The 143008-nt window shown below is 41.5% G+C and overlaps 7 protein-coding genes and 1 long non-coding RNA gene across 9 annotated transcripts; 5 read left to right on the top strand and 3 right to left on the bottom strand.

The window, feature by feature from the left end:
* Positions 1 to 12694: 12694 nt before the first annotated feature.
* Positions 12695 to 18452, top strand: PROK1 (prokineticin 1). The gene is made up of 3 exons (XM_083619343.1): positions 12695 to 13017; positions 16900 to 17025; positions 17584 to 18452. Exons 1-3 carry the CDS (start codon positions 12946 to 12948, stop codon positions 17701 to 17703), a joined length of 318 nt encoding a protein of 105 aa, XP_083475469.1. The 5' UTR covers positions 12695 to 12945; the 3' UTR covers positions 17704 to 18452.
* A 6619-nt stretch (positions 18453 to 25071) lies between these two features.
* Positions 25072 to 34536, top strand: LOC310765320 (embryonic pepsinogen-like). The gene is made up of 9 exons (XM_083620130.1): positions 25072 to 25203; positions 26275 to 26437; positions 26946 to 27063; positions 27617 to 27735; positions 28472 to 28671; positions 29937 to 30050; positions 30677 to 30821; positions 32151 to 32249; positions 34164 to 34536. The coding sequence occupies exons 1-9, from the start codon at positions 25148 to 25150 to the stop codon at positions 34299 to 34301; spliced, it is 1152 nt and encodes a 383-aa protein (XP_083476256.1). The 5' UTR covers positions 25072 to 25147; the 3' UTR covers positions 34302 to 34536.
* A 6555-nt stretch (positions 34537 to 41091) lies between these two features.
* Positions 41092 to 51501, top strand: LOC310765323 (embryonic pepsinogen-like). The gene is made up of 9 exons (XM_083620133.1): positions 41092 to 41156; positions 42295 to 42451; positions 43661 to 43778; positions 44746 to 44864; positions 46333 to 46517; positions 47946 to 48056; positions 48633 to 48756; positions 49822 to 49920; positions 51129 to 51501. Exons 1-9 carry the CDS (start codon positions 41101 to 41103, stop codon positions 51267 to 51269), a joined length of 1110 nt encoding a protein of 369 aa, XP_083476259.1. The 5' UTR covers positions 41092 to 41100; the 3' UTR covers positions 51270 to 51501.
* A 4236-nt stretch (positions 51502 to 55737) lies between these two features.
* LOC310765322 (embryonic pepsinogen-like) lies at positions 55738 to 66337 on the top strand. The gene is made up of 9 exons (XM_083620132.1): positions 55738 to 55856; positions 57190 to 57352; positions 58433 to 58550; positions 59743 to 59861; positions 60592 to 60776; positions 62170 to 62280; positions 62991 to 63120; positions 64659 to 64757; positions 65966 to 66337. Exons 1-9 carry the CDS (start codon positions 55801 to 55803, stop codon positions 66104 to 66106), a joined length of 1122 nt encoding a protein of 373 aa, XP_083476258.1. The 5' UTR covers positions 55738 to 55800; the 3' UTR covers positions 66107 to 66337.
* A 3007-nt stretch (positions 66338 to 69344) lies between these two features.
* On the top strand, positions 69345 to 80062 carry LOC310765321 (embryonic pepsinogen-like). Of its 2 annotated transcripts, XM_083620131.1 has the most exons (9): positions 69345 to 69432; positions 69971 to 70130; positions 70961 to 71078; positions 71774 to 71892; positions 72863 to 73062; positions 74296 to 74412; positions 75308 to 75452; positions 78393 to 78491; positions 79737 to 80062. In XM_083620131.1, exons 1-9 carry the CDS (start codon positions 69377 to 69379, stop codon positions 79872 to 79874), a joined length of 1152 nt encoding a protein of 383 aa, XP_083476257.1. In that variant the 5' UTR covers positions 69345 to 69376; the 3' UTR covers positions 79875 to 80062. The 2 variants fall into 2 exon arrangements, 1 of the variants encoding a protein (XP_083476257.1); XR_014549526.1 differs by lacking the exons at positions 78393 to 78491; positions 79737 to 80062 and adding an exon at positions 76567 to 77289 and having other exon boundaries at positions 75308 to 75547.
* A 1811-nt stretch (positions 80063 to 81873) lies between these two features.
* Positions 81874 to 100623, bottom strand: LOC310765319 (adhesion G protein-coupled receptor E3-like). The gene is made up of 17 exons (XM_083620129.1): positions 100480 to 100623; positions 99374 to 99433; positions 98633 to 98689; positions 97292 to 97444; positions 96424 to 96503; positions 95077 to 95184; positions 94103 to 94280; positions 91774 to 91893; positions 91010 to 91209; positions 90483 to 90653; positions 89804 to 89998; positions 89425 to 89660; positions 88752 to 88818; positions 87910 to 88001; positions 87414 to 87582; positions 84735 to 84833; positions 81874 to 82544 (listed from the first exon to the last, which is right to left on the bottom strand). Exons 1-17 carry the CDS (start codon positions 100508 to 100510, stop codon positions 82482 to 82484), a joined length of 2079 nt encoding a protein of 692 aa, XP_083476255.1. The 5' UTR covers positions 100511 to 100623; the 3' UTR covers positions 81874 to 82481.
* Positions 100624 to 101506: 883 nt separating this feature from the next.
* Positions 101507 to 102581, bottom strand: LOC310765382. The gene is made up of 2 exons (XR_014549550.1): positions 102530 to 102581; positions 101507 to 101566 (listed from the first exon to the last, which is right to left on the bottom strand). It is a non-coding gene; the product is annotated as an uncharacterized lncRNA (long non-coding RNA).
* A 13505-nt stretch (positions 102582 to 116086) lies between these two features.
* Positions 116087 to 138508, bottom strand: KCNA10 (potassium voltage-gated channel subfamily A member 10). Its single transcript, XM_083621073.1, has 2 exons — positions 138442 to 138508; positions 116087 to 117855 (listed from the first exon to the last, which is right to left on the bottom strand). Exon 2 carries the CDS (start codon positions 117776 to 117778, stop codon positions 116225 to 116227), a length of 1554 nt encoding a protein of 517 aa, XP_083477199.1. The 5' UTR covers positions 117779 to 117855; positions 138442 to 138508; the 3' UTR covers positions 116087 to 116224.
* Positions 138509 to 143008: the final 4500 nt, after the last annotated feature.

Raw genomic sequence — 143008 nt, 5'->3', positions numbered from 1 at the left:
ACATGAAAGAAAGCCCTGTTCCCATTAGATGACAATGTAGCATGCAGTCCAGTAGTATGGCCACACAGGTAGATCTAAAAGCTTTAGTTTTATGAAGCTGTATTTAACAGACGTTGCACACAGACCTTCAAATTCTTATCCTAAAACCTCCAAGGTAGCATTTAGTGACATGGCCTGGGTTTATTTATCTCTCTGTGATATCAGAGGAGCTAGGGCAGTGCATATGCAGATGACAGATTCATTAACTAGAAGTTTGTGGGGAGGTGCAGACATGGGGAAACAAATCAGGTTATGTAGTGAAAATATCTCTGTTGTGTACAGCAGGGGAAAAACGAGACTTGAAATGCAGTTGGGGGAGGGGGTTGGACGCACAACCTCAGTGGTTTCAAACTGCTAATGTGTACATAGCTGTAGTGCAGATGAGTAATTTATTATTTGGGGTTAACACAAAATCCAAGATTTATCTCTCAAACCAGCATGAAGGTTGCTAAAAGAAAAACACACCTGGATAAAACTGAACAAAATGCTTTCAGATAACAAGATAAAATGTAAAGCCCAAATAAGCCCCCAATATATATTTTTCCTTTGTGTTTCTGACATGGGCAGGATAAGAATCTCACATGCTTATCCTCCTAAATCCATCAACCCATGCCATACATACTTTTATAGAAGGCTCTCTTTTCAGGCATCAGTATTACACCTGCCTGGGCATATCCTCCAGAGCAGGAGAAAACAAGTTTTCTCTATCTTCCATGTGACAACCCTTTAGATATTTGAAGATGGCCATAACATCTGCTGTGTCTCCTCTTTACTAGACAAAGCATACCAAATTCCTTCAACTGCTCCTCATAAGGCTTGGATTCCAGATCCTTTATCATCCTGGTTGCCCTCATCTGCACACATTCCCACTTACATTGTGGCACCCAGAACTGGATACAGTATTTCAGGTGTGGTCTGACCAAGGCAGAATTAAGCAGTAGTCTTACTTCCCTTGATCTGGACACTATTCTTCTGTTGATGCAGCCTAGAATAGCAGTAGGTTTTTTTGCTACTGCATCACACTGTTGACTTGTGTTAAGCTTGTGATCTTCTAGACTCCTTGATCCTTTTCACATGTACTTGCAAGCCAGGTACCCCCCCAACTTATATTTGTGTAGCTGGCTCTTCCCGCCTAAGTGTAGAACCTTACATTTGTCCCTATTGAAATTCATTTTGTTACTTTTGGCCTAGTTCTCCAACCTGTTCAGATCATCTTGAATCCCTATTCTGTCTTCTGCAGCATTGGCTACCCCTTCCAGTTTGGTGACACCCGCAAATCTGATGAGTGTCCCTTCAATACCTTGATCCAAGTCATTATAAAGATGTTGAACAACAATGAAGGACCTGCGGCATCCCTCTTGTCCCTTTTTTCCAGGATGACAAGGAACCATTAGTGAACAATCTTTGGGTTTGGTCAGTCAACCAGCTACAAATCCACCTATAAGAGTAGCTTCAACCAACCCACATTTTACCAGCTTCTCCACAAGAATATCGCTGGAGTTCTTAGCAAGTGCCAAAACATTGCAAAGAAGGCACCTGCCTAATATTAATAGGCAGGGAATGCCAGAATGTAAGTGCTGCTTCACTGAAAGATTGATTTCTGCTGCTTCTCTGCTCTCCCCCAGGGCAAGAAGCCCCTGTTGTAGCAGCTGGAGGAGGGATGAACCATTACTGGGCACTAGATGGCGGCAGTTTCCAAACTGTTTCAAATTCTCTTTGGGGAGCAACAACAGCTATGAGAACATCATGGGATATATTGATTGAAGGCTTATAATTTGGACAAGAAAATTGGCTTCCAGGTGGAAAAATCTAAATTAGAAACAGAAGTGCTAGAACCTAAAACTAAGACCATGTCAAAAATGTATAACTTGCTGCTGAAATGGAATACACAGGATGAAACGGTTAAGTCAGCTATGATTAAATGGGCACAAGATGTTGGACATAACATTATGTTTGCTGACTGGGAACAGTTATGGACCACCGGTATGAAATTTACGGCATGTAATGCCTTAAGAGAGAATATTATGAAAATGATATACAGGTGGTACATGACCCCAGTCAAGCTTGCAAAAATATATCATTTGCCCGATAATAAATGCTGGAAATGTAAGGAGGTTGAAGGTACATTCTTTCACCTTTGGTGGACGTGCCCAAAGATTAAGGCTTTCTGGGAAATGATTTATAATGAAATGAAAAAGGTATTTAAGTATACCTTCTTGAAAAAACCAGAGGCTTTTCTCTTGGGCATAGTCGGCCATTTGGTGCCAAAGAAGGACAGAACTTTTTTTATGTATGCTACAACGGCAGCAAGAATACTTATAGCAAAGCACTGGAAGACTCAAGATCTACCCACTCTGGAAGAATGGCAGATGAAGTTGATTGACTGTATGGGACTGGCAGAAATGACCGGCAGAATCCGCGACCAGGGAGAAGAGTTGGCAGAAGAAGATTGGAAGAAATTTAAGGACTATTTACAGAAATACTACAAAATTAATGAACTCTGAAAAGATGTTGGATTGAACTTTTGTGGTCTCTAGCTGTTATGATAAAGATAATAGGGATTAAAATTGTTTAAGTCATTAAATTTAAAAAGTTGAGTGGAAAATAAGGTGTTATTTTAATAAGGAATGTTAAGAGATTAGGATTTGCTGGATTAACAAATTGAACTAGAAAACAAGAAGGGGAGGTATGAGGAAGTCAAAGAAACATGTTATTGAAAAATTGTTACTGAAATTGACTTGTTTTTAATATTTTTCTTTTTCTTTTTCTTTTTGTGTTTGTGTAAAATTGGAAAATCTAATAAATATTCATATATTTAAAAAAAGGGATATATTGATTGAGAGTGCATCAGCCGTTAGGTAACATTGCTACATACACTTCTTTTTTTTACAGTTTCTTAAATACTGTTTCTAAAGTTCCTTAACAGTTGCAACAGGTAGCAGACAAGAACAAAAAACCCGCTTAAAGGTTTTATGTTCAAACAAGTGGTATACAATGGTTATTAATTAAAATAAATCAAAATAAAGAATATTAAAAGAAATAATATTCTCCTCTGCCCCATCCCAGGAATACCCTAGATCAGCGCTACACTGAATACATTGTCTTTGCTCCTGAGCTTTTTGAACACGAGTCTTGCATCATGTCTCCTGCATTGGCTGCCACATGCTTAAGTTTATTCATGTTCCTCCGGTCCATCTCAGGTCTACCTAACAGCGTGTACCAACAATCTTCAACCTGCTTAGTGTGGTCGAAGCAATGTGCTTGCTTTGCCAGAAGGATGAATACAGCTGCTAATGTGATTGCCAAGTGGGCCATGATTGTTGTGTGAATATAACTGCATCAATATGGCCTAATTTCCCCAGGGGCATTAAAAGAAGCTCTGCTGCTTAATCCTGTCCTTCCCTCCAGTCTGACTCTGACCTTCCAAATCTGGTGGGGCCATCAGTAGATTTTAACTGATGAGTTTCTGGTGCTTCCTTTACAACGCAGCTCTTCAAATTTCCAGAGGGACCCATCCAGGGTGATGCCTAACAATTCATCATCGAACATTTCCGACAGAGAGTAGATGTTCACCTCACACTGTGAGGCGTCAAAGGCACCTTATTGAATTGCAGCTGAGCTTCAGATGGCATAAAGGAGTTCTAGGAAGAACTGCATGAACACAGAGAACCAACTAAACAATAGCATCTTCTGTTTTAGTGTGTGAAAAGCCAGACATGATCCATATGCACAGTAACAAAAATATTCCTCCCCCACCCCCAAGGATGCTCTCATTTGGTGCTGCAGCTATAGCTGGAAGCAGTTTTCTGTTATAACACTTTAGACTGTGTAGTATTTAAATAGTGCCTAGTGTGGTGGGACAGAGTTGTTGAACTGTTCTCCCTTCCTTACTCTGCAAGGTGAGACAGTGTGGTGGCATCCTTCACTGTCTGCCTGTGTTTATTTGGCAAATGTTTGTGCTCCTGTTCTCATATTGACAAGACTTCCATTTTCTGAAGCCTTCTTACCTCTAACAGCTTCTTTTACTCTTCATTAACCAATGTGGCACCCTCTTGGCCTTGGTGGTCCATTTCCTGATGTGAGGCATACATTCTAGGCCTGCAGTTGAAGAAAACGGCTCTGTTGCTATTGCATCTAGTCAGGAGATAAGCTAATATAGCTTTTATGAAAACACATTTGCTTACACGAGCTGTTTAAATTGGCCTTTTGGTCCCATCTTCTTTTTGTGGTGGGAAATACATTTTCATTGGCTTATCCAATGTAGATGACTTACTGTTGCTGTTAGATAGAGCCTGAGCAGTTAAGGCTGCTTCCTGTAATTCACTTCATTAGGTCAGAAGCAAAGTGCTTTGAAATACATTGATGCTGCACTAAAATAAGTCTTTTCTTTACAATTGTGTCTATCACTGTGAGGAAGATATTGCTGTAGCACAACTTGCCAAGGAATGATGCATCTTTTTGATATAGGGAATTGGATGCTGGTCAGGAAGGTTCAGGTTGCAATCCTATTTATGCTTAACAATGAGTAAGTCCCAGTTTACTTCTGAGTAAACATGCACAAGACCTTCTTTGCCCCAAATTGTCTGGGTGGCCTTGGGCATGTTTTGTGAGCCTGTTAAAATGTGTGTCTGCCAAAGTGGATAGATGGATAGAATTTTAGATTTGGAAGGGTCCATGGTGATCATCTTTTAGATCCTCCTGCTCAATGCAAGATCTAAACTGTAGGATACAACAACAGCATCTCTTGAAGAATGCTATGTGACTTCTGCTTAAATAGCACCAGCATAGATGCCACCACCATCTTCCAAAGCAGTTTGGTCCAGTGTCAAACACATCCTATTTAGGAAGGTTTTCCTCTCATTTAGCCAAGATCAGCTTCTCTGCATCTTTCACCCATTGGTTCTCATGCTGCCCTCTGGGGCAACCAAGAACAAATTCCCTTCATCTTCTACCTGACAGCCCTTCAGATATTTGAAGACAGTTATCATATCCTCACTGGGGAGGGCATTCCGTAGTTGGGGTGCCACTACAGAAAAGGCCCTTTCTTCACTGCATCTCCCTCTCTCTCGTTTCAACAGAACCTGTGCAGGAGAACTTCCTAGAGGATTGTGCCAGTCTTTCCACCCCTCACAGCTGAGAATACAGTTAGGTTTTATCTGTTCTCATTTCCTTTTGCTGTAGATTCAAGCTCCGCAAAGCAAATAATTTTTTAAGCTTCTCTCAGACTCAAGCAGTGTTGTTGTTTTTCAGAAGGCACACTGAAAAAAATCACCGCAAGCCAGTAAGGTTCGTCTTCTCAGAAAGTAAATGTGCAGAGTCAAAGATAGATACAAATAGACTGCCAGTTACAGTAAATTCCCATCTTGTGTGTCAATAGATCCAGCCTTGTCAGATGAGAAAATTAAAATGTTATTGATCAGGGAAACTAAGCAAAGCTTTTGAGAAACTCTCTGTTTGAAAAATACTCCTTGTTCTGCCTTGCCAGGGCAGGTGCCTGGTTGAAGAGGCACTGGGCAAAGTCTCCTTTGGGCACCCTTTTGGTCCCCCACCCCAGAGTCAGGTGTGGTGTGGATGATGCCACTGCTGCAGGCAAGTTTTCTCAGTAGAGCAAATGCCTCTTCTGAGGCAAGTGATCTCATTCCACCACACACACAACACCCAGGCAGATCAGTGCCTTCATGTCATACTTGTGGACGTTCTAGAAGCAATTGGTTGGCCACTATTAGAAACAAGACGACATGGTGCTTTCTCTGAGCATGCAGGGCTCTTTTTTGTTCTCTTCCTCTTAAGGACTATTTTGGGGTGGGGAACCTTTTTTTGCCCTGAAAGCCACATTTATTTCTGGGCAGCATTCTGAGGGCCGCATACTAGTGGTGGGCAGGGCCAGAGGCAAGAAGTGGGTAGAGCAATGAATGGCAATTTTACCTTTGTACAAGAAGCTAGGTTATATGCACACTCTCACACCCCTCCTTTATCCTCTATCCAGACAAGCAAGAAGTGTAATCACAGTTCAAGTTCACACTCTAGCTGGGCAAAAGCACGGGTGGGTGGGTGGGTGGGGAGAGAGTAGGACCAGTGAGGGATGTGGCCTGAGGAAATTTCTGAGGGCCAGATGGACTGCCAGATGGACTACGCCCAGGCCTGATGTTCCTCACCTTTTAACAACAACAACAACAACAATAATTTATACCCCATGCACCTGGCTGGGTTTCCCCAGCCACTCTGGGCGGCTTCCAGCAAAATATTAAAATACAATAGTCTATTAAACATTAAAAGCTTCCCTAAATAGGGCTGCCTTCAGATGTCTTCTAAAAGTCTGGTAGTTGTTTTTCTCTTTGACATTTGCTGGGAGGGCATTCCACAGGGTAGGTGCCACTACTGAGAAGGCGATCTGCCTGGTTCCCTGTAACTTGGCTTCTCACAGTGAGGGAACCACCAGAAGGCCCTTGGCGCTGGACCTCAGTGTCCGAGCAGAACAATGGGGGTGGAGACGCTCCTTCAGGTATACTGGGCCGAGGCCATTTAGGGTGCTTTTCCAGTGCATTTCTTCTAGGAAAAAAGGTGCCAGTACTCCGCACCCTTGAGTACTCTCAGGGGGGGGAAAAACTATGTCTGTTTCTTTAATAGAATAGTGGCACCCTCCCTGTGGAACACTCTCCCTTCAGATGTCAAGGAGATAAGAACTACATAACTTTTAGAAGACATCTGAAGGCAGCCCTGTATTGGGAAGTTTTTAATGTTTGATGCTGCTTTATTATGTTTTGATATATGCTGTAAGTCGCCCAGAGTGGCTGGGGAAACGAAGCCAGATGGGCGGGGTATAATAATAATAATAATAATAATAATAATAATAATAATAATTGGACATCATAGACTGGATGAATGGTGTGTGTGTGTGTGTGTGTAGACCCAAACACACACACACACATATTCATGCATGTATGTGAATTATCTCATTTGTGAATGACTAGAACACAACCTCCAAGGGTGGAGTCACATGCCTTTACAATCCATTGATCCCAGTTCATAAATTAAAGGAAGGAAGTGTGGTTGCCAATGGGATGAGAAACCCTAACCACAGGACACAACACAGGCAACAGGTCAGCTTTGCCTCACAGGATGTACCTTTGTATTGCCACATTTGATTTCTGCTCACTTGCTGGGATAAGCTCTTATTTGCTTGGTTTCTTTGGTGGTTCACGGTAATTAACTCACAGCCATGCACCCTGGGATGGTATTGAAGCACCAGGGCAATCTAAAAAGTCCCATCTTCTAAATAATTACTGGTTCCCAGCAGAGAAAGTTGCTGATGCACTTTTAGAGAACTGGGTAATTAAACATGGCATGTGAGCATCTAAATTAGGAACAGGAAATGTGCTTCCAGCTATATAGTCCAACTATCTAGCATATATTCCATTGGTGTCAAATCTGTTGCTAAATTTCCAGTAGATTTCTAACTGCACTAAACATGAAAAGGCTTGACTATAAGCTCCATTCTGACATTTTCCCTTCTTCAAGCTAAACAGTTTTGATAGTTTTGTTTTCAGATTCCATCCATAGCCCTGGTCTTTCCATTTCAATTGTTAGCAAACAAAGGAGTTCATTCTTTCCTTTCTTTTGAATTTCCTTTCTGTTTTGGTTCGTTCTTTTACTTTGCTTCATGTTGCATTACTATGATACCATTTTACAACACAAGCCCATGCAGAACTACTTGGAATTAAGCCCCATTGAGTTCAATGGGGCATACTTCAAGGTAAGTAAAAGCAGGGTGTAAGACGTTCCTGCTAAACATCAGGAAAATCTTTCTGACAGTAAGAGCTGTTCAACAGTGGAACAGTCCCCCTTAGGAAGTTGTGCTTTTAAAGCAGAGGTTGGGTGGCCATCTGTCATGGATGCTTTAGCTGAGATTCCTGCATTGCAGGGGGCTGGACTAGATGACCCTTGGGGTTCCATCTAATTCTACAATTCTATGTTTCTATGATTTTATGACTTGATTGTTAAAAAAAAATCTTCATAGAGATTTACAAATAAGATAAACAAATAAGGCTAAATAAAATTACAAATGTCTAGTTTGACTCCCACCTAATCTAAGGTTAAATTGTTATAATTTAAATTTCGGCATATTTCTTTTCTTCCTCTAGCTTAATTTATTTTGTCTTTTGCAAATACACCATATTACACAATATATTAGATTACAACCCCATCTAGGCAAGACCTATTTTTCTTAGGCTTATATCTTTTAGGTGTTCAATACATTATGAATATTGGTATTAAACACATCAGTTTCAACTGAGTTATCTTTAAAGAATTATGCTGAGTGCATCAGACTCCTTCATGCATTGCTTTGTACCCATATATCTGGTTGGTCTAGTACGCATATTAAACAAGGATTTCCCTGACATATTGCCATTTCCTAATTATGTTGGAGTAAGACTTGGAACTTGCCTTATCAATCACAAACTGAGTAATACACCATATGACACAGTGTCTGGTGATCTTCTGAGGAGTCTTGCATACTTGAACATTTTCTTAGTGTATATTAATATGCAACTCCCAACCCAATCAAAGAAATTGGATTGAATGGAGCAATTTTTACCCCCACAATTTACAGATGATTTGCCCTTTAAGGATCTGAGTTCAATACAAGGAGGCAGAGCCTGGAAGAAGTAGTCTGGGGCAGGGGTTCAGAAAGAGGCTTTGTCAGAGCAGGCTTCAGGACCATGGATAGCTGTATCGGAGCTATCCATTGTCCTGCAACTCCCGATTCATCTTGCCTTGTGGCATCCAATCAGAATACACCACTTTTCTTATCTGACGAAGTGTGCATGCACACGAAAGCTCATACCAAGAACTAACTTAGTTGGTCTTTAAGGTGCTACTGGAAAGAAAAAAATTTTTTTTGTTTTGACTATGGCAGACCAACACGGCTACCTTTCTGTAACTGGCACTTTTCTTATGTTCTTATTGACTCACTAGGCTTCAAACTATGGTCTCATGTTCTGTGATTCTTCCCTTCACATTTTAAAGCTAAAGTAGCCTGTGGCGGGCCAAGTCTCCTCTTTCAGAGGACAGAGCTGGGATGGAGGAGAAAGTTGATAGAGGGAAAGACAGGAGAAAAAGAGAGGAGGAGGAAGAAAAGAAGGAGAAAGAAAATCACATGTGCTGAAAACAAATTAAGCACCTCTTGGTGTAGGTGGGTGTAAATGGTGGGCATTGGCTATGAAAAAGATAGAGCCTAATGCAATAGAAGGACAGAATTGTTGTCAGTGATTATGGTGAAGGTGGGAATGAGAAGAATGAGAACAACTATAGCAGCAGCCGCCTCTGCAGATCCAGGATCACACTGGAGGATTCAGTGCTGGCAAAAAGCAAGTAAGGTTAGTTGAAAATAAATGTCATCCTAAGGCAAATGCCAGGAAGATTAATAGGAGGAGTCTAGGGGCTCCTGGCTTATAATTCTAATTATAATTCCTGACTCATCAGGATGCTGCAATATAAATACATCAGTGGTTTATTTATTACCTATTCTGACTTAAGCAGATAGGTGGGTACTCACAAATGACTTATAATAAAACAGAAACATTTCTCTCCACAGTTAACTAATTTGCGCTTGCAATGCTCTTGCACATAGTCAAGCCATACTTTGCATGTTATTCTGCAATCGGACCTTGGAACCCTGTGGATGGTTGCTCTTTTTTCACATTTATCCTGGTCTTGGCATGTGTGCCATATTCATTTGCCGCGAGAAGATGCTGTTGTTTTGCTTGCTGCTGATCGATACTTTGGGGTCCCTTGAGACATCCTCTTTATTGTGCAGTCATGATGATTTATGTACCTGATGGTATCAGGGCTGTTATACAGCATTGTGCTTTCAATACTGCCTGCAAAGGTTTTGGGGTGAACATACTGCTTCATTGCCAATCACTGCATGTCCCATAATGTCCTGCTAAAATCTTGCAGCTTTTTTTTTTACTAAAAATGTGCCAGGATTTTCTTGTCCCACTTTGGTTGCATCACAGTGCAGGGGTGCCCTTCCAGATGACATGATATGCTGCAGAAAACACCAGCAAAACAAATCTCCATTCTGGAGGGGCCCTTACAGCATTGAGTTGTGACTTCTGCTTATTAAATGGGAGGCAACTTCTACTGTTAGCTTAGTGACTATCCACAAATACCATGAAAGGCACTTTAATTTAAGAAAGTTGCTCAGGTGAGCATGAACTCCCTTTCTTATCTCAGACAGCAGTGACCCTCACCTCAGGCATATACTGTAAAGTGCTTCTCACAATTAGGGCCAAATTAGATGTAACATCAAATGCATTTAATACAAAGATGCATCGTTGTATTTCATGATTACTTTTTTAAAAAATGTAAACACTGCACCTGGGGAAGGCTCCCTGAAAACAATCAGAATCACAGCAGATAGAAAGGCAAAATACAACTTTAAAATGGCTGTTTGCATTGTTGCCAAAAGGGTATTTCCTCCCAATATGGGATTTCCTCCCAACGGAAATAGCAGTTTCAGACGAGCAATTTTAGTTTGGACTGCACCTGCAATTCTGATAATTAGCAACAACCCCCCCCAAAAAAAAACATTGTGTGCATTTTTACAAAGAGCTGTTCATGGTGAATGCACATTTAAAGACCCAGACTTTAACTGGGTGCAGGGGATTGCCCTTTCTCTGCTAATTTCTGCCTTTGCCATCAGCTGCTTGGGGTGGGAGGGAGGTGCTCACCGTTTTCTCGTCCATTCTTCTTTCCTAGCTGCACTTCTATATGAGGGAAGCAGCCTGCAAACTGCCTAGGTAAGTTAAGAAGAAAGGGACCCTCTCTGCTACTTGTTGGTAGTGGGGCACTAAGTTTGCATTGTTCATTGCAACAATGACAGTAAAGCACAGAAATCGCATGTGCTCTTGGACTACCCAGTTCATGTTCTCCCTTGAGATTTGCTGGCCACACTAGATACTGTAACCAGGCCATCCAAATTAGTAGCACTCTGAAAAATCCTGAATTCATGAATATTTTGCAAGGAAGAGGTCCCGTAGGGAGACCATTGTTTCTCACAAGTGAAGCCTCACTTCTCTGAGAATAATATTTCAGGAGGATGTCTTGGAAACATTTGTTTCTCCAGCAGAAGGAGGGGTGATGGGTGCAGTGGTGATACTGCTCGATCAAAGCACCCTTTTAGAATGGAGATTGAAAGAGGTGGGTTAGTGGAACCTATCCTGCTCTCGTAAGTCCCAGAGCTCTAACAGAACTCCAAGGGATCAAAACACGGGCCAGAGTGGCCATGTGTCCCTACTTTAGAAACAACAGCTCTCTCTCTGAAGGGCTGTGTCCAACTTCATGAGAAAGAGGCATCAGATGGGAGAGCTTCAGGGGCCTTGAAGTTGCCCATCATAAGTAAGCACCTGGACAGCAAACACACATCAAAAGCCCCCTGGTCCCAGTCTTTCCCACTATGGTGAGATGCAGTGCATTTCCAGTTAGATTCTAGTGTTTGTTTCTGAATTTGAATCTCTGTGTATAAATTAACATGTGCTCAGAGCTGTGCCCCATTTTGTCCTCATTGGCTGTTCATAACTAATGTTGAAGTTCAACTGCCAATGCAGCAGAAATGGGGGAAGGGTGCCATCATCTTGCCCTTCACATCAGGCAGCAAAATGTCTTAGCCTAGCCCTGCTTTGTTGCATCTCTGCATGCAGAAGGCCTCAGATATAGCTCTGGACATCTCCAGTTAAAAGAATCGGGTAGACAGCGATGTAAAATCCCTCCGTTTGAGATCCAAGGAAGCCATTTCTGGAGTAGACATCTATGGGCTAGGACCTGGTATAAGGTAGATTTCTGTGCTTCTAACCATGTGCTGGTCTCAGTAGAGCAGGCATAGGCAAACTCAGCCCTCCAGATATTTTGGGACTACAACTCCCATCATCCCTAGCTAACAGGACCAGTGGTCAGGGATGATGGGAATTGTGGTCTCAGAACATCTGGAGGGCCAAGTTTGCCTATGCCTGCAGTAGAAAATTTCTCTTTTACTTGTTGGATAGGACTAGAAGGCTGAGATTCTCTTTCCAGGTACAGAGTTCTCAACCTTTAGCTATGGTGGCATAAGCTATGCTTATGCCAACTCACCTACTCTGCATCAATTAGTGTGATCTAACCACTCTTGTCTCTGAGGAGACCATGTACTTCTAGTTTATATTTCACCCACTCCTTTCCAAAGGCCTAAAGGTGCACATATGGACATAAGACTGGTGATCTACTGTAATGTAATGGATAGGAGTCAGAGTAGGAACTGGGAAACCAGGGTTCAAATCCCTACTCAATCAGTTCAGTGGGTGACCTTGGGCCAGTCACTGTCTCTCAGCCTAACCTACCTCACAGGGTTGTTGTGATGGCAAATGTTTGCCACCTTAAACTGCTTGGAGGACCCTTTGAGATCTAAAGGTAATGATAATAAGTGATAATAAATTGGTAAATTCATACAAATGGATAATTAAAGCCACAGGACTTCAACGTCTTGTAAATCCACCAACATTACATTAAAAATAAAGCAATCTTTAAAATGACGTGTGATTAAATTCCACGTGCAATAAATCTTTCAAAGCCCCCAGACTGCTGTCATCATTGTCCTCCTCCTCCTGTTTGCTATGTTATGGATACGAGTCTTGTCTGTGGTATCGGGGATCATCATAGCAAGTCTCACATCAGTAAACGAGATTGAAAGGGGCTGAGAAGATGTTAAATAGAGAGGCAGGAGAGAGGGGTGTGATCAGCTCTCGTTGAGAACCTAACAAGGCAGGAGGGAGAAGAGGGACTCGCGACACCACAAGTGCAGCCGTGACATGAAAGAGAGGCTGTGAAGAGGAGGAAAAAGACAAGGATCTCCTTATTCTTTCAAGCACCATGAAAATAACTATCCAAATCATGTGCATCTTTCTGTTGATAACCTTGTATGAGTGTGCAGTAATCACAGGGGTAAGTTGTTCTTTTCTTTCTACTTCGCTCGTCTGATTCTAATTGTGGCAGAAGGTCTGGCTGGGATGTGTGGGAACTTGTGCCCCATTTGCTAGGAAGTTGGGAGCATGATTTTGGCAAGTGTGGGGCAGAAGCAAACTAGAAGCCTGTTCTCCAGAGCAAAGGTCTTCTTGGCAGAAGCCCCAAATCTGCATTTTAAAAACTAGAATTGCTATCATTTAAGGTCACGGCAATACTTACAGTAGCAATTAGAAAGCTGTGTTACCTTCTATTGTCAGCTGATATAAATGGCGATGCTTAATTCAGATTTGGGCTCCACTACTTAGGTCTAACCACTGCATTGGTAAAGTTGATGGGGCAAGCCTGACTGAAAGAAGTGAACTGTGATTTGCATGTTAATATGTTTAGAGCCAGGGTGGAAGAAATGAAGGGATAGCTTTCATTTTTTAATATGACAGTAAAATTGTTACTTTACCCTTTATTAAGGACATACATTCATTTAATGCAACTTCAGGATTGAAAAGGGGGGAGAAAACAAATCTCACCCTGCAAAACGACAACAAAAGAAATCAAACATCAAAAGAAATGGACAAGAGTTACACAATAAATTTTAATTATTTAAGGCTTGCTGTATTTTCACCTTCACAAAGCTCCAGGTCCTGGAATCATGGAACTGGGTGCAAATATTGAAGTTTTTTTTTGGGGGGGGGGGTTGAAAAATATTTGTGATCACAGAGGAGGGTGGGGAATTAAAATGTGACCCTAACCCATTTATGTAATGGTTCAAGAGTTTAGTGTGCAAGCTAAATGAATGTCAAATTATTTTTCCATCTTAATTTTTAAAAACAACAATGCTGAATTTGACTAGCAACACTGAATAGTAAGAATTGCTTCTTTTGTCTGCGATGCAGAATAGTTCTCTAAATGTTCACTATAAACACAACCTTAATTATTGAAATGCTTTTCTTCCTTGATAGTGGGTAGAATCACACTAAATCAATTCAGAGCAAACCTATCAAAATTAATGGACCTAAGTTATGTCCATTACTTTCAGTAGGTCTACTTGAAGTAGAACTAACATTGGATACATAGTTTTTGCCGCTCAGTATTACTGATTCTGTCAAATTTGTTTATTTCCAATAAAGAATTTCCTACACAAAATGATGAGAAACACCCCCCCCCAAATGCTGCTGTTTCAAAACTTAAAGTAGCTTTAAAATGCCTATTATTACCAGAGCTGGTGCAAAATTTATATTTAAAGTATATTTTAACACCTAATTAATACCTCCATGTGTTAATTAAGGCCTTTATAGAAGATTGCAGCAGTTTATTCTGTGTTTAGAAAAATGGCAAAGGTAGCCCCAGAGATGTTTCATAAGTCTCAGTATTGCATGGTACACTACTCATGTGAGAAGAGCACTTGCGTGAGCAGCTATTTCCACACAGCAGCTGATTTCTACATCAGCTCTAAGGCAAAATCCTGTTTGTGGTTGGAGAAGGGCTGTAGGTCAATGGTAGATTGTCTGCTTTGCATGCAGAGGGTTGCAGGTTCAATCCCCAGCATCTCCAGGTACGGCTTAGGAGAAATCTCTGCCTGCAATCCCAGAGAGCAGATGCCAGCCAGTGTTGAGAATACTAAGCTAGATAGAGCAATGGTCTGATGCAATATAAGGCAGCCTCCTATGAAGCTGTTGGGAAATCTCTTTAGAACTGAAGGCTGCTTAAGTGTTTAGAAAGCTGCTGTTATATATATAAAGATGGCATAGAGGTGGCAGAAATTGCTTTGCAAAAATGTGTAACTATCAGTGGGATTTGCCTAAGGAGTCCCATCAGCTGATGCAAGGACTTCCACTTCTTCAATGGACAAAAATATTACGCGGTTTGGAGTAGCCTATTCTTTTGAGAAAAAAACAGTATTCTTCTGTGAAAAATAAAGTTGCTTCCAAAGATACGGAGCACTTATTTAGATGTGGCATGGAATTTTTTGTGATATAAATGCTTTTAAATAACTTCACAAATACTATTCTATATAGGTCTAAAACAAGCAGAATTCAGATTAATTCAAAGTCAAGTGTCAAGTACAACTGTTTCGTCAACACTCCATCACAGTCATCTTCCCCAGCCCCCCGTCTCAAACAAGGATGAAACTGTCAAACATCATATTCTAATAACTGGGTTGTGGTAGTTTCATTATTGATGGGTTACTTCCTGTTCCTTAAATAATTCTGATGGCTTCAATGTGATGTCTCATGAACAAGCTTGGCAGAACTTGATTTTTATTTGTGTGGCATTTCCTTGAATAAGACTGATACTTATTTTCCTCATCTTTACTTAATTTAAACTATTTGAATTTTAACAGATGCAGCAAATTGCATTATTACGTATTTGTCCTGACTTTTATCTATTTAAATTGTCACAGCTGTGTGAGTGAGTCAGATGGTTTTTGAATGACAGTGGAAGTAGATGTTTTAAAAAGATCAACCCACTTTAGGGCTACATCTATAAACCAATAACCATTTTTTTAAAAAAATATGCAAGGTTATAGCTAGAAGGGATCTTATGACATTATCCAATGGAGTGCTCAATGGCAAGATCCATTATGTCCACCCCACCTTTCAGAGGGTGGAATCCAATGTAGCGCTGAGTCTCTCCTTCACTCCTTCCCCACATGCCCCCTAGAGCTTTTCTAGACGTTTCCCCAACCTTCTGGGGAAGTGTAGGGCAGACACTGGGGGGCAGGGGGCGGGAAGGGAGTTCCCATTACACAAGTGGAAACCATTGTGCCAATGGGATACCAAATACAGTCCAGTGTAACCAATTCATCAGATTTTCAAGCTCCAAAAGAAAAAGAAAAACAAATGAGGAGTAGTCAGGTGGGATTGCAGAGTGGAAATAAACAGATTTAGTAAGAGCTGCACCAAAGGCAAATTAGAGATGAGCTTGCAGTATCTCCAAATCTGGGAGAGTTGTGTACCTGATGGGATACCTGCCAAAGTCTTCAAAGTGTGAGGAATTGAACTTACACAACAACTTCACAAGCTCATTGAAAAAATCTGGGGAGAGAGATCCCAGCAGACTTTAGGGATGCCAAAATTATCACTCTCTTTCAAAAAGGTGATAGAACGGATTGCAGAAACCATCGAGGCATCTCTTTTTTAGCTGCGGTCGGCAAAATTCTTAGCAAACCGTCTCATAACACTATCTAAGGCTACTCTTCCTGAATCCCAAAATGGTTTTAGAGCTTCTAGGGGGACAATGGATATGATTTTCACCACTCGATTACTTCAAGAAAAATGCAGAGAGCAAAACCAACCCCTGTATATGTTATTTATTGACCTGACTAAGGCCTTTGACACTGTAAATCGCAATGCCCTGTGGACTGTCCTTCTGAAAATCAGCTGCCCAGATAAATTTGTGAGCATCCTTCAGCTCCTCCATGTTAATATGATCCTAGCCACTTTCTGGATGTTCCCACAATGCCACAGAGAGATGCTACATGCTGGGGAAAATAGAAGCAATGGGCAGCTCACAGGCACCACCACAGATTGCTGCAATGCTGTTGCCTTCAGGAGAGGAGCTGCTGGAGAAGGCACACTGGGAGGCACTTACCCTTGGTGCCAGCCTTGTCTAAATGCTACTACTGCTTACACAAAAACCTGTTCCCCTATAATCACCACCAACATGGCTACTCTTCCTACTCCACAATGTCTCCGAGACATAATGGTTTTCTTTCTATCCTAAAAAGCTCTTCACCAGAGATGGGCACCACACCTTTAAATTTCCTAGATACAATCGCACCTCCAGACAAGTCAGTTTGCTGCCAGGAATAGTAGTTTCCTCCATGTTGCTAATTTATACTACTGTGGTGCATCTTTCTTCTAGGCCTGTGAAAGGGACCTCCAGTGTGGAGTTGGGACATGCTGCGCCATCAGCTTGTGGCTCCGGGGGCTCCGGATGTGCACGCCATTAGGACAAGAGGGAGATGAATGCCACCCCATCAGTCATAAGGTATTTGCAAGTGGCCATGGCCCACAAACCAACATCCTTTGATTTTAATGTTCTTAATGACAGCTGGTGCACTTTTTTTTTTAAACAGAGTTGGTCAGATGGAGGGGAGCACATTTGGACAGGGTGCTGCCATGCCTGAAGGGGTGTGGAATGTCTCTGAGCAGTGGTTGGCTTGTCTGTCTGCTTGTCTTCAGGCATGGAGGCAAGGACAGAGTGGAGACAGAATAGGGACAGAAGGAGAGGGACATGATACATCTGATGTGGTTGCTTTCTGTCTGATCTTTGTACATGTCTGCTAGCTAGTATTAGAGTCCAACTAGTAGTATTTGTAGATGTCTATTTGTACTCATATTTGCAGTTTAGTCCAGTGAATAGCTTTTGGGATGCAATAGTTAATTGCTTCCACCCCTTGAACCAGATCTGGCTGTGGACCTGGGAGTTCTAGCAAAAACACAAAGTAGATTCCACAAGTCTGCCCAGCTCTGTTCTAAAGCATTTACCTTGGGTTTCACTGATAGCATATTATTAACATTCTTCATTTTTTGTTTTCTCTGAAAGGTCCCTTTCTTTGGAAAACGGCAACATCATACCTGTCCATGTTTGCCAAACTTCATATGCTCCAAATTCATTGATGGTCGATACCGATGTTCAATAGACTTCAAGAGCATGGACTTTTAATGGAAAGGAAAGCTGCATAGTCCTTCCTAATCTGCAGTGCATATTAAACACATCCTTATGTCTTTGACATCCTATGAGAACAATTCAGTGTCCATTCACACAAGCATTGCCTATTGACATTAATGGAGTCAGTGATTTATCAACACACAAGAATTGTTTTCACAAATGAATCAGGGGAGATTTTAGAATATAATTGATTAATTGAAATAAGTTTGGGGAATGGCTGTTTGCACTCCATCCTAAAAAGGCTGTTGATCAGTTGGGTTTGTCCAGAGCAGACTCTCCAACCCTACACATGTTTCAGACTACATCCCCCATCAGCCTCAGCCACTGGTTTTTAAAGGTTTTCACATGCCACTCTGAGTATGTGTGTGTGAAAAAATCAAATCAGGATTGCAATATGGGAGGTTCAAACCTTTCCCCCTATAGATTTCCCCCAATAAAATCCCCTCTGCAACTGCCAGCTGCCCTGTAGGACAAAACCTGTAGGTACGTTCCCCTAGTACTGTGGTCTTGGTTATTTGGTTATATTTCTTCCTCCTCCTCGTCCATGACTGCTATTAAATCTTTAAAGTTCAAAGTCCCATCTAGTTTAGCCCTGCCCCAATTTTCATTATTAAGGCCTGAATAAGTATTATAAGTTTTTCTGCTATTGGGTGAGCTCTGCAGTTGACATGCACCCCTCTACTGACACAGAGAGAGAGAGAGAGAGAGAGAGAGAGAGGGAGAGAGAGAGAGGGAGAGAGAGAGAGAGAGTGCTGTATTCTTCCAGTACCAGTTTCCAGGCTTCCATATGCTCTGGACATATGCTTTTTATCTTGACTCAATTTGACAATGTGTACATACATCGAAAAATGGGGTGAACGTGAATTCCTAGCAGGCTCACTGCTGAAGATGTGTATATCCGAATCGCAGCCTCAAGAACATTGCTTTGACTGTGGATTGAAGCCCAGAATTACGGGGCCTGAATATGCCATATAATACGGAATGTTTCTCTGTAATGTGTACATTTGGTTTTTTAACCATCACGTGTGCTGTATTGTACTTTGAATTATTTTCCTGCAGTCGTTCATAATATTATATATGTATGGAACTTCTGTCTCGTTGTGAAATTGTGGTGTTTTGGGAACTCTTTGGCTGGAGCCAGAAGTTCAAAGCCTTTTCATAGATGCTTGAAAAAGAGGCCACTTCTCATGACATGGACAATTCTCCTACTTTTGCCACTGATAAATAGGTTTTACTGTTTTTGTACAGCTTCAGATACCTGTTTCACCAATAGGACAAAAAGGAAATTGTGTGAATGCACTATGGGAAGAAGACCCTGCAGGATCAGGCCAATGGCCCATCTAGTCCAACATCCTGTTCTCTCAATAGCCAACCAGATGCTTGTGGGGAGCCTGCAAGCAGGAACTGAGCACTCTTCGCACCTGCAATTCTGAGCAACAGGTATTTAGAGGCATGGGGTGTCTGTCAGTGGCAGTAGAATATGACCATCATGGCTAGTAGCAATTGGTAGCCTTGTCCTCGATGAATTTGTCTACTGCTGTGCTGGTTGGCCCTGCTATCACCCCTGTCTGCAATATGGATAAAACAGGGACTGAGATTGAACTAGTCTCTCACACAGAAGTCTAAGGAGCAGGTAAATGGCCCATGTGCCTATGTTTGTGGCCTATAGATATCCCTGTTGTCTATCCCTCTGGCAAGCCTGGGTTCACGTTTCACCCTGTCCTTGGGCAAGTCTCCATTTTTCACTTGGCTCCCCATCTGTAAAATGTGAATAATAGTGGTGTTCCTCACATTATCATTTTGAATGTGACAACTTTGCACATTTAAAATATCATGCAATAAACCCCCCTCCATGTGCCAGACAATGAGAGGTTTGTGCAAGAGGCGATGGCCTGCTAAATGAATTCATACTTGCCATGTACAACATCCTAAAAAGGTTGCTTTGTAGAAAAGGTGACCTACAGCACCAGAGCTCTTTATTTATTCACTAAGATAAAGTTGGTAACTAATGTGTTTTGACTCATTTAAGTACTTCAGTGTCAAATTCAAATGCCCTGTTGCATCATGACAACTCACACACAAATCTAATAAGGGAAATATGCAATAAAATTGAATTGAGGAAATAGAACAAGAGAATAGGGAGCCCTGTTGGATCAGGCCAAATGTTTGTCTAGTGCAAATGCCTATCTTGTACCAAGTTGAAGACTAAAAGTGCGAGAAGAGGGAGGATAATCCCATTGCTTGGACAGAAATCCTTGTACTGATGGGACAAAGGATATGGATATCACCCATAGTTTTTGTTCTGCCGTTCTGTGAGGGCACTGGCAATGAAAAGTAAGTATTCACCAAACATCAGATCGCAATCCCTAAAAACTGCTGAGATTTAAACAATCTGTCCAGCTGTGGGGCACAGCTGTGCGGGACGAAATACCCTTCTGGTGTTAAGAACGTCAGAGCAGCCCTGCTGCTGAATCAGACCAAAGACCTATTTTTAGTCCAGCATCCTGTTTTTCACAATGACAAACCAGATGCCTATGTGAATCACAAACAGTAGCGTGATCCCGTTACTGATATTCATCAGAGTAATTATGTCAACCATAAGCATGTGATAGAATTTTTTAGGAGGCTGTATCACAGAGATGAGCATCATAACTCTGACAACTGCAGGTAATGTGTAGTCATCAAGACTAGTAGCCACTGATAGCCAATCACTTTATCCTCCAAGAAGTCCTCTAAACTGGTGGCCCTGAGCACATCTTGTGATAGCAAATTTCATAAACTATGCACTTTTTTTATCCAGAAATTAAGACAGATTAGAATCACTGTGTTCATTCACACAACATTTAAAAAAGAAGACTCAATCATACAATATTTGTCCCAAAATGCAGTTACAAAATGGCAAGGAAAACTGGCAGAGTTGTGCAGAGGGCACATGCAATATCTAACACTAGTCACTGGAACTCCTGTAACCACATTCCACACTGCAATGAATGCGCTAACAAGAGAAGGGACCTCATTTTCCTATCAACATTGAAGTCTTGCATGCTCTGAAGATGTGATATTGCACCAGAAGATCAAATTGAATGGAATATTTGAGAAATGAGAAGCAGTACCACATATTTTGCATTAAAACGGGCCATTCATACCAATAATGTTTCTGGAGTGCAAACAGGTGCTAGTGGAGAACTTCCATCTGACTGGTATACAGAATTAGTTGGAGCCACGTCATGGCATGAAAAATGTCAGTAAGAAACAACCTGTATGAGGTGAATGTTGTTGGAGGATAGATGAATAGGTGGAAATGTTTTTTTTATGTCACTCTCAAACAACAGGAATGTTCAGATATTGGAGGAGCAATGGAGGAATAAAGGTTGGGAGGAGACAGGTCTATATATTTGCATACACTTGAATGAATTAATACAAATATTATTTATTTGCGTAGCAGAAGACATTACAAAAAGCAAAATACATAAAACAGAATCACATACCTTATACAGTTAAAATAATTATTAAAATCAGGCAATCTGTCAGGTAAGAGTTTGCTCTCTTGAATAATGTAGCTTATCTCTACAATTTTTTTCTCCTTAAAATTGCTGCTCTAAAGGCAAAACAAGCCACTTTCTCAGAGGTGCAGAGTGACTTTTGTCCTTTCAGAATTTTTAGTTTTTCTTGCACTGCCAATTGACTTAAAATTTTTCAAGAGTCTTCTTAACCCTTGTTGTGTTTGAGACAATTGAATAGCACACACTTGAAAGACATTTACCCATCAGGTTTGGACTTTAACACCTTGGAAGTAGAGCAGAATTCAGGATGTTGTGCAGAAGTTCATCACAAGACATTCAGATTAGGTGCAAATCCATGAGAAAGGATTGGTTCAGATATACCCTAACACACATCTAGGGACACGGGTAGCACTGTGGTCTAAACCACTGAGTCTCTTGGGCTTGCTGATCGGAAGGTCGGCAGTTTGAATCCCCATGACAGGGTGAGCTCCCGTTGCTCTGTCCCAGCTTCTACCAACCTACCAGCGCAAGTAGATAAATAGGTACTACTGCGGCGGGAAGGTAAACAGTGTTCTGTCACACCAGAAGCGGTTGAGTCATGCTGGCCACATGATCCAGAAAGCTGTCTCCAAACAAACACTGGCTCCCTCAGCCTGAAAAGTGAGATGAGTGCTGCCACCCCATAGTCGCCTTTGACTGGACTTTAAGCGTTCAGGGGTCCTTCACCTTTTGCCTAACATGCACCTGCAAAGGTATTGAGAAGCTTATCTCATTCCATTTTGAGCAGCTTATCAAATTTCCATTAGAATGCTTAGTCCAATAGCAGTGTTAAATACGTACATACGTTATTAATAAGACATCAAAGTGATTGTGCTCAAATATATGTGTTGAGGACCTCAGATAAGAGTGGTAAATTTGCTCTTTGGACATACAATACCTGTAGATATACCCATCAAGGGCATGAGAACATTTGCTGATATAATGTAGGTGGACTAATAGCTTGGATCTGTATAAGGTAGCTTTCTCTGTTCCTAAATGGCTGGCTGCCTCTACCCCTTCCATTTTGCCCCTGTAAATTTGCTGCTGTCACAGGAGAAGTTGGAAGGTACAAATTTCACTGTGTGGAGGAAATTGCACCTTTTTCCTGTTTTGTTTTCACTGCTGTTATTTTTCCACAACGTCTTCCGATGAACCCAGTAACCCATCACCCTTAAGGAAATAACAACTCCCAAAATAAGATTGATTCATATTTTTTTGTGCAATTTCAGGTCCTTCCTGGCATCCACCCCCCCCCCATTTTTCCCCTCTTCTTTTGAAATATATGATGATTTGTGCTCATGTGCTGTTGAGGTGGTCACATGTGGTCCTGATTTTAATAATGTCTGCATGTGAAAAAAGTTCTGGAGTGCCACAGTGCTTCATTTGCAAGCAATGCATATTCTGAAATCATTTACACACAAATAGATAAATAGAATAAAACCACCACTAATGCACTGTTGTTGTGCCAATAATTTGTTGTGGAATACAAGAAATGATGGCACCACATTTTCTTGTGTTTTTTGTCCCAGTCAGTTCTACTAAATCCTTTCATTTTTCTATCTTTTCATAGCAAAAGCTATTTTTACTGACCATACAGATCCCCAGAATCTCCAGATAAAACCTTTCTCATGGTTAATCTAGCAGCTAAGTAAAAAGAAATGCAATCAACAGAACTTTCATAAAACCTATCTGAACCAAAACTATAGTTTCCCCTGAAAATATAAAACATTGATCGAGTTCATGTAAACTGGAACAGGCCTGCATTTATTTATCGCTAGTAGATTATAGGGGAATCCTAGTGAAAAATCAGAACAGGAATTTCGAGCCTGGGTGTAGGAGGAAATTTGGCACCTGGAGGCTTGATGAAGACTGGAATCAAGGTTTGGGGGGGGGAGAAGAATATTTCTAGGCATTCCTTGTGCTTGGCAGTACTTAACAACATTGGAAAGCAGCCTGTGCCTGCTCACTGAGACAATGTATTTGTCACGTATTTCTGTTACACCCCTGTTGTAAACATATTTATTTGAAGTAAATCGTCTTGATTTAAATTGAAGTTATTCCCAAGGATGCAGCTTTTTCAAGCATCAGGGGCCTGGAGGTCATGGAAGATTGGGAAGCTAAAATTTAAAGCCAGAAGTCTAGCCTGATAGGTAAGGACAGAACGGCTAAAATTAATGGCATGCATGGTTTTGACTGGAAAATAATAGGCTCCTGCCTTTGTTGTGGCTCTTTATTAACCTGAAAATTAAATGTATGAATCCTGACAATGAAGTTCAGGTCCCCATAGCTCTTGAGCCTCCAAAGAATAAACAGCATGCCATAACAATATGCAGAATTACTGAGATTTTGATCAGACGGTCCAAATGAATCTCATTGTGTACCACTGATCCACTAACAATTCTGCTTGTATCTTAATCACCTGCCCAGGAGGACTCCAGTCCTCCTGCCGAATCAGCATCTCCTTTGCTGGAATAGCATCCCCACAACTGTCTGGGAAAGTGCAAGAGATCATTCTGATTTTTAGTGGACTCTCCAGAGCATAAACAGAGTTGTAAAGGGCTCCTTTAGTAGAGGCTTTGTGCTGGTTCTACTCCAATATTTTACTAATGGATCACTCTCCATGGAGCAGAAAATGAAAAAGGAAAACGAAAACAGGTATAGTGTTACAGACATCTTGCTTCTATGAAAGGTTCCTTTCAATCTTGCTTCCATCTTTTTGTTGCATCCTTGCCTGCTAGATAAAACTCTTTCCTTCCCCGCTGTGGGGTGTCTTTCTGTTTGTTGACTGCAGAACAGTGCAAGTCATGTGAGCAAAATGCTCATTAAGAACACAAAAGCGTAGCCATAGCTGGTTTTGCTTTTGACCCCTCTCCCAACACTTTCCTCAGTAGGGTGCACCATAACACGCCTTGCCTTCTGCCACAGGGAAAAGGCAGGCGACCCAAATGCAAGAAGGGCAACACACATAAAGCATACATTCTGTGCTCCAGTCCTCAACCATGATATGTTTCATATACTTGATGACACTTAAGATAAGGGTCATTACAGGGAGGAGGGTTTTTGCTTTGCTTTTGCTTTATTACATATTTTGTGTTGTCATTTTCTATTTATATGTTGTGAATTGCACTGTGATATTTGAATGAAGGGTGGTATACAAATTTAAATGATAAAAATAAGCGGTTTAATACAAAGTCAAGGGACGCGGGAGGCGCTGTGGGTTAAACCACAGAGCCTAGGACTTGCTGATCAGAAGGTCGGCGGTTCAAATCCCCGCGATGGCTTGAGTTCCCATTGCTCGGTCCCTGCTCCTACCAACCTAGCAGTTTGAAAGCACATCAAAGTGCAAGTAGATCAATAGGTACCACTCCGGCGGGAAGGTAAACGGCGTTTCCGTGCGCTGCTCTGGTTCACCAGAAGCGGCTTAGTCATGCTGGTCACATGACCCGGAAGTTGTACGCTGGCTCCCTCGGCCAATAAAGCGAGATGAGCGCCACAACCCCAGAGTCAACCACGACTGGACCTAATGGTCAGGGGTCCCTTTACCTTTAATACAGAGTGAGACCACTGGTCCCTCTAGCTCAGCATAGCATATGCTGACTGTCATCAGTTCTCCAGAATTTCAGACAGGAGATGAAACCAGAATGCATTGCAACACATTCACTGACTTTATTGATATTTATATTTACACTATTATATGCTGGATGTATAACTTCCTCTTTCATCGTGTTTACAAAGCAAGGTGACTGTTCACTTCTCGTTTCCAAGTATGGGCTGGACTTTCTGTGATGAAATATGATCTTTAGATGACGGTGAGCACTTCTCAAGCAGCTATAAAATAACGAAGTTTCCTCAACAAGCACCAGAAAAACTAGAACAGCCCCCACTGGACAAGCAGGATGAAGTACCTTGCAGTTCTCTTCACCATTGTTGCTCTCTCCGAATGTCTTGTTAAGTAAGTTATCGTTTTGTTGCTGATATTTACTCTTCTGACAGCTATACTTTCTGATTAACTAATGAAGAGGAGAGGGGGTGTGAATTATAACTTCAAATCTTATAGAATTTTTCAGATATATACATATATATAAACACATACACACAACTGAGAGGAGATTAGTAAATGCAAAATGGTCCTCTGGCCACAGTTGCAAGGGTAGAAGCACATAGACTCACTGAAGAAAGCATGGCTAATGTCTAATTTGAGATGGAACAATATTTGGGGGCATTTGTGTGTGTGCTTTTTTTATCCCTTGCCTTCAGTAGCGCAGTAACAGGATGATGCTCAGCACCTGAATCTCACCACAGCATGTCCAAAGTGACAAGAGAAAATGGAATTGTCAAACTGTTCTTTGTAATCAGCAATTGAGGGCCCAATAGCACACTTTAAAGTGCTGCTGACACTAATTGAAACAAAAGGAGTCTTAAAAAATGGGCTGCAAAGAATTCATTTTATGTCAGTCAAATATTAAACACTCTACACACCTACAGTTGTTTTTCTTTCAGCTATCTTCCTTAAATTAACTGAGAGATGAAGCAGATTATCATCCCTGTCATGCATTACAGCAGGGACTAGGATCCTAGCACTCCATATGTTGCTGGACTTGAACCCCCAGCGTCCCTGACTATTTGCCCTGCTGATGGGGCTGATGGGACATGGAGCTCAACAACCTCTGGAGATCCACAGGCTTCTTTCCCCTGCATAAAAGCTGTTCAAATCCCACCCATTCCATGGAAAAGATGCATGAATGAATGTGTGCAAGATTATAGGCTATAGTACTATTTCTTGATGCTAAAAAAGACTTTGATTGCATTGAGTGGGTGCAAACTTTCACTTCAATTTCCTAAGTGCTCCCCCCCTTTTTTTTTTGAGTAGCTTAGATCTAGTAGTTAAGAGAGTTTAGATGAGGTGGTAAGATTAAACCTATTATTATGTTTGGAGTTATGGAGTGGAAAGACAAGTTGCAAAATAAGCAAATTTTAGGGAGACAGAAAATCCAAACCTAGTATTTTGTTTCTTATGTTCCAGGATTCCCTTGCAGAGAGGGACAAAAGTAAGAGACACTCTCAAGAGGAAAAATCTGCTGGAAAATCTTCTTCAGAAACATCGTTATGACATTGGTACAAAATACAACTCAGCTTTTTCTAAGGCTGCCCTGGTGGCTGAAGAACCACTTCTGAACTCCTTGGATGTGAGTTGATGCTTTGCTCTTATCAATTTGCTGTGCTGCTGAACAACATTTCCCCAAAGTTTTCATGATGCTCAGTTGAGATACTTCTTCATATTTCTCCTGACACCCAGAGGTAATCAACATAATACCGTGGTACCTCAGGTTACAAACGCTTTGGGTTACAAACACTTTGGGTTATAAACACTTCAGGTTACAAACTCCGCAAATCCGGAAGTAGTACCTCGAGTTGTGAACTTTGCCCCAGGATGAGAACGGAAATTGCGTGTCGGCGGCACGGCGGCAGCGGGAGGCCCCATTAGTGAAAGTGCACCTCAGGTTAAGAACGGTTTCGGGTTAAAAACGGACCTCTGGAACGAATTACGTTTGTAACCTGAGGTACCACGGTATGTTGTATGTACTTAGCACAGATTTATAGTGATTACCTTGCATATCTGTGAGGAAGTAAAATGTTCAAAAGCCTAAAAAGAAGGAAAGTTTTGCAAATTGTGTTTGTTTTATGAATTAACAGACTGAATACTATGGAACAATCTACATTGGAACCCCACCACAGAAGTTCACTGTTGTGTTTGACACTGGATCATCCAATCTCTGGGTACCCTCTGTCTATTGCAGTAGTCCAGCATGCCGTAAGTAACTGACTATAAAAAAGTCTTCAAGCATGTCACTCTGATATTAAAAATGACCTGGGAGGGCCTATGAAGTTGTGTAAAGGAATGGATTCATTATTTCACTCAGGTCATAATTCTATTTATCTATGAGTAGGGTTGATTGAACTCAGTGAGGCCAACTTCTAAATAAATATGTGTAGAATTGAAGGTGGGCTTGCAATCCTATACCCACTTACCTGGGAGTAAGCTCCTTCAGATTCAATTATGGGGCATGCTTCTGAGTAAAATTGTGTAAAACTTTACTCCAAATCATGTGGATTTGGTTTGCAAAACTTAATTCCCATTTTTTTTGTCCACTATTATTTTTAGTAATGTGTACAAAAATGAAAATGCTAAAAAGAATATGCTTTTTTGAATATATGAGTTTTTCTGCTAGATATTTTCCAAATGCCCTACACTTTACATTGTTCCAATAGTTTTCTTCAAGCAACCAAATTTATACTGTAGTCTTATATCTATAATTAAAAGCCATTTTTACATTAGTTAAACACTGTTTTCTTTTTCTTTTTAGAAAAGCACCAGAGGTTTAACCCATCTCAGTCTTCTACTTTTCAAAGCACTCGACGGACCATATCCATTCAGTATGGGACAGGAAGCATGCAAGGGTACTTGGGATATGATACAGTGAAGGTAATTCAACTCAGTTCAGTTGCATTACATGAGTACAGTACAAACTGCGAAGACAATGTTATAGGCATCTCTAGAACCAGTGCAATTCAGTCTCCTTGAATCCTGGAACCGTAAAGCAGTCTTTCCTTTAAAGATGTGTAGATGGATGCACATCAAGTAATTCAGAACAAACTATCAAAATTATCCAAATAGTGTATATTTTTAATGGCTATTTAGAGAATCAGAGCCGTGCAATATTAAAGCTGGAGTCCTTAAGTCATAGGATCCTAAAGTAAATTTCTGTGAAATATAGATGGGACTTCCTTCTGAATTAACAGATTGAAAAAGAGGGTGCAAGCCTGTTAAACAAACATTGATGAACGAAGCAAACATTGATGAACGAATATAAGACACATGCCCTGTGGAAATTCTCTGACAAAAGGGAAGCCTCCCAGATGATCACTGTATGAGGGGTACATAGGAGACGTTATTGATTCATGTACAAAATGTCAAGACACAGTTGGTCATATAAAGAAGTTTCATCTTCAAGAAAAAAGCAAGTTTAAAAGAGCCACTACTTGCTCTGCACCTTTTTACAGATTAATCTTGTTCTATGGTTAAAAGAAAGAGAGAAATAAACCCTACCGGGTTTAGTTCGCTTGCATAGAACTGAAGCCTTAATACATCAGTAGTAAAAACCTGCTCTGCAGATCACAGCTTGACATGAAAGTAAAGGTCTACTCTGTTTCTCTCCTAGGTATCCGGTCTTGCCGTTTCAGATCAGCCATTTGGCTTGAGCAGCAGTGAGCCAGGCATCATATTTGTCTATTCTCAGTTTGATGGGATCCTGGGCTTAGGCTACCCAAACATTGCTGTTGATAGTGCGACTCCGGTCTTTGATAACATGGTGGAACAAGGCTTAGTTCAGCAAAACCTGTTTTCTGTTTATCTCAGCCGGTAAATAGTGTTTTTATCTCTTGGTAATATTATTTGTTTTGTATAGCTGGGAGGAATCATGTGCCTGATCTGACACAGCTTGTCTTTTGGCTATTGCTCTGGCTGTTGTGTTGTAAATCAGGCTGGCCAATCCTGTACTCTAAGTAAGATGGCTGCCACTGTGCTGTACTTGCATTGGTATAAGGCAGGGACCCCAGAAAATGATTGGCAGAGGGGGCTGGAAGCCCCCCTCAACTGGCCAGGGCGCCGAGCCCCTCCAGAGGTGAATGATCTATTGTTGTCAATGCTACTTGATGAAGAAGGAAAGGTCCATCCAGTTTTCTAGGACATAACTGCACCCTCTTGCTTGTTGTGCCTTGAGAGCAGGGTTTTGCTATGAAGAGAGGGGCCAAGCTCAGGGAAGCTAAGTGTTAATGTGGAAGAGAGGGAGGTAGACAGAGTTAAGCAGGGAGAGAAGAGGCCAAGACTTCTGCTTCTAATTTTTTTTACTATTCTATAATTTGTGAAATTGAAGAATAGATAATTAATTAATTAATTAATTACTATCTCATCAGTAGAGTTAATATCCCTTTTGATTTCAATTGAACCACCTTGATATCCCTATAAAAACACTTATGGAGTCTTTGCTCCAAATCACAAACTTACCCCATCCAGAATAACTGGAGGGCATTATTGCAAAGATAATTTCACCTATTTCTGAGGTAGAGGAGTCAACAAAAAGTGTCAATCTTTCCCCCTCACCATGTGTATAATATGCAGCCCAGATCTATATATGTCAGCTTAGAAGACAGTGATACTCATGAGTTAGTGTGCACAGGACTGAAGTCTTGTGAAAGGAAGACCGCAATCTTCCAGGTGGTGACAATTCTAGTTCTTGTCCTCTTTCTGGCTGAGAACTACAAGGGTAACACTGACACTAAGGAGGAGGAAACTGAAAGACATTATGAGATTATGAAGGGGGAAATCAGTTTGTGATATACAGACCAGAGTTGCCAATATTATGATGTACTTGACAAGACTGGAGAAATGTATTAACAAAATTTGCCTTTCGAAATTCGCTAACCACCAATAGATACTTATTCACTGTGAGATATTATACACCTTCCTACTCTCTCTCTCTCTCTCTCTCTCTCTCTCTCTCTCTCTCTCCCAATGGGAATTGGGACAGAGGTACAGAAGTAAGTGACATTCACATTTTAAATGTGTAGTTTATCTTATTCTGAATGAATGGATTGCCAACAGCACACCATATATTTTTGTTTCAGAAAATCAAGTGGGAGCATGGTCATTTTTGGCGGAGTTGATCACTCTTACTTTACTGGTCCTATTAACTGGATTCCTGTCACTCAGCAAGGTTATTGGCAGATTGCAGTGGACAGGTAAGCAGAAATTGCTGCTGCTGCTGCTATTGCTATTACTACTACTACTATAACTATTTAAAAAGATTAAATACAAAAAGAAAGGAAGAGATAGAGGACAATGAATGTGAATACTAATGTTCAGTTTACTTTGTATTTGCTAGTTAGCAGTTAGGTCGAACTGATTAGTTATTATCATTATCTAGTTATATAGAATCCTCATTAACAGCACTTTTACAGAGTGTAAGAGGACAGGTCCCTGCCCAGAACAGCTTGCAAGCTATAGTGCCTGTGGTCTTATTGCCTTCTACAATTTCCAATGATGTAATATTGGCTAACACAGGAGAGAACGTTTCCTTAATGAGAATGGAGAGCTACCTTAAGGCAGTTATGACATCCCGCTATCCATGTTGTTTTAAGTTCATGTTTGGGGGAAGGTCCTTTGCTCAGTGGTAGAGCATTTTCATTTTGCATGCAGAAGGTTACAGGCTCAGTCACTTCAAGTAAGGCTAGGAGGAAGACTTATCTGAAGCACTGATGAGCCCCTGGTAGTCAGCTTGGAGTTTACTCAGTGAGATGGACTAATGGTCGGTATATGGCAGTTTTGTATGTTCCATGTCTAAATCTAATGATTTCCAATTTCTCAGCATTCAAGTGAATGGTCAGACAATTGCCTGCAGTGGTGGCTGTCAAGCAATTGTTGACACGGGGACGTCCCTCTTGGCTGGTCCGGCATATGAAATTAGCAAAATCCAAAATGCCATTGGAGCTACCGCAGCACAGTATGGCGAGGTAAGATTTACTCTCTCACACCAATTCTCTTCACTTTGTGGCTGAAAAAGACTCAAAAGCACCCTAGCATCCACACTCAGTACTCAAATCCTTAGCCAGAGTTCGGGTTTCAGATATGCGCAACGTAAGATGGTTAAGATTAGACTTGATCCCGGTTTCCTCCTGGACTACAGCTGCTGGCATCTCAGTCCCATGCTTCATGTTTCTTCATGATACTGCAGAGGCACACAAATGTGCACAAGCATAAGGAAATACGGTGTGCAAGACTGGAGTGGTAGCATCCCTTGTGAGCATGTATAAGGAATGCAGAAAGAAGAGACAATGGCAGTGGTAGGAAAAGGAAACAAGCTGAGGTTTGGCTGAGCCTGGGTGACATCCAGGGAAAGAAACAGCTCCAGTGGGCCTAAGACTGAATTCACAAAGATAGCTGAAGTGATGGCATTCATTCGGAAAGGCTTGTAAATTGCCTTCTGTTGTTAGATCCTGATGTAATGAGAGGATGATCTGTGAAATCTTCTATCTGACTGGAATTTCACATGTGACCTTGCCTTTATCATATGACAAGGGTCACCTGAGAATGTCCCATGAGTTTATTGGACTGTTGTGTGTTCTGAGAAGGGTTTGCAATTTATGTAAGGTGACCAGATGCAGAATTGGACAGGGCTCTTGCACCTTTTATAGTTGTGTAGAAGAGGGATTTTCAGTAGGTGTAAGCTTGCATGACAGGCTAAGACATTTGCTCTTTTACACAACTATGAAAGGTGCAAGAGTCCTGTCCAGTTCTGGATCTGACCACACTACTCGCAGAGAGAGAGAGAGAGAGAGAGAGAGAGAGAGAGAGAGAGAGAGAGACCTTACTGTCATTAATTTGTACTATTGTCTCTCTTCAAAATATCCTCAAACAGTGTTCTTTAGCACAAAGCATACATAGGCATTCATTACTTCAGCATGCAAATAGCTCCACCTTCAGAATGAAGAATCTAGACTCAGACCAGAGTTTAAAACGCAGTGCTGTGATATCTGAATTGGTTGGGGCACATGGTTGTTATGTATGAAGATTAGATGAGAAGTTTTAGGTTGATTCACTTGTAGTCTTCAGTGAGTTGCTTTGCTTTTATGTCACAATGTTCCGCTCAGGCCAGTGGGTTATACCAGATGCTTATCTGAGTGAAGTCCAGAAGTTTCAGAATTTCACTTAAAGTGGAAGGTGTGGTTTCCTGAGGCAGACTTTGTGGGTGGGGGGGGAACCACTGCATTTCTTGAGCAAACCTGAGGTTTGCCTGTTCATTTCCTTCAGATTAACTCAACACTCCTCCTTATCTTTTTCAGTATAAAATCAACTGTGGTAACCTCTCCAATATGCCTAATGTTGTTTTTGTAATCAACGGAATCCAGTATCCTCTCACCCCTTCAGCCTATACTAATCAGGTACAAAACAGATTTGTATTTACTGAATTACGGAATTGTATTTACTCATCAGGAGTGCAAGTTCAAAAGGGTTTGGGGGTTTATCAGCAGGGCAAAATCTTTATGAACAAATGGGCTGCAAACCAGAAAAAGGAAAGAAATCTTTGAGAAGAAATATTATTAGATATACAGACACTATCAGAAGAGCTGGTTTGATACCTGCGTATCTCATGAAAAAACACGGTCAACCCAGGTACATAAGATGACTCTGTCCTGTCAAGGATCAAGAGATTCTCCACCAACATAGTTTTGTGACTGTTAATATTGTATCTCTGACCACAGATGATTCCCATCCTGGGAAAGGTGCCCCATTAAGGTGGAAGACCTGGGTGCCTGATCGTTCCCAGGAGGACTCACATTACACCTTCCACCAAAAATAGCCTCCTGAGATCAAGCTATAAATACAGTGCTCAAATGCTACAAGTTATTTATTTTGCTGTTGCAGAGATGGCTGAATGTGGAAATATGCTCTGTTTTTCTCCCCTTGTTTCCTCTTATCAGATATTGTACAATCCAGAGAATTTCAAAATCTCACTCCCCGCGTTATCCTATTTCCCAATGCATCAAGTTTAACCTTGGAAATGCAATGCAAGAAAAGGGGCCCCTTTGCACCCACTGCCCCTGACTTCTCCATCTGTAATAGCTCCTCCATTTCCACACCAAAGGCTTGAAGGCAAAGCATTGCACTAAAGCATTGATAGGGAACCTGTGGCCCTCCCAGTGAGGTATGACCCCAGCTCCAATCATAGCGGACCATTAGTCATGCTGTCTGGGGTTGATGGGAGTTGGGAGTCTAACAACACCTGAGGACCACAATTTCCCCACTCCATCCGAAAGGAAAAAAAGAAAATAACCTGGATACAGCAGCAACGTGACATCATACGAACCCTAGCATGCAATATGTTTTCAATATAGGATGCCTGGCAGATTGATTCTATGATTGTGCTGTGCCAGGTAATTGTCGCTTGCATTGGCTTGAATCCCATCCTTTGATGTGGCAGAGGCAGGTGGGAGGAAGCAAGTAGCACTTAATAGAATCAAATAATCACAGAATTGGATCATCTAGTCCAACCCTCTGCAATGCAGGAATCAATGCATTTTTCTTGGGCCCTCTACTTACTCTACAGGGAAGGGCTGTAGCTCAGGGCTGGAGCCTCTACATTGCATGCTAAAGGCCCCAGGTTCAATTTGTGGCATCTTCCATTTGTGGCATCTCCAAAACCCTGAAGAATTGCTACCAGTCAGTGTATACAATAATAATTGGATGGAGCAATGGTCTGTCTCAGTATAAGGGAGCTCCCTATCTTCCTATGACTTCAATGGAAGTATTTTTTCCCCTTTAGACAGCTTCTTTTGCAGGCATATTGTCACATTCTGTTGTCATCCAACTAAGCTCTTCTCCCTATCAAATGCCCCCCCCCTTTGTGGTGGTTGTGATGTCAACCAGGAATAAGGTTAATGTCAGTGCAGCAGTGCAAATTCGCCACACTGGCACGACCTTTTCCCTATACAAATTCCAAGGATAGGATTGCATTTGCATTCAATGATTGTTTTCAACAGAGCAGAACAAAAGCAATGTCAGAATCATGATTTCCTACAACTTTTAAATACTATCCATACTTGTACAATTTGCTTATTTGAATTGATTAGGATATCGAATTATTTATTGATAGAGTGAATACATAATGTGCACCACTGTCTCTTTTGTGGTTGAATTTGTGTTATTTATCTCCATTTCTTTTGAGACTTTTTCAGAGAATATCCTGCAACTTCCTTTTTTAAATGTTGGAATGTTACCCTATGCATTTTTTTACCTAGATGGGTATTTATGTAGAATAACCCCTATCTGATTGCTGTCCTTTTCTTCCCTTCTAGGTGATGCAAGCAGAATGCACTAGCGGTTTCCAAAACACAGCTGGGGACCTCTGGATCCTAGGAGATGTGTTCATCAGGGAATATTACAGTATTTTTGACCGGGAGAACAACCGAGTTGGACTGGCAAAGGCAGTCTAGAATAACTGTGCTTTTAAACAACAGCATGTCCTGTAATTGCTCATCTAATCAACTTACTCAGATTGCATCTTAACTTCATAGCTATTTATCTGAGCAAATAAGCAGAGACTCCGGTTATGTACTTTTAAAAGCAATATCTATCTAATGTCTTTAAAGAACCTGCAGATGATAGCACTGTTATGCCATATATGATCTGAAAATGGTGAATTTCAAATTAATAAACTGTCCTAAAGCTGAGTTTTTTTGTTAGCGATTTCTGTGAAAAAGCCTATAGTTAATGTGAGTCAGGGGTGCCTATTTGAATAAAATAGGGGGGGCAGGTAAGCCCCACCCTGCATAATCAATCACATGATGCAGTGCGCACACACTATTTGAATGGCAATGCCCATTAAGGGGGGGGGAGCTCAAATATTTTATTGGGGGACCAAAGGGACCTCGGTGCCTAGGAGTTGATATGAGTGAAGTTGGGGTGCCATTTCAGAGGTCAGCAAGCAGAGCAGGGGAGGGGAAAGCCAAGGGCCCAGGGCCCATTCTCAGAATCACTCCAGTGCAAGTTATAGAGAGAAAAAACACATCAATATACTTTATTTGTTGTCATTTCTTTTCTTTTTTATAGTTTATAAATATAAATTACTGTGCAATAAAACAATGCACAGAATTGGAGAGTGACCAGAGATATAGGAGCTCCTAATTCAGGAATGGGGAACCTGTCCCCCCCCCCCCCAGTAAGTGAGTTGCAGTCCAGCAACATCCAAAGAACCACAGGTTCACCATCCTATTCCTAATTGATCATCACATTTTGCCCTAAACTGGGTGGAGAGGACACAACTGTGTTACCTTGCTGCCCTAATAATTTCAGGTGATTCCTATCTTAGTTTTCCTTAGAGCCACCTTGTTAGGCAGGCAAGAACAGTTTGAAAAGTGAGTGTATAATCAGATGTTATTCATAATAATCCATTTGGATCAATTGAAATACAACCATATCTGGATCCTGTACTGAAAACATCCTTTCTCCAGGAAGCGTCACCACCAGGGATGGGCAAATCCACCCATTTAGCTTTCTCCCAGTTTCTTCCATTTCCAGCCTTAACTTCAGTTCTCCGCATTTCCAGAATTTAAAAAAAGTCTTCATGAAAATTCACATAATTTTAGTTCTAATGTCTCCTAATATGCATGTTTGCATGCCATTTTGCCAAATATGCATATTTTTTCAAAGCAAAAGTGCGTTTTTGTATGTTATTTTCACCAATACATTACCCTGGGATGTGGGTTTTTGTTTTTTTGCACCCATCGCATTGCGGGAGAATTGTCCCGCAAAATTTGGAGAAGTCCAAATCCTGAAAGGTGGCTGCATTTTGGCATTTGTTGGGTGGCCTTTCAATGTGAACAGAATTGAATTTCTCCCCCAACTCTGCTCACCACTTCATGTGCATTTGTACTGGCAAACCCACAGCTGGCATGGCATGCTGAAAGAGTGACAGAAATTGCTCATTAAATAAGCACCTAGGTTTCTGTGCATCCTGTTTTGCACAGCTTTTCCCCAAGAGCCCATCACACAGGCAAGATACTGGGCAAAACCTTGCCTGGTATTTTGCGGCAAAGGTGCCCCGTGCTTATTGGGTGTGGAGCTAGGGATGCAAGATTAATATTAACCAAAGAGAGCTTTAAGTTTTAAGAGGCTTTTTCTTAAAAATATATATAGAAGAAACAACTAAATTTCAAAAGAAAAATCTAAACCACTAAAATATATTGTAAGTCGCCCGCTCGCCCCCCCATAAGAAATTACTTTATACAGCAAATTGTGATACTTTGGGAAGAAAAAATTAAAGTAGATCCAGTTGTGCCTTTCTAAAAGTAATAACTTTAAAGTGCCTGTAGATGGAAGCATTGCTATGGCACAGACATTCTGAAAATTATGAATTATGAAACTGGCTCAAAGATTGGCTTTCTGTAGTGATTCATGTGTGGAAACCTATAGTTAATGTCAGCCTATAGTTAATGCCAATTAACTGGATGAATTGCTCATTAGATTGAGGGGACTGATCTTTGAAGTCCAAACACATTCCTCCACAGTCCTCATTTGCTTTTAAAGTTGTATCACACTTTTCAGGTTGACAACAACAAACCCAGCCCACACTCAAAGATAGCCACATTTGTTTATGTATCATTATTGTTACTTGTGTAGGTTTTTCGGTACAGACTTCATCAGTGCCAATAGGGTACTCTTGCTAAAGCACTATTGAACAGCCCTAGTCAAAGCCGTATGTCCTCTCCCTTATGTTTGTTCAAACTTTGTTACGATCAAACATTCTGTTATCTAAAAATGTAATGTGAATGTATTTGAGATATACAATGTATTTTTTAAAAAGTTACAGAGAGAAAATTCTGATAGCAGTAAGAAATGTCTTGAAAATCAGAAGAAGAAGAAGAGTTTGGATTTGATATCCCGCCTTTCACTCCCTTTAAGGAGTCTCTTTTTTTAAAAAATAAATTTTTATTGATTTTCCAACATATATTAAGACACAATACAACTAACAACACATAAACAAACAAACATATAAACACGTATAATTTCATAACCTCTTTTTCTTAAACCTTGTTTCAACGACTTCCCCATACCTCCCTTTTCTGCATCCCTGTTTAAACTTTTCCAGCAACCCCTAATTTCAATTACTTATAAGTCACTTTCTTTAATCCTTTTTCTCTTACCCAGTTATTTGTCGCTGCAATTCTGTTTTACATTACCCATGACATTTTAGCACTCATTAATTTTACAACAGTTCTTAAGATAAACTTTAAATTTCTTCCAATCTTCTTCCACAGTCTCTTTCCCTTGGTCACGGATTCTGCCAGTCATCTCAGCCAGTCCCATATGGTCTATCACCTTCGTCTGCCACTCTTCCAGCGTGGGTAGTTCTTGTGTCTTCCAATACTTTGCTAAAAGAACTCTTGCTGCTGTTGTAGCGTACATAAAAAACGTCCTATCTTTCCTTGACACCAATTGGCCCACCCTTTAAGGTGTCTCAAAGCAGCTAACATTCTCCTTTCCCTTCCTCCCCCACAACAAACACTCTGTGAGGTGTGTGGGGCTGAGAGACTTCAAAGAAGTGTGACTGGCCCAAGGTCACCCAGCAGCTGCATGTGGAGGAGCGGAGATGCGAACCCGGTTCACCAGATTACGAGTCTACCACTCTTAACCACTACACCACACTGGCTCTCAGAGCATCCACAGTTCTGGATTCCTAGTACATTCAAAAGATGGGGGGTGGGGGTGGCTACCAAACCAGGAATAATTGCCTGGATATGAAAAATTCCTGTAGTCTGTCCAGCTTCATTTGAATTTTGGACAGCATTCAGTCCAGATTTCAGAACAGGGAAGCCTGCCTAGCTTTAGCATAGAAATTTATTAGCAACTTCCACCTTTAAAAAGCAAATATCAGAATTTAACTGAAAGAACCACACTGTAAGGGAAGAAGTTTTTATAATATTCATGAAGACCTACCACTCTCATAATAAGTGTCCCTTTTTAGAACTGTATCTGATAATATCGGAGCACATCAACGGTTTCATGAAATGGATGGAACAGAGTCTGGTGTCTAGACTGTATAGTATGCTAATCTTAATAGATATGGGTACATCTGATGGTCTAAGTCAGATGTGGGAATCCTACTGCCACTGTTAATAAAGAGGTCTGGGCATCACTGTGGGGAAATTTCCTTTTAAATCTGTCTCAACCTCAATGAAAGATAGCACTTAAAATATTGCAAAAATGGTATCTCACGCCTATATGTTTAGCCCATATTAGAGTGTCTTATTCACCAAACTCTTGGAGAGGATATGGCCCATTTGGCTCTAATCAACATACATGGTGGGCATGTGGAGAAGTGGTTCAGTTTGGGGGCCAAATAGTTGTCAAAATAAAAGCAATTGCTGGACAATATGTCCAGAGTTACTGCTGTTCCATCTTTCCACACAAGATAACACTAACTTACAGTTCAAACCCTTAATAGGTTCTGTTTTGCTAGAGGACAGGCTTGTAATAAGGAGACACTGGAAGAATGTGGAGATTATCTCTTTGACAAATTGTTACAATCAAGTATAGCAGATAGCAATTGTGGAAAAACTGACTAATAAAATGAAATTGGCACAAGGCTTGAAGCATAACGACTCTCTTGCAATGTATTCTGCTGTATCATTATATATATATATATATATATATATATATATATATATATATATCAGAAATAAAACTATACAGTCGTACCTTGGCTCCCGAATGCCTTGGGAGTCGAAAGTTCTGGCTCCCGAACAATCGAAAACTGGAAGTGAGTGTTCCGGTTTTCAAACGTTCTTTTGGAAGCCGAATGTCCGACGGGGCTTCTGCGGCTTCCGATTGGCTGCAGGAACTTCCTGCAGCCAATCAGAAGCCATGCTTTGGAACGTTTCGTAAGTTGAACGGACTTCTGGAATGGATTCTGTTTGACTTCGGAGGTACAACTGTACAAAAAAACCAAAAACCATTAAGAGGCAAGAAATGAAAACAGAGGACTTTCCACACATTAGAAAATGTTTTGACTCATATAAGCTGTACATTGCCTTCTATATAGATGCTTGTCAGGACCTGAACTAATTGTGTTATTTAAGAGAAATAAATATTTTTAATGGAAAAAAACAGTTTCATAAAATTTTGGCTCTCTAAAATACTTCTCTGCACTGGGCTTGTGGGGAGAGTGAATGGATTAGGTGGACATGTGCTTTCACCCAAGCCCAGGCTGGTGCAGTGAACTGCCTGTCCCCCCACCTTCTGCCCTGGCTGCTAGCTGCCAGGAGTGGGTGTCAAAAGCAGGTCAACAATAAATCACACAGACTAAGTGAAGTTAATTCTTTACTAGAAGAAACAAGGTCTGCTCAAGAGTACCAGGCCTAGTGAGCACGGCAGCTCTTCTTAGCTGATCTTGCCCCTATGAGGCAGTTGTGGGGACTGCAGGTCTTCGCCTTCCCCCAGCTGCCTAAGTCTCCTCCTCTCCCAGGTCCCTCCCAAGCAATCTGAGACTCCACTGGTGCACCTGTCTTTGCTCCTCTTTCTTCATACCTCTTCTAGTTCTGGGAGATCAGGAGGGAGGGTAGCTTGTTGCAGCAGGAGCGGGAGACATCCTGGCTTGGTCACCAGCCTGACTTATCTCTGCTTCTGCTTCTGCACTTCTCTCTGCCACAGACTCTCCCTGCTCAGTAAATTATTATACTTTGGAAGAAAAAATAAATAAAGTAAAAATGGAAAGATGGGAATTCTTAAAACTAGCTTTTTTCAGATGAATATATGCAACCATGATCAGTATCTTATCCAATATAAGCTTTTTTTGGTTTCAACATCTTCCTATAGCAGCTACTGAGGAAACAGTGAGAATGTGGCAATGTTTGAGAAATGAATTCCTATGGCCTAATAAAAAAATCAGTAATTAAATCTAGGCCTTGAGGTCATTAAATGAGTTCAAAAAATTCATACTGTATAAAGTTTATACTATAAACCAAAGTTTATACTATAAACCAAAGTAAGGCAGCGTAAAATTTATCAAATTATGAGGAACTTGGGAAACAACAATGAACTATCATTCATTTACATTTTTATGAGAAAATATGGCGTCACTGCAAATGACCCTCCTATTTGGTAACAGTAATTATCAAAGGATCGAAATTTCAAATTATTATTTGGTATAAAGGGAATTGCTATTAATTGTCAAGAATGCAATCAGTTGCTATTGTTACAGGGGTTTTTTCCCCTCTAGGGTTGGCCCAAGACATTTTGGCACCTGAGGCAAGCAAAAACATGGCACCCTACCCACTGCCAGGGGAAGAGGGGCCTGGTCTGAATCATGTTGGGTGGATGCACAACCTAGAATACTCAAGATGGCAGCCTCCACCATTTCCTTCCTGGGGTAAGAGGAGACTAGTAGCTCCTCCAAGCAAATCTGGTCTCCTAGGATCACATGGCAATAGCAGCAACAGCAGGCAATGCATTCCTTGGAACTTTAGCAGTTGCAGGCACTTCACTTCAAATGTCAATGATGGCAGTAGCTGACTAAGTTGTATTAAAAGCAATGTTGTCATACTGGATAAATTCTCAAAAAAGGACCACCCCGGTATGAGGAAAAGCCACAGAATTCCACTGCAAGCAAGACAACTTCACAAAGACAACAAGCATGCAAACTTTGGGTTTGTTTGGTGCTCAGTTCACCTGTATGAATTGCTCCAACATTTTAAAAAAATTTAAATTATTATTACATGATTTTAGTAATTATAAAAATTATTATTAAAATAATTGTTTTGCTCAATCATTATTTGTCTGGACCGGTTGAAGACCACTGGACTACAGTGACTGTCAGTGAGTCTCCAGGGTGTCAAACAGGAGTTGGAAATAGAATGCATGGCAACATATTCAATGGAATTGTTTATATTTACAGTGGTATACGCCAGGCTTCCCCAACCTTTGGCCCTCCAGATGTTTTGGCCTACAACTCCCATGATCCCTAGCTAACAGGACCAGTGGTCAGGGATGATGGGAATTGTAGTCTGGAGGGCCAAAGGTTGGGGATGCCTGGTATATGTTGAAATCTTATGTGTGATTTCCACATATTTGCAAAGAAATATGACTGATCAATTCTGGTTTCCTGGAATGGGCTGGACTTTCTGTGATGAAATATGACCACCTGTTCTTTAGAAAATGGTGGTTACTTCTCAAGCAGCTATAAAATAATGGAGTTTCTAGAGCAATTAGCAGAGAAACTGGTGCTGAACTAGCAGGATGAAGTGCCTTGCAATTCTCTTCACCTTTGTTGCTCTCTCTGAATGTCTTGTTAAGTAAGTGATCATTAAGTTGCTAATATTTACTTTATTGACAGCTGTGTTTTCTGATTAATTAATAAAGCAAGGGAAGAGAGAGAGGGAATGTGAATTGCATCTTCAGAACTAATAACACATCTATAGGTTTGTGTGTGTGTGTGTGTGTGTGTGTGTACACTTAGCAGAAAGCAATATGTTGTAGGCGCCAAAAGTGCAGCAGAACATAGATTGGAAAAAGTGGCCAACACCTAACTGTTTTTAAAATTAACTATTGAAATATTGATTTTCTTGTCATTTTAGGATCGCCAGATTTTTTTTTATCAATGATATGAAATAATGTTAATTTTCTAAATTTAAAGAATGTAGATTTTACTAAGAAAAAGTGACTAATCTCTAACTAGAGACAGGGCAATATTTTTGTTTCAGCTCTTTTGAGTTGTGTGTGTGTGTGTGTGTGTGTGTTATATTTTCTAACCCAATATGTCACATTGCCTTTGCTAGCCCTGTAGCAGGGTGATGCTCATGTCTGAAGAGACAACAGAAGGTGGAACTGCCAAACTGTTATTGGCATTCAACTATTTGAAGGTACAATAGCATGTTTAAACTGCTGCTCACAGTAATTGAAACAAAAAGGCATCTCAAGAATTCATTTCATCTCAGTAAAATGCTAAACCCCCACAGATCTACAGGTTTTTCTTTTCTTTTGGCTAACTTCCTTAAAATTATTGAGAGATGAAGCAGATCCATATGTATTTCTCCCTTCTATTGCAGATGGGATGGGAAAGCTGTAGTTCTCCTTACGTTGCCAGAATTCAACAACATCTGGAGATCTACAGGTTCTCTTACCCCGAATTACATCTGTTCAAATCCTGTTGAAGTCAATGGAGAAGATGCATGAATGACTGTGTGCAAGATTGTAATGTATATTAGTCTTTATTGATGTTGAGAAAGACTTTGGTCATGTTGAGTAGATGTGACCTTTAAGTTTCATTTCCTACATGCCTTAATTTTGGAAATGCTTAGACCTGGTAGTTGAGAATGTTTGGATGTGGTGATGGCATTAAACCTATTAATTATGAAAGGCTGATTTCAAAATAAGCACATTTACAGGAGCAGAAAAGAATCCAAGCATAATCATTCATTTATTTTGTACCAGGATTCCATTGCAGAGAGAGAAGACGCAAAGAGGGATGCTCAGGGAGAAAAACTTGCTAGAAAGTTTTCAGAAAACCCATCATGACATTGATACAGAATTTATCACAGCCTTTTCTAAACGTGGCCTATTTAAGAAACCACTTAAGAACTTCCAGGATGTGAGTCTGCTTTGCTTTTATCAATTTGCTGCGCCATTGAGCAAATTTTCACCAATGTTTTCCTGATGTTTGATTGAAATACCTCATATTTCTCCTGACACCCAGGGGGTGTCAACATAATCAGTTAAGCAAATCACACCCATGATTCATTCCCACTAAAAGCATGGAAAGGGGATTTAGCCATGGCTAGATCAAAGCCCCATTTATTTCTATGGGACGAGTTGCTGGATTGCACCCAGTTAAGCACTATCCAAAGTTAAGCACTTTGGAACCCCATTGAAATCCCATTGGCCAGATGCAAAAGAGATCAGAGTTCTCGCATCTGTAATATCTGTAGTGGTGTAGAATACAGTGCTCCAACAGGGGTGGTTTGTCGTCTTGCAAGCTTCTACTTGCTCAGAGTCTCTTTGCTAAAGACCCTTAAAGGTTTGCGAGCCCTGCCAGCTAAAGCAGGTGAGGGGAGCCGATGGGTCTGAGGCCCTTGGTGAGTTGGGAACATCCTCTGCATGAAAAGACAGGCTCTGGTGGATTGAGCGGATGAGACTAATAGTGGGTGGAACTGTCAAGAAAGCGGTTTCTGTACATGCTGTAGAACAGGGGTTGTCAACCGTCCACTAGTGGGCGTTTCAGGATTCTGGGTGGGCGGTAGGGGGTTCTACGGCACAAGCTGAATTCTCATTCCATTGAGCACTGACGAGCAGTAAGGAAATTTTTACCACCAAGAAAGATGCATTAGCGGATGGTAGGTATGAAAAGGTTGACTACCCCTGCTGTAGAGGGAAGTGAGGGGCAAATGGGGCTTGTTAACTTGGGAATGTAGCCCATCTAGGAGAAGGAAAACTCAGATTCTAAACCTCTGCTGCCTCTGATTCTGTCTTTTCAAGAGAAGAAAAGGCTAAAGATTAAGTGAGATAAACGGTATTTATTGCCCATGCACAGATATACATGGGAAGGGCATGTCAGCTCTACTGCTGCATCTTTCAAGTTTCAACAATTTATACTGTTTATTTTTCATTTATTTGAACAAGGTCCTTTCCACATTACCCTATGAAAGACTGTGATTTATTTCTGCCTCTCCCCCACCCCACCTCTTAGTTAAGTACTCAGATTTACAGGATTATTTTGCATAAGTATGAGGAACTAAAATGTAAAGCAAAAAAAGAGAGGCACGGTAGTGCTGCAATGCATATTTGTTTTATAAATCTACAGCTGACATACTATGGAACTATCTACATTGGAACCCCACCACAGCCATTCAAGGTTCTGTTTGACACTGGATCATCCCCTCTCTGGGTGCCATCTATCTATTGCAAGGATAAAGCATGCAGTAAGTAACTGAGAATGTCCAAGTGTTTAAGCATGTTAGCCAGGTATACAAAAGGAAGGAAACAAAGTGGCATAAAGGAAAGAGTTCATTATATCGTAACCAGACTGGTTGAGGCCTTAATTCTATTTGCCTAAAAGTAAGACTCATTAAATGCAATGGGACTTCTAAATAAATATGCATAGACTGCAATCCTATATGCTCACTTACCTGGGAGAAATTAAATTAAATTATAGATGTTACTCCTGAGTAAACACGTATTAGAGTATACAATAAATCAAGTAGATTTGGTTTTGTAAAACCCTGTTCCCATCATTGTGCACAGTCATTTTTAGTGACCGGTACAAAATGATAATGCTAAAACAATGTGGTTCTTTGAAATATATATGGTAGAAGAAGAGACAGAGCTGGCCCACCCATGAGGCAGCGTATGGTAGCTACCCCGGGCAGCAGAAGCAGAAGAGGTGGCACCCGTGGGTGTCCTGTTGGCCGGCGCCAGCAGCAGCACCAGTTTCTGGTGAGATCTCATGAGATCTCATGGAGCATGCAAGATCAGGCAAGATTTCAGTGAGACTTTGCTAAATATCACTGGAACCAGCTGTCATCAGTGCCCCCACACAGCCCAAGTAGGGGTGGCAGTGGAGGAGTTGTGGGGTGGGGAGGCAGGGTAGTAGAGGGGGGACACATCCCATTATGCTTCAAATAGCAAAATAGGACACTCCATTGCTGGAGAGAGAGATCTCAGTTTTCAATGATCAGGGAATCATTTTGTGTTGGGTCAGATTTCCTTAGTAAAATAATAATACGTCCTAGCTCCTGCTATCTAAACGTTTCCCAAGTGTTTTCCAGTGTTTTTTTATTACAATTTTTCCCTCCAGAAAATTTATACCTTCAGTTTGTTTCTGCTATCGATCACAGATTAAAAACTGTTTTTTATATTAATTAAATTCTGTTTTCTTTTTACTTTTAGTAAGACACCAGAGATTTGACCCACAGAAGTCTTCTACCTTCCACGGAACAGGAAAGCGACTCCCCATTAAGTATGGGAAAGGAAGCGTGGAAATGATCTTAGGACGTGATACAGTCAAGGTAAACTAATACAGTAGTATTTTATAGGATACAGGACAAGTTGGGAATACAAACTTATAAATAATTAACTGTTCTGTGTATTTCCAAGGCCAATGCATCTCAATGTTTTTGAATCCTGGAAACTTTAAAACAGTAAAAACAGAATCAGCCCCTTATATTACTTGGATATATTTATGTATATATTCATAGAATGGCTGCTCCTCAATGAATTCAGAACACAATATGTGGTAATCAAGAAGTTGATTTTAAATTATCATTGTTAGAATCAAAGTAGCACAAATTAAAGCTGCAGTACTAAGGTTATGCAATGCTGAAGTAAATACCAATGAAATTGATGAGACCAACCTCTGAATAAACAGGTTTAAAACTGGGACCTAAGTCTCTCTTGCCCACTCTCCATAGGAGCCAATTCCTATGGGCCATGGTCCCTTCATCCCCCGAATATTATCTGACGGGGGCCGCCCCGCAAAGTTAATGGGCTTTGCCATTCAAATGGTGTGCATGGACTGTGTCTTGTGATCAATTATGAAGGATGGGACTTACCTGCCACCCCCAATATCTTATTACCTACCACTATACATGTTTGAATATTATTGTCTGAAAGGTCAAATGAGGTTCCCTTTCATGTTAACATTGTCCTTGCTAGAATCGAAGTAGCACAAATTAAAGCTGCATTATTAAGGTTATGCAATCCTGAAGTAAATATCAATGAAACTGATGAGACCTATCTCTGAATAGTGGGACGCAGGTGGCGCTGTGGGTTAAACCACAGAGCCTAGGTCTTGCCGATCAGAAGGTCGGCAGTTCGAATCCCCGCGACAGGGTGAGCTCCCGTTGCTCGGACCCTGCTCCTGCCAACCTAGCAGTTCGAAAGCACGTCAAAGTGCAAGTAGATAAATAGGTACCGCTCCGGCGGGAAGGTAAATGGCGTTTCCGTGCGCTGCTCTGGTTAGCCAAAAGTGGCTTAGTCATGCTGGGCACATGACCTGGAAGCTGTACACCAGCTCCCTTGGCCAATAAAGTGAGATGAGCGCCACAACCCCAGAGTCAGCCACAACTGGACCTAATGGTCAGGGGTCCCTTTACCATTACCTCTGAATAAACAGGTTTAAAACTAGGACCTAATTTGCTCTTGCCAACTAGCCAATTCCTATGGGCCATGGTCCCTTCATCCCCCGAATATTATCTGATGAGGGCCGCCGCCCAAAGTTAATGGGCTTTGCCATTCAAATGGTGCGCATGGACTGTGTCTTGTGATCAATTATGTAGGATAGGACTTACCTGCCACCCCCAATATTTTATTACCTGCCACTATCCATGTTTGAATATTATTGTCTGAAAGGTCAAATGAGGTTTCCTTTCATGTTAACATGCACAGGATTCTAGCCTGAACGCAATGCTCATAGAAGCCTGCTCTGTACTTTACAACGTGATACAGAAGTAAGGGAAGACTGTGTTTTTCTCCTAGATATCTGATCTTACCATTTCCGATATGGAATTCGGCTTGAGTACCAGTGAGTCAGAAGACCCGTTTTCCAGAAGTAAATATGATGGGATCCTCGGCTTAGGCCCTGGGCGGAGAAGTTCATTCATTGATAACCTGATGAAGAAAGGCTTGCTTGAGAAAGACGAATTTTCTGTTTATCTCAGCGGGTAAACACTATTTTGCTTTATTGCTAAGTTGATTTGTTGTGTGTACTTGGAAGATTCATAGAAGGAAAATGCACCTGAGATTATTTTACAGGTTGGCTATTGCTTTGCCTGCTGTACAATTCTGTCTGCCACTGTGCTTTGTTTGCACAGAGGTTGATGGGTAGAGGGGACTGGAACCTCCATCCTCAAATTGGTCAGAATGCTAAGCTTCTCCAGGGATGAATAAGCTATTGTAGTCAAGGCTACTTGATGATGAAGAAGAAAAGGTCCCTCCGGTTTTCTAGTACCCAGCAGTCGACTGCACCCCCCTTGCAGCTTGTTCCTTGAGAGCAGAGCAGAGCGGGAGCCAAACTCAGGTGAGCTAAGTGTTAATGTGGGAAGAGAGGGAGGTAGACAGAGTTGAAGCAGAGAGTGAAGAGGCCAACCCCCCTGCTTTTAATTCTTGTACTATTCTGTAATGCATGGAAATACGGTACACACACACACACACACACACACACACACACACATCCATGTAGCTAACTTCACTTATGTTTTTCATTTAATACTTCTGGAGTCTTTGCTCCAAATCAGAATCCTACCTCATGCTGAATAATTAGAGGTCTGTAATGCAAAGGCAAAGACCTTTTCACCTGACTATTTTGGGAGTAGATCAATAACGATAAATCTCTCCATCGCATTAGGTGGATAATATGCAATTCATCCTGTACATGTCAGCTCTACTGTTGAGTAAGTGTGCCCAGCACTGCACACTTAATGGTTTTGTGAAAGGAAGGTAGCAAGCCCTTCTAGGGCAGAAGGCAGGAAGGGAAGCAGTAGGTGGAAGTAGAGCCAGGCACAAATGAAGCCGGCTAATTCTCCTTTTCTCCGCATTCTTCACCATAATGGCAGCAATGAGACTGACTAAAGCGGAGGAATCTGACAGACAGTGACACTCCCTGGCCTGGGTGCAAGCAAGCAAGCCGGCAGGTGAGGCTGGCTGAAGGTAGACTGGGGTTGGTGGAGTAGAATGGTCTCCACTGCCCCAAACTGGCTTGTTTAAAATCACAATGAAAACCAATTAGAAGAACAAAACTTATGAAGGTTATGAAGGGGGAAGTCAATGTGTGATATACAGAGCTGAACAGAAAGCATGGTGATATATAGAACAAGAAAGGAAAAGTACATGAACAGCATTCACCTTTCAAAATCTTAGACCCTTCATTGTCCAGAGTGCACCAGTATCTACTGGTGAACACTGGACAATGAAATCTTAGACCCTTCATTGTCCAGCGTTCACCAGTAGATACTGGTGCACTGCAAAAATTCCTTTCTCTCTTTCTGTCTGTCTAATTTGGACAGAGGAACAAGAACATGGTACATTCACTTCAGTTTAGCTTATTCTGAATGAATGACTTGACAACAGCACACTATATATCTATGTTTCAGAAAAACAGATGGGAGCATGGTCATTTTTGGTGGAATTGATCAATCCTATTTTACTGGTCGTATTAACTGGATTCCTGTCAAAAATAATCAATGGCGGATTGCCGTGGACAGGTAAGCAGGAATTATTCTTATTAGTAGTATTAGCAACATTATTGTTAATCTTAACATATTGACTGGGTACAATAAAACTGAAAAGTTTTTCTGAATAATTTTAATAGCTACTAGTTAGCTAAACAGGAAGAGATGGAGGGCAATAAAATGCAAATACGAATGTGCAACTTACTTTGTGTTTTCTAGTTGTCCGTTGTTAGGATGACTTATATAGAACCGTTCTTGTAAATGGCATTAACAGAGCATATGATTGCAGGCCCTTGCCCTGAGCAGCTTACAATCTGTAGTTCATGTGTTTTGTTTTATGCCTTCTACAATTTCCAATGCAACTCCCTGACAGTACTTATCACACCCCACTCTCCATTAAAAAAACATCAACCCATGTTTGGGGAAGGGCCTACCTCAGTGGCAGATCAATTGCTTTGCAAACAGAAGGTCACAGGTTCCATAACTGATATCTTCAGGCAGTGCTATGAGAACTCCCTGTCTGAAACCCTGGAAAGCTGCTCCATACAGTGTGGCTTTATAATGTTTCATGTCAGAAACTAAAGAATATAATGATTTCCTATTTCTCAGCATTCTAGTGAATTCTAAGAAGATTGCCTGCAGAGATGGCTGTGAAGCACTTCTTGACACAGGGACGTCCTTATTGCTTGGTCCAAAATCTGAAATTAACGAAATCCAGCAAGCCATTGGCAAGGTAAGATTGACTTTTGCTGATTTTCTTCATACTGTAGCTGAAAGAGGCCCTGTATCATCCTTATCACTCTAGTGTCCACACTCCATACTCTGTTAGCCGGAGCTCCGGTTTCAGAGGCGCACAACAAAAGGTGGTGAGGATTAGGCACTGGTACCAAATCCAGGGGGCCCATGGGGGATCAGGTACCACAGAAATTGTGGGTGTTTGGCACCCACACTGCGGAGCCTCCGATGTGACCTTGGGTGCTTCGCAAGGCTGCAGAAGTCACATCCAAGGCCTTGCGCGGCCTCCCGAAGGGATTTTCAGGAGTCATGTTGGAGGTTTTGTGAGACCTCAGACATGACCCTGGAAATTGCATTGGACATCATAATGTCAACACGTCATGTTACATCGCAGGTGCCATTGGGCACCCATAATCTGGGGCCCAAGTCAGTGCCCCTGCCTCCTGGACTACAGCTGCTGGTACCTCAGTGTTAGCCTTCATGGTTCTTCATGATACCTACTGCACATGCATGCAAATGTGCATGAGCATCCAAGCTACAACAATCGAAATGGCAGAAAAAGAAAATAAGCTGTGACATCCAGTAAAGGAAGGGAGAGAGAGAGAGAGCACTGCTGTTATTTCGTACTGTAGTCTGTCTGCAAAATACATTGGCTTTGTTTCTTCCAAACAATATCTCTCAACACAGATTCAGTACATCAGCCTGCCATCAGCACCCATTTTAGAATGGGGAATTTGTTCTCATACCGGACCTTAAAAATGGATTGGATCGTCTCCATTGGGTTAGACTGTGAGGTTTAGATGTGAAGTGTTGAGATGATTTATTTGTAATATTCAGCTAGATGGCGTGCTTCTGTGCTACAGTGTTCTACAGTGTGCTGTTCAGACCTGTGAGTTACACTAGATGGTTATTAAGTTCTCACTTAAAGTGGTATGTTTGCTTTCCTGAGATTGGCTCAGGGACAAATCCACAACATTTCTTGAGCAAACTTGAGGTTTGCTGGTTCAATTCCTTCATGATCAGAATAATGTCCAAACTCAATTCTTTTCCTTATCTCTTTCAGCATTCCTTCAACTGCAGAAACCTCCGCAAAATGCCAAATGTTGTTTTTGTAATCAACGGAATTCAATATCCTTTGACTCCACAAGCCTATACTCATAAGGTATATGATAGAACTGGAATATTATCTACTTGCCATAATAATGCAGGTTCAAACAGTTTGGGTCAGATTAGAAGTGCAAAATATTTACAAACACATGGGCTAAAGACATGGGAAAAAGAAATACGTTTTGGGGCAGAAAGCCAATTAGATATCCTGAGACAGTCAGAAGAGCTGGACCCAAACTTGCATGTCTTATAGAAAAAAGGCCAATGCAAATTCCCCACCAACATACTGGTAGTTTCATGACAGTTTAGTATTGTATCTCTGACTACAGATGATTCCCATCCCAGGAAGGTTGCCTCTGACATGTTATATAACATGGGTGCCTGATGACCCCGAGAAGGACTTAAACCTTCCATCACATATAGCAACATATATACTGTATGCAGCTCTCAGGTGTGTTTGCTTGGCAGTTGCAGATATGGAAGAATTTTGAAACAAATAATGTTCTTTCTCCCCTCATTTCCTCTTGTAGTGATGACACAATCTAGAGAATTTTGAAATCTCACTCTCGGCACCATCTTAATACACCACATGTATCCCCGAAGAAGGGCTTCTATTGGCAGAGGGACACAGTGATCCTATCCTTTATAGCTAGCAGGAGAGGTGGAGCGAGGAGGAGATGGGAAATAAGTCTCTTGTGATCTCCACTGACTCCATAGGGAGGGGCCATAGCTCAGTGGTAGAGGATTTGCTTTGTCAATAGAAGTTCACAGTTTAAACCTCCAACATTTCCAAGTAGGCTTGGCAAAGATTCCTTGTCTGGAACTGATTCTATCATCATTAATCCGGCATAATTCCAGGGATAAGATGGCATTTCAATGCAATTATTTCTTCCAACAGAGCAGAGCAAAAAACATTTTGAATTGTGGAGACTGCCTATAATTTTAAAATAGTTTGCTAACTTGTACAATTTGGTTGTTCATTATTAAGGTATTGTGCTAATTATTATAGACTGAATACAGAATTTACAACACTGTGTGCTATTACTATTGTCCTAGTGTTACATCTACAATATTTATCTCCTTTTGAGACTTTTCCCCCCAGGAAAAATCCTTCCTTCGCCTTCTTTTTGTTGGAATGTTACCTTATGCTAAGGTTTAAAATATGGAAACCCTTCCTTGTGCATTTTTACTTTGATTAATTTCTTGGTTGATATGGAAGTTGAATCACCCACATCTTAAGGATATCCTTTCCTTTCTTTCTAGGATAACGGCCATTGCAAGAGTGGCTTTGGCGTTGGCAGCAAAGATTATGATCACTTGATACTAGGAGATATGTTCCTCAGAGAATACTACAGTATATATGACAGGGGGAACAACCAAGTTGGACTAGCAAAGGCAGTGTAAAAGAAAATTCTGCATCTAAACTATGCAAGTGCTGTAGTTGCTCATTTAATCAACTAATGCCAATGTTGTTGTAACTTCATAGCAATGTATTTGAGCTAATACTATCACTCGGTGTCCTATTAAAAATTATATTCGTCAGATGCCTTCAAAGAAGATGCAGGTGGTAGCATTGTTGTGGCATATATGATCTGAAAATTATGTATTTCAAATTAATAAACTGTTCCATGGCTAAGCTTTTGGATGTGATTGAAGCTGAGGTGCCATTCTCATGGATAATCACATATTGTCCTAAACTGTGTGGCAGTGAAAGGACTGTGCCCCCTCACCATCTAGTGGTTTCTCTGGGGCAACATCTGTTTTCACTGCCTCCTTTCACAATTTCACATTCTGACCAGATGAGACATCTGATTCAAGGGCCAAACTTGGCAGCCTTTTCAACATGCTAGAACATGGGTGAGTCTTTTGGTCAAGGAGTTTTTAGGTTGCTTCACCACCCACTGACTGTATACTACAGATCAGGAAAGATACCATGAAAGCCCTAAGGATACCAGCATGGTTAAAGAGCAGAGTCAAATAAGCTACTGGAGGCGAAAGGCTTCCCTTAACAAATAAAGTCTTGTCCAAACTAAGAACAAAAATAACACAAACTTTGGTGAGGGGGGGAAAGAAAAGAAAAAAGTGCAAGCAGACAGTAAGGTGGGGGGGCTGGGGGACCGTGGCCCTGGGTGTATTGCTTCGGAGGGGGTGCAACCAAGTGCCCCCATGACAGGCTCACTCAGTGGATCCTTGTGTAAGCTCCACTCCCGGGTGAAGCCTGACCCAGGGGCGGAGAGCAGGAGAGTTGGCTGCAGTGTTGCCACCTCCCTCCTCTGCTTGGCTTCGGAATGTGACTGCGTCGCATGTGCCACTTTGCGAGGCAAGCTGCAGTGGGCTTCCTCTGTGCCCCAGCACCCTCGAGGGTTTGCCCCACGCACCCACCCCGGGTAATTGTATCTTACACTCCATCACTGCAAACATTGGCCCAAAAATAAATAAATGTGCAGGTACACCATAAGGGATGCTAGAAAGGAAATTGATGAACACACATAAAAAATTAAGACTAACAAGAAGAACTTCAAATATGGAGGGAGATGGCTGGGCTAAAGGGAGTCAAATGAGTGCTAAAGGAGGATGAGGGAATCATAGAGAAGCTGACTGAGTTTTCTGCTTCAGCTGTCACAACAGAATATTTTGGGCAGATCCCGGAACCATAATTTAACTTTTGTAGGATCAACTCTGAAGAACTGATGAATGCTGATAAGAAATGAAGTTCTAAGCCTAATAAATAAAATAAAAAATGGACAAATAACCGAGTCTACATGGCATCCACCCAAGAGTTCTCAGTGAATGAAAATGTGCAATCACTGATCTTCTAACAAAAACATGTTACTTGTCCCTAAGATCATCCATCATACCCAAGACCTGGAAAGTAGACAATGTATCAGCAATTTTTAGGAAGGGATCCAGGGGGCCTCCTGGAAATAGCAGGCTGCTTACCATAACAATTCTCCAGGGAAAACTGGTGGAAAGTATTATTAAGGATAAAATGTCCAACCTTGGGGTGTCAAGTTAAATAAAATATTGGGGGAGGCAGGTAAGCCTCACGCCACATAATCAATCATATGATGCTGTACACAAACATCATTTGAATGGCAATGGCCATCAACTTTGGGGTCCACGGGTCCACTCAAATATTTTATTGGGGGGGACCTCAGCCCCAATGAGTTGGCTCTTATGAACCAAGCAAGGCTCCTCCAAGGGAAAGAGTTGTCTCACAAACCCTACTAGAGTTCTGAGAAAGTGTCAACAAGCACATAGATAGAGATGATCTGGTCAACAAAGCATACTTGGACATTCAAAAACCTTCTGACAAAGTTCCTCATCAGGGACTCCTGATTAAGCTTGGCAGTCATAGGCTAAGAGGAGAGGTCCTCCTCAGCATCAGGAATTAGCTGGGAAGCCAGAAGGCAAGAGTAGGAATAAATGGACAGTTCTTCAAATGGAGATATGTAGAAAGTGACATTACAAAATGACATTACAAAAAACAAACTACATAAACAGAATAAAATACTTCATACAGTTAAAATAATTTTTAAAACCAGGCATTCTGTCAGATAAGAGTTTGCTCTCCTGAAGAATTTTTTCTCCTTAAAATTGCTGCTCTAAAGGCAAAACAAGCCACTTTTTCAGAGGTGTAGAGTGACTTTTGTCCTTTCATAATTTTAGTTTATCTTGCACTGCCAGTTGACTAAAAATTTTCAGAAGTCTTCTTAACCCTTGTTGTGTTTGAGACAATTGAATAGCACACACTTGAAAAACATTTACCCATCAGGTTTGGACTTGACCAACACCTTGAAAGTAGAGCAGAATTCAGGATGTTGTGCAGAAGATCATCACAGGACATTCAGATTAGGTGCAAATCCTTGAGAAAAAATTGGTTCAGATATACCCTAAACCACTGAGCCTCTTGGGCTTGCTGATCGGAAGTTGACAGTTCAAATTCATGTGACGGGGTGAGCTCCCGTTGCTCTGTTCCAGCTTCTGCCGACCTAGCAGTTCAAAATCATACCAGTGCAAGTAGATAAATAGGCACTACTGTGGTGGAAAGGTAAACAGTGTTCTGTCACGCCAGAAGAGCTTTAGTCATGCTGGCCACATGATCTGGAAAGCTGTCTCCAGACAAACTCTGGCTCCCTCAGCCTGAAAAACGAGATGAGGCTGCAACCCCATAGTCACCTTTGACTGGACTTAAGCGTTCAGACTTAACCTAACACACACCTGCAAAGTTATTGAGAAGCTTATCTCATTCCATTTTGAGCAGCTTATCAAATTTCCATTAGAATGCTTAGTCCAATAGCAGTGTTAAATATGTACATTCATTATTAATAAGACATCAAAGTGATTGTGCTCAAATATATGTGTTGAGGACCTCAGATAAGAGTGGTAAATTTGCTCTTTGGACATACAATGCCTGTAGATATACCCATCAAGGGCATGAGAATATTGGCTGATATAATGTAGGTGGACTAACAGCTTGGATCTGTAAAGGTAGCTTTCTCTGTTCCTAAATGGCTGGTATATCACCTTTAAGGAAATGACAACCCCCCAAAATAAGATTGATTCATTTCTTTTTGTGCAATTTCAGGCCTTCCTGGCATCCCTTTTTCTTTTTTCCCCATTCATGATGATTTGTGCTCATGTGCTATTGAGGTGGTCACATGTGGTCATGATTTTAATTATGTTTACACATGAAAAATTTCTGGAGTGTCACAGTGCTTCATTTGCAAGCAGTGCATATTCTGAGATATATATATATATATATATATATATATATATATATATATATGTGCGTTGTCTCTCTTTTGTTGGACATTCTTGCTCAGGCAGACCTTTCTAGAAGAATGTGTGGCCTCCTTTTTCTTTCTTCAGTTGTTCCTCGCCTGCTCTTCGAGTTTCTTGAAGCACTGTAATATCGATGTTAAAACGTTGCAGCTCCCTTGCAATAATAGCAGTTCTGCACTCGGGATGCTCATTGTCTGTGTTACCCAACAAAGTCCATATATTGCATGTTCCAAAGTTCAATTGTCTTTTACGACCGCTGGGTGGTGACCCCACTGGGCGTGGTAATCCAGTCAGGGGAAAAGGGAGGCAGACTATGTGTAGGGCAACTTTTCTAGCCTTCCCCTTTTCGGGGTGAACAGAGTGGATCCCATATAGAGCTGCTCCATCATGGATACAGCTGCCAAGCTGCTCAGCTGCCTCGTTCCTTGAGTCAGAATGACTGAATCTGTATCCACCGCCCATGTGCCAGTTCATGACTAGGGGTTTCCAGATTTCACGGTCCTTCCCCTGTTACCATTTGCTGATGGCCATGGGACTTTGGGAGGTTGGGTTTGGGATGGGGTTTTGGAAGAAACCTGTGCGTGAATTTGTTTTATGTATGTAGATCAGTGCATGCTGACCAACACTCAGTCTTCGCAGTAAGGCTCTATTTCGATGCCATGAGTACCACGACGACCGGGAGATTCTTATCTGCTGCAGCCTTCATCCACCTTCACAGCCATTGTAACATACCTTGTTATCTTCCAGCTGTTCAGCTTTTGAGGACTTCTTGGATCATTCTTTGTCTAGCTGCTCCCCTTTGACCTTACCATCTTGGGTGACTCTGCTGGGAGTACGAGACTCCTGATGGCTTTGTTCACAAGGGTCATAGGAACGTGCAAGCCCACTCACCCCGACAAGGTGACAATCCAGGGAGTGAGTTATTTACCCTATTATATGCTGAATACATGACTTCCTCTTAGATATGATTTCATTGTGTTTACAAAGCAAGGTGACTGATTACTTCTCATTTCCAAGTATGGGCTGGATTTTCTGTGATGAAATATGATCTTTAGATGATGGTGGGCACCATCTCAAGCAGCTATAAAATAACAGAGTTTCCCCCAACAAACACCAGAAAAACTAGAACAGCCCCCACTGGACAAGCAGGATGAAGTACCTTGCAGTTCTCTTCACCATTGTTGCTCTCTCCGAATGTCTTGTTAAGTAAGTTATTGTTTCGTTGCTGATATTTACTCATCTGGCAGCTATGCTTTCTGATTAACTAATGAGGAGGAGAGAGAATGTGAATTATAACTTCAAATCTTATAGAATTTTTCAGATATATACATATATATAAACACATACACACAACTGAGAGGAGATTAGTAAATGCAAAATGGTCCTCTGGCCACAGTTGCAAGGGTAGAAGCACATAGACTCACTGAAAAAAGCATCACTAACGTTTAATTTGAGATGGAACAATACTTTGGGGCATTTGTATGTGTGCTTTTTTTAGCCCAATAGGTCTCCTTGCCTTCAGTAGCGCAGTAACAGGATGATGCTCAGCACCTGAAGCTCACCACAGCATGTCCAAAGTGACAAGAGAAAATGGAATTGTCAAACTGTTCTTTGTAATCAGCAATTGAGGGCCCAATAGCACACTTTGAAGTGCTGATGACACTAATTGAAACAAAAGGAGTCTTAAAAAATGGGCTGCAAAGAATTCATTTTATGTCAGTCAAATATTAAACACCCTACACACCTACAGTTGTTTTTTTCTTTTCAGCTATCTTCCTTAAAGTAATTGAGAGATAAAGGAGACTATCATCCCTGTCATGCATTACATCCTAACACTCCATATGTTGCTGGACTTGAACCCCCACCATCCCTGACTATTTGCCTTGCTGGTTGGGGCTGATGGGACATGGAGCTCAACAACCTCTGGAGATCCACAGGCTTCTTTCCCCTGCATAAAAGCTGTTCAAATCCCACCCATGTCTATGGAAAAGATGCATGAATGAATGTGTGCAAGATTATAGGCTATGTTACTATTTCTTGATGCTAAAAAAAGACTTTGATTGCATTGAGTGGGAGCGAACTTTCACTTCAATTTCCTAAGTACCAAATTTTTGGAATAGCTTAGATCTAGTAGTTAAGAGAGTTTGGAAGATGTGCAGGGCTGTAACTAGGGGGTGGCGAGGTGGGCCCCCACCAGGGACGCAGGCTGAGGGGGCACAAAATTGGCTAAAATATGTCCATAAATATGTCTATAAAAATATTGATTATTGCCTCTTAAGAAAAAGTTTTAAATAGAGGGTGAATTGAAGGGGGGATGGAGGAGAGCTGGAAAAAAGAGCTAATTTGTCAGTAGCTAAAGGACACAATCTGGACAGTTCTGCCAGGAGCGCAAGATTACCTAGCTATGGCTATGATGGGGTGGTGATATTAAACCTATTATTATGTTTGGAGTTATGGAGTGGAAAGACAGGTTGCAAAATAGGCAAATTTTAGGGAGACAGAAAATCCAAACCTAGTAATTTTGTTTCTTATGTTCCAGGATTCCCTTGCAGAGAGGGACAAAAGTAAGAGACACTCTCAAGGAAAAAAATCTGCTGGAAAATCTTCTTCAGAAATACCGTTATGACATTGGTACAAAATACAACTCAGATATTTCTAATGCTGCCCAGGTGGCTGAAGAACCACTTCTGAACTCTTTTGAGGTGAGGTGATGCTTTGCTCTTATCAATTTGCTGTGCTGCTGAACATTTCCCCAAAGTTTTCATGATGCTCAGTTGAGATACTTCTTCATATTTCTCCTGACACCCAGAGGTTATCAACATAATATGTTAGATGCAATTCAGCAAAACACAGCCACAACTCAATCACACAATGGGACTTAGTCATGACTATCACAAAGCCCTGTTGTTTTCAACATAAGAAGTTGCAACTAACTTTTGCTGGATAACTCCCATAGAGGAAAAGTTAATTACATTGAAATCCCATTGACACCTAGGGTAGCCAGATACAGTAGAGAACAGGGTTCTTGCACCTTTAATAATTGTGTAGAAGAGGAAATTTCAGCAGGTTGTGGCTTTTCATTCAAGTTCACAGATGCTGAGTGCCCCTTTATTACAACTATTCAAGGTGTGAGAACTGTGTTCTTTTTTGCATCTAGGCATCTTATTAAAGGGCAGAGCAGGAAAATGATGAAGCCAGGGTGTTGTGTAGGCCAGAAAAATAGTACTCTAGCTTGCTTTTTGTGGTGAATATTGTGAGAGCTCTTCTATGGCAATAAATTGTACTTACTTGTTTTTTCCCAAATCAACAGTAATTCTGACACTTTGAATCTTGACTTCCCTCTCCCTTTTTCTGTAGTTCCTTAAAATTGTTTTCATCTTTCCCTGTATATCCCAAATTGTCTCAATCTATTCTTTCTAAAAAACCTGTTATTATATATGCTTTTAGAAACTGCAAGTTTTTACAATAGCACTTATTTGTTATGCACAGAAGTTATTTGAAGTGGGGAAAATGTCAGTTCTGCTGTATTTCTCCTGTTTGTGAGTTATATTAAAGCACATACTGCTTTTATATTATGTCGTTTATTATTTGTTTATTTGAACAATTCCCTTTTCACATTATCCCACTTTTGACAGGAAATAAATTTCTCTTTTCTAACTTTTTTTTAAATGTAGCACTTAGATTTACAGTGGTTACCTTGCATATCTGTGAGGAAGTAAAATGTTCAAAAGCCTAAAAAGAAGGAAAGTTTTGCAAACTGTGTTTGTTTTATGAATTAACAGACTGAATACTATGGAACAATCTACATTGGAACCCCGCCACAGAAGTTCACTGTTGTGTTTGACACTGGATCATCCACTCTCTGGGTACCCTCTGTCTATTGCAGTAGTCCAGCATGCCGTAAGTAACTGACTATAAAAAAAAGGCTTCATGCATGTCACTCTGATATTAAAAATGACCTGGGAGGGCCTATGAAGTTGTGTAAAGGAATGGATTGATTATTCACAATCCAGCATTGCAGACTCAGGTCATAATTCTATTTACATATGAGTAGGGTTGATTGAACTCAGTGAGGCCAACATCTAAATAAATATGTGTGGAATTGAATATGGGCTTGCAATCCTATACCCATTTACCTGATGTGTCATCAGTGTCCCCACACAGTCCAAGTAAGGGTGGCAGTGGAGGGGGGGGAGGCAGGGTAGTAGAGTGGGAGCACATCCCATTATGCTTCAAGTGGCAAAACAGGACACTCCACTGCTGGAGAGAGAGATCTTAGTTTTCAGTGATCAGGTGTAATGATCTCAGGCAGGCAAACAAGCTCCAAAAAGAAGTAATGAGTTTCTTGGAAGATTTACAGTAATTTACAATTAATACAGAGAGAGCAGCATGAGCCTGCCATTCTCAGCTACAAGGTGCTCAGTCTGAGTCCCCACCTTGTATATAGCTGTCAACTTTCAGATTTGAAAATAAGGGATCAACAGCCTCACCTGTCCCGGGGACAGTCTTTTGTTGTTTAGTCGTTTACTCGTGTCTGACTCTTCATGACCCCATGGACCAGAGCACACCAGGCACTCCTGCCTTCCACTGCCTCCCGCAGTTTGGTCAAACTCATGTTGGTTGCTTTGAGAACACTGTCCAACCATCTGGTCCTCTGTCGTCTCCTTCTCCATCTTTCCCAGCATCAGGATATTTTCCAGGGAGTCTTCTCTTCTCATGAGGTGGCCAAAGGATTGGAGCCTCAGCTTCAGGATCTGTCCTTCCAGTGAGCACTCAGGGCTGATTTCCTTCAGAATGGATAGATTTGATCTTCTTGCAATCCATGGGACTCTCAAGAGTCTCCTCCAGCACCATAATTCAAAAGCAGCAATTCTTCAGTGAGATTAGTAAAAAAATTGTGTTCGGTGAGATTAGTAAAAAAAATAATACATCCCAGCTCCTGTTATCTAAACGTTTCCCTAGTGTTTTCCAATGTCCTTTTATTACAATTATTCTCTTCAGAAAATGTATACCTTCAGACTGTTTCTGCTATTGATCACTGATTAAAAGCTGTTTTTGTATTAATTAATTTCTGTTTCCTTTTTACCTTTAGAAACACACCATAGATTTGACCCAAGTAAGTCTTCTACCTTCCAAGGAACAGGACAGCCATTCTCCATTAAGTATGGGAAAGGAAGCATGGAAGGGATCTTTGGACTTGATACAGTCAAGGTAAACTAATAGTATTTTATAGATACAGGACAAGTTGAGAATACAAGCCTAGAAAAATATCAACTCTTCTGTGCATTTCCAAGGCCAATGCATCTCAATGTTATTGAATCCTGGAAAATTTAAAGCAGTAAAAACTGAATCAGCCCTTTATATTCTGTGGAGATATTTATGCACAGTATGTGTACATTGATGGCTGCTCCTCAAGGAATTCAGAACACAATATGTGGTAACCAAGAAGTTTATTTTAAATTGTCATTGTTACAATCAAAGTAGTACAAATTAAAGCTGCAGTACTAAGTTTTATGCAATCCTGAAGTAAATATCAATTAAATTGATGATACCCACCTCTGAATAAACAGGTATAAAACTAGGACCTAAGTCGCTCTTGCCCACTCTCTATAGGAACCAATTCCTATGGGCCATGGTCCATTCATCCCCCAAATATTATATGACGGGGGCCGCCCCGCAAAGTTAATGGGCTTTGCCATTCAAATGGTGTGCATGGACTGTGTCTTGTGATCAATTATGCAGGATGGGACTTACCTGCCACCCCCAATATTTTATTACCTGCCACTATACATGTTTGAATATTATTGTCTGAAAGGTCAAATGAGGTTTCCTTTCATGTTAAGATGCACAGGATTGTAGCCTGAACGCAATGCTCATAGAAGCCTGCTCTGTTCTTTACAACGTGATACAGAAGTAAGGGAAGACTGTGTTTTTCTACTAGATATCTGATCTTACCATTTCCGATATGGAATTTGGCTTGAGTACCAGTGAGTCAGAAGACCCGTTTTCCAGAACTAAATATGATGGGATCCTCGGCTTAAACCCTTGGAAAAAAAGTTCATTCTTTGAGAACCTGATGAAGAAAGGCTTGCTTGAGAAAGACGAATTTTCTGTTTATCTCAGCGGGTAAACACTATTTTGCTTTACTGCTAAGAAGATTTGTTGCATGTTGATGGAGGACTCATGGAAGGAAAATGCACCCGAGATTACTTTACAGGTTGGCTAATGCTTTGCCTGCTGAATCTTGTAGAACAGGCTGTCTGCCACTGTGCTTTGTTTGCACAGAGGTTGATGGGTAGAGGGGACTGGAACCTCCATCCCCAAATTGGTCAGAATGCTGAGCCCCTCCAGGGATGAATAAGCTATTGTAGTCAAGGCTACTTGATGATGAAGAAGAAAAGATCCCTCCAGTTTTCTAGTACCCAGCAGTCGACTGCACCATCTTGCTTGTTGTGCCTTGAGAGCAGGGGCCAAGCTCAGGTGAGCTAAGTGTTAATGTGGGAAGAGAGGGAGGTAGACAGAGTTGAGGCAGAGAGAGAAGAGGCCAACCCCCCTGCTTCTTTTACTATTATTTAATGCATGGAAATACGGAATTAAAAAAATATTGCATTTCATCCATGTAGCTATCTTCCCTTTTCATTTTAATTTAATACTGTACAAACTTGAAACCTCCCCCCAAAAAACACTTTAGAGATTTGGAGTTTTTGCTCCAAATCACAATCCTACCCCATGCAGAATAACTGGAGGATAGTATCACAAAGACCATTTCACCTGACTATTTTGGGGGTAGATCAAGAACTGAAGGGTATAAATTGCTCCCTCCCATCGGGTGGCTAATATACAGCCCATCCTGTACATCTCAGCTCAGAAGTCAGTGCTACAGTGCCTGGCACTGCAACCTTAATGGCTTTTTGAAAGGGAGGTAGCAAGCCTTTGTAGGGCAGAAGGCAGGAAGGAAAGCAGTAGATGGAAGCAGAGCCAGCCACAAATGAAGCCAGCTGATTTTGTCCACATTCTCCACCCAGCTGAGGATATAATGGTAGCAATTAGACTGACTAAGGAGGAGGAATCTGACAGACAGTGACACTCCCTGGACTGGGTGCAGGCAGGCATGTGAGGTTGGCTGGAAGTAGACTGAGGTTGGTGGAGTAGAAGCCATTTCTGCAGAATGGCCTCCACTGCCCCAAACTGGCTTGCTTAAAATCACAATGAAAACCAATTAGAAGAACAAAACTTACGAAGATTATGAAGGGGGAAGTCAGTGTGTGATATACAGAGCTGAATAGGAAGCATGGTGATATATAGAACATTAACAGCATTCACCTTTCAAAATCTTAAAGCCTTCATTGTCCAGTGTTCACCAGTCGATACTGGTGCACTGCAAAAGTTCCTTTCTCTCTCTCTTTTTGTCTAATTTGGACAGAGGTACAAGAACATGATACATACACTTTTTAAATATGCAGTCCAGCTTATTCTGAATGAATGACTTCACAACATCATATATATATCTATGTTTCAGAAAAACAGATGGGAGCATGATCATTTTGGGTGGAATTGATCAATCTTATTTCACTGGTCCTATTAACTGGATTCCTGCCACATATAGGAAATTTAAGATTGAAGTGGACAGGTAAGCAGGAATTATTCTTATTAGTAGTATTAGCAACATTATTGTTAATCTTACCATATTGACTGGGTACAATAAAACTGAAAAGTTTTTCTGAATAATTTTAATGGCTACTAGTTAGCTAAACAGGAAGAGATGGAGGGCAATAAAATGCAATTGCGAATGTGCGACTTACTCTGTGTTTTCTAGTTGTCCTTTGTTAGAATGACTTATATAGGACCGTTCTTATAAATTGCATTTACAAAGTGCTCTGAGCACTTTACAATCTGTAGTTCATGAGTTTTGTTTTATGCCTTGTACTATTTCCAATGCAGCTTCCTAAAAGTACTTACCACATCCCACTCTCCATTTAAAAAAACCAACCCATGTTTGGGGAAGGGCCCTACCTCAGCTGAGGATCATTTGCTTTGCAAGCAGAAGCCTCCAGGGACATAGCTATACAGCTGCAAAGAAAATGTTTTAAGTGTGTTTTAAGTGAAATATACAATGTGACGCTAGATGTTGATGGTGAGCCTTACGGAAAATTCAATGTATTTTTTAAAACTTTTTTTAAAAAATAGCATTTTTTATTCCACCTAGGTTGCATAGCTGATATTTCCAGGCCGTGCTATGAGAACTCCTTCTCTGAAATCCTGGAGAGCTGCTCTATACAATGTGGGATTTTTATGTTTCATGTCAGAATCTAAAGAATCTAATGATGTCCAATTTCTCAGCATTCTAGTGTATGGTCAGGCAATTGCCTGCAGAGATGGCTGTGAAGCACTTCTTGACACAGGGACGTCCTTCTTGCTCGGCCCAGCATCTGAAATTAGCCAAATTCAACAAGCCATTGGAGTTACAACAGTAAGATTGACTTTTGCTGGTTGTCTTCATACTGTAGCTGAAAGAGGCCCAGTACCATCCTTTTCACTTCAGCGTCCACACTCCATACTCTAATTCTTAGCTGAAGGTGGTGAGGATTAGGCTTCACCTAGGATATCGCCTGGACTGCAACTGCTGAAACCTCAGTGCCAGGCTTCATAGTTCTTCATGATACTGCACATGCATGCAAATGTACATGAGCATACAAACTATGACCATGGAAATGGCAGGGAAAGAAAACAATCTGGGAGGGTGACGTCCAGTGAAATAAACACTTCCAGTGGACTTAATGCTAAATCCACACAATTAAATGAAGTGATGGCCTTTTTTCAATAGGCTGATTGGCTCTTGCAAGATTTTTCCCCATTGCTAGATCCTGATGCAATGAGAGTATGATCCATGGAAGCTTCTCTCTGACTGATGGTGATTTCATGTGTGACCTTGCCTTTTTTATATGACATAACCTGAGAATGTCCCATGGCTATCTGGCTATGCTTTCCTATATGCAGGGTTCTGAAAAGAGTCCACTATACAGTACACGAAAGGTGGCCAGATGCAAAACGCAACAAAACTCTTACACCTTTAATAGTTGTGCAGAGGAGGAACTTTCAGCAGGTATTAGTTCTGCTGAAAACCCTTCTTCTACATCCATGTCCCATACAGATAGAGGGTGCATTTCATCTTTATCACTCTACTGTCCACACTCCATACTCTAATTGTTAGCCGGAGCTCAGGTTTCAGAGGCACACAACCGAATGTGGTGAGGATTAGACTTGACTTTGGATACCTCCTGGCACTGGTACCAACTCCAGGGGGCCCATGGGGGCCTAGGCACCACAAAAAAATGGTGGGTGTTTGGCACCCATACTGCGGAGCCTCTGATGTGATTTTGGGTGCTTCACAAGGCCCCAGAAGTCACATCCAAGGCCTTGCGGGGCCTCCCGAAGGGACTTTCAGGAGAAACCAGAAGTCAGAGGATTTGCGAGACCTCAGACATGACCCCAGAGGTCACATTGGAGGCTTACCAGGCACTGCTGCAGCATGTGCAATGTAATGTGTCATCAAAACATCACGTTATGTCACGGGTGCCCCATAATCCGGGGCCCAAGTCGGTGCCCCTGCCTCCTGGACTATAAGTGCTGGCACCTCAGTGTCAGCCTTCATAGTTCTTCATGATACCTACTGCACATGCATGCAAATGTGCATGAGCATCCAAGCTACAACAATGGAAATGGCATTGCTTTAGACTGTGAGGTTAAGTTGTGAAGTGTTGAGGTGATTTATTTGTAATATTCAGCTAGATGGCGTGCTTCTGTGCTACAGTGTTCTACATTGTGCTGTTCAAACCTATGAGTTACACTAGATGGCTATTAAGTTCTCACTTAAAACAGTATGTTTGCTTTCCTGAGATTGGCTCAAGGACAAATCCATGACATTTCTTGAGCATACTTGAGGTTTGCTGGTCAATTCCTTCCTGATCAGAATAATGCAAAAACTCAACTCTTCCATATCTCTTTCAGCATTCCTTCAACTGCAGAAACCTCCACAATATGCCAGATGTTGTTTTTGTAATCAATGGAATTCAATATCCTTTGACTCCACAAGCCTATACTCATAAGGTATATGATAGAACTGGAATACTATCTACTTGCCATAATAATGCAGGTTCAAACAGTTTAGGGCAGATTAGAAGTGCAGAATATTTACAAACACATGGGCTAAAGACAGGGGGAAAAGGAATACATTTTGGGGCAGAAAGCTTATTAGATATCCTGAGATGGTCAGAAGAGCTGGACCCAGACTTGCATGTCTTATAGAAAAAAGGCCAATGCAAATTCCCCACCAACATACTCGTAGTTTCATGACAGTTTAGTATAGTATCTCTGACTACAGATGATTCCCATCCCAGGAAGGTTGCCCCTGACATATTGTATAACATGGGTGCCTGATGACCCCGAGAAGGACTTAAACCTTCCATCACATATAGCAACATATATACTGTATGCAGCTCTCAGATGTGTTTGCTTGGCAGTTGCAGATATGGAAGAATTTCGAAGCAAATAATGTTCTTTCTCCCCTCGTTTCGTCTTTGTAGTGACAACACAGTCTAGAGAGTTTCTAAATCTCACTCTCAGCAGTATCCTAATGCTCCACATGTAGCCCTGAAGAAGGGCTTCTATTGGCAGAGGGACACAGTGATCCTATCCTTTATAGCTAGCAGGAGAGGTGGAGCGAGGAGGAGATGGGAAATAAGTCTCTTGTGATCTCCACTGACTCCATAGGGAGGGGCCATAGCTCAGTAGTAGAGGATTTGCTTTGTCAATAGAAGTTCACAGTTTAAACCTCCAACATTTCCAAGTAGGCATGGCAAAGATTCCTTGTCTGGAACTGATTCTATCATCATTAAGCCGGCATAATTCCAGGGATAAGATGGCATTTCAATGCAATTATTTCTTCCAACAGAGCAGAGCAAAAAACATTTTGAATTGTGGAGACTGCCTATAATTTTAAAATAGTTTGCTGACTTGTACAATTTGGTTGTTCATTATTAAGGTATTATGCTAATTATTATAGAATGAATACACAATTTACAATATTGTGCACCATTACTATTGTCCTAGTGTTACATCTACAATATTTATCTCCTTTTGAGACTTTTCTTCCAGGAAAAATCCTTCCTTCGCCTTCTTTATGTTGGAATGTTACCTTATGCTAGGGTTTAAAATATGGCAACCCTTCCTTGTGCATTTTTACCTAGATTAATTTCTTGGTTGATATGGATGTCGAATCACCCACATCTTAAGGATATCCTTTCCTTTCCTTCTAGGATGACGACCTTTGCAAGAGTGGCTTTAGCTCTGGCAGCAAAGATTATGATCACTTGATACTAGGAGATATGTTCCTCAGAGAATACTACAGTATATTTGACAGGGGGAACAACCAAGTTGGACTGGCAAAGGCAGTGTAAAAGAAAATTCTGCATTTAAACTATGCAAGTGCTGTAGTTGCTCATTTAATCAACTAATGCCAACGTCATTGTAACTTCATAGCAATGTATTTGAACAAATACTATCACTCGGTATCCCATTAAAATTATATTTGTCAGATGCCTTCAAAGAAGATGCAGGTGGTAGCATTGTTGTGGCATATATGATCTGAAAATTATGTATTTCAAATTAATAAACTGTTCCATGGCTAAGCTTTTGGATGTGATGTGTGTACAATACCCTGTAGCTAATGTGAGTGAAGCTGAGGTGCCATTTCTGAGGTCAATGGGGAGGGAAAAGGCAAGAGCAAAGGGCCCACTCTCAGGATCAGTCAAGTTTAAGTTATGGAGAGAAAGAGAGAGTAAAAAGCCACCAATGTACATTAACAGTATTTTTACTCATTTATTTCTTTTTTATGCCCTATAAATAATACACAGCAAGTACTGTACACTAATACCACACACAGAACTGGAGAGTTGTCACGGATACAAGCACTCATCCTGCAGGGACAGGGAACCTGTGGGCCCCCATATGTTGTTGAGCTGCAGTCCAGCCCCAACCTGCATGGCCAGAGTTCAGGAATGATGGAAACTGTAGGGTCAAAAGTTCGCCATGCCTGCCCTTATTGATAATTGCATATTGTCCTAAACTGGGTGGCAGTGAAAGGACTGTGCCCCCTCACCATCTAGTGGTTTCTTTGGAGCAACATCTGTTTTCACTGCCTCCTTTCACAATTTCACATTCTGACCAGATGAGACATCTGATTCAAGGGCCAAACTTGGCAGCCTTTTCAACTTGCTTGGACCTTGGGGAGTTTCTTGATCAAGGAGTTTTTAGGTTGCTTCACCATCCACTGACTGTATAGTACAGATCAGGAAAGATACCATGAAAGCCCAAAGGATACCAGCATAGTTAATGAGCAATGTCGAAGAAGCTAGTATGGGCAAGAAGGCTTCTTTAAAAGAAATAAGTCTTGTCCAAATGGAGAATAGAATGGAAACAAACCTGGAAAGTAGCCAATGTATAACCTATTTTTAGGAAGTGATCTGGGGGGGGGGGGGCTCCTGTAAAAAACAGGCTGCTTACCTTAACAATTCTCCAACGAAGACTGGAGGATAAAAACAACTGTTAAGGATAAAATAACCAAGCTTATTGAAGAGCCAACCTGCCTTTCCTTATTTCTGGGGCAGTTGAACTGCAGCTCTGAGCTTTGAGTTGGAACTTACAAATTTCTCCAGCATAAAGGAAATCGCACCTATTTGCTGTCTTCATCCTCACAGCTGTTGCTTTTGCAAAACTTCTTCTGAAGAAACGAGTGATTGTGAAAGCTATATCACCTTCCTGATGTTGCACCATTAATGATCACACCCAAATAAAAGTGATTCATCTGTTTTGGTGGAATTTAGATTAGGTCCAAGTTTCCTTGTTTTTCTTGCTACCCAATTCTTAAAACGCATTAAGTTGAAAGTTCAGTCCCATGTTAGGTCTGAATCATGTTGGGTTAATGCAGAACCTAAGAGGAGACCAGTAGCTCCTCCAAGTCGCTGTAGAGGTGGCATGGAGGGGGGCTGCTGAGGAGGCAGCAGATCTGGCATGCAAGGAGCACATGGCAATGGCAGCAACAGCAGGCGATGCATTCCTTGGAGGCGGGATCTGCTGCCCCTGTGGATCTTGCTGCCTAAGGTGGTCATCCCACCTTGTCTCATGGATGGGCTGGCCCTGGCTCTACCTCTATATGGAGCAGAGGTTCTTGGTTCACTTTCTAGCCTGTTTCTGTGGTCTTCTTCTCCAGGAATGGGAGGATGCTGGAATGCAGAAGTGTCAGTCCAGTGGGAGAGCTTGGTTGCCCATTTGCTGCCATGATGGCATCCTCTGGACCCTACCAGTGATGGCAGGAATCTGGTGGTTGAAGGTGGTAAGAATTGGAGGGAGCCGGAACACATGTTTATGCCAACAATACTCCCAGCAACCTGCAATAGGACTGGGTGAAGGGAAAAGTTCCTTGCTGGGCAGAGAGAAGGGATCCATTTAGAGGTCTCTCTGTTCAGTTGTCACGTTCCTAATGCCTCAAGTGGCCCTGTTGCCATTCACCTTCATCCTGCTTCATATGTACCCTTCTCAGGGTATCTGGTCAGGTCATATGCCCATTTTACCCAGCCTCACACCAACACTTTTATTTTTTTTAATGTTCTGGTGAGCTACACATGAAGAAATATGTGCTAAACTTTCCATGTGCATCAGAAGTAGATTTACGTGTGTGAAGAAGGGGTGGAGAGATGATTTTAGCTAATTCTTATTGGGTCATAGGAGCGTGATGGAATGGCTTTGAATGCCTATAAGAAAAGCAATAAAAGCTGGTGAAAGACAGTAGAATATGGTGAGAGAAATAGAGGACTCCGCTGTGTGATTAGGCAAAGAGAAGGTAGACGAAGGTGTCAACAGAGAGGGAAAGGGGACAGGCAGAGAGCTGACAAAAGGAAGAATTGTGAAAGGAGGGAAGACCTGTAAGTGGCAACAGAGAAAGGACTAAGAAAATGCAGGAAGGAGGCTATAGTCACAGGGGGCAGGGGTGGGAGAGACAAGAATAAGATGGTGAATGTTATTAGTTAATGGCTAACATCATTTCCCCCACAATCAATCAATGAGACTGAAGTTAAAGCAAATACAGATTTCAGTAGTAGCAGGCACTTCAGTTCAGATGCCAAGTCTGACAGAAGCTGATTGAATTGTATAGAAAGCAATGTTGCCAAACTGGCAAAATTCTCAAAGACAAACAAGCAAGCAAGCTCAGCCCCTGTATTGGAAAGCCACCATATTTCTCTGTAAGCAAGACCACAAAGACAATGGACACGCAAACCATGGGCCTGTTCAGTTTGCCTGGATGAATTTCTCCACTATCTCTAGTCTTGAGTCTGGACTGGTTGAAGACTACTGGCCTGCATTGACCATCAGCACATCTTCATGGTTTCAAAAAAGATATGAAAATATAATGCATGGTAATTTATTCACTGGATTTATTTATAACTGAAAATATTTTATGATGAGGATACACCTTAGGGAAAATTTCAGCATATTTACAAAGAAATATGACTGGTCAGTTTTGGTTTCCTGGAATGGGAGGGGCTTTCTGTGATGAAATATCATAATTCACCCTTCCAATAACATTGAATACTTCACAAGGAGCTATAAAATAAGAGCATTTCTGCAACAAACACTAGAGAAACTGGAGCAGCCTCTGCTGAACAAGCAGGATGAAGTGCCTTACAGTTCTCTTCACCATTATTACTCTCTCCGAATGTCTCTTTAAGTAAGTTATTGTTATATTGCTGATATTTATTTCACAGACATATGTGCTTTCTGATTAACTAATCAAGCAAGAGAGGAAAGGGAGTGTGAATTGTATCTACAAATCTAAGAATATATATGTGTGTGTGTGTGTATACACTTATATTTGTGTGTATATATACATATATACACACTGCATCAAACCTATTCTTAAGTTTTGGACTATAGAGTGGAAAGACTAATTGCAAAATAAGCACATTACAGGGAACCAGATAGGGGGCCTTTTCAGTAGTTGCACCCTCCCTGAAGGAACGAGGCAGAGGGCCTTCTCGGTAGTGGTGCCCGCCCTGTGGAATGCCCTCCCATCAGATGTGAAGGAAATAAACAACTACCTGACTTTTAGAGGACATCTAAAGGGAGCCCTGTATATGGAAGTTTGAAGTGTTTGATATCTTACTGTGTTTTAATCTGTTGTAAGCCACTCAGAGTGGTTGGGGTAACACAGTCAGACGGGTGGCATATAAATACGTTGTTGTTGTTGTTTGTTTCTTTTGTACCAGGATTTCTTTGGAGAGGAGGAAGAGTCTAAGAAAGATTCTCAGGGAGGAAAACTTGTTGGAAGATTTTCTTTTGAAACACTGTTATGGCTTCTTTTGTCAATACCTCCCTTTTGCAAAAAATGGCCACGTGTCTAAGGAACCGCTTCTGGATTTCTTGGATGTGAGTTCATGTTTTGCTTTTATCAATTTGCTGTGCTGCAGAACAACATTCCCAAATATATACATGAGGCTCAGTTGAGATCCTTTTTATATTTATCTCGGCATGCAGGCTTAAGAACATAACAGGCACAATTAAGCAAGACTTAGTGATTCCCACTAAAAGCAACCGAATACGTTTTAGTCATGGCTAGGTTAAAGCCTTGTTGATTTCTATGGGACATGTTGAAACTAACTTTGGATGGATTGTACCCATGATCCACCCATAGTTAAGCACTTTGAAATCCCGTTGACACCTGGAGGGAGCTAGATGCACCTTTGATATTTCCAACAGGAGTGATTTCTCATCATGCAAACTTAACACCTGCTGAAATGCCCTTTACTAAATAACAACCCTAATTCTACACATCCATGAAAGGTCTGTGAGTCCCGACTTCCTTTGCATCTGGCCACCCTACTGAACCACATGTAGGGCAAGTTGGGGTGATGTGAGCCAGAAAAATATTATTTTACCTTACTGACTATGCACAGAAGGACACTGGGGAAAATTGGTAGCCCTGCTGTTGTATCTTTGCTGATTGTAGGTTACGTTTCTGTGCATTCAGCTTGAACATTTTGATGCTTATTCTTCATTTATTTGAGGGGGGAAAATCCCCTTTCTGCATGAACCAATCTTTGCCAAGAATCTATTTCCTGCTTCCACCCTTCAGTTAGTTATGTGGCACTCAAATTTACAGTGATTAACTTGCATATCTGTGAGGAACTAAAATTTTCAAAAAGAGAGAAGTAACCAAAATAAGTGTTACAAAGTGTATTTGTTTTATAAATCAACAGCTCGAATACTATGGAACAATCTACATTGGAACCCCGCCACAGAAGTTCTCTGTTGTTTTTGACACTGGGTCATCCGATCTCTGGGTACCATCTGTCAAGTGCAGTAGTGAGGCATGCCGTAAGTAACTGAGTACCTCAATGTAGTCAAACATGTTAGTCAGGTGTAAAAGTGGTGGTGGGGAGCTATAAGGAATGGGCTCATTATTTCACAACCAGAAATCCGGAGTCTGGTTGAGGCTATAATTCCAGTTACCTAGGACTCACTGAATGCATAGGGACTTGCTTCTGAATAAATATGCATTGGATTGACGAGTGAGCCTCCAATCCTATATACCCACTTTCCTGGAAGGAAGTGCCATCAAAGTCCATTAGAGGCATTACTTCTGAGTAAACACGCATAAGAGTATACAAGAATATCAAGTGGATTTGGTTGTGTGAAACTCAATTCCCATCATCGAACACAGACATTTTTAGTTAATGGTACGAAAATGTTAGAATGAATATATGCATGTGTGTGGGGAGAGAGAGAGAGAGAGAGAGAGAGATGGGGGAGGGAAAGAAAGATTCAAGTTTCAATATCAGGGAATCATTTTGTATTGGGTAAAATTTATTCAGTTAAATAATAATAGCTCCCAATTTTATCTAAATATTTCCTGCAGGTAGACTAACAAGATTGCTAGTATTTTCCAAACACCCTTTACTTTAAAATTTTACAATAGTTTTATTTTATACTGTGATTTCTGCCTGATATCTATTATTAATTAAACACTATTTTTATATCTATTTAATGCTTTCTTTCTTTTTTACTTTTAGTAAAACATCGGAGGTTTGACTCATCTAAGTCTTCTACCTTCCGCAGAACAGGAAAACACTTCCACATTGTGTATGGGACCGGAAGCATGAAAGGAATCTTGGTATTTGATACAGTTAAGGTAAACTAATAGTATTATATAGGTACAGTACAATGTTATACTCAGTTATTGGTTCTGTGCATTTCCAAGGTCAGTGAATCTCAGCCTGTTTGAATGCTGGAACTCAAACTTTAACGCAGGAAAAACAAAACAGCCCATTATTTTCTCTGGAAACACACACACACATACATATACATATATACATAAATACATATGTAGATGTAGCTGCAGATGGATGCATATAAAGGAACTCAAAACAAAATATATTTTAACTTAATAGCTGTTTTGTTTTTTGTTTAAAAAGACTTTACTGAGTAATCGAAACATTATACAATACAACAAAAAAGAACCAACTGGTGACTTACTATGATAGATCTGTGATACATAGTTAGATATCACTTCATAACATAGAAAGGTTCAATCCAATATCAATCAAGAAAATGAGAATACTATTTTGGGGGAGGAAGCAGAAAGGGCTACTGCCAAATAAAATAAAAAATGATGGGAACATGCCAACCCTGAGTTTGTTTTTTAATGTACATCAAAGCATTCCCCACGTAGCAGCATAGTCCATTGATTTCTTGATTTTTAATTGCCATTGTTAGCATCAAAGCAATACGAAATTGAAGCAGTACAAAATCATGGGATCCTGAAGTAAACGTAAGTGAAATTGTTGAGATTTACTTCTGAATAAAGAGGTTTAAAACTGGGATGTAAGTCACACTTACCCACTATCTACATTTGAATATTATTCTCTGGAAAGCCAAATTCCATACATGTTTAAAAAGAAAAGCAAGACAGAACACTGTTTGATGAGGTTTCCTTTTTGTTAACATGCACAGGGCTGCACCTTCAATACATCACGTGTGTGTGTGTGTGTGTGTGTGTGTGTGTGTGTGTGTCAATAAGCAGATGAACATCACTAGTAAAACCCTGCTCTGTACTTCACAGCTTGATATAAAAGTAAGGAGATACTTTGCTTCTCTCCTAGGTATCCAGTCTTTCCATTTCTCATCAGGGATTTGGCTTGAGTACCACTGAGCCAGGTAAAGCCTTTGTCAACATGACATTTGATGGGATCCTGGGCTTAGCCTACCCCTCCCTTTCTGAAGAAAAAGCAACTCCGTTCTTTGATAGCCTGATGAAGGAAGGCTTCCTTGAGAAACACCAATTTTCTGTTTATCTCAGCAGGTAAATACTATTTTGCTTTACTGCTAAGTTGATTTGTTGAAAGAAGAGCTTTGCTTTAAGGGAAGAGCCAAGTTCAGGTGAACTATGTTGATGTGGGAAGGTAGAGAGTTGAGGCTGAGAGTGAAGACGAAGAGCATTCTATAATTTATGTAAATGCAGAATAGGAAATTAGATTATATCTCATCAGTATAGCTCACATCGCTTTTGATTTTAATTTAATATTGGATCACCTTGAGACCATCCTACCTAAAGACACTTATGGAATCTTTGTTCCCAATTGCAACTGTACCCCATCCAGAATAATGGGAGGACAGTATTACAAAGACCTTTTCACCTGACTATTTTTAAGGTCAAGTAGTCAGCAAAATGTATTGTTATGAGTTGTGAGAGGCGTAGGCTGTATGGCAAGACCCTTTTAATTCCTGGGTCCAACAATCTAATCGAGGATTCGAATTCCTGGAATAGCTAGGCTAGCTTCTTTGCTGAAGTGATAGCCTAGGTGATGAGTTATCCAGGCAACAAAGGAAGGATCTCTGTGCTAGGCAGCAAATAAGTGGGACCCCCTCCTTCTACTTGCTAGTAGTCAGATAGACAAAGGCCAGAGTGAAGGGTGGAGTGATGTCAGCTAGCCTTTCTAGGGCAGAAGGCAGGAAAGCAAACAGTATGTAGAAGCAGAGCCAGTCACAAGCAAAGACAACCAATTCTCGCTTTCTTCCCCATTCTCCTCCCTGCTGTGTATATAATGGCAGCAGTAAGACTGACTGAGGGGAAGGCATCTCACAGGCAATGACACTCCCTGGACTGGGTGCAGGCAGGCAGGCAGGTGAGGCTGGCTGGAGGTAAACTGAGGTTGGTGGAGTAGAGGCCCCTTCTGCAGAATGGCCTCCACTGCTCCAAACTGGCTCCCTTAAAATCACAATGAAAACCAATTAGGGAAGAACAAATCTTACGAAGATTATGAAGGGGGAAGTCAGTGTGTGATGTACAAAGCAGAACAGGAAGCATGGTGATATGGAGAACAAAACAGGAAAAGCATTCACCTTTCAGAATCTTAGAGCCTTCATTGTTCACAATTAGATACTGTTGCATTACGAATGTTCCTTTCTTTTTTTCCTCTTTCGGTAGTAATTTGCACAGAGGTACAAGAATATGATACATTCATTTTTTAACATGCAGTTCAACTTATTCTGAATGAATGGCTTGCTAACAGCACACCATATATTCATGTTTCAGAAAGAAAAGAGGAAGTGAGTTCATTTTTGGTGGAATTGATCAGTCTCACTATACTGGTCGTATTAATTGGATACCTGTTAATTATCAGTCGGGTTTTTGGCAGATTGCACTGGATAGGTAAGCAGGAATTATTATTAGTAGTTGATGTTGTAGCATTAAGGTATTCTTAACATATGGACTGCCACAAGGGAAAGTAGGTGCCGTCTACAATAACACTGGAAATTTTTTGTGACTAATATTCATTGGCCAAATCTATACTGGTCAGTTATAACATTAAAATGTGTTATAAAAATATGACACCAGCGCTGTACTGCAGAGACGCAATCAGTTGGCAATGAGAAATTACATTGAGAGCCATGTAACTTTAAAATAAAATCCTTCAGTGGCGTTTTTACATATCAGTGCAGATCCAGCCCTAGTTATTGGCTAGCTAAAAATATAAGGCACAAAAGGAAATGAAGAGAAGGATTTGCAATAAAATGTAAATACTAATATGTAGTTTACTTTGTATTTGCAAGATGTCAGTTGTTAGGATGAATTGTCAATGTTATTATCATATTTATTTATTTATTTATTTATTATGTTCATGGTGATCTACAGTGTATATAAGGACAGGTTCCTGCCCTGAAGACCTTACAATCAATAGTTCATGCATTTTGCTTTACTACCGCCTACAGCTTCCAATATGTGATGTAATATTGGCTATCACAATGGAGAACCTAAGCTGCATAGGGATTGATAGCTTCCTGAAACCACTTATCATATCCCACTATCCATTTTGTTTTAAGTCCATGTTTGGGGAAGGGTTGTATCTCAGTGGTAGGGCCTATGTTTTGCATGCAGAAGATCCCAGGTTTAATAACTGATATCTCCAAACGTGGTTAGAAGAACCCCGCATTTTAAATCCTGGAGAGCTGCTGCCATTCACCATAGACTATACTGAGCTCGATGGACCAGTGGTCTGATCCAATGAATGTTCTATGTCACAGTCTAATGATTTCTCATTTCTCAGCATTTTAGTGAATGGTACAGAGATTGCCTGCAAAGGTGGATGCCACGGAATCGTTGATACAGGGACATCCCTCTTGCTTGGCCCAAAATATGATATGATTAAAATCGAAAAAGCCATTGGAGCCACTCCAACGCACTTTGGCATGGTAAGTTTTACTTTTTGGCCATTGTCTTCACACAGTAGCTGAAAGAGACCCCATATCATTAGCTGAGCTCACATTTCAGATACAAGCAGAGTAAGGTGCTTAAGATTATTATTATTATTTTTTTATAATATTTTTATTTTTCCATATAGACACAACACAACAAACATAAACATACAAAGACAAAAACAAAACAAAAAACATGTATCATTTCATATCCTAATTTCATATCCTATCTTCCCCGACTTCCTCATGCCTCCCCTTTCTGTATTCCAAATTCTTATCGATTGTTCAGCAAATCTTCCCTTATTTTAATTTAAATTTAGACTATTCTTCCTTATTCTCCTTGTCTTAACCATTACTAATAGTAACCATTTACTTTCCAGTCCAACATCATTCTAACTTTCATTAACTTTGTAATATTTCTTTAAATAGTCCTTGAATTTTTTCCATTCTTCTTGCGCTGCTTCTCTTCCCTGGTTTCGGATTCTGCTCGTCATTTCTGCCAAGCCCATATAGTCTATCACCTTCATCTGCCATTCTTCCAGTGTGGGTAGTTCTTGCGTCTTCCAGTACTTCGCAATGAGTATTCTAGCTGCTGTTGTAGCATACATAAAGAAAGTTATATCCGTCTTTAACACCCCTTGGCCGACAATACCCAAGAGAAAGGCCTCTGGTTTCTTGGGGAAAGTATATTTAAATACCTTTTTAAGTTCATTATAGATCATTTCCCAGAATGCCTTAATCTTCGGGCAAGTCCACCAAAGATGAAAAAATGTACCTTCAGTTTCTTTACATTTCCAACATTTGTTGTCAGGCACATGGTAAATCTTTGCAAGCTTGACTGGGGTTATGTACCACCTATATATCATTTTCATAATGTTTTCTCTTAAGGCATTACATGCCGTAAATTTCATCCCGGTGGTCCACAACTTTTCCCAATCAGCAAACAAGATATTATGACCAATGTCCTGAGCCCATTTAATCATGACCGATTTAACCGTTTCATCTTGTGTATTCCATTTCAGCAGCAAATTGTACATTTTGGACAAATTCTTAGTACTGGGTTCTAACAGTTCTGTCTCCAATTTTGATTTTTCCACCTGGAAGCCGTAAGGTGCTTAAGATTAGGCTTGACCTCGGATTCCTGCTTGCATCCCAGTCCTAGTCTTCACAGTTCTTCATGGTATTGCTCATGCACACTAATGTGCCTGAGCATAGGGGATATGGCATGCAAGGCTTTGTGAGTATGTAGTGAGAGTGCAGGAAGGAGAGGCAATGGTAAGAGCAGGAAAAGGAAACAAACTGGGGTTTGGCTGGACCAGTGTGACATCCAATGAAAAAATGGGCCTAATGTTGAATTAACAAAGTTAGCTGAAGTGAGGATATGTTTTTCATGGGTTTATTGGCTCTTGGCAAAAGAGGACCTTTAAGAGTTATGCAGAAGAAGGAAGTTCAGCAGATGTACCTTGTCATGCAACCTTAAACTTGCGGAAGGTCCTTCTTCAGTACAAATATGAAAGGTGCACAATTCTTTTGCACTCCATCTGCAGAGAGAGGGGGGCAGGCTTTGCTGCTATTATCTAGTACCATTGCCTCTCCTCAAAACAGTTGTATTCCCAGTTGTGATATCTATTTTCCCCAAACAGAATATTTCAAGAAAGAACAGACATACAGATTCAGTATGTCAGCATGGCATCAGCATCCCTTTAGAATGGGGAATTTGGTCTCAGAGCAGAATTTAGAATGGGTGGTTGTATCATCTTAATTGAGAGGATATGGTTTGGGATATGAAGACTGGACTCAAAGCTTTGAGTTTATTTGTTTGCAATCTTCAGCTAGTTGCGTGTCGAGGTCCCCAATACACCCCAAAGGAAAACACAATTGACACTTAATTTTTGTTTAAATTTTTTGGCATAATTTTGGCCACAACTTTATTCAAATACAGTAATGTGAGTGGTTGCTTAGGCATTGGTAGCACTAACTGCCCCCGCACGGGGACAGCTCTGACATTCGCACCCCCCGCGAAGTCAGGAAGTTAAGTCACCTGGGGAGAGAGACGGGGCTGGGAACCATGCCTCACCTCTCCCCAGCATGCTCCCAGCGGCTTGCATGGCCCTAGCCCCTTGCCAGGGGGTTTCGGACAAAAGCATGGGGGAGCCCCTGGGTTCCTTTAACGGTAAAACCCTTCAGCAGCAGCAGCAGCAGCAGCATTTTGGAGGGGCAGGCACAGCCGAATCCATACCCCTCCACCAGCAGCAGCATTTTGGGGGGCAGGCACAGCCGAATCCATACCCCTCCAGCAACCAATTCCAGACCAATGCCTAACCGCAAACCTTACAAGTTGTGATGATTTGCTACGCGGTAGGCGAAAACCAAGTGGCACACACTAATCAGCCAAATGGTAAAATTCCTACCGGGCCCCTGCCCCAAAGCAGATGACCCCATGACAGGCAATAGCAAGGTCAAGCAAACAGCCTAACATTAGGGAAGGGAGGGCGGGTGATCCGAAGCACGCAGCGAAAGAGGACGTCCGTTGCTGCGTGCCTTGTATTTAACAAATAGGGCTGTCAATCACTAAATGGCAACATCTAAATTTCCCCAGTAACAGCCCGCCCCTGCTTACGAGTTGACCAAACCATCTGCCCAGAAACAGCAAGGTGTCTTGGAATCCCCAACCGCAACACGTGCTCTCCGTGATGGAGAACACACTATGCCCTGTTTCTGTGCTACAATGCACTATTCAATTCACTGTTCATGTGTGCTACATTAGATGGTCTGAAGGGAAGTCCAGAATACTCAAGTTCTCTCTTAAGGTTCTTTCCTGAGACTGGCACTGGGACGAGTCCACTGCATTTCTTAACCAAGCTTGAGGTCTGCCAGTTCATTTCCTTCATCATCAGAACAACACAAGAACTCAGCTCTCTTCCTTATTTTTTTCAGAGTGAAATCAACTGCAGTAAACTCTCCAATATGCCAGACGTTGTTTTTGTAATCAATGGAATCCACTATCCTTTGCCTCCATCAGCCTACACTCTAAAGGTACATAATCGTTCTCGAATCTCATTTACTTGCCATAAGAATGCAAATTCAAAAGGGGTTGGGGCAGATTTAAAGTGCAAAATCTTTATGAACACATGGGCTGAAAACAGAAAAAATGGAATAAATATTTAGGGGGAAATCATATTAGATATGCTGAAAATGTCAGAAATGCTGGGCTAATACATGCATGTCTGATAGGGAAAAAATCAATCCAAATTTGGATAAGGGCTCTGCTCTGCTGAGCAGCATCCCGATTCCATACCAACATGATTTATTGATTGTATTGTATCTCTGACTACATATATTGTATCTCTGACCACAGAATAATTATTCCTATCCCCAGAATGTTGCCCCCATTAGTGCAAAACCTGGGTGCCCACTTATCCTCAGGACGCATATTACACCTTCCATCAAAATGTAGCAATGTATCTATGGAGCGCTCAGGTGTTCCAAGTATTTGCATGGAAGTTGCAGAGAAGACAGAAGCTGGAAGCAAACACTATTTTTCCTCCCCTCATCTCCTTCTTGTGGTGATGATACATTCTAGAGTGTTTCAAAATCCCATGGCCCAAACAGGAATGTGGATGGGCCCATGCTGTACATCTGTACAATCACTGCCTCTTGCATTCACTTGAATGCTGCCTTTGTGGCAGGGGGCAAGGCAGGGGAGGAGATAGGAAACCATTCTCTTGTGTTCTTCATCAGCTCCACAGGGAGGAGTCATAGCTCAGTGGCAGAGCATTTGCTTTGCAACTTGAAGATCTCTAGCATTTCCAAGTAGGGCTGGCTAAGATTTCTGCATGAAACTCAGTCAGTCGAACTGTAGACAATACTGTTCTAGAGGGCCAGTGGTCTGACTCAGCGTAAGGCACCTCTCTATGATTTCAGTGGGAGTGTTCCCCACCCCCAGCCACTACCTTTGTAGGCAAAAAGCATTTTGGAATTGTGAAGGATTCCTATCACTTTTCAATACTTTGCTTATTTGTACACTTCTCTGGTTTGTATTGATTGGGAAATCATCCTGTTTATTAAGAGGCCAAATACATAATGTACAGTCTTGTGCACTATTACTATTGTACTGTTGTTGTATCTACATTATTTATCTCCTTTGGAGACTTTTTCAGGAGAAACTCTTCCTTCTTTGTGCTGGAATGTTACTGTATGCATTGCTACCCAATTACTTTCTGGGATGATATTTTTGTAGAACCTCCTGCATGTGATGACTATCCTTTTCCTTCTCTCTAGGAGAAACAAGTTGGCTGCTTTAGTGGTTTCGGATACTCATCTGATGGCAGTTGGAACCTAGGAGACGTGTTCATCAGAGAATACTACAGTATCTTTGACCGGGAGAACAACCAAGTTGGACTGGCAAAGGCAGTCTAAAATAATTGTGCCTTTTAACAACTGCAAGTGCTGTAATCATTCATATAATTGACTTATGCAGATAGCATTTTAACTTCATAGCCATGTATTTGAGCTAATAATAGCAACTCCAATGATGTCCTTTAAAAAGTAATATTTGTCTAAAGTTTGTAAAGAATCTGCAGGTGGTAGCACTGTTGTGGCATATATGATCTGAAAATTATGAATTTCAAATTAAAAAATTGTCCAAATCTTCTTCTTTTTTAGTGATTCATGTACAAAAGCCTATAACTAATGTGAGTGAAGCTGGGGTGCCATTTCAGATGTCAGTGAGCAGGCGAGGGGAGGGACAAAGGCCCACTCTCAGAATCACTCAAATAGGCTCATCCACACTTCTGCTTTTCCCATGACTAGAAAGCACGAGTCCAAATGGTTTTCTGCTTGACCCATGCTTACTAGGCATGCTTCAGATCATTTTTCCCCCATGCCCCATTCCTTTCCCAGAGAAAACCCACTCTTTAGTGCCAAATCAGAGCAAAGATCGGCCCGGAGAAAACCCAAATTGCCGTTTGCTCCAACTGAGCACTAAACAGCAGTTTTCCCTGGGGGAAAGCAGCAGGAAAATAGGAGTCTCAGGTTCCTGTAAGCTCTAAGTTCTGCAGAGATTTTGACTTAGTTATCTCTCTCTCTCTCTCTCTCTCTCACACACACACACACAGAGAGAGAGAGAGAGAGAGAGAGAGAGAGAGAGAGAGAGAGAGAACTTGGAGCAAAGCAAAGTACTTTCCTGTCTATTCTTTATATTTTTGTGGTTTTTTTCACAATTAATCTAATACCAACAACATAGACAACTTCAAAACAGATACATATTATCTGTTTTTCTATATTCTTTTCCCATGGATAATGAGTAAGGATGATAGTTCTAGTCCAATAACATCTTCAAGGCCACATCGTCTCCCTGCATTTTTCTTAATTAAACAATTTTGAGCATTGGAAGCATAATCTGAGTAAAGTGTCATAAATCCTCCTATCCCTTACTGACCACAGCACACAAAAGGAAACCACACAGTCTTGCAAAAGAAAAGCACAGATCTTCTCAGGAAGGAGATGCTGTGGCCAAACATGGTTTCAGTTCTTAGGAAGCCTTACCTGTGAGGAAGTCGGTGTCACACCGTCATTCTCACAGAGGGATGGTGGAAGACTGACCCCATCACTGAGCAGTAGAAACTGCTGTGGTGATTTAAGTGATCCCAGGCATGTTTAAAGGTCTAATATTACTCCAAGCATGAGAAGAAAATCTTTTGCTGGCCAGCTAGTCGTTCCAGTCAGTTGGGAGTTAACTGTCAGTTGTTGGTAGGATAGCTAAGATTTGTCAGTTGAGGAGAAAGGGGGTGATAAGTTATTTGTGAGGGTTTTTGGTTGGTCAGACTGTCCAAGCAGTCAGAATTCCAATCAGAGGAGCTTTGTGGTTTGAGGATGGATTGTCCCAAGTGGCTAGCCAGGGTTCTGGGAGTCTTTGGCTCAGATATAAGTTTGGGGTATTTGGACTGAGGTTTGGGTCACTCGGAGGCTCGTGCTGGCAGCAGTGTCTCAAGTCTTCAAAGGCTTTCAATAAGCACCTTTGAGAATATGATAGTACATTTGACAGGGCAAACAGACAGGTTTTGCTGCCAAAGCAACCTAGAATAATTGTGCCTGTTCATGTAATCAGCTTACCCAAATTTCATTTTAACTTCATAGCAAGATATTCGAGCTAATAGTAGTTATTCCAATTGTGTTGTTTTAAAATAAGCATCTGGATGATGTCTTTTAAGAACCTGCAGGTGTGAGTGCTAATATGGCATAGAGTATACAATCTGAAAATTATGAATTTCAAATTAATAAACTGTCCCAAAGCTAAGGTTTTGCTTTTTGCGATTCATGTGTGAAATCCTATAGTTAATCTGAATTAAAATAGGGTGCCATTTCCGATGTCAGCAAGAGGGGCAGGAAAGGGAAAGAAAATAAATAACAACAAACGTTTTCAGTGTTTCCTGGTGTTTTTCTCTCTCTCCACACTCACGAATCATCGTATTTGTGTATGTATGCATATATGTATACATATTTCATCTCAAGTGACAGCAGGTGAAATTATTAGCTGTGCTTTTCTTCTGTTCCCAAATATTTGTGAGAACCTTGGTTTAGAAGGAAAATTTGCCTCAAAGGCCTCAGCCAGAATATGAATATGAATATATAGGTACAGACTTGATCAGTGCTACCTAAAGTAAGTAGTTATTGCCATTAGGGTACTGTTGCCAAGGCACTATGAAGCAGTCCCAGGGACAGCCATGAGTCTTCTCCTCTGTTGGTTCAATCAATGTCCATTGCTTTGTTAAGATCACCATGTTCTATTACCTAAAACTTCAACGGGCAACAGGAGTGTTTGAGATCTACAGTGTATCGTAATAGCAATAGGAAATGTCTTGAATATGAGGATTTCCATGGTTTTTTTAATCCTGGTACCTTAAAAAGCTGGAAGGCAACCAAACAAGGAATAATTGCTTGGATATGAAAAATTCCTGTAGTTCGTCCAGTTTCATTCAGTTGTATTTTGGATGCAGAAGGAAGAGACCAAAACATGGTATTTGATTATGGCTCTGCCCCCCATCCCACCATCTGTTGATTCCCTGAAGCAGTGCTTTCCTCTTTCCTCTGGAAAAGATAAGGAAAGAAGTTCCTTAGGTCACAGGCTATGATACATAAGCAAAAGAGTGCGAAATTCAGAATATGTGAGTCTGTCTACCTTTAACACAGAAACCTATCGGCCACTTCAGCCTTTAAGAAACCAGCATTTAACAGCAGGGAGAATTTTCTACAACACTCAACCTGCAACTCTAATAGTAAAAAGCAGTCCTTTTAAAAACTGTAATCCATAATATCTGAACACATTTCCTACGAAACATTCCATGAAATACTGGATCTATAAAATCTGTTGCATCCCAAGTTGGCTGCACTGCAATCACGCGATGGTATTGGGACCAATTAGGGCGCAATTGCTGTGCGAGCTCCAGGCTGCACAATGAACAACATGTTCCTCCCACCATGTTCCTCTCTGTTAAACCCTGCAAGGCAGTGATCAGTACTAGGGTTATAAACCAAATAGTTTATTAAAAAATGAGCCTGAAATTAAGGCTGGGCTGAAATTCCCTTCCAGTGGGTGTGGCCATTGGGAAGCTGCAGTAAGAGCTTTGCACCATTTCAGCAGAATGGGATTAAAATAAAAAAGCTTGTAAAAAAGAAAACCTTTGGCCACCTGATGAAGTTAAAGAAAGGAAACCCCTCTCAAAACTTCCAAGAAATTTCCTTTCTCCACCCCCATGATATTTTGGGAGTCTTTCATTGTGGTTCGAGGACCCGACCCCCGCAATGTGAAATAAATATGCAAGGACACGTGATATAAGGTTAATGGGCAAGAAAAAGGCCACAACTTTATTGATTACAGCAGTGAAAAGGTATTGGCTTAGGCATTGGATGTCTAAAACAAGGGCGTTTATTCACCAGTAGATGGAGCCAGTTGATGCTAATCCAACTATAGGCTCTCCCCTGATGTCACCGAGGGTCGTGCCATGGCCTCCCGCCAAGCAGGCAACGGACAGAGTACACGACCGCCAGATTCCTTTAACGGAATACCCAAAAATTGAAGGCATAGGCGATGGCCACACCTAGCCCTTCGACACACCACAACACATTATTCCAATGCCTAACCTACCCACCAATACCACAAAAGTTGTGACGATTGCTACGAGGTAGGCGAAAAAACCAAAAAGCCTAATGCCAAATGGAAAAATTCCTTCCAAGCCCCCTGGACAACCAGGGCGACTAACCTAAGGTCCATAGCAAGGCCAATAAACTAAGACCCTGAGCTCAAAGGGAGTGGAGGGTGGGTGACTCGCGACGAGACGACGGAGAAGAATGAGGCTGAGGAGAGGCTGGCGCCGAAGCAAAAGGCTGCTGTAAACGCCCCCTCGGAGGCACCTGGTTGAGTGCCTGCCGAGGGGCGTGGGCGCCAGCCAGGTGAGAGGAGGAGGCAGGGGGCTAACACCCTCTGCTAGGGGCGGAGCTCGGGCTCCCACCCACAACCACTCCCCTCTCTTCCAGGGTGGAGAGTCTTTCTCATGCAATGAATGGTTGAAAAAGAAAGTTTCAAAATGTCCAGCACAGCACAGGTCAAAGTGATGTATTTTATTACAGGCAGAGCTCTGATTGCTCTCTAGAGTTCATCGAGGTTGCATTGAGGTTTCACTTGACTCAGCAATTTACTGCTGAACCAGAAAGGTGGAGAAAAACTCCCAGAAATGAAGGTACAACATCATGCACAGCCTACAGCAGCATTGCTCTTTCTGGCCAGGTATACAATAATCCCACAACAGCTCAGCTATCTGTGAATAGATGGCATTTCATAGTAGGAGGAACAAATGCCCTGGAGAAGCAAATCCATCACCTATAAAGGGCAGATGTCCTAAGAATGTGAAATTCTGTGAATATTAGGGGCTGAGAGATGTAAGGTTAACCATATCACTGCTGGTTAGAGAAAATGTCTGGATCATGCATCTGTCTTACCATGGGGACACTGACAGGTACAGAAATCATAGACATCTCAGAACCTGCACCAGCATTACTCTTTCTAGCCAGGCATAAGATACCCAGATGATGGCCCAGCTAACTTCTCCCAGCTACAATCTGTGGAGAGATTATGTTTCTACTAGGAGGATGGCATGTGCTGGAGAAGCATATCTGCCCCCTAAATGTGCAGATATCCAATGGAATGCCATGAATACATGGCAGAAGCAAGGGTAAACATATTATTATTGCTAAGATATCTGGAGTAGGCACCTTTCTTACCATGGGATTGGTGATGGGGAGAGAAGTCATCGTCATGTCAGAAGCAGGAGGCTGGATATCTTTCTTGCAAGAAATCAAATGCCAGTATGTTTCTCTTACCTGAGGATTCAAAATACAAAGCTACTAGGAAGAGATTTCTAGTCTCCCCATAAAAACACTCCCTTGCATAGCTGCCTCTTCTTCTCACATGATGCTGACAATTGTGACTATCTAACCTTTCTCCTCTCCCCATTTAATTGCCCCATGTCACACTTTCCGCTAACTAATTTTCCTTTTGAAGTATATGCTTGTTTCTTCCCCACTGCCCCTCTCCTATTTGATTTTTCCTTTCAGATTTTGATGTATGCCCTTCCTTCTTGAGTACTTCAGTATTCACACTAGTGACCATCATTTCCTCTTTTTCTCAGTGCCTCCTTTGATATCCATCTTTAGTCTTCCCTATTTGGGGCCTGTCTTTGACCCCATCCTCCACAGAGGGCTGTTTTACCTAAACTTGTACATCACTTGTTAACACTTTGTTTGATGCCTCATCATTCAGTGATTCACAGCTGCAGGTCTGAACCATCTCTGTTGAACCTATTGTTCTTTTTCTGATCTATCTCTGGAATGAGCCTCTTTAGCCAACACCACATCTCCTTTCATGTGTCTCAGTGGCTGTATGCTTTTCCTTCTATCACACATCCTTTCTGTCATTTCCAATACATTCACAATGTTCAGTTTTCTCCTGCTTCTCCCCACTCTCAACCTATTGTCTCTCATCTTAACTCTCAGGCCCTCTCTTAACTACATCCTGTCTTCCCTCTCCTTGCTTCTCTAAAATAAATCTCAGGGTTGTACTCATTGTCCTTACTCATGAGAACTCCAGTATTGCCTGATTGCACAATGGAGAGTGGAAAAACTGCCAGAAAGAAAGAAAAAAAGAGGGAACAGAGTAGTGCAGATGCTAGCTGCTGACTAAAGTTCTAGCCTCAGTCAAATCCTCCTAGACTCTGCAGTCACTAGAGCATAGCCTATGTTTCATGCATATAACAAGCAAGCAAAATGGGACAGATTATTAAAAGTGATTTATACACTCTTAATTAGGTTATATGAAGATGAGAGTGTGAAACAAAAAGAAAGAAAACAGGATGGCACAGATTAAGTTTTACCATCTACCATCGCTGCAATAACCTTTAAACAAATGCATGGAGATGAGGATGCTTCAAACAGAGCTTTTGAGAAGCACTTTAAGGCAGCTTCTGCACCGACATTAGAGCTGAAAGAGGATTGTGGAGGCTACTTCAAAGTGTTTCTCAAAAGCACTCTTTGAAGTACCTTGCATGCTTCCCATGCAAGCAGACAGGCAGGCAGCAGCAGCACCACTGGGGGAGGGTATTGTCACAGTTGCCCAGCCACTCACTTCATAGAAGCATGAGCTGCTTCAAACAGTGCTTTTGAGCAAGATTTAATCCCTACTCATCAGACGATGAGCGGAGATTAAACCCTGCTGCCTTGGCTGTGTGAACCTTTCTCCTCCTGGGAACAGGGTACACAGCCAAGGCAGGATTAAACATTGCCCTCCCAACCATCATCTGACATCATCACCTGATGGGTAGGTGGGTGCATTTTGGGGGAAATGACCTCCTCACATGCCAAATTGGATACCTAATAAACCCAGAATAGCTCCCAGACTGTTGGTTCCCCATCCCTGCACTAGAGCATAACCTCTATTGCATGCATGTAACAGCCAGCCAAATGGAAGCAAATTGTTCGATGTGATTTATATACTCTTAATTAGGCTTCATAAAGTTATTCCACTTGCACCAGTTAAGAGGAGAAAGGGGACAAACACTGTCAAAAGTGAGGAGTTTAGTTCTGAATACCTGTAGTAGCAATATAAATGGTCATTGGGGAGTCATAAGAGGAGGAGGAGGAAGGAAGTTTCTGATTCTGAACCCAAGGTGCACTTGCAGAGCTGATCTGCTCAGTATTGGCTGCCAATCTCATTCTGTTTCTTTGGAGTGAGTATTGCAGGGAGCAAGGAACAAAATTGTCCCTTGTTCAACGGTCCACCAGGAGTCAGCCTTGAAAATGTGCACTAAGTTATATCTTGTTGTCAATTTACATTTCTTAGTACAGAAAGTATTGATCTGATGTGTAGAGATCTTTCCTATTCTACTTAGCTCAAGAGGATTCTTGAAGCTTCTCTGTGTGAAAGAAGCTTCATGATGTTTGAGAAGCTGAGTACAGCTGGTTTAAACTGGTTCTGTTATCTCTTTCTGTCAAGGTCATGCAGACTATAATAGTAGGGCCAGAAGGAGCCTGGGTTTCACTTACTTTCTCTTTCTATCTCTTTTCTGTCTGGTGTGGTGTTCTGTGGGTTAGTGTTGAGTTTAAGACTAATTATAAGTATTGTAAGTTTAAGTTAAGTCTGCTGCAACTGGATTTCTTATGGACAGTGCCAATCCTGAATGTATTGGATTTGAGACCATTATGCTCATTTGCCTTCAATAGCAGTAAAGCTCTGCTGGATGAAATATTCATTGCCTCTGCTCTAAGTTTTTACTCTGCTAACTATATGTTGGAATCTGCTCTGGATCAATATTGAGTAGAATTTAAATGACACTTGTATCCTATTGCCCCACATTTTATTTGATATTGCTTGCTCTAAGTGCTACCCTCTCTTGTTCCATACATTACCTTCTTGTTCAGCAAGCAATGCACCAGGAAGATGAAGAATCCCTGCACACTGTTGGTGATTGTGAACAGGTATGCCATTACCTCAGCCAGAGGGCCAAACTGAAAGAGGCCTAGGCACCAAGTCACACCCAGGATGAATACATGGGCCATTGCCTTAAATGTCAGCGACCTACAAAAGAGGAAGGCAACAGCATGGATGTCATGAAAAGGTAAGGGCAGTACTGGGAAGTTGTATTATCTGAACGAATCCCAGACAACCCTCTTTTTCTCAGGGGCTGTCCTTGAAAGTACATGTTCTTCACTCATGTTTAATAGAAGGAAACCAAAGCTTCATAAGACTTGGAAAAGTTGTGGGTAGCAATGGAAAGCAGTTAAGATTTGCTATAATGTCTGAAGTGTTCCAGTAACTCAGGTGCCAAATCACTAAGTCCAGTTTTTTAAATCACCACTTAAAACTGGGCAGCTGGATTTTGCACTACTATGTGGTTTATCTTACCTCGTATTTCTGAGGGTAGTTATCTCAGAATTGAGAGATGCAAGTTTCATACGCAAGATCATCAGAATAAGGCAGAAAAACATAATGTTGATCTGAGAAAAAGAAAAATAATTTGAGAAAGGATAAAAAGTGCTCCACGGGAAAATGTGAAGCATAATTCTTAGGACTGTTGCATTTTGTGAGTGGGGTTCAATTGCAAAGCAGTAAATTTATGTTGGGCAATGAAAACAAATTTGGTGCTTACATGCAATAAACCCGCTTGTAAAACACACACACACACACACACACCAGACCTTTTGCAGGAAATAAAATGATGGGGCAATGTACTGGTAACTCATGTAACTGCTCCATGAACTAAGCAGAAATAACAAACTGGGTCATTGTATAACCTTCCCGCAAATATTGTGAAAACCAATCAGGATGACATTTCAATGAACAAACTCTCTGGAATTCACTTTATTCATATCCAGCTTCTAGATGAGTGATGCAGATTCACTATCAGTTTGAAAAAGTTTCTAGCGACATTGCAAAATTATTTGTAGCCCATATCAGTGTAGCAAAAAGGAGATATTGCACATTATTGATAACTAATTAAACCGAAGGCATGAGGGCAAATATAGAAGTAACTCTCAGGACTCCTTTCAAGTATTAGATGAAGCCAAAGACCTGGCCTAGATCTGGCTGACAACAAGAATTATGAATTCTGCAGCTCAGCCCATAAAAGATTTCCTTTCCTTTAGCAGTTATAAAGCAGGGAGATGTTCAGCAAGCAGTCTGTGTTTTCTTGTGTTTTTGCCCCGTTTTCCTGTTATTTTTAGAGAATGAGAGCTATTTTTACTGACCACGATTATGGCACAGACAGGTCCCAGGAAGCTCCAGATAAAACCTTTCTCATGGTTAAGCCAGCAGCTAAGGAAAAAGAAATACCATCAACATAACTTTTGGAAAACCCACAAACACCAAAACTGCAGTTACACCTGAAAACACGGCTACATGTACACAACATTATATAGTCTACATTCAGTGTTCACTCAGCTTGTTTGTTTGTTTTCCCCTAACTAGTCCACACAGTCTGGAACTATTCCTCACTATATACCCCTCAAAAACACTTTTTCATAAATGTAGTTTCATTCTGAAAATAGAAACCCAATGCAGATTGATTCTGTTTTATGTCTAATGCCCAGTATGTCCATTTGAATATAGATGGAGGAGGATCCAGCGATTGCAGGGAAGGTGGGATCCACATCTGCCCAGTGACGTTCTAACTAAGATCACAGTTACCACTTCCTTATTGTGTTGGGGTGTGTGGAAAGGGCTTGGAAAACCTTAGCTGGTCTTTGTGTCTGTTAGCCCACAAACCTGGGTCTGTAGAGTGATAATAAAATCCATCAGTAAATACATTCAAGATTGAGGTGCACTAGTTACATGGGCAATCCAATTATTTTAAACAGAGGACTTCAAAGGAAGACCTTTGTAGATCTCCCTGCCTCCCTATATTCTAAAACAGACACTTACTGATAATGGGTCCCATAGGACCCGGGTGAAATTGCTGCAGAAATGCCAACTATCATGGCAGGGAGCCCATAGCCACAGAGGTACATGGATATCTTCATGCACTTGCTGGTACCGCCGTAATTTGCCACTTTCAGGTTCTTGACGATGATGAAGAGGTTCACACCTTCCAAGAACATCCACACAAAACAGGCCAGGAAGAGGTACTGCAGAGTCCCAGCTATGACCGAGCACAGGATCTGGAATGGAAATAAAAGGCACCCTTTTGTCAGTACTCAGTACTAGAATCCTGTACTGTTTTGGATCAGAGTGCATGACTGGATGGGGTAGTGAGCAGAGTTATCGAGTCTCTGCCATATCCTTCAAGGATGTGCCAAAATACCTTGTTGTGTGTTTTGTCAATTCCGATTAAGAAGATGAGGTCCGCAAAGAAGAGGCACAAACTCAGCTGCAGGTGGATGAAGGTGCTGCTGTTTTGGACGGAGCGGCAAAAGAGAAAGGTAACAATGGACAGGAAGAGGCAGATGAGCGAGATGATGAGTCCAATGTAGCTGATAATGGAGAGGATCAGAGCTCCCTGTAACACAGGACAGTAATTCTCAGAACCAAAAACTGACTTTTGATAAACATGGTTTTTTTTATACTGCATCTAGCAGATTTTGATTCCATAAAGGAACAAAATCCCCAGCTTCCACAAGCTCCAGTGATTCCATAAGGGAAATTAAAGTGATCCTGAGCACCTTGCTGAAATGTCAAATACACACACACACACCCCTAATAGTTATGCCTTAAATACAATAAAAAGTTGATGTTGAGACACCTCAGGTGTCTGAGTTGCCCTTTTAACCATTAATGATGACAGAGAAACCTGCAGCAGTTTGTAGAAGTATTCTATGAACATGTTTCTCCACCACTAACTCTGGAGTAGCCTCACACTATCTAATCCATGAAATACTATAACAAGACCCAAAACAAATGGATTAGTGGTGACTTAGGGTCTGGTGTTTCACTCTTTCCTCCAACAGGGAACTCAGACATTGTCGGGCCTAAGTCTGACTTACCTGCTTGGGAGTGGGGGCCATCAGCACAGCAAAGTTGGACAGGTACTGACAGCTGCATTCTGAATGAGTGCTGTTAGACTGGAGGAGCCAGCAGCCCTCAGAGGACCAGGCACCACTTCTGCTTGCAGAGTCCCAGTGGACACAAACCGCTTTTTCCTGGGGAACTTTATTCTGCAAGAAAGGGGAAGGGTTGGAGGAAGATCTGGAGAAAGTCCACTGAAAGTTATGCGTCTTTCTGATGCAAAGAATAGGAGCCGCAAAGTAAGATTAACAGGTAAAGAATACATGACAAGCAGAAGGAACTATGTCTATGACAACATTTCTGATAAACTAGGATACCTGCCTATGAATCTGAGTGTCAGGGAACAAAGCTTGGATGAATACAGGGAGTTCAGCTGAGGGTCTTGGCCCAGCTCTACATTTTCCTTGACATTGGGGGAGGGGTCTCTCTCACGTCTTAATAGATATTCACAATATGAACAGAAAAAACACTTCCCTGATCTCCTCTACAGAATTCATTTACACACCTCAAGGTGACGAAAGGTGAGGTTGACAGGGCTGGAAATATTCCTCATCCAGCGGCTGGTGGAAGCGCTTAGCATCCTGGAGTTCATGCGGAAGATTTCTCCCAGAATTCCCCTGCTCTGCTGAGTCTCATCCTGCAGATGAATCCCACTCAGGAGTGATCCCAGTCCACTGTATGACATAAAGGCCACAGCGACAGGACCTGCAAGAGACAGAAAGAATATCGGAGGCAGAATAGTGAAAATACATGTCACATACCAAAGATTGCCTCGGTATACACACATGTACTTTTCTTTGGTAGAATAGAGTGTTGCAGGAGTAAGAATCTGATTGTCCCTTAGGCAATTCCACACATAAAAATTTCTCATGCTGCTGTCTGCACAATGCACTCTTTGTCCCTGCACAGGGACACCACATCCTGATGCCAGCCACAAGGGATAGGGAGTCATATTTTCTAGTTGTCCTGCCACAAGTCCCAGATTCTCATTTCCCAGCCGGGGGCAGTGGTTTGTACCTGAAGACTGGACCTCCTTCTCAAATATGTACAATTAGGTTGCACTTTTTTACTGCTGAGAAATACAGGTCAAATTGATGCTGACAGTCAATGAAACTAGTTAAAAGTACATGGTAAAGATAGTAAAAAGTTTGGTGTGTCTGAAGAAAGAGAATATTCAAGGTACTTTTCTAAGGGATTTAGAAGCACTGTGATAAGTGGCTGTTCTTTATCTTGAACAAATGTTATCTGAGAAATGAGCAGAAAGCATACCTTGGGTGATCCTGTCAATCACTGCTCTGGGATCAATGGTCATTTGGTCTCCTTGAGCCTCTAAATGCAGAGCTTCATTTTTTGAAATAACCTCTTCACTTATTATGTGGGTTTGAATCACTACAATGAGCAAAGAAGGGACATGGGTTCTTAGATACACATCATGATGACTAACAATGTGTTTGTGGGACAATGAAAAAGCAAATCCCAGAACGGACTGCAACAACAGACATGAAGGCAGGAGCACACATGTCATGAAACACAAACCATGAAACACTGACTTTTCCAAACACTAACCATGAAAGTTCACAAAAAGCCTAGCTCATTCCCGATCTAGCCATTGAGAGCTCACCCATCACTATAAATGGCTAGGGGTGTATGGATCAGCTTATTTCCATTTAAGTCAGTTTCACATGCATTCAATAATAAGTCTGTTCCATCCCATTTACTGCACTTTTTTTTGAAGAAGAAGAAAAATGTTTGTGTGGTTTCATCCATTTTCTCCTAATATACACATTTTGTACTCATCCCCCAACCCCCTTTGTATGCAGGGGAGTTTTTAACTGTGTTCCACTCAATGTATGTTAACTGCAAATCATGTATGTTCTGTTTAAAGTGCAGACCAAACAGAATTCTCTTCCATCCCTATGTGTGACAAATCTCTCGAAATCTCCAAACCTTCCTTCTCAACTTTCCAATATAGTTGGTAAAAAATCCCCAATCATGGCTTTCTGTTGTGATGCTTCACAACAGAAATACAAGGAAACAGAAAGAAGGAAGGAAAGGAGAAGCAGAATTTTATCCACTGGGTTTCAGCCATATAAAATGAAGACAAACAAAACATTTCTCCTCCTGCTGCTGCTGCTGCTGCTGCTGCTTTAAAAGCCCTCTTAATTCTCCGTTGTTATTGTTTAGTCGTTTAGTTGTGTCTGACTCTTTGTGACTCCATGGATCAGAGCACACCAGGCACTCCTGTCTTCCATGTCTCCCGCAGCTTAGTCAAACTCATGTTGGTAGCTTTGAGAACACTGTCCAACCATCTCATCCTCTGTCATCCCCTTCTCCTTGTGCCCTCAATCTTTCCCAACATCAGGGTCTTTTCCAGGGAGTCTTCTCTTCTCATGAGGTGGCCAAAGTATTGGAGCCTCAGCTTCACAATCTGTCCTTCCAGTGAGCACTCAGGGCTGATTTCCTTAAGAATGGAGAGGTTTGATCTTCTTGCAGTCCATGGGACTCTCAAGAGTCTCCTCCAGCACCATAATTCAAAAGCATCAATTCTTCGGCGATCAGCCTTCTTTAAGGTCCAGCTCTCACTTCCATGCATCACTACTGGGAAAACCATAGCTTTAACTAGACAGACCTTTGTTGGCAAGGTGATGTCTCTACTTTTTAAGATTGCTTTTTCCCAAGAAGCAGGCATCTTTTAATTTCGTGAGTGCTGTCACCATCTGCAGTGATCATGGAACCCAAGAAAGTAAAATATCTCACTGCCTCCATTTCTTCCCCTTCTTTTTGCCAGGAGGTGATGGGACCAGTGGCCATGATCTTAGTTTTTTTGATGTTGAGCTTCAGACCATATTTTGCGCTCTCCTCTTTCACCTTCATTAAAAGGTTCTTTAATTCCTTCTCACTTTCTGCCATCAAGGTTGTGCCATCTGCATATCTGAGGTTGTTGATATTTCTTCCGGCAATCTTAATTCTGGTTTGGGATTCATCCAGTCCAGCCTTTCGCATGATGAATTCTGCATATAAGTTAAATAAGGAGGGAGACAATATACAGCCTTGGCGTACTCCTTTCCCAATTTTGAACCAATCAGTTGTTCCAAACTGTAGCTTTGTCCCACGTAGAGATTTCTCAGGAGACAGATGAGGTGATCAGGATACTCCCATTTCTTCAAGAACTTGCCATAGTTTGCTGTGGTCGACACAGTCAAAGGCTTTTGCATAGTCAATGAAACAAAAGTAGATGTTTTTCTGGAACTCTCTAGCTTTCTCCATAATCCAGCACATGTTTGCAATCTGGTCTCTGGTTCCTCTGCCCCTTCAAAATCCAGCTTGCACTTCTGGGAGTTCTCCGTCCACATACTGCTTAAGCCTGCCTTGTAGAATTTTAAGCATAACCTTGCTAGCATGTGAAATGAGCGCAATTATGTGGTAGTTGGATCACTGCCTTGTCGTGGCGAAGGGGCTTGAGCTATGCCGTGCAGGGCTACCCAAGATGGACAGGTCATAGTGGAGAGTTTTGACTAAACGTGATCCACCTGGAGCAGGAACTGACAAGCCACTCCAGTATCCCTGCCAAGAAAACGCCATGGACAATTCTCCTTACCTATTGAGTTAGTAACCACAGTCTGAGATTGGTGCTCTGGAGATGCAATAGCTTTTGCAACTGCAGCTGAGGCCAGTCCGTCCAAAACCAATGTCACAGCTGATACACGCTCCTCATTTGTTTCAATACTCTGTAGGGAACTGCTGACAAGAAGTTTGTCAACGGAGCCCACTGTGTCCTGCAGCATTACAAGAAGCAAAGAAACCACATGACAATTCAAAACCTTGCTTGCCTTCTTACAATCAGTTCTTCAAGAGAGGCAGGAGGGTAGCTACATGAGAACAGGCCTTCTCTGCAGTGGCTCCTCGTTTGTGGAATGCTCTCCCCAGGGAAGTTCACCTGGCACCTTAATTATACACTTTTAGGCACCAGGCAAAAACATTCCTTTTTAACCAGGCCTTTGGCTGACCTATACCCTTTAAAATGTGACTCTTAGGGGAGGGGAGTGTTATTGGATTATTGTTTTTATTTTGATTTCATATATCGTGATCTTTTTTGTGAATCGCCCTGAAACCTCCAGGTATAGGGCGGTATAAAAATTCAATAAATAAATGAATGAATTCTCAGAATTCATTATCCTAGAGCAAAAGAAAATATCTACCTGTCTGTCTGTTCTTTAATTGTGAAACAACAACAAAATTTACAATTTAATATCAACTACATAGACCACTTCAAGATCAAAAAATATTACCTTTTTTCTGTATTCTTCTCCCATGGATAATGGGTAAGGATGATAGGAATTCTAGTCCAATAACATCTGCAGGGCCACATGATCTCCATATTTTATTTGTTTGAAATTAAACAGTTTTGAACATTGAAAGCCTTGTCTGTGTAAACTGTCATAGAGCCACCCATCCTTCACTGACCACAATACACAGTAGGAAACCACACAGTCTTGCAAACAGGAAGGCACAGAACTTCTCAGGAAGGAGATGCTGTGGCCAAATGTTGCCTCAGTTCTTGGGAAGCCTTACCTGCAAGGAAGTTGGTATCACACTGCCATTTTCACAGAAGGATAAAAAAACATTGAAGGCTGGCCCCACCACTGAGCAGTAGAAACTGATGTTATGACTGAAGTAATTCTAGGAGAAGAGAAGAAATGTGTGTTGGCAGAGATCAGCTGACAAGGAAATACAATGAAATACCCCAAAAAAAGTAGTATAGGCTGGGTTGCGTCAAATGGTCTGATATTGCCCCAGACATGAGCAGAAAATATTTTGCTGGGCCAAATAGTGGTAATAATGGTTGCACTAGGATTAGAGACACCCAGATTCAAATCCCCTCTTAGCTATGACGTTCACTAGGAGAGCTTTGGCCATGTTGCTGGGCAGATCAGTTGTGCATTTAAGGCAAATTACTTCCCCCAAAGAATTCTAGGAACTGTAGTTCCCCCCTCCCAGGGCTACAATTTGCAGAATTCTGAACAAACTACAGTTCCCAGGATTTTGTGAAGGAAGTCATGTTGATTATTGTCCATTGAATACGTTGTAAATATATGGGGTGGATCTGCCCATTATCTCTCAGCCAAACTTACTTCACAGAGATGTTGGGCAGATAAGACCTATTTCAGTTTCCTCCCTTTCCTTCCAGCAGCTCTTCACAAAAACAGTGGTTCTTTCACAACCCTCCCCCAACCCCTTTCTTAACACACCCTGTCTTTAAAATCAGAGTGAGGTCTGGAACATAATAATAATAATTTTTATTACATTTATTAGTGACGAACATAAAAGTCTCAAAGATAGAATACAACAAAATCATTTTACAACCAGTAAACTTTAAAACAATGAGCAATACAAAATATATACTATATATATATATATGAATATCGAGGATATATAGAGTAATTAGTTCCGCATATAGAAATCATAAGCAGGTTGCCTCCCACACATGCTTAGCAGAGGATTTTCATTATGTTCCAATAATTATTTTTCTAATCAGTTGAAAATGGTTTTCCCCACCCACCTGCCCAACCGAAGAAACAAATTTCCAGAAGATGGGAAGGAATCACTTCAACATTTTTTAAATGTCCTTTATCCATAAAGTAAAGGAGTGAGTAGAACATGAATCAAGATTTTCCTTGTCCAATTTCCTCCTTCCCTCCAGTTCCCTCAATTTTCAACAGATTTGGAGAATGAGAGTGAGTTAGCTAACAATGAAAACATCTAATTTGCATTTAGCACTACTGTTCTAGTGGGGAGAATCACCATTTGCATTTCAAAGAAGAAACATTGACAGTGTTAGCATACCAACCAACGCAGTAAGGTTAAGCATATCAGATTTACAGAACTGTGTTAATTTCACACATATCACAACACACATACCTCTGGTTTTGTTGCATTGAAACACACCCCTAGACCATCATTTTGTCTTACAATATCTGGTTGGCAGTGGTAGGGAATTTCTGTAAAGAAAACATAATGTAAAACTAACATGCAATGCATGGGCTCCATGTAAACTTGTACGATTTGTGTGCTTGTTATGTGTGTGGAGATGACAGATTGTGCCACCATTTTTTTTTTTCTGATCAAAAATTATATCTTCTAGTTATTTCTTAATGTTTGAACTGGGGTCTAAAAGAGTTCAGGTTTCTAAATACTAAACACTTTTAGCATGGATTGCTTTTGTATAATAATCATTTAAGCTTATATGTGTAAGCGAAGACTGCTATGTGTGAAGAATATATTGTAGCCCCCACCCTCAACCCACCAGGTTTTGCAGCAATCCTCTGCTGATTTCTGTGCCTAAAGAGCTTCGGCTTCTGATCCTGACAGCTGCACCATCTTTCCACCTACAGAATTAGGATTTTATTGATAATAAAGAAATACTTTCTACCCTTTGGGATGGCTAAAACCCCAGTGTTATTTATTAGCTTATATACTTCTTGCATTCCAGAATGGCTTGTAAGCAGTTTACAACTATAGAATCAATTAGGACATTCATTCATGATTATAATACACAATAGCAATTCAATAAGAGAGGAATGAAATGTCATTTATTAAAACATACAATAAAGAAGCCAATTGAAACAAGGACAATCAAAACCCTCCGAGAAACAGTTTAGAATTGACAGAACAATAATGGAGTATTGCCATTGGTTATGACATTAGCAATGGCTGAATATCAAATTTCCATTCATAACTGCAGCTCAAGTAGATGCCATTTAAAGGATCTGAGAATTAACACACTTACTCTCACAACTGGTCTGACTGGTTCCCAAAGTTGTCATTTCCCTGTATCCTTCTTCACAGACACAGCTGGATTTATTATATGAAACAGAATTAGGACCACAGTCTACGGATGTGCCATTGTCAATGGTAGTACTGCCTTCATCATCCACATAAACTAAACAGAGGAAAACATAAAAATGGTATTCCACAGGCAAGCTGTGCCCTCCTGCACCGAGGGCAGAGAAGAACTGGTTGGTCTTAGGAAGATGTGGGTAAAGGTGACCCCTGACCATTAAGCTCAGTCGCGGACGACTCTGGGGTTGCGGCGCTCATCTCGCTTTACTGACCGAGGGAGCCGAGGTTTGTCCGCAGACAGTTTTTCCGGGTCATGTGGCCAGCATGACTAAGCCGCTTCTGGTGAAACCAGAGCAGCGCACGGAAACACTGTTTACCTTCCTGCTGGAGTGGTACATTTTAATCTACTTGCACTTTGACGTGCTTTCGAACTGCTAGGTGGGCAGGAGCTGGGACCGAGCAATGGGAGCTCACCCTGTCGAGGGAATTTGAACCGCCAACCTTCTGATCGGCAAGCACTAGGCTCTGTGGTTTAGACCACAGCACCACCCGAGGAAGAAGTGGACAAGGAGCAAATATTTAATCCGCAAGTATATAAGCAGTATTACTTAGATACTAACTAGCACAATGACAAGTATATAAACAGTATGAGCTCACTGATTTTCATGCAAAATACTTTTAGAAAGAACTGCCACCAGCTAGCTATGCAATATTTTCAAACCCTCTCCATTTTATACTGGCTTGATAGTCTCTGAGAGGGTCAGGGCTCTACATCATTATACCAGTAAGAATAACATGGTGGCAGCCAAGGGCATAGCCAGGATTTATTTGGGGGGGAGGGCTTAATGTTAGAGGGACAAGCTTAATGTTAGAGGGACAAGCTTTATGTTGGGGGAGGGGGACAGAACTGAGTTATTTGCGACACAATTGGTCAGTTAAATCAGTCTGATCCAAGGTGAGGAAAGGCTCACACAGCCACCCAGGTCACTATCCTTTAGGCTGTTGTATTAACTTTAAAGTTGATTCTGTCATGGTTTAATGTGTACATACTGTGACAATCAAATGCATGCCAATGGCCTACACATTTTTGGCAAATTCTACTGTGTGGTGGGGTTGTTTGTACATACTTCGTATAACATTTACACGCTGATTCATAACAAGTGCAAATGCCGTGTTGTTTCGTGTCAGGCTCCACTTCACGGAGCAATGTGCATTGTGACCCTTTCTTTCGATTGCTCCAGCATGGGATTTACAGGTGCTAACGATGCAGACATGGTCCAAAACATACCTATATCATAAGGCTTCAAAATTTTATCTAATCGCCATTGTCGTGGACCACCAGATCCTACAAAGAAACAGCAATTGTTAACATTTCTTAAAGAAGCAGAGTCCCATGAACAAGATATGTTTACATGGAAGTACTTTCTAGTGCATTTGAGGATAGGATGTGTACATAATATAAACGCTATGGACTATTCAGCAGATAAAGGAAAGAAAGAGGGATTAACCTTTGTCCCTGGGCTTCAACTAAGGAGCTGACTGCTGTCCATATTAATTCTCCCCATCTCACTTTCTGTCCGGATCTTGCAGTTGCAAATTAGCTAGCCATCTTCTGAAGTGAAACCCATACATCAGGAATTCTCCACCCTTTTATTTTCATTCCAAAGTCTGGTACAGAGGACAATGCACGTGCAGTTTGACATTACTTTCAGTTCCTATGTTATGGTTATATATTAAGTCTATATTTGACCCATAAAAATATTTAAAAACCACAGATTGAGGTCTATTATTCAGAAATTTCCTTCATCACCTTTTCCCAAAATTTGTACTCTTTTGCAAGACCATCACATGTGCTGATAGATCATTTGATTAAATACATTTCTTAAATAGATGGATACCTGGAAGGAGTAGAGGCCAAGAACATTGCCCTCTTCAACAACATTAAAACAATAGTAAACAATGGTAAAAATTGAATCAATAATTGCTCCCACATTTTTCCAAATATTCTCCAGGAGAAAATATTTTTTACCTCTTCCATCTTCGTGCACAACAGCAAATCCAAGACAAATCCCTTGACAAATAACAAATCCTAGGACCAATATTTAAAAAACGATATTAAAAACAGCTGTTTGCCAGGATAGAAAGCCCCATACTGAGTTTTATTTTTAAAAAGAAACATTGCTGAGGCAACAAATGTCTAAAGCAGAAAGTTCTTCCTTATAAAATTCTGTACATTCATCTTTAAAATGCCAGAGACTTCTTCACATTTTGCAGAAACGGATTTCCTCTAATGTTTTTTAGTTGTTCCAGGTTTGTGTCTGTCCCTTTCCTCTCCCCGTTTCCATCTTAATCATAATTACAAAGGGTTGTTTTCAGCATAGCACCAAGGACAATGTTCTGTCAAAGCAAGGGTTTCTTCCAATGCAGCAGAATGTTCCCCCCTCTCCTCCCATTCCCCCTGTGTCTTTTCTGTAGGATTCTTCAACCCTCCAAAGCAGAGTTGGGGGCAGTGTGCAGTGCATACAGGGGTAGGAGGGGGGGGAGGTCCAATTGCATTAGTGCTTACCCTTGTACTAGTGCTTTTATTTAGTTGAATACCACCCAGAACATCAGAGTCTGCCACTTGAGTTGGAAATGGGGTGTGATGGAGGCTTTGGCTAAATGGTCTTCACAGCAGTTCATTTTACCACTTCACAATGAAATTTGAAAGTTCCTGCACAAGCCAGTCCTAACAGCACAACCTCTGACATTTCTCCAATGAAAACAGGAGTCTTTCACATCACCCGCTAGTATCTTACCTGTCTAACAGTACATACATACTACCATGCATTTGTAACACATTTAAAGCACATCCCCTTGCAAAAAGAGAGGGAGGGAGGGAGGGAGGGAGGGAGGGAGGGAGGGAGGGAGAAAAGAATCCTGAGAATTTTTGCTTCTTGGTGGTGCTGGGAATTATAGCATAAACTACCATGCCCAGAACCATTTGGGGGCGAATGTGTTTTAAATATGCCTTTAAATATATGGGGCGTATGCAGCCTGAATCAACAACTTTCTACATGCAATGCATTTGCTCTGCCTCTGAGCTATTTCTCCTTGCTTATGTTGAATGTCTTAGCCTATCAATTTCCTACTCACCCAGAAGAAGGCAGCTGAGTGTGGTCCTCATGGTCTTGTTGGTACTGAGGTAATGAATGGTTTGTTTATGCTTGTGACTAGAAGTTAAAGCAAAAAGGAACTAAGAAATGCTGAAACCACAAGTTTAGAACAGTTCCCATAAGTAGTATTCAAGTTCAGTCCCCACTATGACCCCAAGATCTCTTTCCCGGTCGGTTGAGAGTATATGCAAAATTTCAAAAAAAAAACGCCCCAGGGTACATCATTTTATACTTGCTTACAATGAGCTGCATTTGCCATTTTACTGACTGTTCATCCCATCAGGAGAGAATCTTTTGGAGCTTTTCACAAAAACCACACTGAACCATTTGGTATCATCAACAACTTCACCACCTCACTCCTAACTCTATACCATTATTCATTCATTTATTATTAACAATAATAGTACAGTGGTACCTCGGGTTAAGCACTTAATTCGTTCTGGAGGTCCATTCTTAACCTGAAACTGTTCTTAACCTGAAGCACCACTTTAGCTAATGGGGCCTCCCGCTGCCGCCGCGCCGCTGGAGCACGATTTCTGTTCTCATCCTGAAGCAAAGTTCTTAACCTGAAGCACTATTTCTGGGTTAGCGGAGTCTGTAACCTGAAGCGTATGTAACCCGAAGTACCATTGTACTTACTTCATCTCAGTATCTGGCAACTTGATGACAGCTATCCTTGAGACTGAGAATCCTAATCTGGCGATCCTGTCCTGGTTTTTGTTATGATTTAATATTTAAATTTTAAATGCTGCTTAGTCAATGGATTTTTGCAGCTGGTTCTGTGGCAATCAAATTCAAGCCAATGCTCTACTAATCTACAGCAATCTACACTGTGCCATGAGGTCACTTGTATATGGTTGCATGGACTTTATACGCTGATTTATAACAGGTGCAATTGCTGTGTTGGTGTCTGTTTAGTGTCAGGCACCACTCCATGGTGCTATGTGCACTATTCAGTTTATTTAGCATATGATTTGCTAATACTGCAGATATGGTCCAAAATGTACCTTTCGATTCCAAAAGAATCCAATATGCAGCAGGGGGCTGTTGCTGTGGACCAAGTGCTCCTATTAAAAAAAGAAAAAGCATTTTCATCACTTTCTTTTTTTACTTACTTGCATATGTGTATTATACAAAATTGAAAATGGTGAAAACAGGAAGCTGCTGAACAAGGCACTTTAAGATGGGGGGGTGTCAGGGAACTGTCATCTGAGACGAAGGAGGTGAAAGGGCTCATGGAGGGTGAGAGAGACCACTCAGCGGAGGAGGGGACCAGCAGGGGGAGAAGTGGAGTTCCAAGGGAAAGTGAGTCGGAGGGAGAGCTCAGAGATACTTCTAGCGAGAACAGTGGGGGGGTTTCAGGACCTCCCCTAGGAACACCCACTCCTCGGCGGAAACTGTCACGCCGAGAGTCCAGAAGACGCGTTTCCGTTAAGGAGCTTTTATGCTGGAAGAAGTTCCGTAAACGCCCACTGTCCGATTCAACAAGCGATTGATGAAGCCACGCTTAAGGAGCTCCATCACAGACAGAGGTTTGGGAACTTAGCCAAACTCTGAGGGATCAGGATTTTACGCACAAGCAGCTCATCATCCCATCACAGGGGGTTAGCCGCCAGCTGGAGGATTGCCACTACTGCCACTGGGAGAAGCCCTCCCTGAAAATCACCAGCATAGTCCCACTTTTGCTGCCAACAAATAGCAAAAATGTTTTGAATGTTCCATAAAAATATGGAGTATACAAACACATTGACATAGCTGGAATTGCACTAGCCTGTCCCCGTAAGTTCAAGTGAGCTCTATGCAGCGCAGGAGAACTAGCATCCCAGACTGGGCTTTGTAAAACCTTATTTTTCCATAATTTAAAAGCTGCTGTGGTTATGGATAACTTTAGAAAAGGGACAACATGATGAAAAGCAGGCTTTCACTGCAAAGAAAATGAGCTGGCATAGATACACTGCATCACAGCCGCAGTAACTTAAGTTATCACTGACCTTCCCTCCCCATCCCGCAGCAGATGAAGTAATTTCTACCTTTTACATTTTCGAGGATGAGAAATCCGGAGATAATCCTGTGAAAAATGATCCAAACACCAAAATAAATTTGTGTTAAAAATCACCTGTTTGCTGGGATAGAAAGCCCTGTATTGATTCTTTTAACAGAACGTTGCTGAGACGGCAGATGCTTGGAAATTAAGCAAAAAGATGTCTAAAGCAGAAAAGTCTTCCTCACAAAATTGAATGCATTCATCTTTAAAATGCCAAAGGGTCCTTTGCATTTTTACTGAAATAGATATCCTTCAAATATTCCCAGGTGTGTTTTTTTTCTGGAAGGGGCTGTAACTACCTGCCGCCTCCTCCTCCTTAATCATAGAATCATAGAATTGTACAGTTGAAAGGGAGCATGAGGTTTATCTAGCCCCTGCAATACAGGAAACTTTTGCCCAACATGGGCTCAAATCTAAGACCCCAAAATCAAGAGTACCATGCTTTACCGACTGAGCTATTGGGAGAGCCTGGTGTTCAACACAGTGCCAAAGCGAACAGTCCATCAAGGCAAAGATTTCTCTTTCTGTGCTGGAAAGTCCTCCCTCCTTCTCCCCTCCCCCCACATGCTCCCTGGGGCTATTCTGGGGGTTCCCTCAAACCTCCAAAGCAGATGCTGGGGGCTGTGTGGGTGCATACAGGGGGAGGAAAGGGGTGGAAGTTGAGTTACACTAGTGCTAATCCTTGCATATGTGTCTACCACTTTCGCTGAAAATAGAGTGTGCTGAAGGCTTTGGCTAAATGGTCCTCATTGCAGTTTGTTGTGTTGTGGCCCAATGAAAGTTCTTGCACATGCCAAGCTTAACAGGCACTACCTTAAAATGAGCCACACTGGTTTCTCCCAAGTGCATAGAAGCCCTGGCAGCCTTAACAGCTGGAGGTAGTTTCGCACTGCTCCCATCATGATTCTTTTCTGCCTACGGATAGATCTGGTGGAAGCTAAACTACGGCCATCTCAATGTGGCATACCAGGATCAGAAAGGATCTTTTCCCCACCCCCACCCCTAATGCTCAGTGCGGACCGGATCTAGGTTTGCTTTCCTATAAGATGTTAGGAGCTATCCCAATAGGAACAAACATATTATAAAGATGTGCAAAAAATTCAGTTGCAAAACCTTCTACAATAGATTTTTTAAAGTGTTAACTTCTACAGTCTTAGACTCAGTAGGAACGAGGCAGCCCTTCAGATGTCAAGGAAATAAACAACTATCTGACTTTTAGAAGACATCTGAAGGCAGCCCTGTTCAGCAAAGTTTTTAATGTTTGATGTTTTATTGTATTTTTAATATTTTGTTGGAAGCCGCCCAGAGTGGCTGGGGAAACCCAGCCAGATGGGTGGGGTATAAATAATAAATTATTATTATTATTATTATTATTATTATTAAAAGAATAATAGAATCTGCGAAGCGGGGACCCGGAAAAAATCACAGGCAGGGAAGCCTGTGAACTGAAGGCTCGGCGGGCTCCATTTGCGTCCCCCCCCCCCCGCTGCAAAGGAGCCTTTTTAAAGGCTCCGGAACATACCGGGGGTGAGCGGCGCGGAGCTGAGAGCTGTCTACCCGTCTCCGCGAAGCGAAGCCGCATGCCATGGTTGGAGAGCGCTGACTTCTTCCTTTGAAATTTGGACTAAAAGTAACAACCCGTGAGTATTACGGAAATTGGATATTAAAAATTCCCTTTTTTGATTCGGCACGAGCGGGGAAGGCGCAAAGAGGAAGTCCGTCTCCCCCTCTTGTACACATTTTAAAGCAAGGACTAGATAACTAAGGTTGAAAAGAACATCTTCTTCGTGAGAAGTCAAAAGTAACTAATTTCACGTTTTGGCAGTATAAGTGAATGGGCTGGAGGATAAGAGTTAATTTTGAAAGTGGATTGTTACCCCCCCCCCAGGACCCGGGAGCGATCCGAGAGGGAGCCTGTTGGAGAGATTTAAAAGACTTTGACAGCTGTCAAACTAACTGTCAAAGCTGAGAGGGAAAAAAAAGAGAGAGAACTTTGTTTCTATTGCCTCGGCTGGTCATATTTGTTACATTTAGGTAACAAATTGTCGAAAATCAAGGAAAATAAAGGACTTTTGGATTTACAACTGGAAGGAACACTAAGTAACCAGTACTCCCCTAGAGGGGGCTCTGGGACATTACAGAATGGCTGTAAGTGGAAAAATACAGACGGCACTTGAGAAGATCTTTCGTAGCCTGGGAAAACTTCATGAACAAAGCACTGTTTTGGCTAAAAATGTTACAATATTGAATGAAAAAGCAAACAAACCTGCGGAAATCGGAAGGGACTTGACTCAAGTCTCTGTACCAGAACAAAAAGACTGTGCCCTTGAACTAAAAACTCTTGCAGCTGAACAAGAAAAGGAATTTGAGAAATTTGAAGAAGCTACACAGGACAAGTTAGAGGGAAAGGAAGGAGGAGCTACAATGCAGCAGAGGATTAAAGAAAGAAGCAAAAAACAAGATTTGGATTACAATCATAAATATGGAGACCTGGCAGGCCAAAGGCCTGTAAAGATGGATTTAAAGGAAAAGACAAATCTGATCAAAGTGGAAGCAGGAGTCTCTGGGACATTTGGACTTAAAAGAAGTAAAAAACAAGATTTGGATTACAATTTTAAATATGGAGGCCTGGCAGGAAGAAGTATGGACCTTATGGGGACAGAGCTTCTCCAAGATTTGGCGTTTAACATAAAGGACTATCAAAAAAACCGGCAGAGAGGAAAGGAGAGAGACTTAAGGGCCTCGGATGTGAGATCACCAGGCTGATACCAGATGGATTGATGGACATTGGTTGGAGATTGAAACCGGGAAAAGCGGGGAGTGGGGTTTTGGGTATCCAAAGGCGGTACAAATATATATTTTTTTTTTCTTTCTTGTAAATAATTTGTTTTGCTATTCTAGATTAAAATGGGGAAATCATGAAATGGAATTGGGGTTGACTTTAGAAAAAGGTATTAAGAATAAGATTTGATGTATCAAGATTGAGATTTATGTTAAAATTGGTTAAACAAAAAGGATTTAAATATAATAAGGTAAATTTGGGGATAGGAACTTGTTGAATTAAAAATTGAATTGGAATACAAGAAGGGGAGATGTGGGGAAGTCAAAGAAAAATGTTATTGAAAGGTATATGTTTGTTTTTTGGTTTTTTTTCTTTTTTGTGTGTGTGTTTTGTTTTTTTTTAAATTTCTTGAAAACTTCAATAAATATTTTATAAAAAAAATAAAACAATAATAGAATCTGAAGAGACCCTGAGAATCATCTAGCCCAACTCCCTACAATGTAGGAATCCTTCCCTAGGTGGGCTCAAACCACCAACCAGCCAGGCGCACTGACTGGCATGTAGATTTCGTTTCTATGGGTTGCTCACTTTTATCTGCCTGCATAAGAAACACCCTTAAACCAAGTCAGACTATTTGTCTGTCTGTTTGTCCACTCTGACTGACATCAGCTCTACAGGGTATCAGGAAGAAAAGAGTTATTTCACATTGCCTGCTACTACCTGATCCTCTTAACTGCTGATGACAGGGACTGAGACTGAGTCTGCCACCTTCTAGGTGCAATGCATTTGCTCTCTCTCTGAGCTATTTCTCCTTGCTTACGTTGGATTTCTTAGCCTAGCAATTTCCTACTCACCCAGAAGATAGCTGAATGTAGTCCTCATGGTCTTGTTTGCAGTGAGGTAATGAATGCTTGAGACTTAAAGCATATAGGAACTGGGAAATGCTGACAGCAGATGTTTTGAACGAGTCATCACGTTACTCTACACTTTACATAATGAATATTTAAGTCAAGTGTATTTGGTCTACAGACCATAAACATCAAATACACTGTAAGAGTATCAAGATAAGTGGGGTAGGGGGGAACAAAACACCTGTCCCCGCACACAAATTGTGCCCTTTTTGCAAGAACATTACAAAATCCAGAAACAGGTAAAAATACAGAAAATTTGGACTAATTTCCCCTTCAATAATTGTGATCTAGTTTTGATGGCCACAGCAAAGAAGTTGGTTGTGCGCTCTGTCATCTTACAATTGGAATCTGCCATTGAAATTAAAACATAAAATTCATCAGTGTTCCCCAAGTGTAGAGAAAGTGCATGAGGCCATGTGATGTGGCTGTGGAATCAAGCCAAAGGCAGAACTAGTTCAGCATCCTGTTCTTGCAGTGACCAACCAGATGCCCATGGGAATCCCACAAGCAGAATGGGAGTGCATTATCCACTTTTGTGATTCCCAGTAAGTGCTACTCAGAGGCATTCCTCCTCCAACATTGATGTGGAACATAGCCATAGTGGTTGTCCGCCATTGATACCCTTGTCCTTAATGAATTTGTTCAATCCTCTTTTAAAGCCGTTTGAGGAGGTGGCCACCACCATCTCTTGGAGGAACAAATTCCTATACGCTGTGAGAAGAGGTGCTTTCTTTTGCCTGTTCTGAATCTTCCAGCACTCAATTTCATTGGATAGCCCCAAGTTCTAGTACTATGAGGGAGAGAGAGAGAGAGAGAGAGAGAGAGAGAGAGAGAGAGAGAGAAATACTTTTTCAGGTGAGGCAGCCAGAACTTTATGCAGTATTCCAAGTGCAGTCACATTGTATATTTACACAACAACATTATCATATTGTCAGTTGGGTGCATGTTATATTTAAACCAGCAGATAAGGCTCTTATTACGTAGGATAGATACTTGCTACGTTGTGATATTTTTAGTTCATGTTTGATTCCCTCTCCCTAATAAACCAACACCGTCACCAACAATTGCTGTCATTGTCTCTCTAGATATGCATAAAGACTACAGTGGCCTCTAGCGGCCAGGAACCATGACTGCAGTCCTGTATAATTGTAAGGATACTTGGGATAAAAAAGGACTTTGATGTCTCTCAACCTTTGGCCTCTGAAAATGAAAGAAAAAAGCCTGACAAATGAAAAGGTCTCAAGGACGAAGGTCAAATCAGGGGTATCTATGAAAGCAGTGTAACATGTAGAAGAGAATCAACTTTCTTTGCACTTGCCAGAGCCATCTCCATAATGTATACTTTCCATAAGCTCACAGCTCCGGGGGCACATTGTTAAGAAACCCGCACATCAGATTTTGACACATCTGGGGAGGGGAGGGGTCATTAGCTTGACTCAAAATGGGTCTAGGAAAACTGAAAGTTAATGGTGGCAATTTGAGAGTTAAAGGTGGGGTGGAGAATCCCAAGCCCAGTGGCCAAATACAGCCTTCTAGCCCTCTCTCTCTCTCTGGCCCTTGGGAGTCTCCCCAGCCCTGGAAGTGCAGCTGATAAGATGCTATGGAGAGAACCTTGAGACCCTTCTGGCCAGCCACACTTTCTTGGCAGCAAAACAACGCAATGCCTTGGGAGCAAAACAATGCAATTGTTGTGGAGTTGATCCCAAGGCTTTCCAGGAAGTGCAGCCAGCAGGAAGCTGCAGATGGAGCCTTGTGGTGATGTGAGCATTGGAAACTGATTGGGAACTGATTCATCTGACAATTTTGCCCAGAAGTGCAAATAATGACACTGAAAAAATGCTTACCTTACTTATCTAGAGAGGTGGTTCAGTGTTCATTTTGTTGATGCACTGTTTATTTTAAGTTTTCTTTTAAAACTTAAAATATTATTTATATAAAGAAAACATGGAAAATCCTGGCCACCTCTAAGGTCAAGTCAGTTGGATGGCTAACCCTTCCTGGAAATTTCAGAGAAATTCCTTTCCCACCTCCCCATCATGTTGTTGTTTTTTTAGGAGGGTTTTGCTTTAGCCCCCACTCAAAGAATAGCTGGAAAGAAAAATTCAAAATGTTCATCCCACTCCTACATCCTCCCCACTCCCTGTGAAAATCCTTTTCCTGGCAAAAAAGCTGTATCAGTCTAACCATCTCTGTCCCAGCATAATAATATAATAATAATAATGTATACCCCGCCCATCTGGCTGGGTTTCCCCAGCCACTCTGGGCAGCTTCCAGCAAAATATTAAAATACAATAATTCATCAAATATTTAAAGCTTCCCTAAACAGGGCTGCCTTCAGATGTCTTCTAAATGTCAGATAGTTGTTTATTTCTTTGACATCTGGTGGGAGGGTGTTCCACAGGGCGGGCACCACTACCGAGAAGGCCCTCTGCCTGGTTCCTTGTAACTTCGCTTCTCGCAGTGAGGGAACCGCCAGACATAATAATATGAATAAGAATAAACTAGTCCAAGTTAGACTTGCCAGCCAGACTGTGCAAAGGATGACTAATGTATGGATTTTTGTTTCACTTCATTAAAGAGTTCAAGACGAGACATGTTTCTATACAGTTTAAACCACAGGCTGTGCTATTTTTAGCAAAGTGGTGAAATGAGGGGGTTTTTTGGTTTCTTATTCAACCAGATTGTTCTTCATTGAAAAACACTTTGCTCTTAAGCCAAGCAGAGATTTCCCCAACAGTGTGCACTACTGATAAGGGGTGAGGAAGCCCAACTGTGCTAGTGCAAATCTTTGCATGGGCTTTTTCTGGTGGGACCAGTTAGCTGAATCTGTCCCAAGGCATAGTCAGCTTCATTCAGCAGAATGAGGCAAAAGAATGCTGAGATAGTTGAATGGATGGCATCACTTCAGACTTGTAGGTAGAGAGTCGTATTCCCAAAATTTCCCATTTTATTCTGCTGCACATAGTGGCTCAGCCTATCCAAGCTAACTAAGGGACTTTTCAGGTGAGATATTTCTGTAGTTTATGTCTTTTAAAGGATGTGACGTTCAATGTCATTGTGCCACTGGGTTTGGTTTTGTTTCACACAAAGCTGGTGGGGTCTACCCTCAAGACAGGCCAAGGTAGAGAGCTTAAATCTTTGCCCCTGTCTTGCTCTTATCAAAGTGGGAGGAATTTTTTTGACTTTGCTCCTTCTTTATAGATACAGGTAATTTAATCTCATTTATTGCATGAAAATCATAGCAATAACTCCAAAGCCAGGGGACCATGGTGCCACACAGTGACTCCAAATTACGAGGGGAATGCATGGCAGGGATTCTCCAGAATCTTTTACTGGGCAAAAAGGCAATACTCCAAAATGTATGGCTAAAGAGCTCCTCCAAGGCATTTGCAGAATATTTATACCTCACCATGAGCAACTGGAGCCTGTATCAACGTGTGTCACTAAGGAGGAGGAATTCCAAGGCAGCAAATCCAAGGAAAGCACCAGGGGTGGGGTAGCATCCATGCCACACCAGAGATCAGGTTTAAGATGGGGAAATGGCCCTAGCAGGACCACCAATGGTAACAGTAAAGGACAAAGGGCTCTGAGAGCTTATTGCATCATTTCTGTACTTCATCATATCAATATCTCGTACCTGATTGTATTATCATGCTTTCACCACAGGATTGTTTCAGTCAAGGATCAAAGTCAACCTTTATCTGGTCCAGAGGCCTGCTGGATTTCTGAGGTGAGGCCCAAGGGACAGCCAGCAGCTGGATCCAGTGAGAAGTCCTCTTCCCCTTCAAAAAAAAAGCAAAACCGAAAAACAAGACAACCATTCCTGTTTGAGGGAGAAAGTGTGGTGACGGTAACTTGGTGAGCAGTGCTGAACAACCTGATCTGAGACCATTCCCACTCCCCCACTTGTTTTCAAACTCTCCCTCCAGAATGAGGCTGAGGCCACCATAACTATTGCCAGCTGGAAAATATGTCAACAAACCCCGGACTGAAAGAGTGGTGTGGGACCCTTGCTTATTTTCCTCCCTCCTCTAGATCACTGTTGACTTTCCACTCCAGTTGCCCTACTATGTTTGCTTCATTCATTATTGTTAATATACCGTATTGGCCCGAATATAAGCCACACTTTTTTTTCCAAATTCCGACCATGAAAAGTCAAAGTGTAGCTTAAATTCACGACCTTATAAAAATTGGCTTTTATGATATCGCTGCTGAAACAGACATACGGTAAAACGGAACAAAAAATGTTTTATTGCTGATTTGCAAGCTTGAGACTGTTGTGCAATTAATTCTAATGCCATTCATCGCTTTCCCCGTATTTTACAGTGCAATATTGGTTTTTTATTTGTATTTACAGTGCTATGAACAGGTGTTTAACCCACTCTACTACCCATAGGATTTTATTCTACATTTGCCATTTATGGGTGTGAGCGCCTATGGATTTGTAGCAATTGAATAGCGATTCACGATTTTAGAGATTGTACGGCAACTTTTGCAGGCGGCTTATATTCAGGTATTCTCTTTTTTTCTTTTTCCCCTTTGAATTTTAAAGGTGCAGCTTATTTGCAGGTGCCAATATGGTATTATTACCAGTAATTTTAGGTTTGCAATGTTCAGATTAATTCTACTCGGTTCTGTGTGGACTATGACATTATCATAGACACAGGTAGTCAAAGGGTCAAATAGCTGCCAACTGCCAGATCTTACTGCCTCACTTTCTTACCTCTTGGTGATGAGTTTGTGAGTAAGCACCCTGATGATGATGATGATGATGATGATGATGATGATGATAGCAGCAGCAGCAGCAATTACTACTACTATTACTATTAATACTGCCCACTGGCCTTTTTGAATTTGGGAGTGGGGTGACAAGGCTGCTGTTGCTAATGATACCCTTTAAAAAGTAAAGGTAAAGGGACCCCTGACCATTAGGTCCAGTCGTGACCGACTCTGGGGTTGCGGTGCTCATCTCGCTTTATTGGCCGAGGGAGCCGGCGTACAGCTTCCGGATCATGTGGCCAGCATGACTAAGCCGCTTCTGGCAAACCAGAGCAGCACAGGGAAATGCCGTTTACCTTCCCGCTGGAGCGGTACCTATTTATCTACTTGTACTGACATCCTTTCAGACTGCTAGGTTGGCAGGAGCGGGGACCGAGCAATGGGAGCTCACCCCGTCGCAGGGATTCGATCCGCCCACCTTCTGATCGGCAAGTCCTAGGCTCTGTGGTTTAACCCACAGCGCCACCCGCGTCCCACAGCATTAGAAATAAATTTCTTTGGATTAATTAATACAACGAGCTAGACTGCAGTCCTTGTGTGTATACAGCGCAAGTGCACAGTATCCTTATGGCCTGTGGTGGGATTTGATCAAGCCTTGTCCACTCGTATAATTCTGTAATCAGCAGCTTAAATTCAAGATCCCAAAATAGTAAGCAGGGCATCGCATTTCCCAACCTTACTTTTACAGATATTCATTCAGCTTTCCGTGTTAGCCTGACCTTTGTGGATTTGCTTCCCATAGAAAGTTGGCGTGCAGTCAGGAGTGAGGGTTTTTTAAACTTAAAAAAAACGGGCCGCACATTTTGTAATTTAGGAAAGGGTACAATATGCCTGAGCGTAAGTGTAAACCACTTGTGTCGTTTGAAGGAAGTTGAATTACAGAAGGCTATTATGTTTTTGCAACTGAGGGTAATCAGTTACTACGACAGCAAAGTTGTTAAAAATTGAGGAAAAGCTGTCTATCAAGCCAGGCTGTTAACCATCTGACATCTAATCCCTACATGCACATCCGTTATCTAATTGACCTTCTCATGGTTGCCATAGCAACTGAGAGAAAAAGAAGGGATTGCCAGTAAACTGGAGGAAAAAGGGTATCACATGGAGGGGAGAGGTTTTGAGGCTGAAATCAGCAATGAACAGGGGTACTGAAGAGGCAAGCCACAGCCTACGCCCCCAATTCAGACCTCCATAGGAGGCAGACTGAGAGCCACAACCAGCCATATGTGGTTTTTCTTTTCTTTTTAAATAACAGCCTGGGGCATGTTAGTGCTCTGCAGCCTCCAGCTTCCAGGCTCCTATTTCAGAAACCAGAAACAGAGGTATGCTCACTTCTTTAAAGAGGACTTCATATTCCTGCTACCTCCATTTTAACTCCTCTCCCCGGATCAAGTCACATTTGGCATATAGTGACCACTGAAAAGCTGTCACCTACTGGTAGGGATGGAGGAGAAACTTGACTGTGTTTGCATTTAAAGGTGAACCTACCAAATCTATACTATCTGAAGCTATACATGAATCGAAACACAGCCATCCTTCAAAAGTCCCTGAATTTTGCAATTCTCCTTTTAGGCCAAGTAATGCATAAGAAACTGCATATACTGGGGTAATGTGTGTATAAAGATGCATATATTGGTGAATATAGCATACAAAATGCATTATTTCAGGGGAAATTGCTCTGCAAAAACATGTATATTACACAGAATTGCATACAAAAGTGTCTATTAGGAGAAATTCACTGGTGAATTTTCATAAGGACTTAAACAAAATTCACAAACTGATGTAGAAATGCAGAGAATCTAATTTTTAATGGGGGAAAGACTGAGAGAACCTGAAACTGAGAGATTTGCGTATCCCTGCCTACCGCCTTGGCTGCTTCTAGCCATCTGATTATTTGCAGCCACCATCCTGTGTCAGATTTTACTGCAGGAGTCAGGTTTGTGGTTTTGTTCTTTAAAAAGCATTTGCAGTGGTGTGCAATAGTTCAGCTCCATGCATGAGCCACAGTTGCACACAGTCAGCTACCAGGTATTCAATGGTTATATGAATTGGATCTAAGTAAGAACAGATAGCATTGAAACAAAGGTGTGTGTGTGTGGTGCCAAATTTATGTATAAGCTAAACAAGCTATAGCTTAGGGCCCCACTCTCTTGGGGGCCCCCAAAAAAATTAAAGAAAAAATATGGATGTACATTTCCAAAATCTAAGATAAGATCTAAAGGGGGGGACTGGATGTACATTTCCAAAATATAAGATAAAAAACAAATAAAATTAAACCTACATACAGCAACAGTGTTTTGTGTTGCGTAGGCTCCTATGATGTAAGTGATGGGTCTCGCCAGCTAGCCTGCTCCCTAAAATATCACATATTAAAATATGTTACCTTCAGTAGCTTAGGGCCTCATCAAACCTAAATCCGGCCCTGTGTGTGTGCTAATCTGAATTAAAGGTTTGTGTGAAAATGGCCAAGGAGAGGAGTTAAAACAAGGAGATAACAGGAATGTGGAAATTCAAAAAATCCTGAAGTGCTTTTTCCTCAAAGTTTTTTTGTCAGATGAGGGCATTATCCACCTTTTTTGAGAGTGCTTCTGTCCATCACAGAAACCTCACTAGATAATAGAAGAAGTTACAATTCTGTGATGTGCTCATTCAACTTCATCCATTTGACCTAAGAAATATTTGATGCTCATTGTAAAGAAGGAGGTATGTACTTCTCTACATCATGTGAATGGTTTGGAAAGCGGGTACCCACACTTGAAAAATCATCCACGGTTGCACAAAAGCTTGTGTTTATTTTGTGTGGTTATTTGGGCAAAAACACTCCATGCCCGCAATTCTGAGAAGAAAAGACGCATGTTTATGGAAGATACAAGAAGATTATTACAAAAACAAGGTGAGGAAAGAGAATGAAATGAAATGCGACAAGCATTGAGCAACATACCCTGGTCAAGAGGCGGGCTGCCAGTGATTGAGAGTGCAACCCTACACATATCTGCTCAGAAACAAGTCCCACTGAGTGCAAAGGGACTTGCTCTCAGGTCCAGGTGTACAGGGTTGCCACCTGAGAAAGCAGCAGCAGGCACTCACCTTTACACTGGGAGCTGAACCAGGTGAAAAGGGATAGGGGTGAAAGAAGGGCAAACAGAGGAAATGGGTCTAGAAACAGGTACACTTTTTGGTAAATTGCAGACAGGAGCATGCCTAGAAATATTGGAGGGGCTCAGAAAGGAGCAGCAGAAAGAAGAATCCTGTCAGAGTGAAATACAAAAGATGCTACCTGAGAACTGGATCTTTCAAGTTCTCTCATACTTAATAGTTGTAGCGTTGTTGCTAAATAAACAAGACAATCTAGAGGTGTGTGTGTGTGTGTGTTTAATTACATACATAGTCAGATGCTCAGCTGGTAAAATTTGCTATGTTTAATATCTGTATGAAACCAATGCTGTGGATTTTGCCCTGTTAATCTGACCCACAGGGCAATCCTATGCACCAGAGGGATTGCAGTCGTTGTCTAGTTTTATGCAGGTTCCCTCTTTCTGCTTCTGTAGCTTTTTTTATCTTATACACAACTTCTATTCAACAAACAGCTTTTGGTAGAAGCTGTGAGAACAGGGGAGCAATCTCAGCTTTCATTGGTAAGGATGGGGGGAAAAGAGTTTTCAGCAGTGCTGGCGGAAAATGCATAACAAGGTTCAAAAATATATGCTCAGATATATTCTAAATAAATGCAAAAAAGAGGTTTATTTTAATAGCACGTCTTGTGATCAAAAATGGCTCATAATAACCAGAGATCCTGCCAAACAATTGCATATGGGTCAAATTGAGTGAGAAATCCATTGAGGAAGACCATAAAACAGCATTAATTTACCACAGTAATTAATATGGCCTAATATCATGTATATAGTATGAGAACTTGAATAGATGCCATTAATACCTTTCTAACTGTAATTTGATACATGTCTACTCGCAAGAAAGGGGCTTATTTTCAAAGTTAGTGGCTATTAGATTGCAGTGAAAATTTGCATTTTTAAAAACCTACCTTAGCAATATAGTACTACAGACACTGGTTAATATTAGGAATGCTGATGTAATTGTTAATGTCTTAAAGCAAAAATAAAACCAAGTGTTCACGGTCAATGAACTGCCAATTATAGAGCTGAACAAAACATTTTTTGCAGCCGGATGTCTTCTCCGAAGCTTCTACATGATTACCAAGTGATTCATCATGCATCATGGGATATTTATGCAAAGTTATTATACAGAAATAGTTCCTTTCATCTCCCTTTCTATTTTAAAGTTTCACTTCTCCTTTCCATCCACAGTCAAAATATTAGCGCTAATCATTCTTAATGACTGACTTGAAAAAATTCTTCTTTGGGGGAAATGGTCAGTTTTTGCCAAAGGAAACTGCATGGCATATTCATGATAGCTTCCCTGAGCAGGTATAATTTAGCAGCAGGATTCAGTTCTGAAAGCTGCAATGAAATAAATAATATTTCTGAGCATATGCAGAGCGCCTTCCCTTACTACCAAGGATACCTCCAAATGTTGCTGAAAACTGTAATGAAATGGAGAATATTTCTGAGCATATACAGAGTGCCTTCCCTTACTACCAAGAAAATCTCCAAATTTTGCTGAGATCAGCAATTGTGACAGGCTGACAAAAAGGAGAGCAGGAAGCTTCCCTGTTGCAAGGAGTTGCAGCAACTGCATTTTGGCACAATAGTCAAATTCCTGCTACTTCATCTAGACTAATAGCAATTAAAACAAAGATCAGTTTAAATTTTTCTTGTTGTTAATTTCCATCAACAATAACCCCATTTGTGTAGAGGAGGCACCCAGAGTATCTATGGCCAACCTAGAATTAAGGGTAAGAGCTTGTTTATAAAACAAAGCAAAACAAAAAAAACACTGATAATAAATTCTCACATTAGGGAACAAGTATTGCCCTCAAAGCAAAGAAACAAATGTGAGACAGCCTAGCACTTGGTTATAAAAAGAGACAGAGGATCAAGGAAGAGAGATAAGAAACACTCTGTTTATTCGAAAAGTCACAAGAAGTCAGATAGCAAAAATGAAAGACTGAAAAACCCAAACCAAGTTGTTGTTGCTGTTTTTAAAAAAAGAGATTGAGTTACACAGTAGACATGGTTTATCAATCGGTCAGTCAGAGACCCTTAGACCCTTCAAGGCTTTTATCTTCTGTGACTGCTCAATATTTTTTTGTCTTGTCTTGAGAACAATTTTCATTTGTGTTGTTCAGGGAGTCCATACTCCCATTCCCTGTAACCACACCGGTGAGTATTCTTTCTACCTCCCTAGGTAATACTTGTCTCTCTTCATTCTCTGTCTCCCTGTGGTAGAAATAGTTAAAGTTGGAGACAATGACTGGCACAGGAAGTGCAATGGTGAGCACCCCTGCAATAGCACATAAAGTCCCCACTATCTTTCCCCCCAGGGTGATAGGACACATGTCTCCATAGCCAACAGTCGTCATGGTGACCACAGCCCACCAGAAGCCATCAGGTATGCTGGAGAAATGTGACTGTGGTTCGTCCACCTCTGCAAAGTAGATGGCACTAGAAAACAGGATGACCCCAATGAAAAGGAAGAAGATGAGCAAGCCCAGTTCCCTCATGCTGGCTTTGAGGGTCTGTCCTAAGATTTGTAGCCCCTTGGAGTGCCGGGAAAGCTTGAAGATACGGAAGACCCTCACCAGGCGAATAATCCTGAGAATGGCCAGGGACATGTTCTGTTGGCCGTTTAGCTCAGTCTGTTGAATCAGCTCCGTGGTGAGGGTCACAAAGTAAGGAATGATGGACACAATGTCTATGATGTTCATAATATTCTTGAAGAACTCAGCCTTGCTGGGACAAACAATGAATCTGACAAACAACTCAAAGGAGAACCAGACGATGCAGGCAGTTTCTATCACAAAGAAGGGGTCTGTGAAGGTATTAGGGACCGCAATGGCTTTGGTTAGATTGTTAGCTTCAGCCTTGAGGTCCTTGATCTCCCTCTCATCTCTGAACTCAGGTAAGGTCTCTACACAGAAAATGATAATAGAGATGACAATAACCAGGACCGAGACCAAAGCCACCCCTCTGGCTGCACTAGAGCTTTCAGGGTACTCAAACAGCAGCCAAAACTGCCTATGAAAGTCATTGGTTGGCAGAAGAGTGACAGGGTCCTTGATGAAGCCTTCATCCTCTCTGAATTGGTCCATGGCATCTTCGCCCAGCTCATAGAAAATGATCTCGTCAGCAAAGACATCTATAGGGACATTGGCTGGGCGCCGGATTTTTCCTCCCGATTGATAGTAGTAGAGTATCCCATCAAAGCTAGGCCTGTTTCTGTCGAAGAAGTACTCGTTCCTCATGGAATCAAAGTAGTGTATCCTCTTCTCAGGATCTCCAAGAAGGGTTTCTGGAAACTGATCAAGAGTCTTGAGCTGCGTCTCAAACCTCAGCCCAGCAATGTTTATGATGACTCTCTGGTCGCCCTCATCCATGCCCACATTCTCCAAGCCCAGGTGGTCACTGAACTCAGTAGACAATTTGGAGAATATGGTCTCATTGTTTGTGTTCTCACTGTTGATGAGAATTCTCCAGTTGGACAGGAGGCTGGTACAGCTGGGATGCCCTTTGTGCGATTGGCCAGCAGCCCTGAGGTCATTTGAAAAACAAGGCTCTTCCGCTACCTCGTCGGTGTTGTCAAAACTAACCAGTGCCACCTCCATTTCCTTCCAAGTGGACACGTCCATCATATGGGGGTAATCAGATTAGCGGCATAAATCCCGAGGTTAGATACCGGCAGCTTGCGTCTTTCCCACGCTATGATGATCTGCAAGTGAACAGACAGAGAGACCGAGAGGATTTTATGTCTATGTGTCGCTTGCTCACAAAGAATGAAATCAAACTGAGTCCAGGGTAACTCATCTTCAAACAAACAGAATTAATTACTTTTAATGCTATTAACTTAGTACTGCTGCTGTTATCCCTTCAAGGGAGGATTCGAGTAGGTGTTTTGCATGCACTCGTTATTTCTGCAACACCTCCCAGCACAGCGCTGAAGGTTATAGGGTTTTACAGGGGCAGTGTCTTGGATGGTTTCCAGAAATCCAGCGCCTCTGCTCTTTTCCCAGGCACTGTAGGTTATCCCTACAAGAGTTTCAAAGCAAAGATCCTTGGGGCAGGAAAAGAGGACCTTAATATTTAATTTATTAGCATCTTTTTAGGACCTGCTTTTCCCCTTTCCTTGTTTGGGGTAGAGCAGAGTAGGGCAAGCAACAGAACCCTCAGTGGCCAGTCTGGATGAGTTCAGTCTTAACTTGCTTACTGCAGCTGCCCCCCCCCCCCATCATGGTTTCTGCTCCCAAACATATGGGAAATGCATTGCTCTGGCTTCTTCAAAACAAGCAGAAGCTGCAAATTTTGCATGCTTCCATGTGACAAAATGCTAAGAGGGCAATATGCAGATGTTCAGCTTCTTCTGGTAACGAAGCCCATTTCCCATATGTCTGGGAGCAGAAACTCATGGGAGTGATTCATGGGAAGGTTATTCCCCATGGGCTCAGAGCAATCATCAAAGCCTCAAGAAGAAGAAAATCAGTTGCCACTAGTAAAGGCCATTGTGAGCACAGAACTGGACACACAATGCATTTTTTTCTACTACTACTACTACTATAACAACAACAAAGCAATTTAATAGCAGAACCAAAGTCACACAAACTTGGATTTAAACTCATGGCACCCCAGAGATGCCAGTATCTGAGTGGTCCAAAAATAATCTGGAAAAGGGTTTATAGCATTACAATGAAGTACTGTATGGATAGTTTTGAGAAAGCAATTTGTGCTACTACAATTATTGAAAAGTATGGCACTCCTCTATAACTGGGATAAAAAAGAGGAGCAAAAGTGCTGAAACAAATTTGGGAGGGGGTTGATTTTTGTACTAGAAATGTTTTGCTCAGCTTTTCAAATTCTCTGTTGGCTTGTAGACACCCAAAGTTCTGACAATCTGACTTTGGAAATCTGATTTTGAGTTCTGTGTGGTGCTTGTTTGACAGAAGCCAAACCATTTCCTCCCATGTCTGCACCATTTTGTGACTATTTTCCCAGCACAGACAGCACCATTGTAAATTTACTTACGCAAAGTCCCATGGAGTTCAATCAGACCTACATCCAGATAAATGAATATAGGATTGTATCCTGAACACCGTACATTTACTCTTGTGATTTTTCCAGTAGAAAGCAAATTATGTCATGATTGTGCTTGAGAAATATGGCTGAACTTCAGAGATAACTGTCTTAAGTATAAAATGTGATGTAGCACACCCTTGATCATGGAGGTTAATTCCTGATATTCCCAAGTGACATAGGACAAAGCCACCCTCCTCAGCATGCTATCTCTAGCTGCTACAATCCCAAATAGGAATGGACAAATCTGTCAATTTTGGTTATCTACCTTTCCCATTTTCCCCATTTTAAAATTCAGTTCTTCACACTTCGAGGGGGGGGAATCCTCATGAAAAATTGTATGCATTTTAATGCAAATGTCCTTCAATGAACACATTTTGATGTGCAACTTTTGTCTAATATACACATTTCTGCAACCAATTTTCTGTAATTGAATGTGTTTAAAATGTTATTTCCATTAATACATGCATTTTATGCACATTTCTCCCCAATATTGTTTCGTATTGCAAAATTCAGAAAAGTGAAAATTGCTGTGTTTCAATTCATATATTGGTTTGAGAAGTGGGAATTAGGTAGTTTCTCATTAAAAGGAGAACAAAATCAAATTTCCCCTCTGCCCCTAGCCCCGGAGGAGGGGTAGGGAGTAGTCAAGATCTAGGAATTGTATTTGCTATGCACCATTTTTATTTTGGTATAGTCAAAATTATCTGGTACACTGAGAAGGAGCAATGGAGTGGTTCTACTGGGGCGCCTGAGAAGCCCCTAATCTCACTGCCTCTTTGTTACACCTCTACACTGTTCCAGAAAATGGCAGTAACACTGGTGTTTGGAGGGCAGCTCTGTAGCCCTGGTCCGTCTCACTAAATGACCCCAATCCCTCCTCTACAGGAGTACATAGAAACAGATATGAAGAATGTACACTATTCAGAGTTGTGTGACCATAGTTCCCTCCACCCAGCATATTTGGGAGCTAAATAAGAATTTTAAAAAACTTGATGTCTGTGTGCAGTTCTAGTGGCTACAACTGGCTTTTTTTGCACTGGGTGTGTGGTCATGCATGTAGATGCGTGTGCATATATTTGTATATGGCTCTCTTTAATGCAAGGATGGGGATCCAGAACTGAATATCCCTCCATGAGCCACTTTGACAGGTAGTGGGGTCGCCCATCTGCCAGTCATCTGATGCCATAGGACATCAGGCGGTTCTAATTAAAACCTGTGACTACAAAGAAAGTATCAGGAGCGCGCCTGATTTTTCCTTTAAAGCTATGGCTTGAGTTAAAAAATAAATAAATAAAGTCACAGCTGCACAGATTCTTCCTTTTCAACCCATGGCTTCAAACGAAGAATGGCACATAGTCTCTCTAAGCAGGCTCCCAATTCTTCCTTACCAGCTTGGAAAATTCAGTGCTTTTAAAATTTGTTTCATTTTCTGTCACAATTCAAAACATTCGGAACTCAAGTAGCAAACTCCTCGTTTTCTTTTCTTTTAATTTTGCACTGCATCATCTTCTGTCATACATTCACCTGGCATCACAGAGCATCAGGTGGGCATAGCCTGGGCCAAATCAGAGCATGGGCAAAATGCAGGAGGTGCTGCTGGACATTGTTAGGTCCATAGAACAGAGGTTCTTGATTGCTGCTTTGATGGAATCCAAAATCTGCTGCATTACTCTGCCTTGGCAACACCAGCAACACAAAGGGAAAAGCTATTGTTGCTGAAAGCAGTCACTTTGCATTCATCTGCAGATGCCACAGAGCTCTGTTACCTTCTCCCTCTTACTATGCGAAAGCAATACTTTGATGATGATGATGATGATGATGATGATGATGATGATGTTTCACAGCACACCAAATTAGCCACAGCTCTCCCCTTAATGGAGGAAAGCAGAGCTTGTTCAGCCTGTGTATGTACAAATGACTGATGAGTCTTATCTGTGTGTATTGGTTACAGTTTGCCGTCGCCACTATTGCTGCACTCTCTCAAGATAGTAATACAATACACCATTGTCTGAGAACGGCGAATGGCAGGTGAAGTTCTAGAACCACCAGACAACCAGACTCATGTGCCAATGAAACTGCTGATATGAAACTGTTTCCAACTTGAGTAATTGCAGCTGTGTCCATTATGTGAAATGACACTTACAAACATCTCCACACTCATTTTCCCCATGTATGGTCATCAGATCACCCTTTCTATACACCTGAGCAAAACGGCCTTCAAATGCTATCATCTTAAAAGGGAATATTTAGGGGGGTTCTGGGGTCCAAGGACGCGGGAGATGTGGTCTTCCTTTTGCTCATCCTTCACAAGGAATGTGGCCTCCCTAGTGCAAAACTGCAAAACTGCTTATGTTTTGCACATTGTAGACTATGGGCACAATATAATAATAATAATAATAATAATAATAATAATAATAATAATAATAATTTATTTATACCCCACCCACCTAGCTGGGCTTCCCCTGCCATTCTGGGCAGCTTCCAACAAAATATGAAAATACAGTAATGCATCAAACATTAAAAGCTTCCCTAAACAGGGCTGCCTTCAGATGTCTTCTAAAAGTCTGGTGGTAGTTGTTCTCTTTGACATCTGGTGGGAGGGCTAGAGAAGTCTCTTGCCCAAGTCCAATTGGAATGAATGGGAGTGATACAGAGACCACAGTCATAGATTGCACTGCATGAGCCCTTTTCTCTGGAATTGCCATCCGTTGCACACTCATATTTTATGAAAAATCAAGACGTTGAGGCCCAGCCTTTACATTCTAGTTCACACACACACACACACACACACACACACACACACACAGAGTTTTTAATCTATATTTCTCAGGCCAGTTGTTGTTGCTCTTTTGGGGTGAGCAAGGGTGAATCTAGGGGAGCGCGACTGGTTTGGTCGCACTGGGGTCGCAACTTCTGGGGTGCTGCGGCAGGCGCCACAACTATTGACATCCAATGGAAGGTAAGAGGTAGGAGGCGGTGCCAGATTTAGGCACCACACAGGGCAGCACTGAAATTTGAGGTGTCAAGGTCCGCCACTGTGGGCGTGGGGAATAAAACACAGTTTCTGTGCTAGCTTGTCTGTGTGCACATGCAAAGTTCTTTTGATGCAATTGAGGGATACTGTACCTTTTAATTAAAAGCTTCCTATTTGCAGCTTCTGCTCATTTGCTACCTCTTCCTGTTCGGTGCAACATAGTTTTTTTACCTTTTTACCTGCTTGGATGGATTTAAGTACTGGTTTCCTTCCACTATTTTACTTCTTTTAAATTCCATAGCAAAATAGCAATATTTCAAATAATGCAAGGAAATCAATATTCATACTTACACCCAGGCACGAACTTATATAGCTGGAACAGAAGCTGAGTAACTAACAGGCATCACATCCCCCCCACTGCATCAAAGAGGAAGCAAGAAAATGGGAAGATGCTGCAGGGAAGAAACTTTTAATTAAGCTCCACTAAGCAGGATTAATTTCTTTAGTATGCATTATGGAAACATTATTGGCCATGTGGATTGCCGTGGCTCAATAATGCAGCATAGGAGAACATCCTAACTGTTCCATTTGCACCTGCTGTGCAGATTATCGTAGGATCAACATTGATCAGTACCATACTCTGCTCTGCCATAAATGAATTCATCAAAGGCAAACATGGGAACACCAGTAGTCATGTGGACATGCTTCTATTTTCCACTGTATTTTTCTTGTTGCTAATGTATGGAAATGCACACTTTAGCTGTAAAGCTAATTGCAAAACTTACTCATAGCTAACTGCAAAAAAACTAACAAAGGAAGCCAGGGGCTGCTGGCCCTATTCATGGACTATTTAAGGGTATTAGTTGGCGTCCTTTTCAGAAAATAAAAGTACAATGTATTTGCAAAGCCACAAGGAAACATGCAATATATAACTTAGTTTTCAGCATTGATTTCAAAATGGAAAGTTGTCTCATTTACTCCTCTCTGTAAATCATCCAACAGCTGCTTCCTAGAATCTGATTAACTAATACTCTTTATCTTAAATCCTCTGCCGGAAAAAAATAAAGGTCATTTTAGGAGGTAGAGTGTTTCTCCCATCACATTCTCTTTGTAAATTAGTATGTTTATGCTGTGCTTTCTCTTCCTCCCCCCCCCCAACAAGCTCTTGCCCTTGTCCCATCCCAAAATGCAGTTACATAAAATTGGTCTTGCTTCCGAGAAGAAGGAGCTCTTGGGTTTCTTCAGTGACTAAAACTCACTGTAAATGGGGGGAAAGCAGCAAAACAGATGCAGCAATGCATCATTTTGTCCCCACCTCACCCCAGCCCGATTGCTTAGTCAAGATGACCAGTGAGTTTTTAAAAACAAGTAACCCTCTGTAAGATACTTAGCCTCAGGACTTACCGGTACAAGGCTGAGACCCACCAAAGCTCAATGCATCTGTCACATGAAACAATTTTACAATAATATTTTAAATTAAAAAAAAAAAACCTTAGAGGAGGGAAAAAAGATCATTCACATCTGCCTTTGCTAAGTTCTTCCGAATAGGATAAAAGCCGCAGGCAGGCAATGTAACTGACACTGCTCTCTTCTATTTTATTAACTTTACATCCGGATAGCTGGTACCTAAGAGGCTGCAGTAGCATATGGTGCTGTAGCCCAAAACTTTACCCCCCTGTTTTCTCATGGGAAGAAGAAAAGAAAAGAAAAAGAAGACTTTCATCTTATTGTCCGGCTGGCTTCAGGAAGAGGAGCTGAGAAGTACAGTTAATGCTCGAGACGCAGCAAAGTCGCCTTTGAAAGATGTTGATGAAGTAGCCAGGCTTGGTGGAAATGGCAGGTAAGATCAAATAACCTCCGGGACAATCTCATCTCTTATCCCATTCCACTCCTTCAATATGATCACCCTAAACTGCTTATAGAATCATCCCGCCTGCAATATTTGATATCCTTGTAGTCTAGACAGGAATACATTTACTCCAGCGAGCTCCCATATGCACCATGGGAGGAAAAGCTGGAGCATTTCCCTGTCCCTCACGAGGAGCATAATGTACTCTGCCAGGTTTCAAAACAGAAAATGTGCATGATTTTCCCAGACCCTCTCATAATGCGCCTGTTACAACAAACAGGTTTGAGGAAGTTGCACATCAGTGTTGAAAGGTTGTTTTGCGTTGCTTCAATATGTGGTGTTTTGTTTTGAATATGACTTCATTCCTTTCCTGTTGTTATTTACAGCCAATCCTTATTGGGAAACTATATCTTTTAAAGGTACTGAGCTAGACTAGCAGCCCACTGCACCCCCTGCCCCATTCCACAGCTGTTCATGTCATCCACCCTTCTGTTCCATGTGCTGTAGCCAGCAGGACTCCAGACTCAAGGCATGGGGGAGAGGACCAGGGCACACATGGAGAAATTATTTTATTATAATCAGTTATTTATGTAATGGTTATTAGCATAAAGGGCATTTCAAGTACATGTGTGGCTCTCAGTCATCAGTAATTCATAAGTAAGCAGTGAATGCAAGGTTTGGTGGCATATATATATATATCCCACAACCACCCTGCAAGGTAGGTCACTTATATTATTTTCATTCAAACATGGGAAGCTGCCTTGCCCCAAATCAGGCCATTGGTCCACCTACCTCAGTATTGCTGGATAAGTGTTTAATAGTTATTGTACTTGTATTTGTTTAAAAACCAATAAAAATTTGTAAAAAAACAAAAAACACAGACTGGTAGTAGCTCTCAGACAGGGGTCTTTCTTGGGCCTACCTGAAGATGCCAGGGATCAAACCTGGGAGCTTTTGCATGCAAAGGGTTGTATTCTGCCCTTACGCTATCCCCAAATGGCAGGTGAGGGGAGAGGTTAGGAGAAGCAATAGCTTGCCTATGGCTGGGGCAAGATTAGAACCAGGGACATCCAAGTTCATTGTTCACACTCTTCTTAGCTATGATGCTACACCAGCTCTTACATAGCATCATCAGTGTGCAAGGCACTTCAAAGAAGCAAACGAGAGAGATCCCTGCCCAAGGTGCTTGCAATCTAAATTTCAAAGGTGAACACAACAAGTGAAGAGGAGGAAAGAGGAAGCAGAACAAATGTGAGCTGCACATACTTACTATAGAATTGTAGAGTTGGAAGGGAACATGGAGGTAATTAATAATAACAAAATTTATCCTGACTAGTCCAGCAACCTGTAATGTAGGAATAATTTGGCCACTGTGGGGCTTGAACCCACGGACCTAAGATTAAGAGTCTCATGATCTGCCAACTGAGCTATCCCAGGTTACGCTTTGGTTCATTTGGCAGTGAGGTGAGGAATGGTGTGGGAGACCCAGCGGCTGCATCCTGCAGTCTTGGTGCTTCAGAGTTTTAAAGGTGACATGGCAACCCTATGCACAATAACAGTGGGGAAGAGGAAAACCTCAGGAACACTTGCCACTACATGTGCATACAGAGTCAGGAACAACAGTCAATCCCCCCTTTCCTTGGCAGATGTATCTGCATATTACAAGTGGCTGAATCACCTGTCCCTCGTGTGCATGTACTACTTGCTCAGGTGTGCATGTAAAATGTTAGCAGTTACACCCGAACACCTTAACGTGGGAAGCAGCCTTCAGAATGATCTCAGGCCCCTCTGAGGCCTTTTGCTCAGCTAATCCCTGATGCTACTCAATATTTCTCAATGGAGAGGGTACCAGGCAGAGAGCTTGCTCACAGACTTTCTAAAGGACCCTCTAATATCTCAGCCCAGAGACCTGATCTCAACACGAAAAGCAAAAGCAAAGATTAATAAACAGTGTTAGGTGTGCCTACCTCTCGCCTGAGACCATGAGGACAGTAGGCTCCTTTAACTAGGGTGCGCTCACACTCACTTTGAGGCAGCCGTAGCCACTCTGAATCCCACAAGCAGCTCATTTTAGTCCAGGTTCCTGCCACAGATAGTGGTCAGTGCCTTTCAGACAGCTGTTATGACTCAAGCCATAACACCATGAGCGTTTATATCCTTTGCAAATAAATAAATAAAGGAAATGACTTCTATAATGAAGCTGTGGATTAAGCTCACTATTTATACACTTAGCTAATATTTGCCCTCCCTTAATCCTGTTAACTTCTTTGCCTCGGTATCATACTGTTGCAGTGAGTTCCACAAGTTAGATACGTCTCTTGGATTATTATTATTTTTAAGTATAGGATACCTATATATAAAGCTCAGTAGTTATTAGAATTCAGCAGAATAAATTAATTGTGTAATACAGAGTTACGTATTTCACATGCATGGAATATGATAGCTGGTTACTAAAATTGGCTGTGTTACCAAAATTTATAAAACATAACAAATGATAATTCAAAGAAAGTATTGGGCATTTTAATAAGTACTGCTTCACTAAATGCTGACTTTCATGTGCTTATATTAATCAGTATTTTCACAGCCAGAACAATTTATATGGCTTTTAAAGCCCTACGTATTTTCACCTGCATATTTATTTCTGACCAAACTGCAGGAGGCAGTGGAAGACAGGAGTGCCTGGCGTGCTCTGGTCCATGGGGTCACGAAGAGACGGACACAACTAAACAACTACACTAATAATATTTATTTCTGCTGTTTAATGCTGCTGTTTAGTTTTTATCAGTTTTTGTTGCTGTGATTCAATCGTTGTATCTGGTTTGATGTTGTCAAACCTCTGGAGTCTGTCTGAAGAAGAGTAGGATAGGGGTTGGGGGGTTCCCCTTGAAGCAACAATTAATTTATTCCCTAGGAGGAGGTGGTCTTACCCCTGAGCAGGTAGTCATAATTAATGGAGTTGTGAAGGGTGGTGGGATCAGTGCATTTCTACCTTAGTTCTAAGCATTGAGAATGTGAGATGTTTTTAAAATTTGATTTGATCTTAATCAAAAGTAATCAACATATGACATACTCATTATTATATTCATATATTTGTAACACAGTACAAGTATTACTTGCAAGCATGAAAACTGGCTTCTCTAATTCAATATTCTGCCCTAACTCACCCTGACTGAATTCAGTGAGTCCAAAAAGGACTCAACCTTGGGTGATCATGCCAAATTATAACAATTTGTTAAAACTGATTTCAAGTTCTATTTCTAGCTGCAGTTTAATTTGATTATATTTTTTTCTGTTTCAGGGTGGAGGCAACAGAGATGTTTCATGGGAAGCTATGTATGTTATTCTGTCACTGAAAGAATTTCTGGCACATGAAGAAGCAAAATGGACTACGCCTCATTTCTCAAAAGGACAATGAGCGTCTGCCAATAAACCTATAGAGGATAGCACCAAACATGTCAACGGTTTAAAGACTATGGCTTTGTAGTTGGTTAGTTCATTTTTCTCTACATCAACAACTCCATTACTGTGTAGTGTTTGCTTGGACAGCACAGAGGAAATACTGGATGTCTTTACAGCCACAACAAATAATCAGAACAGAGAAGCCCAGCTGCATTCCTGCTGCCAAGAAATTGGCTGGTAGTGAGTTCAAGACACACAAAAGGAAGCACTTCGTGCAATTCATAATTAACTCATGCAATTATTGCAAGCTGTGCTGATGGACACTAGTTCAGATAACTTTGAAGAAGCATCAGGCAACATTTATAAAGAATAGGCCCATCAACATCCATTAGCCATGATAGCTAAACATGGAACCTCTATACACAGACCAAGCTTCCCTGAGGCATCTAGCTAACCAAGAAGACATAATGTTCTGCTAGATGGAATTATTAGTCTTATCCAACAGAGCAATTCTTACTATTTTCAAGATGTATCTCCACTAAAGGAATAAGTGAACCTAGACCAATTTTTAATGTGATACGTGATATGTGATACGTGATTCCTAGCTTAATGACCTTCTTCCCAGCAATATGCAATTGACCCTATCAGTGCTGGTCTTCAAAGAGGTTTGGAAGACTCACCTCTTCCAGCTAGCTTTTTAATTAAAATGACCTCATTAAAGTAGCTTCAATAACTTTAAAAGGTTCCTGCAGTTTTTCCGGCCATATTTCCATGATATTATGTGCTGTTCATTATTTGTAAAATAAAACATTACCTTAAAAAGGGGGGAAAGAATATTTTATTAAGGTTGTTGGGATTATAAGAGTATTAGTTTTAGTCTGCTGGCTTATGTCCTGTAAGATGACCTTAAAACCAGAGTGTTTTGTGGATTTTGTTTTTGCTTATTAAAATTATGAGAACTGCAAAGAATGTCTGGTCTTTCCTATTGTGTGATTGATTCTAGAAGTTCTTTAAGTTAGTTTAATGGAGACACCGTAATGATGTGAAATAATGATGTACCTGCAGGTACATCAGAGCAGTGGAGAAAGTGGAGATGGAAAATGCAATGGCTTTGCCCTCTTTCGCTGTCTGAAACTCTTTAAAACTGGGGCAGGATCTCAGAGGATCCCTCAGTTCTAGATGTTTCATCATTCCTCCCACAGTCCATGGAAGTAGCCCCTGTGAATGGGTTGGTTTCGCCCTCTAAGGTCAGAGTCACTCAAGTAGGAAGGTAAAAGGAGGGAGTTGAACCTGACACGTGTTTTGCTGGTGATAAGAGTTCAGGAAGTTTTAACAGACCAGAAATATTTCTTCAGCTCCACAGCAGAAGTTTCCCTTATGTCTGTATTGGTGTTGCTTTCTGAAAATTTATAAAGATGAACATGCTCACAGAGGAGTGGGGGGGTACATATAAGAATCTATATATATGTTTTGGTGTCAGGGCAGGGATGGATGTTTAGGACACAGTAATGACAAAGACAGCGCCTGAAGCCAAATAATTTGCAGCCGCGCCAATACCACCACACCACTTGGTGTGATTTTTCACCTACATTGTAAGTGTGATGCATCCAGACACAGAGAAGTAAATGTAGACTCAAACCAGACTCCAGAGTTCTCCTTGGAGGCCCATGCTTAGAGTCCTGTCATGAAGTTCTATATAAACTTGCTTAATAAACTATTGCCAACTCTTGTGGGGAGCTTGTATCAATAGTCAAGTTTCAGCACAAGAGAACATAATGAGAGCATATTTCCTGACTCACCATCAGTATTGACCTGTATATCTGCTGTAGGACAGGAATGCTTCATATGAGCAGTACAACATCAGAAGAGGGAGCTTGAGCAAGATTGCAGCTCGTCCATGATTTGAAACATTTGACCTTTTAAGAACGGATGTACTGCCTCTTAGTCTGCTTGCACTGCCAGAATGGCATAGAAGAACTTCTCAGATTCTCGCCCAGTACTGGTGATGCCTGCCAAAACTGCTTCAACTTGAAACCTCAGGCGCAGAGGCTTGTCTTCTTGTGTGAGCAGTGACAGCCAGACTTGTTTAATCCCCTCCTCCAGTTTGCACATTTTATTCAGATTTTTGCTTTATAAATAAAAATCAGATTAACAAAGAACCTGGTACACCCAGTACATGCCATGAGACAGAGGAAATCTTTCTGATACCCAGACATTCAGCGCATATTAATCAACCGTGGATTAACCGGGTCAGCCTGTAATTTAATAACGAGAGGGATCAGAGATCAAAGCTAAAAGGCAGACTTTCCACATATAAAAAGCAGCTAAAAACCATCAGCCATTAGAGCCCGCTATCAGTTAAGTGAAACTACATGTGCTTTCACAATGACATATGGGCTTGCCCTAGAAAAACAAGAACTCTGTTTCACAGCAAGTATTTTAGTATGCTCCTCAAAGATCTTTCTCAGTGATATTACAAGATGCAGAACTGTGAGCAGCCTGGTACCTGATAGGAGTTTTGATGCCCTCTCTGAAGATTTGAGGTTCTCAGTCACACAGGAACCACTTTATATATTCTCCACCAATGAGGAGGGAGCACCAAGTTGTTTCTGCCTACAGCTTCTACAAAGGTATCATCTAGGTGTCAGAGTTGGTTAAGGCCTCTCCAGCTGTGGGGGTCACAGCCCTTCCCCACTCTTCTGCTTTATGCACAGGCAGTGGTTTTGGTGAAGATGACTAGATTTTGTGGGATGTCTCCCTGAATAGATGACACTGAAGGTCTGGCCAGAAACTGCTCTAGATCTGAGGGTGTCTTGTTCAAAGTGAACCCTGGATGGGCTCCCTCCTGTGTGAACAGTCCTACTGGGGCTTACCTGGTGGAAACAGGCAGCAGCACTCTGAGCAATACAACAAGCAGTATTGAGTGATTGAGATTGGCCACCAATTTAATTTCCCATAATGTCCCAGAGTGGCACTACACCAGGGGAATTGTGGGACATTAATATGGCAGCTGGACGCAGCTGGGCAGGACTGGCCCTGCCGTGCCCTGCCTTGTAGTAGGGTAAATCAACCTGCCAAGACAGTACAGTCATACCTCATGTTACGTCCGCTTCATACAATTACATACAATTTTATTTATTTACGGCTATTAGCCCATAAAATATGTACAAACATAAAAACACAGGGACATAAAAACAGATATATCCGACAACAGAAGGTGAACACCACGATGCAAGGGTGGGTCATTGAGCAGAGCCAAGTGACAGCTTGGGGCCAGGAGAGCTCCAAGGGACGGATCACGGAAAAGGAAAACTGAAGACGAACTCTGACATGCACTCTCATCATAACAGTCCGATTAGTTTGGATGTTGTTGTTGTTTTTTGGTGGTTTTTGAGTGTGAGATAACAGCATTCAGAAATCTCGCCACCTGCAGAGTTACAGAAGGATCTGTATCCTGCAAAAGCAGTGCGGCGTGTGACTCAACAGGCCTGCCAACCAAGCGCAGTAAAGCAGGACCCAGGAATTTAGCCCTGGCTATGCTATGTAGGGGACAGTTGAACATTATATGTGAAAGAGATTCAACAGTTTCCCCGTCACACACGCATAGCGGAGACACCAAACCCTTGGAAAATCTGTGGTTCAGCAGGTTCGATGGAAAAACATTGAACCTTGCACGAATAAATGCACGTCGGTGTGGTACTGATGAAAGAGATGACATGTATGATGGAAGGCCAAGTGGTGGGGTTATTCCGTGATACCTGGGGGAGCAGACACCACCACCCCTGGCGAGGTTGTGTTGATGTTACGTTCTTTCAGGTTACGTCCCACGGTGACCCACAAGTACCGGAAAGGGTTACTTCCGGGGTTTGCTGCTCGCGCATGCGCAGAAGCGCAAAATGATGTCACGTGCATGCGCAGAAGTGGCAAATCGCAACCTGTGCATGTGCAGATGCGCCACTGTAGGTTGCACTCTTTTCATGTTGCGAACGGGCCTCCGGAACGGATCCCATTCGCAACCAGAAGTACCACTGTACCCTGAAGGCAAAATGGAGACAAGAACTGGTGTCTGATTGGTGCAACCAGACTTTTTAAAGTGCTGGCCGTAGCAAATGCATTTAATTTCCAGTTTAGGCAAGAAAATGTTTTGGACTGGCAGTATGGGTAGGGGGGACCCATTAGATCTACTTGAGCCCATGAGAAATCTAGTAAGCCTTGGGGGGAGGACAAGATCTTCTAAAAGATTCCTGTTGAATCAAATCAATATTACTGCTCTCTGATCTCTGTTTCTTGGGCATTTTTAGCATGGCAGAAATTTTCTGGCAAAGCAGCACCATAACAATACATTGCTGTAGGAAATGTTTCACTTCAGATCAGTCAATGTATGCTTGCAGTCAGAAAACATTTAAGTGGCCATTTGTCATTTATGATCTTGCTGAGATTCCTGCATTGCAGGGGGTTGGACTAGATGATCCTTGGGGTGACCCTTCCACTTCTACAATGCTATGATTCTGTGAAGTGCCAATGGTTCTGAATATTCTATTTTTGCTCTCAAGTTATGCTCCAGAGGGGAAGTCAAGGGAGCCACCTAGTGGCACCTGAAAGCATTACAGTAAAGCAAGAACAAAACTTTTAATTAATTGCAACTGATGCTTGCAGAGCAACTTTTCGGAATGGGGGAGGGCTAGGTTCTAAGCTAGAGGCCTGCCCCTTTAAGGCTTTCCATCCCTCAAGGAAAGGGGCAGAGCTTGGAATGGGTGAAATGACCCTGGGAGCAAATTCTTCACTAAGAGATCTTCTTGGAAAAGTTGCTTTGCTGCATCACATCCCACATGGGAGCCTTGTTAGCACTAGGACTGGCAAGACTCCCATTTTTAAAGCTGGTGGTTAGTCAACACCACATCATGTGGCAGCAAATTCACTATGGTGAAGAGATGCACTTTCCCTTCTCTGCCAGAATCTTCTGCCAGAATCTCATATTGACTTGTGTCTACAAGAGTAGCTTCTAGAGGTAAGATGTGTGGCCTGTTCACTGGCTCTACATTTCTAGTGGCTATTGGCAAAGATATTTACAGTGGTACCTTGGGTTACAGATGCTTCAGGTTACAAACACTTCAGGTTACAGACACCGCTAACCCAGAAATAGTGCTTCAGGTTAAGAACTTTGCTTCAGGATGAGAACAGAAATCGTGCTCCAGCAGTGCGGCAGCAGCAGGAGGCACCATTAGCTAAAGTTGTGCTTCAGGTTAAGAACAGTTTCAGGTTAAGAACAGACCCCCAGAACAAATTAAGTTCTTAACCCAAGGTACCACTGTACTTTGGTGTGGGATAAATGACAAGGCTACACATGCCTTTCAGTTTTATTTTTACTTTTTAATGTTTTCAGTGTGTTTATACCATTGCAATTTTTTAAGGTGAAGACAATTCTTCAGCAATTTGTGGGGGTAGAGTTGAAAGCAACAGGTAATTTATTAGAAATAGGAGGGGGGTGACAACTCTTATTTTAAACAAGGTAGCCAGGGGGGTTATTTCTTTCAAATACATATACATCCTGAAAATTTCTAAGAAACTTGCCTACCCTCTCAGAAACAGCAACCCCCTTTCTTTCTTTCTTTCTTTCTCTCACACATACCACAACACACTGCTTTTTCACTGTTTGGGGATCAGGGTTTTTATGGGGTGACATAAGTCTGAGTTGCCACAGCAGCATATCACAATTTTTTGCTTCATTTTTAAAAGTAACTTGCCTGATTTAATATACAAAGCACATAGGAGACAGTTCTTCATCACTTTTCTCAAATACAATGGTAACTCGGGTTACAAACACCTCGGGATACAAACAATTCGGGTTGCAGACTCCGCTAACCTGGAAGTAGTACCTCAGGTTAAGAACTTTACCTCAGGATGAGAACAGAAATCGCGCAGCTAAAGTAGTACCTCAGGTTAAGAATGGTTTCAGGTTAAGAACAGACCTCCGGAACGAATTAAGTACTTAACCTGAGGTACCACTGTACTTGAGATTGTGTTTTGATGGCTGCAATTTTGGCTATTAGTCAGAAACTATATGAATCATCTGGCACTGGTTGTTTTTCAAATCCCATGAAATAGCTATTAACAGTGTAACAGTAACATACAAAATTGCAGGTCATTCAGCTCCCCTTTTCTTTTTCCCAGTTCAGGTACAAAATATAACAGTGACTCAGAGAGCAGTAAGGAAAAGGGGCAACAACCTCCACTTGCCTTGCCTCTCCTTCTAAATGGTGCAGATTGATCCCACAATGGGAAGTAGTGATGAAGACAAAGTGGTGCTACTCAGTTAGGAAGACTCTTGAAGTTGGGTTGCTCAAGCCCTACCTCAGGGGTGGGGAACAAGATCTGGCCCATGAACCAGATTGGTCAGCCCTCGACCCTCTACAGGCCAGCTTTGACCGGCGGGCAGGACCACCCACCAGACAATCCCCTGAGATCACAATGTCAGGTGATTGAAACCTGGGAAAGTTCAACGGGGATTGCTTCAAGCTCTGATTGGCTGATTGGTGTGGTTACAGCGACCACCTTTCAAGGCACACTCCCAGAGGCTTGCTCCATTAGCACAAAGCAGTTTGCATCAAAAGGGCTCGCTAAGATGTAGGGAACAAGCCCACCTCATCCCCCCTCCACAAAAACCCGGAGGTGACATTGCTTTAAAAGGCTTACCACATGGTACCTCTAATTATGTCCAGAAGCACTTGTAACATGGTTAAGTCCACAGGGGAGGAAACACCCCCATAGCCACTCTATTCACTTGTAGCCACTGTGCCATAAGCTTTTAAACAGCTACCCCTGGAGAAGCAGGAGTACATCAATTGCTCTGCATGTTTAGGTGGCCTGACCTGGACTAATACATCAATTGCATTAGTCATTTAGATTTTGCACTTCTCCAAATACAGTTCTTGTCTCAAATCACATACCCCAATGTGTAAAAAGCTTGTCCCAACATTATTTTAGGGCCAAAAAAAAAAAAAGTTTAGAAATGCATATGTTAAGGTAAAAAAAGTCATATTTTGCGGTAAAATAGTATTTTAAATACTTTTTTAAATTAAAAAATCTGTTTCTTTTTAAAAACAACAAACCCAGATCAGTGCAAAAATGAGACTTGCGGTACTTCTGAATGAACGCATGTGAAATTACCATGGACTGAAATTAAACTGAAGTTCACCCTTAGGGACCGTATAGCTGCCAGTCTTGAATCACCCATACCACAGAAAACATCGAGGGGGACCACTGTCAATACTTTCCCTTATGAGGTTCAGTTCTGAGAAAGATAGAAACGGGATTGGGGTGACACACCTGGGGCTGGGGAGCCAACCTCCCACCTGCCAGCCGGGGTGCTACGTGGGCCCAGATGCCCGGCTGCAATGCCGCTCTTTCTGAGAAAGAGAGAAAGGGGGAAATGCTAGATCAAGAGGCCGCGGTCACAATGCTATCCCTCATTTTTAGCTGTAAATATCCTCACTTGCACACAAAGCCTGATCCAAGTCCAGTGATATCAGTTAAAGCTCTTTGGCGCTAGCGTGGTTTGCATGAACACTTCTAAGTCAACAGAACATCCCCTGCACAAGAAAAGCCTCACAGTGGATTAGCTGATTAATGTTAATGCATCCCGAGTATACTTCTAAGGTAGCACACTCTGAGCTTTTGTCATTTTCTGTTCTATGACATTTGATAGTCTAATTACTGTTCTAATTGCTGTACCACAGGACATCAGATCTAGCCAACAGAGGTGTTTTCATTTCCTCTGGAGAAACACCGGCGTTGCCACTCTGCATATTTAGCACATCTTGTATATTCCACACATTCACTTTTGAATATGGAAACATGCTGTTCTTAAACACACACACACACCACTTTATATTACAAGAATTCATCAACAAAAGGTTTTTTAAGGAGGCACTTACTTAGAAACAATATTCTCACTGATTTAGGTGACTACCTGCAACAGGGTTAGTGATGTCACTGAACTCATATTTCAAGGGTCGCAAGTACAAGTTTCAGGAGACTCATCACAGCTCAATGGCAAGTGAATATTGTAACCCCTGAATTCCCCTTCCACCTCTTCCAGCCGACCTCAAATCTGCTCCCTCCCACCCAAGCAGCCCACTTTCAATGCATCCTGATTCCCCAAGCCTCTTGTAGGAACATAAGAAGCTGCCTGGACCACTGAGCCACCTTGTACAATATTGTCTACTCTACACCACCTGGAAGCAGTCCCCCAGGGTGTCAGGAAGGAGTTTCTTGTGGCTCTACCTGGGTTTGAATCTGGGACAGCAGATACCGTGCACTTGAACTAGGGACTGGATGCTGAGATTCTTACACTGCAGGGGGTTGGGCCCTCGGAATCCCTTCCAACTCTGCAATTCTTTGATTCCTCTTCCATTCTCTTCAATGCCACTAAGCTCCAATGGGTGGTAGAAAGATAAAGATAGGGAGGGAGGGAAGGAAGGAGGATTCCTATCCCTCCCCATTTAGCATACCAGGCTACAAGACTGGGAAATGTAATTTCCCCAAGGCAACTGACATTACAGGAGCTCTTGGGAAAATTACATCTCCCAGGGGCTACTTCAGCCTGGCTTTCGACACTCCTATGCAGTACGCACAGCTGATTTTGGAGGGGAGAGGAGAAAGTAAGCTCCTTCCCCTCCTTCCCTCTTTCTGTGGCTTGTCGTAATTTGCTGATGGTGCTTAGGAACCAGACCACTACTGCAGCTTGGGTCACATTCACACCATACATTGCAGGCACTCACAACACTTTAACAGTCATGGCTTTCCCCCCAAATCCTGGGAAGTGTCATTTTTTAAAGGGCGCTGAAGATCCAGGCACCCTTAACAAGCTGCGGTTCCCAGTATTCACCATGACTGTTAAGTGGTTTGAATGTATGTTGTGGGGGTGACCCCAGTCATTGAGGTGAGAGAATGGGTCAGTGGGTTTGATGGATTGTAGGGACTGTTTCAGTGGAAAAGAAGGGAAGGGTTTCACATTGACTGACAAATAAAATTGACATAGTTTGGTCCATTGAGTAGTTATGGCTTTGCGTAGTTTGTTTTCCCCTTTTGCCAATAGTTAAGCACAGGGACACCACACCAGATTGGAACCACAGTGTGATGGTAGAGGGGCTTTTGACCATTTTGTCTCTACTTGCAGTCCCGTTCCTGACTGGATCCTTACAATATGCAACCACAGAGGACTGGGCACAATCTCAGTTCATAGCGTATGATGGTGATGCCTTGAATATGTTCCAAAACCTCACCAGAGGTCCTGATGAAATGTCCTGGGATCTTTCAGGATAGAGTCATAGAATAATAATAATAATAATAATAATAATAATAATAATAATAATAAATTTTATTTATACCCCGCCCTCCCCAGCCAAGGCCGGGCTCAGGGTGGCTAACAACCAATAATAAAAACAACTTGAATGAATACAACTTAAAAACAAGATTAAAATACAACATTAAAACATTAAAATGCAGCCTCGTAGAATTGTAGAGTTGGAAGGAACGCTGAGGATCTCCTAGTCCAACCCCCTGCAAAGCAGGAAGATGCAGCTGTCCCATATGGGGATCAAACCTGCAACCTTGCTGTTATCAGCACCATGTTCTAATCAACTGAGCTAAATGTTCATTGCAGGTAAGGATCTTGAAAGACACCGAGAGAACACAACACTTTTCTTTCTTTCATAGTTGCACTGAAGGTGCAGCTATTTTCGCCCCTGCATACCACACACAAGCTCACATAACTAGATGTACAATGAAATTCTGAACAACTTTTAAGAATCCCTTCCTCCTTTGCCTGAGGTCACTCCATTGTGGAATGGTCTAGCCCACTGGAAAGTGGGAAAGAATTGAATGAAAGGTATCACAGATATCTGAGCAAATTGACATCAAAATCTCGTGCAGCATAGTAGTTTAATTTCATTAAATCATATACCAAAATCAGTCATTCATACACCTTCCATTGTCTGAAGCAAGGAGGACTTCAGAGGGCTAGTCAGCTTGCAGGTGAGATCTGGGCCTTACTGATTACCAACTTTTAATTAAAGCGTGGCCAAAACAATGGCTTTGATCCCAGATGTCCCTTCTTCAAATGAAAGGGCTCCTTCCATTTGTAGAGGCCCTTTCAAGCCAGTGGAGGAGACCAATGGTAGGAACCACTTCTACCTCCCACTATAACACCACCATGCCAACCTATCCTGCACATTGTTCTGGAAGGTTCTCCAACTCAACTAAAGAAACAAAACTTCCAAAAGCTGTGTGAGATGCTCCTCCTCCTCCTCCTCCGCTCTCTGTTGAGTGCACCGATCCAGGCACAACCTTAAATTTGATAGACCCCAGTTTTCTTATAGAGCCTGATCCATAAGAGAGGCAGAATATACATACAGTAAAATCACTACCACTGGTCCATAAAGCAGGCAAATAACAACACACTGTGGACACTGACATCCCTAGTCTTGAAGAACATGCTGTGATGTGAGGATAGGACTGCATAAAATTGGAATAATGTAATGAATTCCCCTTAGGGCCACAATACTGCGAAGGGTGTTCTCCCAGTTTTGTTTCTTCACTTGAACAAAAACTAGTCACCATTCCGACCATTTTTTAAATACAATGCAAATTATTCAAAGCCTTGTAGAGCAAAGTCATCAATAAACATGAACAGTAGGAATATTTATATCAACACAAGGAAAACAAAAGCTATTGGAAATTCTGATTCACGTGGATTTTCCTAAATTGAGGTTATTGTCTTGAGATCCACAAATGGAGGCATTGTAAGATACTTCATTTAGAATTGTTAAGTAAACAGCTTTTGTTCCATTTTAAATAACCGAGTTGCTGCAAAAGATATTGTTTTACTACACCCATTGTACCCTGTCTGATTGTATCTTTTTATGTTTCTATCACATCATTCCCCCTGCCCACCAAATGGGTTCTTCTTTTAAAAAACAATGCAATATAAATATTCAGCAGCTCACCTCAGATCCAATTCAGCTGGTCTTTTGAGCGGCAGGAACTTGCATGGGAAAGGCTGAGATATCTCCAATTGTCCCAGATGTGACTGGTGTCTGCTTGTTATCTCCGATACAAAGATAAGCATTAGAAAGAGTTTGCTTTGGCTAAGACTCAGATTCAGAAACACTATATGCTGGTGAAATCTTATCTCCTTGTTGTCATAGGCTTTAAAAGGAATTGTTCTCAAAAACAGGAGCAGCATCAAACAGAGACTGGGTGTTCTTGTGTACTTAAGTGACACAGGCAATGTGATCCACAAATTACTTAAGCAAGTATAATTGCACTCAAGCCAGGTTAATCTCGCTGAAGTCACTGAGACTAAACCACTTTGGAAACAATTAAATCAATTACTTATGGATTCAGACAAGGTTAGGAAATAAATTGTCCGCATGGATAAGACTTCCATCAGCTAAGATATTGCATGATCTTTATGTATACAAAGAACTCTTCACTCCAGATTTGTGCATGGATCAGAAATTGGCAAGCCCTAAGTACCCATTCTTATATTCTTATATTTCCTATTGATTTCCAATAAGCTCTACAGTTAGATCATAAGCACATTTCCTTGAAAGTAAATTCCACTGAATTCAGCTAGGATTTCCTCCCAGGAAAGTGGGCACCAGTTTCAGTCTTACTTCCTAGTATGTATGTCACAATTGCAGCCTTAAAAGTATGAGAAGTCATCTCCATTTTATTTAATATTTTGTTACATTGATACACTGCCCATATAACTGAGTTCTCTTAGTGGGTTAGATGCAGAGAGAGATGGTTAAGTGCCACTGATTTCACTGAATCCACTTATTTCAATCCTATATATACTGACAGCAAACTTCTTCCCTGAAGGCCAGTAGCAAAAACAACACCATCCATGCATGAAAGGGAAATACCAAAACAATCTTCAGCCAAAAAAATCTCTAAGCGGAGGATCCCAAAAACAGTCTAATGGGGACTGAGCGTACTCAGTGACTAAGGAATGCCGATGGACTGATGGAATGGAATCTTTTAGGAAAGGGCATGACTGGCAGCGTGGAAATCTAGACAGGTGCACTGCACACTTCACCATTTTGTTGCAACGTCCTCTTATTTTTTCGTAATTCTACTCAAAGTCTGCATTTACTCCATTCACTCCATTCTGACTTCCTTCTAAGTAGCATGTTTAAGCTGAAAGTGTATAGTACAGGAAACAAAAACAATTGGATCTTTCTGTTACACATCAGTAGCCGCAGTCCAACAAATGTTTAAGTGCACTTAAAACCATTGATGTCAACTCTTCTCTGACTTATATGGCTAACGGTTATAATCTAAGATTATGGGTGCTTAGGTGGCCCTAATAGCTAACTGGCCCATTACTGTTTTTGTACCTCTAGGGCAGATCCAGTCCTTAACTATGCTGCAGTATGACTGAGCTCAGGCACTCAGGGAACCAGACAGAGGGCCTTCTCGGTAGTGGCACCCGCCCTGTGGAACACCCTCCCACCAGATGTCAAAGAGAAGAATAACTACCAGACTTTTAGAAGACATCTGAAGGCAGCCCTGTTTAGGGAAGCTTTTAATGTTTAACAGACCACTGTATTTTAACACTCTGTTGGAAGCCTCCCAGAGTGGCTGGGGAATAAATAATATGTTGTTGTTGTTGTTGTTGTTGTTGTAGTAGTAGTACCAAGTATCAGTCAATGATACCTGAAATGTCAGTGAACTTCCTTTCCTGGAGTTAGGTCTGCCCCCACCATTCTGTTCAAAACATCTCTAGGGGAGCCTACAAAAACAATAAGCGGTTACTTCCATTTCTCTTTTCCTTCTGGAAGTTTTGTTCACTGCCTTCAGTATTTTTCATCCTTGTGTATTAAGTTTTGTTTCCTCATTACCAACAGCAAAACCACCATTAATGGAATCCAGATGGAATCCTGGTTGCGGTTGTTAACTTACAAAAGGCCACACTTACCCCAATGCCTTCTTGTGACTTTTGCCATGGGGTGATTTTAGCTGATCAACATATCAGTCATGATGAGAATTGGTTTCATCTCTTTTTGCCAGAATAATGAGGCATTGCTTTGAATCCAAACAGGGCAAAGGAGGTGAGGTGTTCATTTCTGGCAATTATAAGAAGGAAAGGACCAGAATGGAGTTGAAATAATGTATATTAGGTGTGAAGAAACACATGACAGCTTAGGTGATGCTAAGTCATTTGCCACCCAAGGTCCCTTGGGGTTTGCTAGCTGGTTTCCAGTGAGGAGATGGCCCCAGAATATCACATCACTACTCAGCATCAGGAAGGAGGGGGGAATCCCCCTGAAAAGCAAGGAGCTTGAAAGCAGAGCCCTTGGATGGAAACAAAAGCTCCCTAGGATAATGTTCTTTCTACTTACTGGCTGTGACCATGTCCTGCCTGCCATCTGGCAAAGAGCAGTCTGCAGATGCTGGTAAGAGATGGTTGCCAACAGCCTTGCATTGTGTTTCTCAGCCAGGCAGGTAGCTGCCCTCAAAGGTCACGTTAGTCAATTTGAAGGTGCTCACTGACTGCTATGTTGGGTCACGAATAGGGGAGAGTAGTGTTGCCATTTTCTCTACTGACCTAGTTCCAGGGGACCTGCCTCCTTCTCCCTATCTCTCAAACACACACCCAGTGAAACTTCCCTCATTCCTTTATTGCCAGTCCACTTCCTTCCTTTCTGCATGAGTAGGACCAAAAAACACTGATGTCCCCAAGCGCAAGCTGCTTGCTCCTCTTAGCACTAGATTGAATTAGTACCTTCAGATTCCGTACAAGCCCAGTAGTTCTGTACAAAGTGAAAGCCGTTTCTGATTTTCAAATTTAGCTTTGTTTTCTCGCCAAGGAAAGGCGAATTGAACTAATTACAGTGGTATCTCTGGTTAAGAACTTAATTCGTTCTGGAGATCCATCCTTAACTTGAAACTGTTCTTAACCTGAGGTAGCACTTCAGCTAATGGGGCCTCCCACTGCCGCTGCGCCGCTGCCACACAATTTCTGTTCTCATCCTGAGGTAAAGTTCTTAACCCAAGGTACTACTTTCGGGTTAGCGGAGTCTGTAACTTGAAGTGTTTGTAACCCGAAGCGTTTGTAACCTGAGGTACCACTGTATTACAGTAAATATTGGATTTAACCAAACCTTGAAAAACAGATGGGATTTTCTTCTTCTTCCATGCATACTGAAGTCCGTGGGCATTTTTATTTCCTTGCCTAGATTTCTTCTCCCTACATCATTCATCAGTGGAAGGAAAATGGGATATGTTCATTGTCTTCATTGAAATATATGCATACAAAAAAGAAAATGGCCACCAGGGGAAGCATTGCTCTGGAAGAACAGCTTGCCATTTTAATGCTTGGCATGTAGAGGCTGTGAAGGACCTGACCTGCAGTGATGGGCTGCAGTGGCAAGTCAGGCTAACAGTGTTCCTCCTTCCCTCACCAGCACCACCCCATATTACACCTGCCAGTGTCATGATATTGGTGATAGAAACTAAAATCTGTCACTTGACCATGGACTGGGGTCAGCAATGCAAACTGATCACAGTGTAAGAATGGTCAGGGTAGGTCAGCCCCCTCTTCTGATGGAGGGATAGACTTTCAATGTTCATTTAGCTAATGGTTTCATCTTCCATGGAACAATTACCAGGGCTTAATCTGAGCTAAGCCTCAGCTTGGTTTGTAATGCTAAGGTTCAAACCTTTGAACAGCTGGAATGATGAAGAAAAGAAAAAAATCCTTGACCACTACATCTTCAGCACCAAAGTCTTGTGGCACCATATAGACTAATGCATGTATTGTGGCAGAAGTGTTCATGAACCACAGTCTGCTTCTTCAGGTGCATGAAATATCCCAAGACATGGGAATATGGCTGGGGGTAAACAGGGGTCACACCCTGGTGCTGCTGTGAACTGCAGGATGATGAGAGGCACTGGACTGAGGCGCAGGAGAGTCACAGAGGGACAGACAGCAGGAAGAGCAAAGGAGAAGCACTTGGGAGGATCACAAAGTCCTTTCACTTCCGATATTGGTGGTGTAAAGGAGGAGAAATGCAGAGCCCTTTCCCGCTCTCCCACTTCCAACCTTTGATGTTGCAAGTTGAAAAAGTTGATGTGGAGAATGAAGGCTGTTGCTGTCTCTACTAAGCTCATGAACCCACAAGGGATTTTGACAGATGGTACAACCCAGCTGACAACCATGAGACATCATAATGACTTCATTTGATTGACAGGTGGGTTGCCCCATCCACCCATCAAAGTAGGTCCAAAGTATGTGTGTGTATCTGTAACTCAGGAGAACACTTTATGCATCTGTGGCCATACAAGTTGATGATGTAATATTATTATATATATAATATATATATAATTACATTATATATATATATAATTACATTATATATATATAATTACATTATATATATATATATATATATATATATATATATATATATATATATAAAATAACTTTAAAATATATATATATAATAACTTTAAAATATATAATAACTTTAAATAACTTTATATAATTACATTATATATATATAT

This window comes from Podarcis filfolensis (genome assembly GCF_964270895.1).
Source record: "Podarcis filfolensis genome assembly, chromosome: 6".
In the NCBI taxonomy this organism is placed as follows: domain Eukaryota; kingdom Metazoa; phylum Chordata; class Lepidosauria; order Squamata; family Lacertidae; genus Podarcis; species Podarcis filfolensis.
Note: the sequence above shows the minus strand (reverse complement) of the source record. Positions and strands in the feature narration are given on the sequence as shown.

What these genes read in the sequence shown, in the direction of transcription:
- LOC310765323 (XM_083620133.1), top strand. Translation starts at nt 41,101, where the DNA reads ATGAAGTGCCTTGCAATTCTCTTCACCTTTGTTGCTCTCTCTGAATGT. An exon ending in TTTTCTGTTTATCTCAGCGG is followed by an intron (nt 46,518 to 47,945) that starts GTAAACACTATT and finishes TCTATGTTTCAG; the next exon opens with AAAAACAGATGGGAGCATGG. An exon ending in TGGCGGATTGCCGTGGACAG is followed by an intron (nt 48,057 to 48,632) that starts GTAAGCAGGAAT and finishes CCTATTTCTCAG; the next exon opens with CATTCTAGTGAATTCTAAGA.
- LOC310765320 (XM_083620130.1), top strand. Translation starts at nt 25,148, where the DNA reads ATGAAGTACCTTGCAGTTCTCTTCACCATTGTTGCTCTCTCCGAATGT. An exon ending in TGGCAGATTGCAGTGGACAG is followed by an intron (nt 30,051 to 30,676) that starts GTAAGCAGAAAT and finishes CCAATTTCTCAG; the next exon opens with CATTCAAGTGAATGGTCAGA. An exon ending in CCGCAGCACAGTATGGCGAG is followed by an intron (nt 30,822 to 32,150) that starts GTAAGATTTACT and finishes TATCTTTTTCAG; the next exon opens with TATAAAATCAACTGTGGTAA.
- LOC310765322 (XM_083620132.1), top strand. Translation starts at nt 55,801, where the DNA reads ATGAAGTACCTTGCAGTTCTCTTCACCATTGTTGCTCTCTCCGAATGT. An exon ending in TTGCAGTAGTCCAGCATGCC is followed by an intron (nt 58,551 to 59,742) that starts GTAAGTAACTGA and finishes TTTTACCTTTAG; the next exon opens with AAACACACCATAGATTTGAC. An exon ending in AAGCCATTGGAGTTACAACA is followed by an intron (nt 63,121 to 64,658) that starts GTAAGATTGACT and finishes TATCTCTTTCAG; the next exon opens with CATTCCTTCAACTGCAGAAA.
- PROK1 (XM_083619343.1), top strand. Translation starts at nt 12,946, where the DNA reads ATGAAAATAACTATCCAAATCATGTGCATCTTTCTGTTGATAACCTTG. An exon ending in AGTGTGCAGTAATCACAGGG is followed by an intron (nt 13,018 to 16,899) that starts GTAAGTTGTTCT and finishes TCTTTCTTCTAG; the next exon opens with GCCTGTGAAAGGGACCTCCA. An exon ending in GCCACCCCATCAGTCATAAG is followed by an intron (nt 17,026 to 17,583) that starts GTATTTGCAAGT and finishes TTTCTCTGAAAG; the next exon opens with GTCCCTTTCTTTGGAAAACG.
- LOC310765321 (XM_083620131.1), top strand. Translation starts at nt 69,377, where the DNA reads ATGAAGTGCCTTACAGTTCTCTTCACCATTATTACTCTCTCCGAATGT. An exon ending in CTCTCCGAATGTCTCTTTAA is followed by an intron (nt 69,433 to 69,970) that starts GTAAGTTATTGT and finishes CTTTTGTACCAG; the next exon opens with GATTTCTTTGGAGAGGAGGA. An exon ending in TGGTATTTGATACAGTTAAG is followed by an intron (nt 71,893 to 72,862) that starts GTAAACTAATAG and finishes CTTCTCTCCTAG; the next exon opens with GTATCCAGTCTTTCCATTTC.
- LOC310765319 (XM_083620129.1), bottom strand. Translation starts at nt 100,510, where the DNA reads ATGAGGACCACACTCAGCTGCCTTCTTCTGG. An exon ending in ACTCAGCTGCCTTCTTCTGG is followed by an intron (nt 99,434 to 100,479) that starts GTGAGTAGGAAA and finishes TATTGGTCCTAG; the next exon opens with GATTTGTTATTTGTCAAGGG. An exon ending in TCACCTTTCGTCACCTTGAG is followed by an intron (nt 90,654 to 91,009) that starts GTGTGTAAATGA and finishes CCTTTCTTGCAG; the next exon opens with AATAAAGTTCCCCAGGAAAA.
- KCNA10 (XM_083621073.1), bottom strand. Translation starts at nt 117,778, where the DNA reads ATGATGGACGTGTCCACTTGGAAGGAAATGGAGGTGGCACTGGTTAGT.